At 42.5% G+C, this 144,179-nt stretch overlaps 2 protein-coding genes across 7 annotated transcripts in view; one reads left to right on the forward strand and one right to left on the reverse strand.

The window, feature by feature from the left end:
- The first annotated feature begins 907 nt into the window (after nt 1–907).
- Nucleotides 908–64,994, forward strand: ano7 (anoctamin 7). Its single transcript, XM_033031613.1, has 22 exons — nt 908–988; nt 2,319–2,470; nt 5,563–5,670; nt 9,292–9,428; nt 12,252–12,309; nt 13,085–13,195; nt 21,029–21,194; nt 22,298–22,388; nt 23,208–23,304; nt 28,568–28,711; nt 30,390–30,527; nt 33,621–33,719; nt 37,520–37,622; nt 38,120–38,231; nt 40,899–40,953; nt 42,674–42,771; nt 45,072–45,208; nt 47,145–47,350; nt 50,982–51,124; nt 54,843–54,933; nt 60,370–60,489; nt 61,320–64,994. Exons 2-22 carry the CDS (start codon nt 2,363–2,365, stop codon nt 61,419–61,421), a joined length of 2,424 nt encoding a protein of 807 aa, XP_032887504.1. The 5' UTR covers nt 908–988; nt 2,319–2,362; the 3' UTR covers nt 61,422–64,994.
- Nucleotides 64,995–75,606: 10,612 nt separating this feature from the next.
- Nucleotides 75,607–144,179, reverse strand: part of LOC116979795 (high density lipoprotein binding protein) — an 82,914-nt gene continuing 14,341 nt past the window's right edge. The window contains exons 1-28 of one of the 6 annotated variants that reach the window (XM_033031617.1): nt 140,418–140,523; nt 124,330–124,405; nt 122,033–122,145; nt 121,254–121,408; nt 120,394–120,609; nt 119,664–119,870; nt 118,607–118,822; nt 117,767–117,973; nt 114,738–114,845; nt 114,237–114,341; nt 111,843–111,921; nt 111,010–111,149; nt 108,374–108,478; nt 108,163–108,276; nt 107,425–107,511; nt 102,209–102,340; nt 100,424–100,642; nt 99,380–99,601; nt 98,346–98,564; nt 96,363–96,501; nt 94,364–94,503; nt 93,570–93,674; nt 90,849–90,983; nt 85,890–86,033; nt 84,930–85,109; nt 80,899–81,015; nt 79,509–79,637; nt 75,607–78,545 (exon numbers count right to left, since the gene is read on the reverse strand). In XM_033031617.1, the coding sequence (XP_032887508.1) occupies nt 78,456–78,545; nt 79,509–79,637; nt 80,899–81,015; nt 84,930–85,109; nt 85,890–86,033; nt 90,849–90,983; nt 93,570–93,674; nt 94,364–94,503; nt 96,363–96,501; nt 98,346–98,564; nt 99,380–99,601; nt 100,424–100,642; nt 102,209–102,340; nt 107,425–107,511; nt 108,163–108,276; nt 108,374–108,478; nt 111,010–111,149; nt 111,843–111,921; nt 114,237–114,341; nt 114,738–114,845; nt 117,767–117,973; nt 118,607–118,822; nt 119,664–119,870; nt 120,394–120,609; nt 121,254–121,408; nt 122,033–122,108 (3,786 nt within the window). In that variant the 5' untranslated portion in view covers nt 122,109–122,145; nt 124,330–124,405; nt 140,418–140,523 and the 3' untranslated portion in view covers nt 75,607–78,455. Of the gene's footprint in view, nt 78,546–79,508; nt 79,638–80,898; nt 81,016–84,929; nt 85,110–85,889; nt 86,034–90,848; nt 90,984–93,569; nt 93,675–94,363; nt 94,504–96,362; nt 96,502–98,345; nt 98,565–99,379; nt 99,602–100,423; nt 100,643–102,208; nt 102,341–107,424; nt 107,512–108,162; nt 108,277–108,373; nt 108,479–111,009; nt 111,150–111,842; nt 111,922–114,236; nt 114,345–114,737; nt 114,846–117,766; nt 117,974–118,606; nt 118,823–119,663; nt 119,871–120,393; nt 120,610–121,253; nt 121,409–122,032; nt 122,146–124,329; nt 124,406–139,860; nt 139,883–140,417; nt 140,524–144,179 lie in introns of those variants that run through there. The other 5 variants (XM_033031619.1, XM_033031614.1, XM_033031616.1 and 2 more) reach the window with 5 other exon arrangements.

The raw sequence follows: 144,179 nt of genomic DNA on the forward strand, positions 1-144,179 counted from the left end.
TACATGATTAACTGTCTGAAGTGATAAAGCAAGTAGAACATTATTGATAGCATAATTCATATGGAAGGGCAAACTTTTGAAAATGTCTTTGGCTAGGTTTTAGTTGTAAATCCAAGGTTTCATTTTGGTTTGGACTCAAGGAGATTATGATGAAACCTACCAGATTACTTTTCTGTACAAGCATCTTAATTATCAGGATAAACTCAAATAAATGGATTCCACCTTTTTATATAAACATAAACCTGGAGGCAGTCTCACCATTTCCACCAAAGCCATAAATACATGTTCTGTGCCTAAGACTGGAGTAAGCTCACACTTCTCATTCTTCTTGAACTATCTCTGACCCAGTTAATTAGCTAATCTCTTCCATTGTCTCAACTCGAGGTGAGGCCATTCTAACCTCGGTCCATTCTTACTTATCTGGCCATAGTCAAAGAATCTTTGACAGCTTTGCTTCCCACTCCAGCACTGTTAGATCTGCATTCCATTGTTCTCCAGTGACTCTCGGGCACCTTTGCCCTTGATAAGGGCCTGTCCCACTTATTCGATCTTTTTGGCGACTGTCGGCAACCGTCATAGGTCGCTGAAAATTTTCAACAAGTTGAAAATTCAGCGGCGACCAGAAAGACGCTACTACTCTTTGGGTGACAAGGAGACCTCTCATGACCATACAGGCGACAAGGGGGTCACCAGGGGGCATGTTGCCAGGGGGTTGCCTGTATGGACGTGAGAGGTCGCCAGGAGGTCGCCTGTATGGTCGTGAGAGGTCTTCTAATCGCCCAAAGACTCGTAGCGTCTTTCTGGTCGCCGCTGAATTTTCAACAAGATCACGTAAGTGGGACAGTCCCTATAAGGTATTGCACAAATGATATACTGAACTTCTCTTTCCATTCTTCAATATAGACCATCACTGAAGGTGAAGAAATACCGTTCAGACCACCGGAAGAAGAGAAATTTAACTTTTTCCAAGATGGTAAAACCAGAGTTGGTGAGTTGTATGATTCTTTCTTTATGACTCCATCTTTATAATGTTTACTTTATTGTGAATATCCTTAAAGCAATTAGTTTTCTGTTTGCTTTATTTCTAGCAGTGTTGGAGAATAAATTACAAACTTAGTCCACATTGCATCAACATGGGTTCAGTGTATTTGTATTTGTGTACATGTAGTTCAACCACTGAACACTCCCAGTTGAAGAAGAATACGCCAAAATAAATATATATATACATACAATACAATTACAATACAATTCAATTTATTGTCATTTGGACCCCTTGAGGTCCAAACGAAATGTCGTTTCTGCAGCCATACATTATAAACAAATAGACCCAAGACACAACATAATTTACATAAACATCCATCACATTGCTGTGATGGAAGGCCAAAAAAACTTATCTCTCCACTGCACTCTCCCCCCCGATGTCAGAGTCAAAGTCAAAGCCCCCGGCGGGCGATGGCGAATTGTCCCGAGGCCATTAAAGCCACGCCGGGTGATGCAAGGTCGCACACCGGGTCTTGGTGTTAGAGCCCCCGGCGCGCGCTCGCAGAGACCCGCAGCCATTCCAAGCCGCGCGGGGCGGTGCTGTAAGGCCCCGCTCAGGTGCTCTTCAACCCCGCAACTCGGGCGGGAGAAGACGCCGTTGCGGAAGCCCTGAAAAGCGGTCACCCAGCAGGGACCCGCGGGCTCCCGGTGTCACTGTCCGCCAAACCCGCAGTTGCCATATCGCCAAACTAAACCAAGTGTAGCACAACCATATCTTAGGACTGAACCACGACAGTGAACTACTATGGATGCACTATGTACTTTGTTTCTATTACTATCATGGTCTAATTTACTTAGAATTATTGATAATTTATTGTATATTTTATTATAATTGCATTATTCATGTAAAACAGCAGCACATAAACTTTTCATTGTTCCAGTTCATATCTAGTGCATATAACCACTAAACATTCTTGACAATGCCATTCTGAAGCAAGGATGATTTTTAATGGCATTCTCAGATGAATGTTCCATTCATTTACCAAATAGAACCATTTGGTTCTCTTTACCAAACTGTGGGGAAACTAAAATTGACAATTATTGTCAAATATCCTTGGACTTATGTGGTGAGCTGCTGTGACTATCCTAATATATTTCACTTATTGTTGCCTTCAGAGAAAAAAACAAAATGTCCTGTCAGGGTTAGTCTGTACGTAGGCCCCAATTATTTACGACAAACAAATTTGCCCTGTGTTCAGTTGAAAAAATTTGAAGATTGGTTAGGATCTGTCCCAAACAATAGAAATACTAATACTATTCAGCTCCCTTTTATTCAGATTTTGTTCTTGCTTGGGAAGAGCAAAATGAAAAAACAAGAGGCATGAGCAGCACCCAGAAGCCAAAATTATCAAAAAACGTGGTGCAGGACATCAAATGGAGAAATAAATTTGTGAAGAACCTTGGAAAATGTGGCCTGCTGATGGAAATGGTAGGTGGGGGAATTGAGGAGGTTGGTGATACAAATTTGGGCCAATGGGAGTTAGTGCGAGAAGGTGTTAATGTCAAAGTTGTTGACGGAGTGAGTGAGTGAGTGGAGTCCAGGTGAAGTGTAGGTGACGTGCTGGTGGAGCCGTGGAATATATTCAAGGCCAATTGAGGAGTCGGAGCTCTGGTGTAACGACAGGACGGTGGAGCTGAAGCCAAACCAGATCTCATTGGCTAGTGGAGCAGGCTCTTGGGACACACAACATATTCCTGCTCCTTCTCCATCGATTTTTTGTTTGACAAGATTTATCCAAATTCACCCTGAGACATATAAGAGACGGGACATAATATTACAACTTTGTATTGTGCACAGTTCTGGTCACCGCACCGTTGCAAGGATGTGATTGCACTGGGGAGAGTGCAGAGGAGATCCAGACGATGGTGTCTGGATTGGAGGACTTTTCATATGAGGAGAGATTGGATAGGCTCTTTGTTTCCACTGGGGTAAGGGAAGCTGAACGATAAGTTGAAAAGTACATAAGATTATGACAGGTAGAGATAGGGTAGATAGTCAAAATCTTTTTTTCCCTTGATAGGGGTAACAAAAACAAGAGTGCATAGATTTAGTGTGAGAGGAAGGTGTTTTATAGGAATATTTTTTTTTTACACAGAGAGAGTTGCCATCTGGAACGACAGCTGAAGGTGGTGGTGGAGTCAGATACAATTGGATATTTGAGATATTTAGACAGGCATTTAAACGGGCAAGGCAGAGAAAGATACAATCCAACTGGAGGCAAGTGGGAAAAATGGGCAAAAAGATTGAAATTAATGTGGTGGGCCAAAGGCCCATTTCTGTGCTGTACAATTCCACGACTCCACAGTATGGGAATAGGCTGAGTGAGGTAAGTAAATAATAAGGTCTCATGACAATATATCAACAAGGTCCATTGGAATATGTAACTTAGAAGGTCGATTAATTGGGGGTGGGGAGGGGGGGAAGATTAGATGTCCGAGGTGCTTGAGGTAGTTTCAGTGGACCGTGGTACGACTCATTCTGAAGCAGCATGTCTTTGGGATGCGGAAGGAAATCTGAGCAGCCTGGGAAAATCAGTCGGCAAACACAGATGGATCGAGATGGGAGTGATTTTGGGGCAGGTTGAACAATTTTTCAGTTATGATCTGGATGTGACAAAGCTTCTGCGTGAGGACCACTTGTCTGAAACTTTAGTCTCAGTCACGATCCCACTCTACAGTTCATTAACTTTTTGAAGAAAACAAATTATTTGAAATGTATTCTTCCAGCACTTTGTTTTTTTGCTCACAATTTGAGCATCTGCAGTTTTTGGTATCTAAGTTGGTACGGTTCAGTACAGGTCTGAAAAAACCAAGAGAGTGAAGCTAATTCAACAGATATTTCATGGAGATGATGCAGACATGATGGCTTCGAAATGGTCTCTTGTGTCATGTGATTTGGCAGATTATTGGTGTCCAACCAGTTTGTTTCTACTTAAAAATAACAAAATGCAAATATTTGGAAATTTCTCTGCAACCAGGCTTTAACACCAGGAGTAAAATGATCCACTAACATGAGGCACTGGTGCAAGGAGCACAGGCTATTACAGTACTACATGGGCCCCAGAGACCATGTATTACTGCATAGAGGGCTGTATGGTTTTTGAATGGGTTTGTAAAGGAGGGGCTGCTCATGGTGTGTGTTGGATATTTCCCTTGCAGTTCACTGCTGTTATTGCAACATTTATGATAATCTCCTGAGAGTTAGATTTAGCTCTTAAGGTGAAAGGATTCAAGGGATATGGAGGAAAAGCAGGAACGGGGTACTGATTTTAAATGATCAGCCATGATCATACTGAATGGCGGTGCTGGCTCGAAGTGGCGAATGGCCTACTCCTGCACCTATTTTTCCATGTTTTCTCCCTAAGCAAATCAGCAGTTCCAAGCAAAGTGCTCTAAGCGCATTGCACATCTTTCTCATTTGCATTATTTATGTTGCTTGGGATTAGTAATTGATTGGGACCTCCTTTAAACAGGTGATTTAAATGGAAATCTTGCTCAATGAAGACAGCGCCACCTGGAAGGTGTGTGTTGCATAAAATGTACTTCCCAAAAAGAATCAATTTGGCCCAAGGATATTTCCCTCTGTGTGAGTTTCTCCACCACCCCACTCCTCTAATCCTTTTTTATCTCACCTTACCCATATCTATTCATGTCAATAGATTATTGATCGTTCATCCAGTGGGGCAATATGGGTGGAACTGAGAAGTAAAATTTGGATGGTCACATTGTTGTCTCAAATAGTCAATGGGAATTAGGGTACAAATCTGCTGAGAGATTGCTGGCAGCTACAAGATTAATAGAGTTGTCATAGTAAGGAATAGTAAAGAGGTGGAGGTAAGAGAGCTGAGCCAGTGTGTAGATAGTCCAATTTGAGAAGTGTCAGTACTGGACCTGATCTTCAGGAATGAGCAAATATTTGAATCATCAACAGGAGAGTATTTTGGAGATAATAAGTTTCAAGGTAAATTCAAAAATCAAGGTTCTGAACTGAGGCAGGCCGATTTCAATATCATAAGACAAGACTTTGCAAAATTTGACTCGGAACAGCTAGTGGAAATCATGTAAAGATTTTTTTTTTGAGTGAGAGTTCAGGGCCAATTAATTCTCATGAGTGAAAAGTAGGAATATCTAGTCGAGACACCTGGATGTCATGTGATGTAGAGGGCTGAATAAAGGAAAACAATGAAGTACAGGTACGTGGCAGGTATAAAGAACCAAAAACAAGGGAGGCCTTTCAGGAATTTAGAAGGTATAGGAGGAACAAAAAATTAGGAAAGCCTGGAGGGGCCGCAAAATATCACTAGGAGGCAAAATTGAGGAAAATCACAGAGAACTTTATACAATAACAGCAAGGGGTTAATCAGGAAAGAGCAAGGCCCATTAAGGACCAAAGGTCGATGAAGTCATGGTACCTTGTTGTGGAATGAAGAAAATTGAGGATGTGGTGGTTAATTTCAGTGATTTGGAGGTTGTTGGGCTGGAAGAAGATACCTGGTCTTAATATATATCTCATGTTTGCAGTTGGACAAGCAGATTGAGGACAAATTGATCCATTACATCTTGCTGAATGCCCCATGGGATGTACTATGCTGTCAAGCAGAAAATATGTGTCTGCACGTTCCACTGCAGGTAAGTGAAGTGTATCTGAGGCCTACAGACAGGCTGCCTACTTTTAATGACTGGTGTACCATGACACCCAGGGCTCGTTGCATCTCCCCTTTTCCTAATCGGCCACCATTTAGATAATAGTCTACTTTCCTGTTTTTGCCACCAAAGTGGATAACCTCACATTTATCCACATTATACTGCACATTTATCCACAAATAGCTCCTCAAGTACATCTAATAATTTGGCCACTTTTTTATGGTTCATCACTCTCGGGGTATTTAAATATTTGTGCTGAAGAGGACAATTAAAAGGGCTTAAAAGACACAAAATGTCATTGGCGAGTCAGATTAAAGAAAATCCCAAGGCTTTTTATATATGCATTATAAACAAGAGAGGCGAAAGTAGGACTGCTCAAGAATAAAGGAGGGAATTTATGCTAGTGGTCAGAGGATGTAGGTGAGGTACTAAATGCGTACTTTGCATCTTATTCACCAAGGAGAAGGACATGGTGATCAGTGTGGGAAATACGAATATGCTGGGGCAGTTTCAAATCAAGCAGGACCTGACGTTGAGGCTCCTGAAAAGCATTAAGGTGGATAAATCCCCATAGTCTGATTGGAACTATCCCAGGTAATGGAGAGAGGTAATTGCAGAGGTTTTGATGAAGACCTCTGTATCTTCCCTGACCACAGGCGAGTTCCCGGAGGACTGGAGAGTAGCTAATGTTGTGCGTTTGTTTAAGAAGGGAAGGAGAGAAAATCCAGGTAATTATAGCTGGTGAGCCTCATGTGAGTGGCACGGAACCTACTGGGGAGGATGCCTCAGGATAGGATTTACTTGCATTTGCAAAAGAATGTGGTTGTTAGGGACAATCAGTATGGTTTTCCCCACAGCAGGTCATGTCTTGCGAACTTAATAGAAAGGTAATCAATGAGGATGTGGTAGGTTGTGTACATGGATTTACTAAAATTTGATAACATTTTGTATTTTATGGCATAAAATTGCAATGCATTTGATAAAATCCATGGTAAGTTGATCCAGAGGATTATGATGCATGGGATCCTTGGTGACATGGTTGTTTGGATTAAGAACTGCTTTACTCATAGAAGACAGAGGGTTGAGGTGGAAGGGTGGAATTCTGGCTGGTGGTCTGTGACTGTTGATGTTCCATATGGATCTGTGCTGTGACCCCTGTTGTTTGTCATTTATCTAAACAATATAGATGTAAATGGATAGGAAGGAACTGCAGATGCTGATTTAAACCAAAGATAGACACAAAATGCTGGAGTAACTCAGTGTGTCAATCAGCATCTCTGGAGAAAAGGAATAGGTGACGTTTCGGGTCTGAAGTCTGAAGAAGGGTCTCGACCCAAACATCACCTATTCCTTTTCTCCAGAGATGCTGTCTGACCCGCTGAGTTACTCCAGCTTTTTGTGTCTATCTTTGGATGTAAATGTAGATGGGTTGCTTCATAGGTTTGCAGACTGTACCAATAGCGGTGCTGACGTGGATAATGCAGAAGGCTGTTAAAGTATTCAACAGAATATAACTCAGCTACAGAAATGGGCAAAGAAATGGCAGATGGTGTTTAATCCAAGCAAGTGTGAGGTGCTGGGAGGTTGATTGTAAGGGGAAAGTGTACACTTTGTACACTAAGTGTACACTAAGTGTCCCACTTAGGCGATTTTCCAGCGGACTGAAAAACCGGCGACTGTCACACACACACACACACACACACACACCTACCATCTTTCACCAGCCCGATATGCAGGCGGGGACAGGGCAAGCGGGGGGAGCGCTGTGTAAAAAATTCACACGGTGCAAAGCCAATGTGAAACAGACACACATCACGATTAACAGGAAGGTTGGTGCTGTGAAAAGACGGCTAAAGCACAGTGAATGGCAAGTCCTTTAAAAGAAGGGGGGGTGGGGGAGAATGAATGGAAACACATTTTAAGAAGCCAGAGATACACGGCTGTGAAGCCCGGCGGACATTTAACATTATCCTTGGTTCTGAACACTACTGCTTGCCTTCTTTTCCCAATGAGCCAATGAAATTCACCGGTCAGCACCGGCTACAACCTACGAGAACCTCAGAGAACCTTCGATCTCCTGGAAACCCATTAGGACCTCCTGGCGACCCACCTACGGCTCGAGAATTCTCGCTACTCTCCATGGCGACTTCATTCTAGTCGCCGCTAACTTTTCAACATGTTGAAAAATTCACTGCGACCATAACGAGGCCGCGACAAGTTCCCAGAATGCGGGAACTCCTCACGACCATGAAGGCGACTCCTCGGCAACCGCCCGCGAACATGTGCCGACCATGTGGCGACTGCATAGTCTCCTGCAGTCGCCTAAAAAGTCACCTAAGTGGGACAGGCCAATGAAAGTAGCAACACAAGTAGACAGAGTAGTAAAGAAGGGGCATGGTGTGCTTGTCTTCATCAATCGGGGCATTGTGTAAGAGTCTGGAGTTATGTGGTAGTTTTATAGAACTCTGGTGAGCTGCATTTGGAATGTTGTGTGCTCTTCTGGTTGCCTCCGCAGGAAGGGTGTGGAGGCATTGGAGAAGGTGCAGGAGAGCTTTGCTGGATTAGAGTGTATTAGCTATAAAGAGAGATTAGATAAACTTGGATTGTTTTCCCTGGAGCAGCAGAGGTTGAGGGGATGTTTGATAGAAGTGTATAAAATTATGAAGACATACAGGTAACATAGAAAATAGGTGCAGGAGGAGGCCCTTCAGCCCTTCGAGCCAGCACCGAAGGTAGATAGGGTAAACCGTCATAACCTATTTCCCAGAGTGGTAATGTCTGAGGCTAGAAGGCAAAGCTTTAAGATGAGAAGGGGAATGTTTAACGGAGATGTGCGGGGTAATTATTTTTTACACAGAAAGTGGTGGCAGCCTGGAGTGATAGTGGAAGCAGAATAAAATAGTGGTATTGAAAAAACATTTAGTTAGGCACATGGATATGTTGGGTAATGAGGGGCACCATAATGTCTGAGCTGAACTGTGTGGTCTAAATTAATCTATAGGTTTCTAGCAATGGTTTCATTCACAATTCTAAATCAAATGCAGAACTAAAAGTGTGCTTTAGGGTTGTTAGAAATTAAAAGTGTGGATGGACGATATGTGTTGGCTAGACTGGTTGACCTGGCCTGGACTATCTTGGATGGCAGTGATTGACCATCTGGAGTACTGCATCATTTAAACTGAACAATCGGATTCAGACTGCCTGAATATCTTGCTTTAGGTTAGTTTAGTTTAGAGATACAGCGTGGAAACACCGAGTCTGCGCCGACCACGATCCCCGCACACTAACACACTATTATCCAACACACACTAGGGACGATTTACAACTTTACCAAAGCCAATTAACCTACAAACCTGTACGTATTTGAAGTGTGGGAGGAAACCGGAGCTCCCGGAGAAAACCCACGCAGGTCACGGGAGAACGTACAAACTCCCTACAGACAGCACCCATAGTCAGGATCAAACCCGTGTCTCTGGTGTGAAAAGGCAACAACTCTACCGCTGCGTCATCATGCCCCCTCTGAGTTGAACTATTTGAGCTGGACTGTCCAAGATGTAAATCCTACCCAAGTATTCAGTTCATTATATGTTATGTTATTTCTTTCAGCAATCTGAAAGTTGTGGCACCAATTGGTCACAGGCAATACTCTCGAAGTTAAGAATCCACAATGTCATGTATGAAGAAGTCCCCAACACTCCACCAGAATATTACAGCAGTGTGTTCAGACTCTCCAAATTAGAAAGGTTGGTATGATTTGTTTTAGTGTGAGGCTTGGGTCACCCTTTAAGTGGAAGAAACTATGAGATATAGTACATTTATTTATCACCTTGCAAACACACAAATTAGCAGTAGGAGTAGACCATCAGCTCTAAAAGTCTTTACTATTTGATTTGATAATACCTCATCTGATTATAACCTCAACTCTTAATTCTTTATTCCCGGTACTTGTTCAACCCTTGCGTGTCAAGTATCCATCTACCTCTGCTTTAAAAATATTCAAAGTATATTCCTCTGGTATTTGAGCGTTTCAAAAGCTCTCAATATCTGAGCGAAAAAAAAGCCTTAAATAAGTGATCCTGTATTTTTAAACAGTGATCCTAATTTCTAGAGTCTGCAAGAGGAAACAATATTCCCTCATCAACACAATCTAGATCCCTCAGAATCTTGTATGCTTAAATCAGGCCCCTCTCCAGTGGAAACAAGCTTAGCGTGTCCAACATAGGAAACCTGCTTCCTCCAGATGTCAATCTAGAAAACCTCCTCTGTGTGTTTCTAATGTGTTTACAAGCTTTCTTAAATGACCACGAGAGTATGCAATACTCCAGATGAGGTCATACAATTCTCTACATAGGAGAAAAAAAGGCATTCCTACTTCTGTATTTAATTCCCCAGGCAATGAATAGTAACACTCTGTTTGATTTCCTAGTTGTTCCTGTACGCTAGCCGTTCATGACTCACACACTAGGAAACCTACATCGCTCTGCATCATAGATCTCTCACATCATTTAGATAATAGGCCTTTTTCCCCAGCTAAAATGGGCAATTTCACATTTTCCCACACTGTACACCATCATCAGGTCATCGTGCACTTGCTTAACCTATCTATTGTATTTTACTTGCATACTATTCACAGCATACTATCCCACTTATCTTTGTATCATCAGCAAATTTAGCAACATACCTTCACTGCCTTCATCTGAGTCATTTATATAAACTGAAAAGTTGAGGCCTGGCACTTGTCCTTATGGAACAACACTAGTTACATCTTGCAAACCAGAAAAAAGCCTAGTCATGTCATCTCTATTTCTCGTTAGCCAACCAATCTATTATCAACACCAGTATGTTATAATAATAATAATAATAATACATTTTATTTTTGGGCGCCTTATCTCAGTGCAATGTAGAAAACATGGCAACCAATTTGTGCTCAGCAAGCGACCACAAACAATATTGCGCTAGTAATACTTTTAATTTAGTTTAGAAGGAAACGTTGCCAAGAAGGTATTTTTCAAGAATTTTTTTTTTTTTTAAATGTCCTTTCCTTCTATACTCTAATATCTTGAAGCCTTACTTTTCCGGATCTGATCTGCAGGTGCCTGTTCAGCTGCCATTACAACTGAGCTTTGTCCTTTTCCTCACCCAGAGTCTTCAGATTAGGAACCCTGGACAATTATGAGGATTAGGAACCCTGGCCTACCATTAATTTAGGTCAGGACAATTTGATCCCCTCTAAAGCCAACCTGTGAATCCTTTAAGACGGACCAGAGTTTTATCCGAAGTCTCTCTTGCCCAGTTCAATGCATTATAACTAGTTTAGTTTATTGTCATGTACTGTATACAGATACAGTGAAAAGCTTTTATTGCTTGAGAACTAATCAGCAGAAATATAATACATGATTAAGGGAATAATGTTTAATTAGATTAATTTAAAAGGGAATAATAATTAGTGCAAGATAAAGTCCAGCAAAGTTCGATCAAAGATAGTCCAAGAGTCTCAGTGTGGTAGGTAATAGCTCGGGATCACTCTCTAGTTGTCGATAGGATGATTCAATTGCCTGATAACAGCTGGGAAGAATCTGTCCATGATTCTGGAGGTGTGTGTTTTCACACTTCTGTACCTTTTGCCTGATGGGAGAGGGGAGAAGAGGGAGTGACCTAGGTGAGACTGGTCCTTGATTATGCTGGTGGCCTTGCCGAGGCAGCGTGAAGTGTAGATGGTCAATGGAAGGGAGGTTGCATCCTGATAAAATACTTTCTTCAGCGCATCTGTAAAAGTCGGTGAGAGTTGTTGGGGACATGCCGAACATCCTAAGCCTTCTAAGGAAGTAGAGGCGCGGTGTGCTTTCTTGACCATTGCTCATGGCAAGTTGCTGCCGATATTTACTCCTAGGAACTTAATGCTTTCAACCATCTTTACTTTGACAGTCAATACTTACCAGGGTATGGATACAGCTTTGCTCCCTGAAGTTGATCACTAGATTATCCAAATGACTTTTTATTTGAATGTGCTTTGCATGTACTTTGTGTCTTGTTATACTTCGGTATTTTGTACTCTTTGAATGTTGCATACTCCTGTTTCTTCTGTCTTAATGTTACTGCACATACCCTAACTACTTGGGATGTAATTCCTGGGATTCTGTCATCAAACCCCTCTGCCCTGAGGATCCTCTTATAAAAATCACCTTTTAGCCAAGTTAATGACTAACTGATGAACTGTTCGAAGAAGGGTCCCAATCCAAAATGTTGTCTGTCCATTCCACCACAAATGCTGCTTGACCTGTTTTTGCTCAAGACTACAGCATCTTCAATTCTTGTGTCATCTTAATGGATGTATTTTTATATGATGGGTCAACATTTGTCTGATCTCATTTTTCCAGCATTAAAGGGGACTATGAATATAAAGAATTTATACTGAATTGTGTTGTGCTATTGCAACATTTGTTAATTTCTTAATGTTGTGGTGTAATAATGTTGCTCATCAGCTTTGGGATTGTACACCTTAGCAGGTTTTACAGCTTCGGAAATAAAAATAAGCATCTGCATTCAAAAGGTTACTTTTTGTTCAGGTACTTAAATAAAGACAATCAAGAGGATTTCTTCTCTAACATGCAAAGGCATCAAATAGTAAGTACTGAAGCCTCCAGGGCCACATTTACCTCCTGAACAGGCATGTAGTACAATGAGCGTATGCTACACAAGGTTGGCAAGTTACCAACATTATTTATTTTAATCTTTCTCCATTTGCTTTAATAAAAAAAGTTTGCCTGGACACGAGGTTGCCATGTAACACAAAAAGGCTGGATCTCTGTCTGCAATTAGTGTTGAGGGAGTCACAAATAAGGGGGTTCTGCTGCGATGAGTGCTGAAACTGAGCACAAAAGTGCAAGTTAAATCGGAAATAAAAACAGAAAACACTGCAATCGCTCAGCAGGCTATGTAGCATGTTACTCTCTACTTTTGTTTTCATGATTTGTCTGAGTATGTGTCTGTGATACTGCTGCAAGCAAGATGTTCATTGTACCTGTGCCTCATTATACTCTTGCATTTGACAATAAACTTGACTTAACTTGATTATTTCAATTTGACACTTCATAAGTCTAAGTTTTGATAATAGCAGCTGGGAGCTCTGTCTCCATTGAGCATGTAATTCTTTACATGGTATGAATGAATAATGAATGAATAAGTTTATTGACCGTATTCACATACAAGGAATTTGCCTTGGTGCTCCGCCCAACATGACATACAGTGACAGCAACATGACATACAGTGACAGGAAGGACACATAAAACATTAATAATGAAACATTAATGATTAAACATGTGAATTACATAAAATACCAGAACAATATATGGTATGTATTGTTTGATTCTGACGCTTGGCTTACTTTTTCCTTGAACAGGTTTATCAAATATTAGAAAACGCTACTTATGGGCATCGGAAAAAGTGCCAGATTGGTATTGAAAATCTCTTAAGTCAGAACATATTCTCTGCTGCATATCCCCTTCATGATGTAAGTGCGGTGCCTTATTTGCAGAGTACTAGGAGAATAAGAGCCTTGAACATAATATGTTTTATGCATGTTAGCTGAACTTTAAGTTAAATTCAATTCTGGGAATAGAGAAGATAAAATGAGTACTTAATAGACTTGGAAATTATATATATATATAGAACAAATTAATTTCTAGATGCTGTGGTCTTTCATTTTTAGACTGTTGAGCTTAAGTATAGAAGAGAAGGAAAGGTTACAAGTATAGTGTTGCAAGGGTTAGGAGGAGGTTCTGCAACATGAGTATGGAGAATTGGGTGAAAGGCTGAAAAGCAGGTCCTCCATGGTAGTGATATCTGGATTGCTTCCAGTTCCACGTGATAGTGAGGGTAAGAGCAGAAAGATAAGGGAGATGAACGTGTGGTTGAGGAGTTGGTGCAGTGGGCATGATATTCAGATTTTTAGACCATTGGGATCTCTTCTGGGACAGAGGTGACCATTTGTACAAGAGGGATGGGTTGCACCTTAACTGCAGAGGGAGCAATATCCTGGCAGGCAGATTTGCTAGTGCTACACGGGTGGGTTTAGACTAGATTGGCAGGGGGGTTGGGATCTTTCACAGGACCAAGGCAGGTGAGAGGTTAGAAGTTGGTATGGAGGCTGATGAGAGAAAGTATAGAGGATAGAATAGGCAGGAGATAGGCTGGGAAGGAGGAAGGAATGTTGGTTTTAATTGCACTAATTTTAATGCAAGAGACCTGATGGGTAGGGCAGATGAACTTAGGGCATGGGTAGGTACGTGTGATTGGGACGTTCAGGGTAACGTTCAGGTTAACATTGTGCAGTTTTCAAGAGCCTGATAATTTCTCAGACAAAGCTATCCTTAAACCTGGTGGTCTTGGTTTCTGTGCTCTTCTATTGTCTTTCCCATGGTAGGAAAAAAATGGGAATGTGGCCAGGGTGGTGCAGGTCGCTGATATTGGCTGTCTTTTTGAGGCAGTACTTCCTATAGATCCATATTTTGTGGGAAGGTCAGTGCCTGTAAAGGACCAAACAGTGTCTAACACTCTCTATGGTGTCCTTCATGCTGGCAGTTCTAGTTGTCAAACAAGGCCATGATGCAATCAATCTGTGTGTTCTCTACAGTACCACTGTAGAAGTTCAATAAAGTATTTGTCTTTATGTCAACTCTCCTTGATCTTCAACGGAAGGAGAGGCACTGATCAGTTCATCTTAGTCCACGCTTAGTCTCCCTGATGTAAAGGAGGCCACATCAGAAGCACCAAATGCAAAAGACATGGTTGGAAGAATTACACATGAACCTCTCTCACCTGGAAGGGCCGTTGATGGTTGATGATGAGGGAGGAGCTATAGGTACAGACATTGTATCTCTCAGTTGCAGAAGAAAGTGCCTGGAGGGAGTGGATGGGAAGGGATGAGCGAATCAATGAGTTGCAGAGGGAGTGGTCTTTACGAAAAGCGGAAAGAGGTTGTTATATTCCGGACGGCAGAATGAAGACCAAGACTTACACATTGGTTGCCTGGATCACGAGAGAGAGCTTTATTACCCAGCATTCCCTGCTTATATTGAACACCAACTCATTAACATACACTTGAATATGTATGAATACATTACACTGCTCTCCTTTTTTTAAGTATTAAATCTAAGTACTCAGTTACAATTTTGTTGTTGTGATACTTGATTTAAACCAGTATTTATTTTACATATCTACACATTTTTATTTTACTTGTGCAGTGAGTTATTTAACTTACAAACCTAACCTGACTATTGGTTTATGGATCCTGCCTGATCGTCTAACTGTAACAGGTGTAACAGGTTTAGGTGTTGATTCAACTGTAGGCTTGTTTGGCTCTGTTTTAGTACCCTGACTTTGACCATAGGAATCTGTTTCTTTGCCTATACTAAGTGAACTTTGTGTTTCAATCAAAGTCGTCTCTTCCAACTCACTTTCAGATAAAAACTCAGGGATTAGGACTTCATGCTCAGTTTTTGGTTCATCTTTGGCTGGAATCATCTGATTAACATGAACACTTTTGATCCTATCTCCAACTTCAACTAAGTATCTTTTTGTTCCACACACTTCCACTATTTTCCCAACATCCCAGTCTGAAGAAGGGTTTCGGCCCGAAACGTCGCCTATTTCCTTCGCTCCATAGATGCTGCTGCTCCCGCTGAGTTTCCCCAGCAATTTTGTGTACCTCCCATTTGTCTCGACTGGACTTGTTGGGAGGATTGAGAACACAAACTTGCTCATCTGGCTTGAAGTTCCTCTCCTTTTTGTGGGAGTCAAAATGGCATTTTTGACAACTATTTTTGCTCAACTCTCAAGGCCAATTTGGGTTGAACTAGACTTAAGTGTATTCTTAGCCTTCTCTTCACCAGCAGTTCTACAGGTGAGTAATCCGTTGTTGTGTGGTTCTATACTTCAGCAAGAAACTAACCAAACGATGTTTCATGCTGAGCTTTGAACTACCCTGCAAAACCTGTTTCTTGAGAGCATCTTTTACAACTCTAACAGACCTTTCCGCTGCCCCATTGGAGGCTGGATGGTATGGGGGAACAAGTGTGTGTGTTTTACACCATTCCGCTGCATGAACTCTTTGAACCGTTCTGAACGAAACTGTGGCACGTTATCAGAAACAAGTTCTTCCGGTAAACCATGACATGCAATAATTGATCTCAACTCATCTATGGTACACTCAGTTGTAGTGCTTGACCCCATATGCTTAACCTCAATCCATTTGGAATGAGTATCTACGAGTACCAGAAAGTGATCATTACCCCTTTCACAAAAATCTACATGAACTCTCTGAAAAGGTCTACTTGGCCATGACCAGGGTTGCAGTGGTGTTTTTGGTGGTTTACTCCGACAATTTTGGCAGACACTACATTTGCTCACCAGTGACTCGATGTCATTGTCAATACCAGGCCAATACACAAACCTTCTGGCAATTGATTTCATGCTTACTATGCCAGGATGTTCAGCATGAAGTTCATTCATAATTTTGTTTCTCAAAGACTCTGGTACAACCACTCTGTAACCCCACTTAATGCATCCCTGCTCACATGATAATTCATGGCGTTGATTATGGAAAGGCTTCAGCTGTGAGTTCAGAACTGAGTTCAATCCACTATCGATTTCGGTCCAACCGTTCAATGTCTGTTCATAGACCCTCTTCAGCACGGTGTCTTTCTTTGTTCCTGCTGCAATTTCTGTTGCAGTCACTGGAAGGTCTTCATCTACAACTTGCAGTGTGTAGATTGAGTTCTCACTTCTCACGTCAGAGTTCTCATGGGGCAACCGGGACAACGCATCTGCAACTGCATTGCACTTGGAGCTTCTATACTCAACCTTGTAGTCATACTGGGACAGCAAAATTGCACAGCACTGCATCCTTGATACCGCCATGGAAGGTATAGCTGACTTGAGACCATGTATCACTAGTAGTGGCTTGTGATCAGTCACTAGGGTGAATGGTCTTCCGAGAAGAAACTGATGGAATTTCTTGATTCCGAACACGATGCTGAGTGCTTCCTTTTCTATATGTGCATAATCGTACTCACTCGGTGACAAGGTGCGGGGTGCAAAAGCAATAGGCTTTTCCTGTCCGTCATTCATTACGTGGGAGATCATTGCACCTACGCCATAACTTGAAGCATCACAAGCAAGTTTCATCTCGCGTGTCATAGTGAACAAGGAAGTTTGTCACTTGTCAAAATTTCCTTGCAGATGTCATATACACGTTGCTGTTCCTTTCCCCCACGGCCATTTCACATCTTTTTGTAGCAGATGATGTAGTGGCTTTAGCACAGTTGCTAAATCTGGAAGGAATCGTGCATAGAACTGCACCATCTCAAGGAATGATCGTAGCTCTGACACATTGTTGGGTTTGGAGCATTAACTATTGCTTCAACTTTCGCCTTCACAGGGCGAAGTCCGTTGGCATCTACTTTGAGTGAAGACTAAGTTCTGCGTACAGATCTTGCGAGGTTGGTAACGGATATTGTTCGTCGTTAATGGCTTGGTTGATTGTGACTTTGTAGTCACCGCATAGTCGAACAGTTTTGTCAGCCTTGAGTACAGCCACAATTGGCATGCTCAGTTACTCTGGTCTGTCTTCACGAGTACTCCATTCCGCTCTAACCTGTCGAGTTCTTCCTCCACATGTTGCTTTAGTGCATATGGTACAGGTCTTGGTCAACAATACACAGGTTTCACATCTTGTTTAAGTTGAATGTGTGCAGAGTACCCTGTTATTCCCGTGTAACTGTCGGCAAAAATTTCTGCACGTTTGCTTTTGACGTCTTCAAGACGTGACTTGGACAAATCAACGCTGAAAATGTTCTTCCAGTCCAACTCTATTCCACTCAGCCAATCCTTTCCAAGGAGGGTTGGTTTATTTCTGTAGCTGGCCACAATGATGGGCAGTGTTCTCAGGGCACTGATGGGCAGGGATCAGGGACGACAGATGGCACAATGGGCTAAGTGTTCGGCTGGCGACCGGAAGGTAGCCGGTTCGAATCCCGCTTGGAGTGCATACTGTCGTTGTGTCCTTGGGCAAGACACTTCACCCACCTTTGCCTGTGTGTGAATGTGTGTGAGTGATTGGTGGTGGTCGGAGGGGCCGTAGGCGCAGATTGGCAGCCACGCTTCCGTCAGTCTGCCCCAGGGCAGCTGTGGCTACAGAAGTAGCTTACCACCACCGAGTGTGACTGAGGAGTGAATGAATAATGCGATGTAAAGCGCCTTGAGTATTAGAAAGGCGCTATATAAATCCCATCCATTATTATCATTTGCTATGTCGCTCTTCCAGGGAGATGCTAAATGCATTTCGTTGTCTCTGTACTGTACACTGACAATGACAATTAAAAAATTGAATCTGAATCTGTTACTGACTGACCTTTATGCTGAACTTTACAGTTCATTTGTCCACATGTCTCCAAAACTTCGCCCGAGTAGGTTCTCAGCTTGACCCTACTCTCAAACAATGGTGTCTATGGGAACTTTGATTCGTACAGGACTTTGCTCATGACCGAACAATTTGCTGCCGTGTCAAATGTTCATTAATCAATAGTTTATTTCGAAAGCCCTTGATTGGCTGGTTGTAGGCTTATCGATGTTGGTTGCATAAATGGTGTACAACCCAAGTTCATTCCCATCTGGGTTCACCTCCAAGTTGTGAACTCCTTTCTGGTGTTGTCGCTTGATTCCCGCAGGTTGTTGGTTTCCTGTTTTAAGCTTGGCCCGACATGCTGAGGCGATATGGCCTTTCTTCTGGCAGTTGTAGCACTTGGCCATTTTGAACTGACAAAATTGGGATGAGTGATTACCGTTGCAACGATAACAACTGGCTGAACTCGGCTCCCCGCCATACTCAGGTTTTGGTTTAGCACCTCTTGGTTTGGCCATAGGCACTGCCTTGTGACTGTAAATGGCCACTGCAGTCTGTGGTGGACGAAACTACCAGCATTCTTTGATGCCATCTCCATTGTGGTAGCAATCTTGCAAGCTTTCTCGAATGTAAGATCTGGAATGTTCATGAGTTTGGACCGAATTCATTCATCCTCTGCACCACAAACAAATCTGTTGCATAGTGCGTGTCCAAGAAAGGTTCCAAAGTTACAGTGAAAAGTTAAGTTTTTCAAGGCAACAATGTGCTCATTGATTGTCTCATTCTGCTTCTGGTTCCTAGTGCCGAATTTATAGCTTTCTGCAATTTCCAGAGGCTTTGGGTTGAAGTGCTCCTCCAACTTCTTCATAATGTCATTGAATGGCACGTCTTTTGCCTTTTGCAAGGAGATTCACGAGTGTGCCGTACACTTCAGGACCGATCTCCGTGAGCAGAATCACATTCATGCGTTCGCAAATGGCCTTATTTGTTTCAGTCACTACCTCTCCTTCTCCACTAATCTCCATTATGTTGTTTGCCGTGAAAAACATGTTTGCTCTCTCCATATAGGAGCTGAACGGCTCCCTATTCTTGCCGAAAGTGCCAAGTTTTATGATGTAGCCCATGGACGCTGCCATCATGTAGTTCTCTTTTTTTTTAAAGTCCGTTCAAAAATCCCGATTTCCTGTCTGTTCTGGTGTAGCAATTTACCCAAAACTTAGCTGTACAAAGGTTATACCAGCTTGAGGAACTCGACAAAAAAAAAAACTCAGTCTAAAATCCTATACAATCCCAAGGACGCCATCTTGCCACGTACACACAACATAGAGATAGCCTGACATACTCTCGCCGATTTGTACAGTTGCAGTCCCATACGTAGAAGGATCTGCGGCCTATCGTGTTCAGTTCGCAAACAACTGCGACACAGCTCCGTATTTACTGTTTAAAATGTTAAACAATACTGCATGTTGCAAAACAGTCCTGCACTTTTTAAAGGATGAGTTTACAAACTCTATCCCGTCCTCGTCGCCAATTTTGTTATATTCCGGACGGCAGAATGAAGAACAAGACTTGCACACTGGTTGCCTGGATCACGAGAGAGAACTTTATTACCCAGCATTCCCTGCTTATATTGAACACCAACTCATTAACATACACATGAATATGTATGAATACATTACAGAGGTGGGAACGGGAAGTTCTGGACAGTGGTGAATCATGTTGAAGGCAATGAAAATACCAGAGAATGATGTGTTGGTTACTGAGGTTGGTGGGGTGAAAGGTGAGGACCATGGGAACTCTATTCCTTGTTCTGCCCCGGGGGCGTGAGAGTGAATGCAGTGATAGTTGAATCTAGGTGAGAAGGGGTTGATTGGGATTCAGGTGGGGTCCTGACCCAAAATGATTTCTGTTTATTTCACTTCTACAGATGCTGCCTGACCCACTATATCTTTTGCTCATGATTCCAGTATCTGCAATCTCCAACAACGTGCACTAGCCTGCACTGACTTCTACTTACCTCCAACAGTAGCTGCATGTGGCAGCTAAGGAGGTGCAGGGGACATTTGCCAAAGCTTGGCATTTAAGCAGAAGGAGATCCTGCTGGAACTCTATTTAAATCAGGATGAGTATGATCTCATTAGAAAACATACAAGGGAGATTTACAACAATGCTTTCAGGTTGGGCTGATGTGAGGAGATAAAAACAGATAGTGTTTGAAGTGCTTAGCTAGTCAGGCAGCATCTGTGATTATTTTGGTTTCCCATCTGAAGATGACCCTTCAGACCTGACCAGTTGGATGAATCAGCTGCATTGTCTATAGATTGTGTCTTTGGTTGCACTACAGACTTTGATTTTTACATTTTTATGGTTACCTAGTATTATAGTTATAATTTATTGTGTTTTTTTATATTATATATTATCTGAATGTTGTATTTACAGACCTATTATATTGCAACAAGTAAGAACTTCATTGTTTTGTTATCAGTACATATGACAATTGAATACTTTTGACATGATTTGCAAAGGGAACCTCTCTATATTCACAAGTGGAGTGGGGGAGTGATGGAAAACGATGGAAAAAAATGAATAAAATCATCAAATTATCAGAGAGAAATAGGAGGGGACTAAAAAGAGGGGACAAACAGAGGAAACTAAGGAATATCTGAGGAAATAAAGAGCAAAGGAAATGTCTGGGAATAGGTTTACAGGAAGGTCAGCGTTTATCTGGTGGATATTTTACTAGTTTGATGGAGGAGTGGATTGGATAAAGCCTTGAATCTCCTTTGTGTCGCTGCTAATTTTCCACCCTTGGTGAGAAAGTTGTCAGGACTGTCTCCTGAGAGTTGGAGCTGGTGGCTGCACCTCTGCTTGTGGAGGATAGGGAGATTGTGTCCGGAGCACCCCCACACAATAACTAATACTCATGGCTGGCTTTTCCGACAGGGTTCACACAAGAGTGCGAGTGACGACATCAATCCGGAGAACCTCAGCCGCCGGCAGATGCTTTACAAATACTGGGCTTGTTGGAGCAAGTGGTACAAATACCAACCACTGGACCACATCCGGAATTACTTTGGAGAGAAGATTGCCTTTTACTTTGCATGGATTGGTATGAATGTGTCCAGATATATTCTCAGTTTATACTCAATTGTCTTAACTGGAAGAAAGAAAATACAGATTGAGCCCAGTTACTCAGCGACTCACTTCCTCAAATATCAGCCAATTCTCCAATATTATTTTCCATGCCATCCGTGTCTATGTCTGTGTAAGATGGCACCATCATTTTCACTAACCTCAATCTACATAAACTTGTTTAAGTATTTGCCTTAATTAAGTGATTTTAGGATTGTTCTTGGGATTGATTGGATACATGACCAATTTTGAAGTGTTGAGATAGTCAAGGGTTTATGGCTTGTTGGTGCTGAGCTGATTCATTCTAATTATATGACTCCAATTGGTCTCAATGGGGGAATGTTTAATCTAATGCAACACAATCCTGAAATGTTCATGAAACCTGTCCCATGGCCCTCCCATTTGCCCTGCCGATCTCGTATAGCGATTGAGTCCACGCTCTACAGTCCAATGTCACCAGTCTCTTTATTGTGCAGCATCAGATATCAGATATATATTCCCACGGTTTTTGTTACACCTACTCTGTGTGTTCCGTGGTAACCATTATATTTGTCCCTTTGGTCCCGATAGATCAATTACTCCTGCCAAAACTACTCTAAAGGGCCTGTCCCACGAGCATGCGACTGCATGCGGCAAGCGCGACCAAACCGGAAGCGGGGGCCGCGTGGAGGTCGAGTGATTGACGTGAAGTTCGAGCGAAGTCCGCGGCAAGTTCGCACGTGACGTACGGCGTCAAGACGCTGCGTCCGGCGTCGAGACGCTGCGAACGGCCTCAATGCGGCTGCGGGCCGGCAGGCCGTTGCCGCGCGGGATTTTTGAACAGTGTCAGTTTTTCGGAGCCCCGCGCGATGTCGGGACCAGCTCCGCACAACTCCATACGGCTCCGGCGATCAAAGTGGGACCGGCCTCGCGAGGCCGTACGGCTCAAGTGACCACGTTAGGTCGCGCTTGCCGCATGCAGTCGCATGCTCATGGGACAGGCCCTTAACTGACACACTGTTAAGACAGCACCATCTCACCAGCTGTATTCATTATACTGACTATAGTCTCATTAACATATTGACTTGTTTGCCTCCTGAGGGTTTTACACAGCGTGGTTGTTACCAGCAGCAATTATTGGAACCCTAATCTTCATTGGTGGAATCTACCTTGTGACAACTGACATACCCTCGTAAGTTTTGCAGTAATTTAGTCAAACATCTTGGCATTGAGATGGGATTCTCCATATTGTATCTCTCTGTGTTTCTCCGCATCATACCATACAGACGAGTAATCACAAACACATGACATAATGTGTAGAAGGTAAATGATCCTGAATGAGTTTTAATACTCTTGGAGTGGTCTGTCAATGGCTCGGTTGTAACCATGTATTGTCTTTCTGCTGATTGGATAGCATGCAACAAAAGCTTTTCACTGTACCTTGGTACACATGACAATAAATTAAACTATCCAACTAATTTGAGAACCATCTCTATAAAATGGCAACTAAACAAGTTGCTTTCTCAACTATTCAGCCTCAAATATAGTTGAGATATTTCATACCTTCAAAACTTGTTACCCATTCACCATATTACTTTCCATTTGCAAAGTTCGGTAGATGAAATTGCTTTGTCTCCTGCTCACTTGGCAACAGTCCATTAGTGCAGGCCTTGCACAACCTTACCAGCTGAAGATTTTCTTGTATTGAGCAAAGCAGTTAAAGTGTACCACCTACACGAGTAGTCTCCAACTTCTTATCCACAAGAAACAATTCTGATGAAGTGGTGCTGACAGGACTACAGGTTCCTCAAAGCATGCTGATACAAAAGATTAAGCCAACTGATACAATTGAATGTGTTCAAAAGGGAACTGCAATGCAATGATACAATTGAATGATAGCACCTTTTTTGCAGACCTTACAGCATTATTTTGGTTCATTATTTTGTTGGATACTTTGTGTGACAATGTGGTGTGTGACGCTTGATTCAGTTTTTTCCGTGTCCATGCCCAGAAAGGAAATCTGTGAGGAAGGATCCACTTACAACATGTGTCCACTCTGTAAGATCTGCAAGCCCTGGAACCTCATCAGCATATGCAACACCTATAAGGTAACCCTTGCTCTAAATTCCTACGTTCAGGTTGTGTCACCCAACTTTCTGCACTACCCTTCAGTGGGATATAAGTATGGCTACTCTGGAAATGTCATGGAGACTTATAACAATGGCATTATATATAAGATGGTCACTAATGCAGAAATAATCTCTGCACACAAGGTTTAGAATATGGATGTCACTAACCCATTAGTTAATGAGACAAATACAACAGATAGATTTAAGGAGATCTGTGCATGTGAAACTTTAATCAGGGAGATGATAAAATCCTTTGAAGGTAAGATCCAGAATCTTGTATGTCTTAGGTTGCTGAGATTAGTGTGAGGGACATTGGAGTGATATACAGCTGTGGACTATTTTGGCTCTAACAGCATAGGATAAACTTGGATGGAAGTCTTGACTGGTGACTACAATGTGCTAAATTGAGGACTTCAATGGTTATTACCCAGGATAGGCCAAAATAGTAGAAGATTTTGTAGTTGGGGTGTTGAACATGTGGCTTGGTTGAACGAGTGGCAGGGGGTAGAAAGGTGGGAACAATAGGATCTGGACTTGGACAAGAAAGAAGTGTACCATTGGGAGGAGCACCATCTGACTCAGACCAGGACTGGCGTTCTATCAGAAATGGGGGTTAGGCACAGTATAATAGCCTGAAACAAACAACTGAATCTGTGAGGAAGGATCTAACTACCTCATGTGTCCACTCTGTAAGATCTGAGCTGAGATTTAAGAGTCATTAAATACTGGTGAGGTGGCAAAATGTTGTGCCTCTATTTAAGGAGGGCTGCAAGGAAAAGCCTAGAGACTTTCTATGGCTGGAAAGTTACTAGAGAGTATTCTGAGGAATAAGATATACATGCATTTAGATGGACAAGGGCCATGCACATTCGGGATAGTTGCATGTGGAAGGTCGTCCTCACAAATCTGAGTTTTTTGAAGATGTAACCAAAAAGGTTGATGAGGGCAGAGCTGTAGTTGTTGTATATATGAATTTCAGCAAGGCATTTGACAGGGTTCCGCATGGCAGGCTGCTCTGGAAGGTAAAATCACATGGGATCCAAGGAGAGCTAGCCGACTGGATAGAAAATTGGCTTCATGAAAAGAAGCAGAGGGTGATGGTAGAAGGTTGTTTTTTGGACTGGAGGCCTGTGACTAGCGGTGTGCCTCTAGTCTAGGGATTCATGCTGGGCCCATTGCTGTTTGCCATCTATATCAAATATTTGGATGAGAATGTGCATGGCACGATTAATAAGTTTGCAAATGACACGAAAGCAAGTAATTGAATTGCAAGCACACATTGAACAGAAGATGTGGTAGGCTACTGGGAAATAGCTCCACGATGGGCAAGACTGGGATATACGGAAAGATAATGAATATGGTTCCGTGAAGTAGATCGGAATGATAAGTGAATATATTGAAAGGTAAGCCAACAGTTAAGAGATTGTGGGTCAAATTAAGAAATTGGAAGGCACTGGAGACTGTATTGAGAGTCATGCAACTGTGGAAGTTATTAAAATATAAAATACACAAGTGTACAGTATAGACAAACTCATGGACAAAAGGAGGGAAACACATGCTGAATGGTAAAGCACGAAAGGACACAAAGTGCTGGAGTAACTCAACAGGTCCGGCAGCATCTCTGGAGAACTTGGATAGGAAATGTTTTGGGCCTGTGTCCTGTTTATGTATTAACCAGCATCTGCAGTTCTTTGTTTCAACATTCTGGGATGGTAAGGAATGTTTGGACTGTGTTCGGAATGGGTTTCTGCCACAGTGTGTTTCATCTTCAACAAGAGGCAGGACAGATTAGATTTGGCAGCAGGTAATTAGTGCAATGTTATATAAACATTTATCTAATTGTAATAATTACATGCTTAAGTTGAATGTGATGTTTGAAAGGGAGAAAAACTAAACAGCTATTCTAATTAGAAGATAGACACAAAAAGCTGGAGTAACTCAGCGGGTCAGACAGCATCTCTGGAGAAATGGAATAGGTTAGGTTGGGCTGACTTCTTCACAATGGAACAAGGGTCAACAAATTAAAGCAGTGAATTAGTCAATAAGTAAAACACAGTGTTTAAAACAAAAGATGCAAGAGTCAACCAGTTCATGCTCTTAAGGAGCAAAATTCAAGTCAAGTCACTTTTATTTCTATAGCACATTTAAAAAACAACTCTCGTTAGCCAAAGTGCTTTACATTGGTGGAGGTACTAACGTTATACAACATTGGTTCATAGATTAAGTACATACATAAATACATGCATATAGCCCTCACTCAGAGGACGTCAAGAAAGGCTTGAGAGTAAAGATGAGTTTTAAGTCTCGACTTAAAGGAGTCGATGGAGGGGGCAGTTCTGATGGGAAGAGAATGTTGTTCCACAGTCTAGGAGCTGCAACCACAAAGGCACGGTCGCCCTTGAGTTTATGCCTAGACCGTGGGATGTTCAGTAACCCCAAGTCAGCTGATCTGAGGGACCTGGAGGTGGTGTGGTGGGTAAGCAGACTTTTGATGTAGGTGGGGGCAAGCCCGCTAAGGGCTTTGTAGACGTAAAGGAGGATCTTGAAATTTATTCGGAACCGCACAGGGAGCCAGTGGAGAGAGACCAGGATCGGGGTGATGTGGTCCCTTTTTCGGGTGCCCGTCAGGGAGTCTTGCTGCGACGTTTTGGACCAGTTGCAGGCGGGACAGGGAAGATTGGCTGATGCCAGTGTAGAGGGAGTTGCAGTAATCTAGGCAGGAGGAGATAAATGTGTGGATGATCTTTTCGAGGTCATCAAACTGGAGGAATTGTTTTATTTTAGCTAGCGTCCGAAGCTGGAAGAAGCTAGAAAAAAACCAATTGAGGACAAACTAAAAGGTAAAGGATCAAATAAAGCAAAAAAATCTTTTCAAAACTCCTGATGATTGGGAGAGATACAATGATCAACGTAAATTGACAAGAAAAATGCCATAAACGATTATGAAAAGAAATTGACAAAGGACATACATACATGGATCAATGATTTTTAAAAATTAAAGTTGAAAAGTGGCACAGATGGTAGAGCCGCTGCTTCACATTGCAGAATTTTGGGTTTAATCGTGATCTCCAGCGCTGTCTGTATGGTTTGCACATTCTCTCTATGACCACAGTGAGTTTCCCCTGAATACTCCAGAATCTTCTCACATCCCCAAAAGCCATGTGGGTGGTAGGTTGATTAGCCACTAAAAACTGCCCATGGTATGGTTAGTGGTAAATCTGGGGGGATTAGAAGAGAATGTGGGGAGAATGTAAAAGATGGGATTAAAATGTATGATTACTACAAAATGGGTGGACGATGTGAATTTGATGCCAAAACGGGCCTGTTTCTGCGCTGTATTTCTCTCTGATGCTTAGATATCCAAATCCAAAAGATATGAGGAGCGAGAGGAAAGAAAATACAATTAGGTAAAATAGGGTAATGGAGAACAACATTGGGTTACTTGAATGGTGATAATATTCATAATGTAAATGAAAATAAGGGGATGGGGACAATTGTTTTGTATTAGTATTTACTCATAGTAAATTTTAAATAGAAATAGTTATACAGATAGTTAATAGTATTAGAAGAGAACGTGTTTGATAGCTCAAGGAAATGGATTGTGTCAACAAAAGCAAATCACCGTAGAAGCATAATGAAGACAATAGTGAAGACAATAATGGCGCTAAATGTTCAGCTGTACAAAACATTTTAAACAGTCTCTGGCCTAAGGTAGAGTATTATTAACTTTAGAGTGAGTGCAATGTAGATTTAACAGAATAATACCTTAACCCAAAGGGTTAATTGCAATAAGAGGTAACAATTACTTTAGAAGTTTGGTTATGGGTGATTTGAACATTTCAAGTTTTAGGTTAAGTGTAGCTATTTATTCTGAAGAGACAAGAAGGTCAATTAGATATGAGGAAATATACTTACAAAGAACAATTGAAGTATGAAACCTTTTCCACAAATAGCAATTAACACTACATTAGTTACTTAATTTTAAACATGGTATTGATAGATTTTTGTATAATTTAAAGGATAAAAGAAATGTAAGAAGAGCAGGTCATTTATCTTCTTGAAATGTTATATGGAATTATGGCTAATCTATGACCCAAATCCAAATAACTTCCCCACTGTAAATACTAATACAAAGTAATCCAGAATGGCCTTAATACATATGTTACCCCTTGTTATTTCCTAATCATTCAGAGCATGCTGGTCTATGGTTCCCCTCACTCATTCTTTAAGAGTCCTTAAATTATGCAGCAATATATATTATTTTCTAATCTAAATTGTAAGAATTTAGCAAAATCCCATCTATAATGTTTTTTCCAAATTCATTTAAAATGATGGATTAGGAATAATTTGCTCTTGCCAATTTGTCATTCATTAATCTCATCTTTTTTTTTCTCTCATATTAATATTGGCAAGCCCCTTTTCCTGATTCACCAGCAAGAGGGAGTCTTTGACTAGTGAGTAGGAGTTACTGACTAGAGACTAGAAGACATAAACTAATGACCAGGAATGGGTTTGTTTGGATTGAGACCAAATTTTAATTCACCTACTCTCTCCAGCAAAGATCAGACCGCTTGCAATATATTTCACTTGTGTGGCTCCCACAAAGAGGACCCAGTGTTAATTGAAACGCAAGAACAGGAAAAGCAATACGGTCCCTCGGGTTTGTTCTGCCATCAATTCAGATCATGACTGATCTGCATAGTGACTTTGCTTTATCCACTTTGGTTCCATGGCTTTTAAAATGTTTATCTAAAAAATATTTATCAATCTCATTTTGAAATTTTTAGTTCACCTCCAGCTCCAATGGAGGGTTATAGATTTATTTTATCATAGAGTCCTTGGCCCAAAACTTTAAATTTATTTCTCCTTCCACTGATGTTGCTAAACCTGCTGAGTATTTCCACTGCGCGCTAACATTATCCCTAAACCAGACAAAATTAGCCCATCTCCTCGATCAAATCCTTCAGTTAACTTTGAATATGAAACAATACAGCACAGGGACAGGTCATCCAGCCTGAAATATCTGTGCTGAACAAGTTAAACTAATCGCCTATGCATACACATGATCCACATCGCTCTGTGTGTCTATCAAAAAGCCTCTCAAACACCTTTATTGTATATGCATCAACCACCACCTTAAACAATCTGAAACACTTCCTTTAATTGTCAACACTGAAAAGTATGAATTTGTGTTTCTTCAGATCCATGCTGTTGACCGCTGACCTGCCTTTTGTTCCTCCAGTTAGGTCATCTCTTTGATCATGTGGGCACCGTGATCTTTAGTATCTTCATGTCGCTGTGGGCAGTAACATTCCTTGAATACTGGAAGAGGAAGACTGCAATTCTGGCTTATAGATGGGAATGCTTAAACTGTGACGAAACTGAGGTAAAATGGCGGCCATGAAATCAGATCAGTGTTTAATGTACGCCAACTTCCTAATGTATCAGCGAAAATCTGTTCATGTCGAAAGGTTAGAAGTTCCAGAGACTTCTAGTAATTGAAGATGGCAACCCAATGCAATGCAGAAGGCTGTCTCTTTACGAGAAGCACCTTCCTTCAGACTACCCTTTGGTTTAGTTAGACACAAAAGTCCCAACTCCATAATTCCAAGGATTTCTCCACAGTACCCTGGCCATTAGCTATGACTCAGATAATTGGCAAAGCTGGCTTTCTTGTCAAAATCATAAACACAAAAGATATACAACAAGGGAGGATGCCATTAGACCCATTATGTCTGTGTTGGTTGAAAAAGGGTTCCCCAGTCCACTCCCATTTCCCAGCACTGGGTCCCTGGCTCTAAAGGACACAGTTTTCCAGGTCCTCATCCAAACACTGTTTAAATATGATCAGAGTTTCTGCGTCCACCACCTGTGGTGAGTTCCAGATTCCAACGATCTATTGAGTGGAAAAATCCTTTCCCCATTTCTCCACCAGTCCTTCCACCATCTACTTTAAATCTATGCCTCTGGTCATTGGCCTCTGGGCCATGGGGAAATCCCATTCACTAAATCTGGCCCCCTCATTTATTTTATGCACTTTGATTAAGTCTCCTCAGCCTCTTCTGTTCCAAAGAAAACATACTTCCCTCGTAGCTCCAATCTTCCAATTCTGACCATGACTATGTAAATCTCCTCTGCACCCTTCCAATGCAGTCAAATATTTCCTGTAATGTGATGACCAGAAGTGAAGCTGTGTCCTGTACAATTCTGGCTAAACCTCCATACTCTTATGAACTGTGCCTTGACTAACAAAGGCAAGTACCCTTCGAACCTTTTTAACTTAATTGACATGTTCTACTTTTAAGGACCTGTGGGCATAAGCCACATCCATGCAGATGTTTCTTCATTCAATTGTACTTCGCGTTCACTTCTTTGCCTTGTTGCACTCACCCAAATCCATTTCCTTGTAATACACATGTCAGTACATTAAATTCCATTTGCCACTTTTTTAATGTATCACCTGCATTATGCTCCTTAGGTCTAAATCATTAAAATATTTAATTTAATAAGGGTCGAGGACTAGACCCTGTGAACTAGATGGGCAACAGCCTACCAGTTGCAAAATCACTCATGAACCTTCACTTCTACCACTATCTTAGAATGTTCTCATCTTTGTAATGACAACTGCAAATTATTCGCTATGAACCTTACCCTTATCCACACATTGGTTAACTTTTTAATCCCTGTTTGCTCTTTCCTTAGGAGTATCTTTGGGTTTTCTTTAATTTTCCTTGCTAGTATCTTTTCATTCTTTCTCTTTCCTTTCCTAATTTCTCTTTACATTTCAACCCAATATTTTCTACACTTCCTGTCTTTATTTCTGGTACCTAAGATAAGCCTCCCTTCTTGTCCCATGCTACCCTCCCTGTTTCCTAACCTACCCTCTTTGCACTTCCAGATGGGATCTAGAATTGGCAGTCCTGCCTTTTCCGGTTGTGCGATATCTGCTATGATTTTGTTTTAGGACCTTGTTATCGTACATGAGGAAACTCTTGGCCCTTGGTTATTTACTTAACGTTGCACTGATGTCATCTTCATTCAGACTGTTTAACATTTCATTTCAGGAGCGCCCCAGGCCTTATTTTACGGTCATGGCTCCCATGACTGCGAAGAACCCAATCACAGGAGCGGTGGAACCCTTCTTTCCGAAGCAGGACAGGTTCCGACGAATCTTTACGAGTTCGATGGTGATTTTGATCTTGGTAGGATGTCATTTTTTTGTTTTCTGCTCACAGCATTGCTATATCTTTTGTGCTTCATTTGTGCCCAGGTGCAGCAATGTTACCGGCTCCCCATTTGCACTCGGGGGAATAGTGATGCAGTGGCTATGTTACTGAACTAGTCTTTAGAGACATGAATTTACAGCACTTCCAGCCTCTTCAGAGGTGGGGATGTTTGCTGATGGTTGTACTATGTGCAATTCCTCAGCAAATGAAGCTCATCCTGCTCACAGCAAGACAACATTCAAGCATTATGGCTGGTAAATGGCAAGTAACGTTCCAACCCGTATAAATGCCAGATGACAGACACCTTCAACAGAAGGGAATCCATCAAACTACCCTTGAGACTCAATAGCATTCTGTCCCTCACCTCACCTTTGTCCCTCACCATCAACATGCTAGAGTCATAATCGACCACAAATTCAGCTGAATCTGCAACATAAATCTTTTCTATTGTGTACAATTCTGGAATGATGTAGTGGCGACAGAGAGAGTGCAGAAGAGACTTGCCAGGATATTGCTGGAATGGAAGAACTAGGGGATGCAGATTTAATCCAATCCAATCCAATCCAACTTTATTTGTTAAGCACTTTAAGACAACCAATGTTGACCAAAGTGCTGTACAGAAGAACAAACAAGACATCATAAACAGACAACATAACAGAACATAACATAACAGCTCACATAAGGCGCATAAATCACATATGAAGTACAACAATAAATCAAAAGACATAAAACATGAGCAAAAAACAATAACCACGCAACAAAGCAATCAAAATAAGAAACCAAACCAAGCAAATAAAGTCGACATCTTACTGGGTATCAAAGGCCACGGAGAAGAGATGGGTCTTAAGAAGAGATTTAAAAACAGACAAAGAAGAGGCCTGTTTAATGTGGAGAGGCAGATCGTTCCATAATTTGGGTGCCGACACAGCAAAGGCACGGTCCCCTCTGAGCTTCCGCTTAGTTTTAGGCCCACTCAGGAGCAGCTGATTATCTGACCTGAGAGAGCGGGCGGGTGTATAAGGGTGTAGAAGCTCAGATAGGTAGGGCGGGGCAAGACCATTTAGGGATTTAAAAGCAAATAAAAGAACTTTAAAATGGATCCTAAACTGAATAGGCAACCAGTGGAGTGAGGCTAAAATGTGCGAAATGTGCTCATGTTTACGTGTGCCAGTTAAAAGACGTACAGCTGCATTCTGTACCATCTGGAGACGGGCGATGGAGGACCCACTAACCCCCACATACAGTGCATTGCAGTAATCCAGCCGAGTGGTAACAAAGGCGTGGATTACCGTCTCAAAGTGCTGCCTTGACAGAATTGGCTTTATTTTGGCCAGCTGCCTCAAATGGAAAAAGCTTGATTTAACAACAGCCTTGATCTGACTGTCAAATTTAAGCCTTTAATGTGAAAGGGGAGACAATTAAAGGAGAACTGAGGGCTAATTTTTTCACACAGTGGGCGGGTGGGTATCTGGAATGAGCAGACAGAGGCGGATACAATACATTTAAAAGGTGTTGGACAGGTACTTGGATAGAGGAAGTATGGAAGGAAAAATAGGCTAATGTTGGCAAATAGAATTAGTGAAGATAGGCACCACAGTCGGAAGGAATGAGATATGTCCACAGGGCCTGTTTCTCTGTGGTATCTTTTTATGATTTCTCTTAGGCAGCCTTTTAGGCTTGAGACAGACTTGTTCACACTGTGGGTCCAGAGGCATTTGCTGAGGTGAATGTGTGAACTGCAGACTCTTCCACAGATGGGCAGCAATGCTGAGGGCCCAGATGGATGAGTTGTTTGTGGGGTTGTTTTTTTCCTTCCTCCACTTATGCCTGGGCTTCTGTGTGCTCCTGATGTGTGGACTCCAGGTTCTCAAAACCATCCTGCATGCACCTTCTATACTCTCTAGAGACTCCCAAGAATCAGTGAAATCAGTGATTTTTATTTTCAAGGAGGCTCTAAAGACATCTTTGAAACTTTTCCTCTTCTGGCATGGTAATCTTTTCCTGTGGCAGAGTTTGTAATAGATGTTTGAGGAGTCTTGTGCAATTAAATTAGGACCCAGTGCGGGAGTTTAGTTCTGGGAGTAAATGTGAATGTTGTTTTGCATATCTCTGCAAAATATTAGTGAATTTAAGTGTTTTGCAGAGACGGGTGTTCGTGGTATGATTTAAATGAGTCCAGAGCTCACACACATTTGGGAGGACAGAAATCACTGGTGCTGAGTTACTCGTGGTTTTGTGCCTGTTCTGAGATCTTGCTCTTCAGTCACCCTTTACTTCGGTTGACCAGACTATGCTCGTAAAATGGTGTGATGATGAGAGCAACTTTGTGGCTCACATGATTCCCTAAAATCATTCCACCATCCACAAACCATAAAGTAGGAGCACCATAGAATACCATCTGAATCAAACCAGCTCTAAGCGCACTCAAATATTGACAATACCCAAAACAAAGCACCCACATGATAGACACCCCATCCTCCACCTCATACAATCATTCCTTCCACCACTGGCACACCATGGGTGAAGCGTGTACAAACTGTGTATTGATCGCTTAGATCGCTCTGCCATCACCCTCCACTGCCTTCAAGAAAAAGGACAGTGGGTGGATGTGGATGCCACGGTGTGCGGGTTCCCCTCCAGGTTGAAGATTTGGAAACGCATCACAATTTCTTTATCGCCTCTGAGTCTCTCCCCAACACACCATGGGAGCAAGATCACGGCACCTCAAGGAAGCATCTCGCAGACACCTTGTCACGAAATGTAAGGGATGGGCCGTACATGCTAACCTTGCCAATGGTACTCAGATCCAAAAACATTATAACAACCTGTCTTCACAAAACATTTGTAGGACACCCTCCCTTTCCCCATCTCAAAGTATAGGTGGCCACCCCAATGCCTTTCCAGTTGGTTCAAAGTCACTTTGCTGTGATTTAAGTGCTGCATCATAAGACAGCTTGGGAGAGAAGAGAAGAACATTTCTTTGTGTAGCGAATATCGTGTTGACTATTGAATGATGAGATGGATGTCACTGGATGACTATGTACTCATGATGAACTTCTCTTCTTTTAGATCATTGTGGTGTTAATGTTCGTGATGTCCGTCATTTTGTACCGCACTATCATAAGTATCATCATGTATGAGTCTGGAAACACCATCATCAGGGCAGTTGTGAGTATGCCCTCACCTCTGCACAACAGCTCCTTGCTAGTTCCAGCAGTCCCATTTTCCTGCAGGTTACCCTCCCTCATACGACCATCAATATTATCAACCTTTTTACACTAGCAGTAACTTATAGTGGCCAATTAACCTACCGATGTGTCTTTGTGATGTTGGAGAAAACTGGTGCAGCTGGGAGATCACCATCACAATCACAGGGAGATTGTGCAAACTTTACGTAGACTGCAGATGAGGGCAGGATGTAGCCTGTGTCCATGGTGCTATGAGACAGTGGCTTCACTCCACTGTGTTACACACTGCTCTCTGCTGCTGCTGCAAGGCGGCAACAAATGAGGATGAAAGAAGAAAGGAAGGTTTGCATTTCTTCATCACTTTTAACATTCTCAGGATGTCTCAAAGGGCCTTACAGCAATTTCACTTAATTTTTAGGCACAGTTGGTCTTTGGGGCAAAATTGCCCACTATAATGTTGCAGAAAGATCTACAAGATGATGACCAGATAATGTATTGTGTATCATGTATTGACAGATGGATAGATATTGCCCTGTACACCTGTTGAGAACTTTCCTGCTTATCTTTTAAGTAGTCCTGGGCCTTGACTGGCTCCCAACCTGAGAGAGAAGCCAAGTTTAATGTTGTATATGAAAGCCACAATCGCAGTAGATTATGAAGGCCAGATCCTCTGCTCTCATGCTTTTAGAAACATAGAAAACAGATGCAGGAGTAGGCCATTTGGCCCTTTGAGCCAGCACCGCCATTCAATATGATCATGGCTGAATATCCAGAATCAGTACCCCGTTCCTGTTTTCTCCCTATGTCCCTTGATTCCGTTAGTCCGAAGAGCTATCTCCAACTCTCTCTTGAATAAATCCAGTGAATTGGCTTCCATATTTAGATGTGGAATTGGCAGAGAATTCTACAGATTCACAACTCTCTGGGTGAGAACATTTTATCTCATCTCAGTCCTAAATAGCCTACCCCTTATTCGTAAACGGAGACCCCTGGTCCTGGACTCCCCCAACATCAGGAATTTTTTCCTGCATGTAGCCTGTCCCATCCCTTAACAATTTTATATGTTTCTATAAGATCTCCTTTCATCCTTCTAAATTCCAGTGAATATAAGCCCAGTCGATCCATTCTTTCATCATATGTCAGTCCCGCTATCCCGGGAATTAACCTGGTGAATCTACGCTGCACCCCCTCTATAGCTACAATGTCCATCCTCAAATTAGGAGACAAACTGCACACAATACTCCAGGTGTAGTCTCACCAGGGCCCTGTACATCTACAGTAGGACCTCCTTGCTCCAATACTCAAATCCTCTTGCTACAAAGGCCAACGTGCCATTTGCTTTCTTCACTGCCTGTTGCACCTGCATGCTTACTTTCAGTGACTGATGTACAAGGGCACCCAGGTCTCATTACACCTCCCCTTTTCCCAATCTGACACCATTCCAATAATAACCTGCCCCCTTGTTCTTGCCACCAAAGTGGACAACCTCACATTTATCCACATTATACTGCATCTGCGATGCATCTACACACTCACCCAACCTACCCAAGTCACCCTGCAGCCTCAAAGCATCCTCCTCGCATCTCACACTGCCACCTAGTTTTGTGTCATCCGCAAACTTGGAGATGTTACATTTAATTCCTTTGTCTAAATCGTTAATATATATTGTAAATAACTGAGATCCCAGCACTGAGCCTTGCGGCACCCCACCAGTCACTGCCTGCCATTCTGAAATGGACCCGTTAATTCCTACTCTTTGCTTCCTGTCTGCCAACCAGTTCTCTACCCATGTAAATACCCCAGCCCCAATACCATGTGCTCTAATTTTGCACACTAATCTCTTGTGTGGGATCTTGTCAAAGGCTTTTTGAAAATCCAGATACACCACATCCACTGGCTCTCCCTTATCCATTCTACTTGTTACATCCTCAAAAATTCCAGAAGATTAGTCAAGCATGATTGTCCACAATGTTTCTATATTGGGGACGATCAGCCATGATCACAATGAATGGCATTGCTGGCTCAAAGGACCGAATGGCCTCCTCCTGCACCTATTTTCTATGTTTTCTATGATTTCCCCTTCATAAATCCATGCTGACCTTGCCCGATCCTGTCACTGCTTTCCAAATGCTCTGCTATTACATCTTTAATAATCAATTCAAGCATCTTCCCCACTACAATGTCAGCCTAACGGGTCTATAATTCCCTGTTTTCTCTTTCCTTCCTTTTTTTAAAGTTGGGTTACATTAGCTACCCTCCAGTCCACAGGAACTGATCCAGACTCGATGGATTGGGACTGGGATTTGACCCCACAGCCTCCAATAAAGGAGTCTTGCTATGTATTTGACCCCCTAATTACCCTGCCGTAACTCTGGGGCATGGTTCATTACAGAAAATTACACTCCCTCTTTCCATGGCTTAGTGGGTAAGAGCATGGCTAGTTTGAACGAGCCAAACAGATAGTTTGAACTCATTTTGATTCATGGGCAGTGTTAACAGCTGTTCTAAAGTAACTGAACCGTCATCTCACCAACCAGAGAGCGGTGCTGACCTCCTATCTACCTGATTGAAGATCTTTAAACTATCTTTAATCAGACTTTACTGGGCTTTATCTTATTCTAAATGTTATAGGCTTTATTCTATAACTGCACACTGGCTTAATTGTAATTATGTATAGTCTTTTCACTGACAGGATAGCGCGCAACAAAAAAGCTTTTCACTGTGCCTTGGTACACATAACAATAGTAAACTAAACTAAATTAAGGTGAACTAAACTAAACTGAAGTAGTAATGCACTGAACTGGGCAAGAGAAGGTTAGGTTAAAAATTTGGTCTGGCTTAAGGGATTCACAGGATGGTTTTTGAGGGGCTCAGATTGTCCTGACCCAAGCTCAGTTGTGATGGTAAGGAAGCTGAACAAGCAACCAGCACCTGCTGATCAGACCCAGAGAAGTAAACATAGAAACATAGAAACATAGAAAATAGATGCAGGAGGAGGCCATTTGGCCCTTCGAGCCTACATCGCCATTCATTGTGATCACGGCTGATCATCCACAATCAGTAACCCGTGCCTTCCTTCTCCCCATATCTCTTCATTTCCCTAGCCTCTAGAGCTCCATCTAACTCTCTTTTAAATCCATCCAGTGAATTGGCCTCTACTGCCTCCTGTGGCAGAGAATTCCACAAATTCACAAGGCTTTACAATTTTTAAAAAATAATAAAATCTCTTGAAAATTACCATCTGGGCAATATTTCTTTCTAGTTGTTGACGTGTTGGTGTTAAATGATCTGCTGCTTGTGTTGTTGCTGCACGCACTTCACTGGATGAAGAGCATCTAGAAATGACTGCACAGTGTGTATTTAGTTTTATAATGATAGATATAATGGATAGCGGTGGTCAGAATCAATCAGAGGAGCTCTTTGAACCAGGAGTCAAAGTTACAGACCAATCCATGGGAAAGAGGGAACCAATTGAAGGCAGTGGAGGAGAGACAAACCCTATAGGCAGGAGATAGGCAGGCAGAGCCAAGATCCAACCAGTGCTGAGACAGATAGAACAAAGGGTTAAGGGAAGGCAAAGGGCCAATAGGGAGTTAAGGAAAGGGAGAGACAAAGGCCGACTGGGGAAGACGGAGAAGAATTATATATAGTTTAAAATAATATTTATTACAATATATTTAAAAATAATACATGTATCTATTTGAAATGATCCTTTGTATTCAAATAAAAGCATAATAAATAGGTTTTTTTTCTCATCTGTCTTGTATTCTTTTCCCTCAGGCTTCAAGGATTGCCAGTTTCAGTGGATCGATAGTCAATCTCTTATGCATTCTCATCTTGGCTCGACTATATACATATCTAGCCCATTTCCTAACCAAATGGGGTAAGAACCAGTTTAATGCACACAACTCATAGCTATAACAATATGAACTATGTCATGATTCCCTAGGTCAGTCAGGTTACCTTGTTACTGCAAAGTGTGGATTGGGTATAAAGTCACTGATGTTACTGTCGTAAAACAAACACCAGAATCTTCAAGAGCTAAATTATCCAATTATTTTTCCAGAGATAATATGCCTTTGTGCCACATTCTTTCTTCTACAAAGACAATCCTCAATTCTTTGTGGTTAAGTGAACAATTATGATAAGGAATACCTTGCAGTACAGCCTGGCTGACAATGAGAGCCCACGTGCTAACAAGACAAATACACGGAGGAATGTTTGACCTGGAATCACAAAAATCAAACCCACACTGGTGCTTCTGCAGCGTTGAGGGACTGGGTGGCAAAAACAGAATTTTTGATCCAGAATTGAGAGGAAACAATAAGAACACAATAAACATATTACTTAATCTTATGCTCTCTGTTCCATTTGTTTCAGAAATGCACAGGACTCAGAGCAAGTATGAAGATGCATATATCGTCAAGGTGTTTCTGTTTCAGTTCATCAACTTCTACTCCTCGCCAATCTACATTGCTTTCTTCAAGGGCCGGTAAGGTGCATTGTCTTCATGAAAGCCAAGAACCAGTGGGTTTTGCACTGCTTTCTTCTCTAAAGCATGTCTGGGATAACATGACGGGAGGCATACGGTCCAAGACCTATGGTAGTTTTGTTCTATGATTCCAGCTGCCTGCCTGCCCCCAGTACCCGACTCAAGACTGAGAGGTGGTTTTTGAACATTGTCCCAATAGTCTGTATGGTTTCCAATATCTGTTGCCTTTGTCATTAGAAAATGAACCCTTTAATGCTTTGGCTGAGCCTAACATATTCTTACCTAATTCACAGGTCACTTAGGAGTTTTGAGCAGTAGGTCCATGTCTTTCACCCGTCCTTGTCCAGAGGTGGTGAATATAGTTGCAATAAGTTGTCTCATGACATTCTATGTTTGATGGACTCAGTAGATAACTGTTGACATTCCCAGGTTCTCATTATCCTGCCAAAGGAAGCCTTTGGTCCTGTTGAAAAGATGCTATGTGACCAGAAAGAAATGTTTTTCACTGATAGGAAGAATGTAAACATGTACAAGACAAAGATCAGAACAAAACAATTCATGTCCATGACAGAAGCAGTTGCCTTAACTTAGATCCATTTAAGATTAAATTGGATGTACATTAGCAAAACCGGGAAAAAAAACGAATAAATAGCTGATAGGGTAAGATAATAATTTACCATTCCACTCATTGTGTTCCTGCCTTCGGCATCCAGAAAAAAAATAATTTCCCAGCTCTTGTTAGACTTGAATAAGAATGAGTTAGGCTCAGCCACGTTATTAAGGATTTCTGTTTCTTTCCACCAACTAACTCCATACTCTCTCCGGAGAACATCTTTTTCTCATCTGCCAATTTAATGTGGCATGGAGCTTCTGATGACTAAGCTCACTGCAGGGAAATTGGCCTATTTCTGCACTGTAGATTCAATGTAATAAACGGGTGGTTTCAGGCCAAAACTGGGCAGTCCGACTGCTGGTTTACATCATTACATCCCTGCTCAAATTCATGCTTGTGTTTAGTGAAGCCCATCACTGGCATTTGAGTCTAACAGTTTCAGTTCTGTCATGTCTTCATGAAACTTGCAATGATCAATTACATAAGAGAAAGGTGACCCTTCAATGCTAAGTCCCCTGGTTCTTGATTCCCCTACCCTGGGTAAAAGATTCACTCTATCTATCCCCCTCATGATTTTATATATTTCTATATATGGTCACCCATCCGTGCTCTCCAGAGATGCTGCCTGTTACTCCAGCTTTTTGTGTCTATCTGCTATATGATCATCAGCCTCCTTTGCTCCAAGGAATAAAGTCCACGTCTGACCAACCTTTCCCGATAGCTCAGGCCCTCTGGTCATGGCAACATCCTCGTAAAGCTTCTCAGCCCCCTTTCCAGCTTAATGAAGCCGTCAAACCTGCTTTGTCCACTCTTTTAGGCACAGGTCTATTTCTCTACAATTAATCCCACACCCCTGCTCTTGGTTCACTGCTCTTAATTTTACAGCTAATATTTCTATGTTTTGTGAAAATTGCCATTAAACCTACTTTGCCCACTCGTTTAGGCTGTGCAAACAAAAACAAATCTTTCTGCTTTTTGCCAATTGCCATAATCTTTCCAGTGACGGGTTGACCAATAATGAACACAACAATCCAAATGCGGCATCACCAATTGTCTTGTACAACTACAACACAATGTCCCAACTTCTATACTCACTACCTTGACTGATCAATGCCAATGTACCAACTGCCTTCTTGACCACCTTATCCTTCTATGATGCCACTTTCAAGGAACTGCACTCCTAGATCACTCTGATCTACAACACTCATCAGAGCCCTACCATTCACTGTGAAGACCCTGCTGTGAATTCCTTGGTGCTTCTTGGGGGCTGACAGGGGGCTGACAGGTGATCTTATAGAGGTGTATAAAATAATTTTTCTGCTCACCATATATCAGCAACTTCAATCACAAAAGCCTCGTTGTATCAGTGTTCTGGCAGAAAACGTGCAAGTCAATGGTTTCATGTAGTGTGTGCAGCAGTGGCAAGATCTAAAAGCAAAACAAAATAGATGCAGGAAATCTGAAGTAAAACAGAAAATGCTGGTGATAATCAGCAGCAATCAAGTGGAGTAAGGAAGTGAAGAGAGCTCCGGTGATCCAAAGAGAGTTACCTTGAAATGTTAACTCTGTTTCTCTTTCCTGCTGCATGTGGAAAAATCCAAATGGTTCCTTAGGACTTATACATCATCATCCTTGGTGTCATAGTCATAAAGTTGTATAGCAAGGAAACAGACACTTCAGCCCACTACCAAACTCCCATTTATACTAATCCCATTTATTCTTCTCACCACATTCTCTTCATTCCGCCCAGATTCTACAACTTATCTACACACTAGGGGCAAATTACATCAACCAAATATCCTATCGATCTGCATGTCTGGAATGTGGGGGAAACTGAAACACCAGTAATCATAAGGAGATTGTGCAAAATCCACACAAACAGCATCCAAGGACAAGACTGAACCCCTGTCTCTAGTGCCGAGAGGCAGCAGCTCTATTGGCTGCACTACTGTCCAGAATCTCACTAGAATTCTGGATTCAAAACCTATCTTGTATTCAATTCATTTTATGTTGTTGAAGTTCTAAACCTATTTCCATTGTATTCTGTTCCTTAGATTTATTGGTTATCCTGGAGGCTATATAACACTGTTTGGGGTCAGAAACGAAGCTGTGAGTATATAATTATAGCATTCTACAAAGAGCGTTATTACATGTTTTCAGATGTTTAGTCCAGCGATGCAAATCCTGGGACATGGTAGGACAGAAACGGACACCATCGAAGGCAACATTATTTGTGCTAGAACCTGATCTATCAAACTTGTATTGGAAAGCATGATCTTTGTAGAGAGTGGGATGGAAGTGGTTTTGGAAGATGATGGGGCAAGGTTACATTTATACTCCAGACCTTTGTTTTTTCAGCCCCAGTGAGGTATTCAGTGAGGGAAGTGTATTGCAATCAGTCTCAAAGAAACCAATTGGCATCTCCGACGTGCCCCTTGATGGCTTTTGTCCTTTTCTTAAGTGGGTGGCATCTGCTCTTTCCCACAGAACAGAGAGGGGTGCAGGATCTTACTCCCACTGTTAGATAAGCACCACGTTGTCCTATGACAGATGAGGTTCCCTGGACATTTATCCCTGGATTTATTGACATTTTAGGATTTGTGGCAAGCTGTCCAGCCCAGAAAGGTTACTCCCCAACTAAAACACTTTCCAGAGAGGGCACATCATCAAAGGGGAGCCTTATCTTATTTTACTAACCCACTCCTCTGCCTACTGCTTGACTCTTGGCATTGCTTTTGCTGCAAGAATGCGTTGAATGGAGCACTTAGTTTTTCAACTGTGTGCAATCTCACCAATGTATTTCAGAGCATCTCTCCCTGCTAGAATTCTGAACCCTTCTTGAAACAAATATTTTACATAAAGCATTAACCTGAGTTCCATAGAATTAAAAAAAAATCATGTATCAGTAAAACAATCAAACGATAGCAAGCAAACAATTAACAATCCCTTTAAAATCTGCACCTTATACTCACGTAAAGTTAGTGATTATGACCCACCCATTAGAATCATAGAGTCATACAGCAGGGAAACTGACCTTTTGGCCCAACATGCCCACACCGACCAAGATGTCCATTGACAACCCACTGTAGAACAGGCCATTACATCTCGATCCCTGGCAGCACTGCTTTAACAAGATCTTCCAAGGCAGTGGATAGAAACTAGACAGATATATTCCACATGAACAAATTGCATAAAAAATTGCAACCTGCATTTGAGAGTTACAGCATGATTCTGTTTCGCACTCTTTAATATCTTTACAATAAATGTTTTGATGTGTTGGAGTATTAATCACATTAACATCTATTAGTTTGGAAAATTGGGTAAACAGGCTCCACCAAAGTCCACAACATGCTTTTATTGCATGTGGTCTGAATCATATTACTGTTCATGGGAGCTATCTATGCATAAAAAGACTTTCCTTTTTTCCCTCCAACATTTCAGGATTCAATGTAATTCATAGCTGTAATAAATTTTGGGATTAAAAATAAAAAATGCTGCAAACACCCAGCAGGTCAGGCAGCTTCTATGGAAAGAGAGAGACAAGAGTTAACATTTCAGTCGATGGCCTTAAAGTCAGCAATCTGAAATATAAATGATTTGTCTGTTCACAGATGCTACCTGACTTGCTGAGTGTTTCCAGCATTTCTTTTCAATGCAGATTTCCAGCATCTGCTATTTTGTTTTGTTTTTTGAAGAATTTCAGGATATTCTAAAGTGAATACAGAACTCCTATAATTGCAGGTCTATCTTTTAATGATCTCCTCCACTATTTATTGACCTATGTCCCTGTTAAGCCCAAGACAAAGTATCAGTTCCTCTTCTTTTCCAGTGTGGACCTGGTGGCTGTCTGATCGAACTGGCTCAGGAATTACTTATTATCATGGTTGGAAAGCAATTAATTAATAATATGCAGGAGTTTATCATCCCGTGAGTATCTGCTAAAAGGGGAAACTGGTAAACACTGATATTATGAATCTAAATATCAATGATCTTTGAACCAAATCATGGTTCTTTTGTGATCATAATTATTGCCCACTGGTTGCACTGCCATGATCCAGCACCATGTCACTGCCATCCTCAAGCAGGGCAAGAGCAAGAGATGCAGCATTGTCTTCCACTTGCTGCGCTCCCGGATATAGTTCCAGTTGATTCTTCCCATTCGTGTTGTTGCCCTCACAGCGATGAAGCATGGAAACAAACCCTTTGGCCCGCATGCCCATGCCAACCATCTATCTACAATAACAGCATTTTCTACTCTCCATCTGCCTGCATTTGGCCCATATCCCTCTAAACCTGTTTTATCCATGCACCTGTCTAAATGTTTCTTAAACGTTGGATAGCATGTCTTTGGTAAGTGGGGAAACCAGAGCACTTGGTGGAAAAACCACACAGTCACAAGGAGAGCATACAAGCTCTGCACAGACAACACTTGAGATGGGGTGTTGTGGCTATATTTGCCGTATTAAATATATGATTTTCAGGGTATTTTTCAATGGGACTCTTTTATATAAAGATAAAAGTCAAGTCATCTCGAGCAATGACAGTTTGAATATAGTCAAAAGCACAGCGTGTGAAAATAAAATAAAATACTGGAAATACTCAGCATTTCAGGCATCTTTGGTGGAGGGAGAAACAACTAATATTTCAGGTTGATATCCTTTCACCAGATCATATTTGAGGGCAATTCCCCTGACATCAGGTAATCGACCTGTTCATTCCGATTTCATTCTACGATGCAGCTTGATCTGCTGTGTGGTTCCAGCATTCTCTGTGTATCTTTGCTTTACATTCCACATGAAGCCGGTCTGGATTGCTGACAGTAGCTTCAGATGTTTCAGGTTAGGCTACATGTGTGTGAAGATCCTGAAGATGTGATCAGTTAAACAGAGTAATGGCAGCTTCACCCACAGTACCGTCAGCGCATCAGTCAGACGTGAGATATCCTCTAAACTCTATTGCATCCAGTGTTCCCAATGTGGCCTCCTTTACATCGGCAAGAACCAGCAAAGACTCGGCAACTATTTCGCCGAGCAAGCACTTGGTCCGTCAATAGACAAAAGCCAACAGGTGCTGGAGTAGGCCATTCGGCCCTTTGAGCCAGCACCGCCATTCAATGTGATCATGGCTGATCATCCACAATCAGTACCCTGTTCCTGCCTTCTCCCCATATCCCTTGACTCCGCTATCTTTAAGAGCTCTGTCTAGCTCTCTCATGAAAGCATCCAGAGAGCCAGCCTCCACCGCCCTCTGAAGCAAAGAATTCCACAGACTCACAACTGTGTGAAAAAGTGTTTCCTCATCTAAATGGCTTACCCCTTATTCATAAAACTGTGCCCCCTGGTTCTGGAATCCCCCAACATCAGGAACATGTTTCCTGCCTCTAGCGTGTCCAAACCCTTAATAATCATATATGTTTCAATAAGATTCCCTCTCATCCTTCTAAATTCCAGAGTATACAAGCCTAGTCGCTCCATTCTATCAACATATGACAGTCCTGCCATTCCGAGAATTAACCTGGTGAATCTACGCTGCACTCCCTCAATAGCAAGAATGTCCTTCTTTAAATTGAGAGACCAAAACTGCACACAAAACTCCAGGTGTAGTCTCACTAGGCCCCTGTACAACTGCAGAAGGACCTCTTTGCTCATATACTCCTCTTGTTATGAAGGCCAACATGCCATTTGCTTTCTTCACTGCCTGCTGACTGGATCTCCCAGTTGCTAACCATTTTAATTCCCTCTCCATTCCCAGACTGACCTTTCTGTCCTGGTACTCTTCCATTTGCATTTCTTTTATCCTTATTTCACACCTTTTGTCTTTTCATCTTTGGTCTTTGTCCAACATCTGCCTATCAACCCCCCACCCCACTCATCTGTATCCACCCATAACTCCACCAGCTTTGTGTATGGGAAGGAATTGCAGATGCTGGTTTAAACCGAAGATAGACACAAAAAGTTGGAATAACACAGCGGGTCAGACAGCATCTCTGGAGAAAAGAAACGGTGACATTTTTTGTTGAGGCTCTTCTTTATACCAGGGCTTGTTTCCTTTGTCTCCTCCTTTCCAGCTCCCTTCACATCCCTCCCCCACTACAATGAATCTGAGGAAGGGTCCTGGCCCAAAATGTCACCTATCCATGTTCTCCCAAGGGGACTTAAATGACTTTTATGAAAGTGTATTTTATTGAAATAGTTAGTTTTTACTTATTTCTTTACTTTATTGATCAGGAAGATTAAAGTTTGGTGGGAGAAGCATAAATGGAAGACTGCGGTCAAGGATGAGGCCAATCCAACACTTCAGCCCTGGGAGCAGGATTACAGACTGCTGTACTGTGAAGGGCTCTTTGAAGAGTATCTTGAGATGGGTAGGTAGCATTTTGTGTCTCAAATGGGAATCAGTTCATGGGCATGAGAAAACGTCATAACTTGCGAGGCTTTGAAGATATGGCCCTGCTCATCTCTTAATATAATCATGATTAGTACATTAAAAAATGTGTTATTTTTTAAGATCTTTAAAAAAAATTCCTTTGCTCTCATGCTGTGTCTTAGATCAGTAATTGCACTCTAGAGTTTACGAGCATCTATACCACCCTCTCTGTGTTAGTCATGGAAGGATTGAGAAGAGCAAACTTTTCTATACAGTGTGGGGAAAAATAAAGAAAGATGCCTTTGAACCAGCGGAAACTATGGGCCACTGTAATGTAAATAATATTATGTCATAGAGCAGATGAAGTGTCCAGTCTCCAGCTTAATTAGGTCAAGTTGTAATGTCAGTTGTCAAGTTGGTCAAATCGAGCCATCCACAGTGGATGTTATGATAAATGACAAATCACAGTTTATGATAAATGATAAAGGGAATAACGTTTAGTGTAAGATAATTTCCAATAAAGTCCGATCAAAGATAGTCCGATGGTCTCCAATGAGGTAGATAGTCGTTCAGGACTGCTCTCTAATTTGTGACAGGATGGTTCAGTTGTCTGATAACTGCTGGGAAGAAACTGTCACAGAATCTGGAGGTGTGCGTTTTCACACTTCTATACCTCTTGCCTGATGGGAGAGGGGAGAAGAGAACGTGGCTGAGGTGCGACTCATTCTTGATTATATTGGTGGCCTTGCCAAGGCAGCATGAGGTGTGAATGGAGTCAATTGAAGGGGGGTTGGTTTGTGTGATGATCCGGGCTGCGTCCACAATTCTCTACAATTTCTTGCGGTCTTGGATGGAGCTGTTCCCTAACCTTTCCTCACCGGCTAACTTTATCCACATCAGTGTGATAGCGAGTATTTGCTTGCGTGTGTGCCGCGTGCGCCTATATGTTTGTGTGTCTGCTTGTCTGAGCTTGGTTGTGTCTGTGAGTGTGCGCCTAGGTTTTGTTATGGGTATGTGCCTGTATGTCTGGGTTTGTTTTTTGTGCAAGATGGTGTGCCTGGGTTTGGTTATGTATGTGCCCAGGGTGAAACTCATTTGTCCTTCAAAATAATATTGTGGACAGTTGTGTGGTGCCACAAGATGTAAAGGCAAAGTATGCTCAGTGTTTTTTCTGGAGTAACGGTGAATTAGTCTGTTACTTGGAGAATCCGATAGATTTTTAACACTGTCATTGGAGTGACATTGGGGATCAGCTACTGATTATAACCAAACTCGATTGGTTTGGGTCTGTTACACAGAGAGTAATGGTACCTCAGATCATCATGCATAGAAAGCAATGGTGGTTGTAGCTCTTCATCAATTCAGTTGAAATGTTGACATCACTGACAGCTCTAGCCCAACCTCGAAGAGCCGAATGGCCTCCTCCTGCACCTATTTTCTATGTTTTCAGGTGCATCTCTTGTTATGATGTGGTCGTCTGATGGGCAGTAAGATAGAAATTGCAGATTTCATATCAGCTTTATATGATAGTCCATTCATCTTCTGCGTCAGAATCAATAAAGAGCGCAAGACCTTGATGAGGATCAGTCCGTGGCCTAGGGTTCACCCCTTGCATTAAAGGTGGCTGCATTGCCACTTTTAAGCTGACCTGCCCATTCAGGTGGGTGAGAAAGATCTCGGCACAGTCTGAATGAATTTTCTTGAAAGTCTGACCTCAGTTCATCTGATCAATTATCTTATTTACTGTGCAAGTGAGCTTGAAATGTGGAAAATGGACAAAGGATCAAACTGTTCTGAAGGCAAACAGTTTAGAAGTAGTTTCAGTCATTCTGAGGAAGCAAAAAACACTAAATGAAACCATTTTCTTTAACACCGGGGGTGTGTATTGCTAGCGATCTCTTTTGATGGTTGTTGTGTCTTGCTTTATTCTGCAGTCCTCCAGTTTGGATTCATCACCATCTTCGTGGCTGCTTGCCCGCTGGCCCCTTTGTTTGCCCTTTTCAATAACTGGGTGGAAACCCGCCTGGATGCCAACAAGTTTATCTGCAAGTATCGGCGGCCGGTTGTGAAACATGCAGATGGGATCGGAATCTGGTTCAACATCCTGGAGATCATCACCACGATAGCAGTAATTAGTAATGTGAGCATGGTGGCATCTGACTTCTACTTTATCTGGCCCTTAATCTGCAAAATGTTAAGGACTCCCTTTCCAGATGTTCCCATTACATTCATTTTCTTGTATGTTGTTCCCATTGCAAGTTCATTGATATTTTCTTTGTGCAGATTCTTTGAGCCATGCAGACAGACAAATCCCAGGGTAAATTTGTGTCACTTATTAGCTGATCTCTGTAGTTGCCCTGTTGTTGCTCGATCGCCCAGCACAGAAACCCAGAGGAAGATGGAGAGAAACATTAGGAAAGGTTCTGACTCCTGATCTATGATCAGTGGCTTGAGGAGAATTGGTATGGGTATTAGTTTATTCTTGACATATATACTACCAAACTACAGTAAAAAATGTTGTTTTGCATACTATCCAAGCAAATACATACATACCATACGTGAGTGCATCAGGTTCTGCAAAAGAGAGAATAAAAAGAGGGCAGAATATAATGTTAAACCACAGCAAAGGTGCAGACTTAAAGTGCAGGGACAGCATTGGTAGATTGGGACATTGCGGCAACGTACTTCATACCTGGAGACATTGTCTGTGGACTTGCTAAAGAGTGACAAAGATGTACACTGTGACCAAACTGCCTGATTGCACAAGAGTTTGTAGTCTGAAGAAGGGGTTTGACCCGAAACGTTGCCTATTTCCTTCGCTCCATAGATGCTGCCTCACCTGCTGAGTTTCTCCAGCAATTTTGTCTACCGCTTGATCCTGATTGCACAACCTGTGCACCAATTCCTCATGGGACTGCATGGACTCTGCACGATCTGACTGTGGACTGGCTGCGTGGTCTGACTGCACACACTCTGTGTGGACTGGCTGCGTGGACTTGGCAGAGTCTGATTGCATGGACCTACTGCATAAACTGCTGCACCGACTGTCTCTGTAGTCAGCCTGTATGGGTTATCTTGGTCTGTCTTATCTCTCATAGGCTAAATAAACATTTGTATGAGGCATTGAAGATAAACCCCAGTCTACTTATTTTGCAGATTGTCAAACTTTCCCTCTAAGTAGATGTAACTTAAATCCATTAAGCACGGGGGAGCCCATTGGTGTAGCAGGATGGGCCACTGCTTTGCAGCACCAGAGGGCTGGGTTCAATCATGACCTCAAATGCTGAATGTGTGGAGATGACACACTTTCTCAGTCATCCCATGGGTTTCCTCTGGATACTCGGGTTTTCACTGAAGGTGTGCAGGCTGCTTGGTTAACTAGTCGCTGTAATTGACCCTCGTTTGTAGGTGAGTGGTAGAATCTGAGAGATGATGAGAATGAGAAGAATAAAAATGGGATCTGTGTAGGATGGTCAGCATGACTCAGTGGGCTGAAGGACTTGTTTTTATGCTGTATCTCAATAACAGCATGACTGGGGATTAAGTTCTGCCATTTTATTTTGCATGGAAGTGTAATTTTCTCTTCATTTCAAATTATTTGAATCACAAATCTTTGCTTTGATCTGGGCAAATAGACCATGCAAAAACTGTTTGCCATAGTCTAGCTGTGTCTCTATAGAATATCCAGATACATATATAATTGCAATGTTGTCGCTCCAATCTTGAGTTGTGATACTGGAGCAAGTGATGAAGACATCATCTAGCCCAGATGGGCCACAGAATGCCTCGTATTATTCAGTGTGAATGGGCTGTGATGAAAATGTAGTAATATGTAAGTAATGTCAGCTCCTCCATCCTTTACAGTTACCACCCCACCCCCGGTCTCCCTGCTTTCCTTGAAATTGTTCTTGCCTCCCTAATCTCTGTGTGAATTCATCAAATTGAATTTCCACCTGTTCCTCAGCATCAGCCACATAAGGACACAAAGTTGTGGGATAATCAAGCGGGTCAAGCAGCAGCTCTGGAGAATATCGATAGGCGACGTTTGGACCGGAACCCTTCTTCAGACTGATCAGCCATGATCACAAACAGTTAGCTCTGTATTTGTGACCACTGTGATCCATCCCTTCTCCTTTTTCCTCCAGCTTTTTGATCATATTATTCTCCCTTTCATGGTTCAGTTTTAATATGTTCATATCTCCTCACGCCCATTCTCTATCCATCTAGCGGTAACCAAAGAACACGTACTGGTTTCTCTTCCCATTCTCAGTGGTTACTATTGATGGTTCCTAAGGATTTGTCTATGGTTCTTTCTTGTGGTTGTCCCTCAACAACATCATCACGTAACGTGTAATTTCCACACGTTGGCAGACAATATCTAGCTTCATCTTCTCTTGGTGCTTCTCCAAAATTCATTTTTCTGTTTTATTTCAAGTTTCCTGCAACTGTAGTTTTTTTTTTCATTTTTTGTTTGTTGTGCTTCATTCCGCCCTTGTCAGATGTTTAGGTCCCAAATGATGGAATTGTGTGTCCAAGCGTTCTGCTCCTCGACATGTCCCTCTTCCTGATAATATATATCTCTATAACCAAGGATTTCAATACTTCTCCCAATGTCTCTTCATGTTCCATGGGGTGCAAACTTGTGCTGTGCAGATATTTATACATATCAATATAAGTAGGCATGTTACAAAACTCACCTTCAGCGCCGCTGCAGTTCTGCCACTGGCCGTGTGCGTGACTTTGGTGCCTTTGAGAGGGGGGCAGGTTTAAAATGCCGTTTTTCTCCAGCCTGTTGAAATCGATCTTTCTCAGGCTGTTTAGCTGCTGAAGAATAATCGCTCCGACAGCCGTTTTATCAAGTTTATTAAAATTAGCTCTGGATAATTTAATAGCAGGAGTAAATTAAAAATAATCTTCTAAAGCCGTCAACGGGACGGATCTCATGTACGGGACAAAGCAAGGTAAGCCGTTTATTTTTACATATAAACGTGCTTCTTAGGATGCCTTTAATCAAAATTTCACGTTGCGAAAAGGTGATTTATTTCCCCATACGAACCAGCAGTATTTTACCTGCCGATATGGGGTTTAAATACATCGCAAATGCAACATTCCAATTGATCGCGTTCCACAAAAACCCACTCGCAAGATGATTGAAATGGCCATTAATTTACGGGAATTAAACACTAAATTCCTTCCATTTGGCCTATAAATTCATGACAATGGGATTTGAAAATCATGTTATATTGTGAATTCATGTGTGAATGTTATTTGGACACAGGCTATTTAAATATGTTAACCTTTTCTTAAGAAATGGATAGATGTTTAGATCTAGTAATTGAATTTTGTAATTAGCTACAATTAGGTAACTAACTAATTATAAGCTTTAATTTCAGGTCATCCAAGTAAGATTGTTTATTATTTGTTTCAGAATGCTTCAATCTATAATAACTGAAAATTTCATTCAGTTCTCTTAATTTTTAAAAAGGTTATGGGCTTTTGACTGTCCTTGATCACAGCTTTTGAGTTAAGTCAATGGAAAAGCAATAGGGAACAAGATGCTAATTTCCAAGTATGAAAATGACCATAACTTTTTTAATACTGAAGATATGAAAGTGAATTAGGTGTCAAATTAAACTTCTTATTATGCTTTATCTGATGGGATAAATTGCAGACTTGATTTTAAAATCTCAAAATTTTGTAATTGCTAATATAAGTTGTTCATTTAGCAACCTACTGGATCCTTTGAAGTGTCTGACATATTCTCTCAACAGGCCTTTTTGATAGCATTCACGTCAGATTTTCTGCCTCGCCTCTACTACAGCTACACTTACAGAAGTGACCTAACTGGCTACATTAACTTCACCTTGGCATACTCTCCCCCCAGTTTCAAGGACTTGAACCAGACCATGTGCAGGTAAGGCATAATCAGGGAGAAAAATGGAATGGGGGAATAATCAATGAGTCTTCAATGAGTTCTCCAGGCAAGACTCATGGTGCTCTTAGTCCACTCAGACCTGTGTTTCCCAATAGCCCAACTATATAAAATACAAGATCAAAACATTAAATAACTAATAAATAAATAACTAATAAATAAATAAATAAAATAAACGTGCCCCTGGGATGTGGAAGGGGTATAAATGCCTTGGGTATAATTATTTGAGTTAAAATAGGGTCTGCGCGAGGTCATCTGGTAAAGACTGTTCTGACGTAGATGGCTAAAGGTGCACCAATGCCAGCAATCTCCCTGCGCCTTACCCAATAAATCAAAGATTTCAATCTAATCTCAGTTTTCAGAGCCTATTCACAGAGATATTAATAGGTTATGAAAGTAAAAGATCATGGCAAGTAGATTTCAACATAGGCAGATTTAAGGCTCATTTATATATAGAGTCCTTTAGCTGAGCTACAAAAAAGGTTTGAATAGAGAACGTCCTATGGTTACCAAAGGTGAAATGCTAGTAAAGATTCAATGAGACTTGTAATGCATGTAAGCAGATCATTAAATTATCATGGAAGGTATGGAAAATAAACAGCAAGCTTACTGGAATTTTGACAATTTATGTCCGGAGGATTAGAGTTTGAGGGGACCATGAGCGGAAACCCCGGGGGGGGGGGAACAAGAGGGTCACTTCCCTTCCATGTTTTGAGAGGTGGTGGACAATTCCCCCCCCTCCCATGTTTTGTAATCCGGATTCTGAAATACGGTGAACAAAAAATCTATTAACAATCTCCGCTTTCCACGAGACAGTGGGGGGGGGGGGGGACTGATGATCGAGGGCGCCGATTGGACGAGAGATATGTCGGTCAGCAGGCAGTGTGGGGGGGGGGGGAAACATGATGGTTCAGTGCGATGATTAGAGGAGGGAGGCGTCCTGGTGGAGCAAAGATCATAGAGCATGAATCGGCCCGTTCGCGGGGCCTTTCATCGCTCGGTCCAGCGCGACTTAAAATCGGCTGCGGGATCTTCCACCGCTCCGCGGTCAAATTGCTGCGTCGAAGCGATCGAGGCCCCCGCCAGGCGATGAAAGGCCCTGCGAACGGGCCGATTCAAGCCCCACGATTCGGGGCAGACGAAGCTGCTGTTGCTGGAGTTTGGAGTCGGTCACCAACCAGGTCAGCTCCCGATGTTACCGTCCACAGGGCTCACGGCCGAAGCCTTGCGTGCGTGTGTGCGCGTGTGTGTCTGTGCACGTGCGGTCACAAAGAAATGTCCCCCCATGTTGTGATAGCGATTTCCGCCCCTGGAGGGGACTAACGTTATGCTACAGCTGTACATTCTAGTTCTGGGCAATGCACTTTGAAAATATATATTGGCCTTGAGGGACAGTAGATTTGAATTAACTTAGATTTGATGCATGGTGAAAGACTATGCAAACCAAAGTCATATTTTCCTGGTATTTAGAAAATTAAGTGAAGATATGCTTAAACACTCCAAGAAATTAAAGTGAACCAAGAGGGTTAAAGGTCAACTCACCCTGGGTTCTACCACTCCTCTGCACAAGGAGGCGTTTACCACAGCCATTAACCTACCAACCAACCATTTAGATGTGGGAGGAAATCAGAACACCCGCAGTAAAGGAGAATGTCCAAACGCCACATAAACAGCACAGTAGGTCAGTATTGTGAGGTCTACTAGCCAGGCCTCTGTACCATTGAAAAGCAAAAGAGTAGGCAGGACATTGTTCAGTATAAAACTGCAAGTAAACAAAGGAAGCTGCAAAGATATGTTGACTGTGGCTGTTGGCAAATTACATTAAAAGGTATGACAGTGGAAGGCAATGATAAGCATTAAAAAAAATACAAATAATTGCAAGGTACCATTATGGTACAAAAAAAATCAATAGGAAAAGTGATTTCTTTAAAAGGGAAGATCAAAGATTGCCCCAATCCAAGGGAAAGTTGCTGGAAATAACCATCACTTGAAGGATTGTAGCATTTTAGAGCTTAGCAAGGGGGAGCGAGAAATTGGCAAAGGGAAGATAGAATCTAAAGAGAATCATAAACTCAGTTTGGATAATCTTCTATAATCATGTAAAAAGAAAAAGCAAAGATTAAATGTGATTTCCTTAAAGGCAGTAAAATTTATAATGGGGAGACAGGAGAAATTATAATCGGGAATAAGGAACTGTTAAATGAACTAAACAAACATGTGTCTGTCTTCAAGGAAAAAGACAAAAAACTTGTCAGAAGTATTAGAGAAGCAATGATCTAAAGAAAATAAGAAACTAAATAAAATTAGTTAAAAAAAACTACCAGGTAAGTCAGAGACTGAAAGCCAACAAATCCCAAGGTTCCAGTGATCTACATCTCAGAATTTTGAAAATGGTAACTATAGAAAAAGAAGTTATCACCTTCCAAACTTCTTTTGATTTTGAAATAATTCCTGCAAATTAGAAGATAGCAAATACAACCCCACCATTTAGGAGGGAGACAGAATAAGGGAACTCTTGACCTGTCACCTTCCCTCAATGGGGGGGGGGGGGGGGGGGGGGGGGGGGGGGGGGGGAAGGGGGGAATCTGTAATTAAGGTTTTGAGAGTACAACTCGAAAAGTATAACTGGATTATGTAGGTATATAAAAGCCAAGGTTTTTCTTGTCCACTGGTCAACTCAACTGGAAAGAGAGGAAAATCAGGTTTGCCCAATCTCACTTAGTTTGGGGCATATGGCTAGTAGCGTTGATGAGGATGAACAGGAGAGTTGACCAGTGTGTGAGACTTAGCTATATTTTCAGAAAGCTTTGATAAGGTCCCACATAGGAGCTTGTTCAATTAGGTTAAAGCACATGGAATTAGTGGTAATACACTTTATTCATTTTTTGGGATCTGGGTATTAGTGCAATGCTAATATTGATTGTCCTTGAAGGTAGTATTGAACCACTTTCTTAGCTTCTGTAATCATAGTCATAGCATCATACTGCATGGGGCGAGGCCAGTTACCCCCCATAACATCCTTGCTGACCCGTGAGCACCCTTCTATATTCATTCAATTTCTCAGCATTAGGTCTATAGCGTTCTAAGAAGAAGCAATTCAAGTGCTCATCAAAACACTTCTTAAATGTTGTCTTGTTTAAGAAGGAATTGCGGATGCTGGAAAATCGAAAGTAGACAAAAATGCTGGAGAAACTCAGCGGGTGAGGCAGCATCTATGGAGCAAAGGAAATAGGCGGCGATTCGGGTCGAGACCCTTCTTCAGACCGTCTGAAGAAGGGTCTCGACCTGAAACATCGCCTATTTCCTTCACTCCATAGATGTTGCTTCACCCGCTGAGTTTCTTCAGCATTTCTGTCGATCTTAAATGTTGTCAGTGACCCAAATTCAGCCATTCATTCAGGCAGCGTATTCCAAGTCCTCGCCACTCTCTGGGTGAAGTAGCGAGTGTTTCTGGACTGAGTTCTTGGTTAAAGAAATAAATGTGGAATTTCAGGAGTTTTTATTTCTATTTTTAATCACTTCAGCATTCAACACAATAACTCCAGGTGGGATTTTATCATGAGATTAGATCCAAGGACCCAACACAATTCACACTATTGTCCTGGAACATATGCAATACAGGAATGATGTAGTTGACATTCCATATATTACCTATTATGTGGCATTCTCCAAATAACTGTACATGTTCATTGATTTGTAGGTACAAGGATTTCAGAGATGACAACGGCCAGTTAACCTTAACCTATTGGAACCTGATGGCGATACGTCTGGGCTTTGTCATTGTGTTTGAGGTGAGTCGCGAGCAGATGGAACCACCATCAGCCTAAAATTCCAAGAATAGAGCTTCAGTCTGATTCTGTCCATGCAGGAAGTCCTGTGTGAAGACTTGCTATCAAGAAAGGACTTAATTTACTTTCAATCTATTTACATTCAAAAATCATCACAACTGACCTGGGTCATTTTCCTGAGTTCAGGACAGACCATAGAGCGTAGAACAGCACAGAATAAGGCCCACAATGGCCATGCCAATCATTATGCAGACTTGAACCAATATTTCTGATGTACATGTGATCCATATCCCTCCATAGTTATGCATCTATCTAAACACATTGTAAATGCCTGCCTTATCTGCTTCCACCACCTCCTCTGGCAGTGTGTTCCAAGCACCCACCCATTCTATGTTGAAACAAAACTGGTCCCACATATCTCCTTTAAACCTTGTCTCTGATGTTCTAGTTATGCCCTCTAGTATTTGACATTTCTATCCTGGAAAAAGACTGTCTACTGTATCTATGCTTCTCAAAACGTTATTCACATTTATCACGTCTCCGCAACATCTGGCATACCAGAGAAAACAATCCCAAGTCTGTCCAATTCCTGTAATCCCTGCAGCCAATGCCCCCTAATCCTGGCAGCATTCCAGTAAACTTTATCCGCACCTTTTACATAGCCTCTGCATACAATGTTCCAAATGAGTTCTAATCAAAGTTGTATAAAGTTGCAACATTAATTCCTGATTGCCCCAATATTCAATGCCCCAACTGATGAAGGCAAAGATGCCATACATCTTCTTTACCACTCTATCTACTTGTGTTGCTATTTTTATGGAGCTGCAATTCCAGATAAAGTTCCTGTATCTCTCCCTTCCATGAGATTCGGTCAGTGCTTCTTAAACTATTTCAGTGTCATTCACCCTTGAGTCTTTATAACAACATTTCATTCACCCTCAACTAAATGTTCTTGTATTTTTGGTAATTTTCGTCATTCTCCCTTGTGTATAATTTTATATATAATTATTTTGTCACATGAGCAAAAAACATAAATTAACTCATTTCTTAAATGTATATTTTATTCAACTTTTTGAACATCCTAAAAATATGTAAAGAAAACTAGGAGTGAAAAAAAAAAGTGTAATTACCACTGGAGTTGGAAAATCATTCTATTAGAATGATTAAAAAAACATTCCAACGGCTAAACACTGGGCTTCAGCCCCATCCTACCCTTTCGGGCCTTGATTACTGCATTCTTGGAAAACTAGCTCAAAAAACCTTTAGAGTATGTAAATTGGCAACATGAAATTCAACAATTGCCTATGGCGATCCTCCAGTGATCCCACTAGCTCGTCTGGTCTTCCCTAAATTTCCAGCTCCACGGCCATTAAAACCAATAAGATTTTACTAACCGTTTTAATGGCAATGCCTTTTTTAAGTATAGAAGAAATATATACAAATATCTGAATAAATTAAGTCATTCACCCTTCTAGTTTCATTCACCCCAAAATAATTTCATTCGTCCTTGGGTGAACCATTCACCAGTTTAAGACGCACTGGTCTAGGTCTTTGAGTGCAGGATTATTATAGTGTGCAGTACTAGTGCTGGCTAGTTAATTGGCGAGTAACATCGCCCCCTACGGATGCGACATAGTTATCATGAGAGCCCAACCAAGAAGTAGATTAAAACAAATCAGCTACTGTCTGCATGTAGAGTATGGAGGTATATCTTTATTGGTCTCTCATCAGGATAGAAAGTAGGCCATTCAACCCCACAAGCCTGCTATAAATCAGATCCATTTACACAACTGCCCTAATGTAACACCACTTTTTAAAAAGGGAGGGAGAGAGAAAACGGGGAATTACAGACCAGTTAGTCTAACGTCGGTAGTGGGGAAACTGCTAGAATCAGTTATTAAAGATGGGATAGCAGCACATTTGGAAAGTGGTGAAATCATTGGACAAAGTCAGCATGGATATATGAAGGGTAAATCATGTCTGACGAATCTTATAGAATTTTTCGAGGACGTAACTAGTAGAGTGGATAAGGGAGAACCAGTGGATGTGTTATATCTGGACTTTCAGAAGGCTTTCGACAAGGTCCCACATAAGAGATTAGTATACAAACTTAAAGCACACGGTATTGGGGATTCAGTATTGATGTGGATAGAGAACTGGCTGGCAGGCAGGAAGCAAAGAGTAGGAGTAAACGGGTCCTTTTCACAATGGCAGGCAGTGACTAGTGGGGTACCGCAAGGCTCAGTTCTGGGACCCCAGCTATTTACGATATATATTAATGATTTGGACGAGGGAATTGAATGCAACATCTCCAAGTTTGCGGATGACACGAAGCTGGGGGGCAGTGTTAGCTGTGAGGAGGATGCTAGGAGGCTGCAAGGTGACTTGGATAGGCTGGGTGAGTGGGCAAATGCATGGCAGATGTAGTATAATGTGGATAAATGTGAGGTTATCCACTTTGGTGGCAAAAACAGGAAAGTAGATTATCATCTGAATGGTGGCCGATTAGGAAAGGGGGAGATGCAACGAGACCTGGGTGTCATGGTACACCAGTCATTAAAAGTAGGCATGCAGGTGCAGCAGGCAGTGAAGAAGGCGAATGGTATGTTAGCATTCATAGCAAAAGGATTTGAGTATAGGAGCAGGGAGGTTCTACTGCAGTTGTACAGGGTCTTGGTGAGACCACACCTGGAGTATTGCTTACAGTTTTGGTCTCCTAATCTGAGGAAAGACATTCTTGCCATAGAGGGAGTACAGAGAAGGTTCACCAGACTGATTCCTGGGATGTCAGGACTTTCATATGAAGAAAGACTGGATAGACTCGGTTTGTACTCGCTAGAATTTAGAAGATTGAGGGGGGATCTTATAGAAACTTACAAAATTCTTAAGGGGTTGGACAGGCTAGATGCAGGAAGATTGTTCCCGATGTTGGGGAAGTCCAGAACAAGGGGTCACAGTTTAAGGATAAGGGGGAAATCTTTTAGGACCGAGATGAGGAAAACTTTTTTCACACAGAGTGGTGAATCTCTGGAATTCTCTCCCGCAGAAGGTAGTTGAGGCCAGTTCATTGGCTATATTTAAGAGGGAGTTAGATGTGGCCCTTGTGGCTAAAGGGATCAGGGGGTATGGAGAGAAGGCAGGTACAGGATACTGAGTTGGATGATCAGCATGATCATATTGAATGGCGGTGCAGGCTCGAAGGGCCGAATGGCCTACTCCTGCACCTATTTTCTATGTTTCTATGTTTCCCAGACCCAATAACCAAAATCTGCTGATCTCACTCAAACATTTCAGCTGGCCCCTAGAATTCACAGCTAGCATTGGCAGGGCTACTGCTGCACTGAAATTGCAACAAACTAACAGATAGAAACATAGAAAATAGGTGCAGTAGACCATTCGGCCCTTCGAGCCAGCACCATAATTCAATATGATCATGGTCGATCATCCAGAATCAGTACCCCATTCCTGCTTCATCCCTTGATTCCGTTAGCCCGAGGAGCTAAATCTAACTCACTCTTGAAAATCAAAGATCAAAAAAGGAAACTAATTCCAATTTCTACATCCCTTTCCCCTTATTTTTCAAACCATTTACCCAAGCTGTCAATGAACAACACAATCCTCCCAGTAATATTCCCAACACAATTGTTCCATTGAAGAATATTCTCATCCAGTCATCGCTATGAATGGCATTCCCAACCCAATCATCACAGCAGCGAGCGAGTCTCACGGCTCAATGTTTCCAGTAATATTCCTGGACAAACCATCCTGGTGAATGACATTCCCATCCTGATCTTCCCTGTAACGTTTCTGACCAAATCATTCCTGTAAGTGATCGGAGTCCTCCCTATCCCATATATATGCTGGTAGGTTAATTGGCCACCATAAATTGTCCCTCATGTAGGGAAGTGGCAAAAACACTCAGAAGAATTGGCGATTGCTCCAGAAGTGCTGGCAGGGACCTAATGGGTTGAATAGCCTCAATCTGTCTCAGTAAACAAGACCCAATGTTCCCAGCAATCAATATTTATGATGTGATCATTCCAAAGAGGAGTTCTCCAAACCTGTTTATTGCAGTATCCACTCCCAGTGAACTACACTCCTACCAAATCATCCCACTAACAATCTCAAACTGATCAATCCTAATCAACGAGACAGATTATGCAGTGATATTCCAGTCATAATTATCACATTGACCAATCATTCTCGTAACATCGCCTAATGAGTGGTATTTGGGGGTGGGAGATTGCAACCTTCACGTGGTCCGCCCTGTTTCAACGAATGCAATTAATCTGGTGTGCACAATCAAATAAAACAAGTTGTCCTACAACTTTAGACTGTGCACGCCATACGCAAGAAGTGGTATTCCCAATCCAATCATAGCCCGAATAATCATAGGGCAGGAAGCAAAGAAAGAAGTTCCCTGAACTGAAACTGGGAGAGGGCTGCTCAAATTGAGTATTTGTATAGAAGTGATCAGTACTTAGAAGTCATGTTGGTTTACCCAGAATGGGATGGTTATGTGATAAGGTTGGACAGACCATGCTTGTATTTGGATGGGGTTTAGAAGAGTGAGAAGGGATTACAACATAGAACATCCTGATGGGGCTTGATATGGTGGAGGGAAATGATGTTTCTTCTTTTAGAAAAATCTAGATTTAGGAGTCATTGTATAGAAAAACAAAGGGTTGCCCATTTAAGACAGAAGAAAGTCAGATTCTTTGGAACTTTCTTTGTTAAGGGCAGTGATCTTTGAATATGTCAGACAGGTGAATAGACATGATAAGCAAGGGGTAGAAAGATTACCAAATACACGGGAATCAAATGTAGATGCCCGCCATGATCTAGACTTTGGGTGAATGACCTATTGCTTCAGATTTGTATGTTTATATTAAGCAATACATGTAATAGGTAGATGCAAAATAAATGTAATAACCTCAACTGCAGGAGAGGGAAACTGGAACTCATCACAAGGTTAAGAGCAACCGAGAAAATGTTTTTAACAAGGACATTCATTAGAATTTGAACGTCAGTGCAGTTATCCTTCAAAGCAGAGCTTGGTCATCTTTTCACAGGAATTAGTTGCTTGAAAGTGAGGAAGGTTAAATGATGAAGAGTACCGAGTGGATGATGTGACCAGTTAAGGAATGGCAGTGCAGGTATTGTGAGGCTGAATGTGAAAGTTGATTAATGTTGGAAGAATGCACCAGTGTGCAGGAGAGCGGCACAAGGAATCTGCCATTGCTCTTGTAAGTTGCAAAGGTGTCCTCGGTGCATTGGTTTGGCCTGCAGTATTTGACAGTGGGGTATGCTGCTCTGCTGTCAGTGTCACACTTAGAGGCACAGAAGGGGCGATGAATGATTCCATAACCCCTGGATCTTTTGGTTACTGAACAAACATACTGCTCATTATTTTGACTTCCCCATCCATCTCCCCGACAGCACGTGGTGTTCTTCATTGCACGAATGATCGACTTCCTGGTCCCAGATGTGCCCGAGTCAGTAGAATTAAAGGTGAAGAGAGAACAATACATGGCAAAGCAAGCGCTATGTGAGAACAAGGTAATACTACCAAGAAACCAGTGTCTCTTGCAGGAGTGAAACCGGTCTCAGTGGTCGAGCAGCATGTGTGGAAATAAAGGACGGTTAACATTTCATTTGAGCCCCTACATCAACACTGACAGTATAGAGGATAGTATAAAGAGGCGAGAGGGTGGGGTGAGAGAGGCTGGTAGGTAAAAGGAGGCGAGGTGGTGATGAGGAGCAGGTAGAGGCAGGTGGGGAAGGAGTCAGGGTAGAGACAAAGGCTGGTGGGTGAAAGGTAAAAACAGGTGAGGGAAGGATGGTGGGCAAGTGGAACCAGATGGGGGAGGGTGATGTCAAAGTAATGAGGTGGGGGTGGGGGGAGGGATGGATACGGTGAATGAAGGGAAAGAAAGAACCAGGGTGGACTGGTGGAAGTGGGAAGGAAAACGCAGGGAAAGTGGATTACCTGAAAATGGAAGCTGCAATGTTCATACCAATAGATAGTAGACTATCCAGGTGGAACATGGAGAGCTGCTCTTTTGGTTGTGTCTGGCCTCGCCCGGGCAGTGGAGGCCAAGGACAGACAGAACAGTGGAATTGGGGAGGGGTGTTGAAGTAACGTCGCTGGAAGCTCAAGATGGCGGTGCTCTGCAAAATGGTCACCTTGTCTCTGCTCGGTCTTGAGGAAAGTAGTATCCGTAACTAACTTAGTAGTTTGCTTTCAGAGTAAAGTGTACAACATTGATTCAGGTAATTCAGAGTCAATGTACCATTTGTGCCAAAGCATGCAGCCCCGAGACTGTGTATATCATGGACAAGAAGTCGGTTTACATGATCTGACTGCTTTGTTCACCATGTCTTTTCAGACTCTCCTGAAACGAGTCGAATATCTGGCTGGATTTTGGAAGACAAAACCAAAAGAAGGAAAGATTACCAAGGATCCCATCCCAGAGGATAAATTAGATTAATCCTCACCTCTCTTCCTCATCCGTTTCAAAAGCACAACACTGCGGATTTTACAGTTCAAACAATTATTACCAAGAAGTAACGCTGTCCTCAGCAAGCCGAGCAGCGTTTGTGGAGGGAGGAAAAGTTAAAGATTTCAAGTTCATCTTCATGAGAATTGGAGAGCAAGTGTCAAAATGCAGAGAATGGAAGAGGAAACATGTGGAATATTGAAGGGATTAAGAGATTAAAGTTGGTATAGGTGGGATAATAATGATGTTGCTTAATTGAGAATGTGTGTTTGGGGCCCTGGATATAGTAAGGGAGGTTAAAAAGGCCTGTATTGCATTTTCTATTGGAGGTGTCGCCCAGTTAATGAGGAATGAACCAGTGTCCTGTGGGAAGTGCTTCTTTGGAATGCAGGCGGAGAAGTGGAAGTGTTTGGGTGTGGAATGACATGGGAAGAGGCAAGGGAAGGGAAGGACAGAGAGAACACTTCTGGTTTTATGCTGGGTGGGTGTTAATGTTAATTAGACATGGGGGAGGAGGGTTAACTATTGATTGAGGGAAAAGGAAAAAATTCAGATAGGGCGAGTCAAGGGGTGGTGATGGAGAAGTGAGAATATAATTATCACCTGACGTTTTCAATGCTTCCAGTTTACATACTGTCAAACATATCCCTTTCACCATTTTATAGGAACTATGACTTCTGTCACCTCCTGGTCTTCACCTCAGGCACCAGTACCATCTTTCTTCTTCCCAGGCATCTGCTTTCCCATGCAAGGACAAGAGATGCAACACTTTCCCTTTTACCTTCTTTTCCACCATCCAGAGCAACTGGACACTTCAGGATTTATTTGCGCTAGTTTCTGTTTGCTGCACTTTCACCAATCATAATATTATTTGTGGCACAGCTGGTATTGTTGCTGCCTCATAATGGCAGACACCCAGGTTCAATCCTGGGCTCTGGAGCGGTCTATGTGGAATTTGCACGTTTTCCTTGTGACCATGTGGGTTTCCAATCAGGTGCTCCAGTTTCCACCCACCTCCCAAAAACATGTTGGTTAATGGGTTAAATGTCCACTGTAAATAGCTGCTAATGTGTGCGTGAGCAGTGGAATCTGGAGGGAATCGATGGGAATGGGGGGGGCAGGGTGGAGTAAATGGGTGCATGATGGTTAGCCTGGACTCAGTTTGTTTCTGTACTATCTCTACTCAACTCTATGACAATCTCCCTGGGAAGACCAGTGACTGGGTGACAGCTTCGTAGAGTAACTCTGTTCAACCCACGTCGAGATTGCCTATAACTAGTTGTCCTTCCCACCTTCAAGCCCTGCCATTATCTTCCTCGAGGTTCTCCCTGAATCTCAAATAACTCAACACGAGGTGCAACAATTTCAGCTAATGATTCTGCTGCTCTCATGTAATCAACTCTGCCTTGTGACTGCTCAGTCTTTTTTGTTCAGTTTAGAGATACAGCAAGGAAACCAGCCCTTCGGCCCACCGAGTCTGTGCCGACCAGCCATCACCCATTCACTAATTCTATCCTACACACAAGGGACAATCAGCTGGACACAACTCAATGAGTCAGGTTGGTCCGACACTCCTCAGATGTCACCCCAGAATTTGTCTAGCACCTTGTCCTTGCCTTGACACACAACAGTGGTGTGCATTGGGGAGGGAGTGGGGGATGGGTGGTGAGGAATTTCAGTCGAGCTGTTCCAGCACCACCTATCCAGTTGCTCTTTTCTCTGCTTCCTTGGGGCTGGTTGTGGTGCATTAAACATCTGGCAGATTACACATTTGATGGGCTGCAATGCAAAACCCCTTAAAATTCCATATCTAGACATTGGCTGGGGTGAAGCCTGGATGTCAGAAGATTTTCTCGACTTCCTTACACACCTCCACTGACCTAATGAAGGGGGAGCGCTCTCCCACACCGACATGCATCACATCAACTGCTTCACAGCAGTGGAGACCATTTGACAGTCCATGCCAGTTCCCAGAACGATTCCTTTTCCCGTGTATTCCTATGCTACTTATTCTCTCAAGCATGCCAAGCAAGACCCTACCCTGCACCCATCCACCCACTGGGGTAAAATCTAAAGCAGCCGATAACCTTCCAACCTACACGTATTTGGGATGCGAGAGGAAACCAGAGCATCTAGGAGAAACCCAATGCAGTCACTGGGCGAATGACAAACTCCACACAGACAGCACCGGAGGTCAAGACTGAACCTGGGTCACTGAAGCCGAGCCAACAGCTCCCCCTACAGGGCCGCACCTGCAGAATTCAGACCCAAACTGGTCTCTCCTGCGAGCCCCTCCTAACCACATGCAGAGCTTCCTTCCTCCATTTAATATCAATGGAGTGGCCCTGCCTGAAAAGTCACAGACATTGTCTTCTATTTTACCCATATATTGACATGGACAGGAAAAATACCAAGAAAATATTTTTCATGCTGCAATAGTGAAATGGTTTATACAGCAACACTGTTATTCCGCCACATTCAGTGATAGAATGGCAGATTTTCCTGACATGTTGGATATGAATACTCCCAAACACTTTTAATTTGATTTTAATTTAGATGTTACATAGTTCAGAAGTACAATAAATTTTCCAGTGAATCAGGAAGGTTAAGGGAGCACGGAACGAGGCGAGTTTCAAGGGCATACAAGAACCAGGGTCCTAGTGTGTTAGAAAGTACAGGTACCCCAGTGTACCAGAGGGGTTACTGGAAATGAGGCCCTGCTGCATTGGAAGGAGCAATGAATCAGCACCCAAGTAGATGCAGATGCTAGTATACAAAAAAAACAAAGTGCTGGAGTAACACTCAAATGAGTCAGGACCCGAAAGATCACCTATCTGTGTTCTCCAGAGATGCTGCCCGACCTGCTGAGTTTTTCCAGCACTTTTTTTTTACCTTTACATACAGCCTTGAGGATAAGCATTTTACAGGAAGAGGAGTAAATTAGAAGCCGTCCCAGATTAAATAAAATACTTTGATTGACGAACCATTATGCTGGATGAACTGATGAGTAATTATCAACAATTACCATCACTCCTCGCCTGAAAGCCCAGACAGATTCATTAAAATGGGAAGGCTAAATATTTTAATCTTCCAAAGAAATTGCAAGCATTTACTGACGTAAGTTTAGCAATTGAAACCACTTCAAAGCAGTTTTGTCTCCGTATTGTAAACATAAAATAGAATTAGTCATACATGCTCATGTTGAAGTTGTTGAGATGTTGCTGCATAAGGCAGTATTAACCTACAGAGGAGCTCAGATTTCAAACATTTAATTAAAATGCTGGAAGAATCAGATTGAAATGTGTTTGTAATAAGTATCAACTTATTAAAATACAAAATACAACTAATACCATCATAATAAAGCATGAGTCTAGATGTCCAACTGTCACGTTATTCACTTTATCATGTATCTGTACACTGGGGATGGCTCAATTGTAATAATGCATTGTGTTTCTGTTGACTGGTTAGCACGCAACAAAAGCTTTTCACTGTACCTCGGTACAGGTGCCAATAAACTAAACTAAGCTATTGAACACTTTTCTTTCCACACGCTTCAACTTGGCTAAACTTGTAACCCGGAGATACGAGCTGGGATTTCACGAACAGCAGAGACGTTTCTGTGTATTCCTGCTGCACCATTAGTAGGGAGCTGGAGTGCAAAGTGAACACAAACAGCTGGAACGCCCAGGCAGAGTGAAGTGCACACAAGAGACATTTATTCATGTCCTGCCCCAGAATAAATCATGCCATTCACCCTGCGATATACAACTGCTTAAAGTACAAAGCAAAATCTACAAACTAGTAGCAAGATCTAACCTTGACATGAAACCTCCAAATAGATTACATTGGAACAGACCAGAGTTAAAGTACACAGATTATTAACAAGGTCATAAAGTCATACAGTATAGAAACAGGCCTTTCAGCCCAACACATCCATGCTGACCAAGATGCCCCACCAAAGCTGGTCCCATTTGCCTGTATTTGGCCCATAGCCCTCCACAACACTTTAAAATCCATGTACCTGTCCTGGTGTCTTTTAAATGCTATTATAGTACCCGTCTCAACTACTTCCTATGGCAGCTTGTTTCATATACCCACCAGTCTTTGAGGGACAACTTAAAAAATTGTTCCTTGGGTTCCTATTAAATCTTGCCCCTCTTACCTTCAACCCATGTGCTCTGATTCTCGATTCCCCTACCCTGAGAAAAGGTTCACTCGATCTATTCCCTCATGATTTTATGCGACAATATAAGATCACCCCTCAGCTTCCTACAGTCCAAGAAATAAAGTCCAAGCCAGCACAACCTTTTCCTACGATTCAGGACCATGTGTTCTGGCGATATCCTCGTAAAGGGCCTAATTCACGACCTTTTTTACTTGTGGACATTTTTCATCAGGCTAGAAAAACGCTCTGACCTCCTTGATGCCACGATTACCTACGACTAGCATCATGACCTATCTACGGCCTCCTACGACCTTGTGACGACCATGCTGCGAGTACGAGTCAATGGCAAACTCGGCAGAGGTCGTGAAAGTGGGACAGTCCATTAAATCTTCTCTGCACTATTTCCAGCTTAATGATATCTTTCCCATAGCAGGGTGACCAAAACTAAACACAATACTTCAAATGTGGCCTCACCAATGTCTTATACAACTGTAATACTATGTCCCAACTTCTACACTCAATACTCTACTGATGAAGGCCTATATACCAAAATCTTTCTTTACCACCCAGTCATAGAAACATAGAAAATAGGTGTTAGAGTAGGCCATTCGGCCCTTCGAGCCTGCACCGCCATTCAATATGATCATGGCTGATCATCCAACTCAGTATCCCATCCCTGCCTTCTCTCCATACCCCCTGATCCCTTTAGTCACAAGGGCCACATCTAACTCCCTCTTAAATATAGCCAATGAACTGGCCTTAACTACCTTCTGTGGCAGAGAATTCCACAGATTCACCACTCCTGTGTAAAAAATGATTTTCTCATCTCGGTCCTAACAGACTTCCCTCTTATCCTTAAACTGTGACCCCTAGTTCTGGACTTCCCCAACATCGGGAATAATCTTCCTGCATCTAACCTGTCCAACCCCTTAAGAATTTTGTAAGTTTCTATAAGATCCCCCCTCAATCTTCTAAATTCTAGCGAGTACAAACCGAGTCTATCCAGTCTTTCTTCATATGAAAGTCCTGCCATCCCAGGAATCAGTCTGGTGAACCTTCTCTGTACTCCCTCTATGGCAAGAATAACCAGTCTAACCATGGCACTACTTTCAGGGAAGTATTGATTGATTATACCTTTAATAATCCTTTACAGGAAATTACAGTGCCACGACAGCTTCAAGACAGACATAACACCACACATTTCCTCAAATAGCTTCCATACTTAACGAGTTAAAATACAAGTTAAAATACAATGAATGAAAAAAAGTGCAGTTATTTATGCGCATTATATAACCTTATAGCAGCTGGTATACAAGACTTCCTATGTCTCTCAGTTTTGCACATTGGTGCAATCAGTCTCCGACTGAAGATGCTGCTCTTGATCACCTTCAGGGCGTGGAGTGGGTGAGTGGGGTTGGTCATTATTGAACCCAGTTTGTTCAGAGTTCTGGCCTCTGCCACCTGCTGGACCGTTCGTTGCTCAGCCCCGACCACTGAGCCGGCCTTCCTGATCAGCTTGTCCAGTCTGTTTTTGTCCGCTATGCAGGCGCCATCTCCCCAACAGGCCACAGCAAAAAACAGAGCACTGGCCACCACTGAATGGTAGACACTGCACAGCAGGGGTTGGCAGATGTTAAATGACCTCAGCCTCCTTAAAAAATAGTCGACTTTGTCCCTTCCTGTACACCGCCTCCATATGACACTTCCAGTCCAGCTCACTGTCAAGCTGCACCCCAAGGTACCTGTGGTTAGCGACCACCTCCACCTCAGTGCCCTTAATGGTGATTGGTTGAGTCCTCCTCCTCCCCCTCCTGAAGTCCACAACTATCTCCTTGGTTTTTGTGGTGTTAAGATGGAGGTTATTGTGTGCACTCCACTCCACAAAGTTGCTTATTATGTCTCTATACTCCTCCTCATTGCCCCCTTTGATGAGGCCAACAACAACTGTGTCATCCAAACATTTCTGCAAAAAGCAGCTGTTGGTGTTATATTGGAGATCCGCGGTGTAGATGGTAAACAGGAATGGAGCCAGCACAGTTCCTTGTGGAGCCCCTGTGCTGCTCAAGATGGTGCTTGAGACATTGTTCTGTAGGCGCACGTACTGTGGTCTGAGGAAAAGGTAATCCAAACACCACAGTACCAGTGATGGATCCACTTTCATCTTCTCCATCTTCTCCCCTAGCAGTCGGGGCTGAATTGTGTTAAAGGCGCTCGAGAAGTCAAAAAATGTAACCCTTACAGATGCATCAGTAGTGTCCAAATGTGTGTACACCCTCTGCAGAATGTAAATGAGGGCATCATCGACACTGATGTTAGGCTGATATGCAAACTGTAAAGGATCCATTTGAGTTGACACACTAGTCCTGATGTAGGAGAGGACAAGTCTCTCAAATGTCTTCATAATATGTGAAGTGAGCGCTACTGGTCTGTAGTCATTGTGGTGAGTGGGATGGGTCTTCTTTGGGACAGGTACCAGGCAAGATGTTTTCCACAGCTTTGGAACCTTCTGTAGACGCAAGCTCAGGTTGAACAGGTGTGTTAGAATACCACAGCTCTGAAGAGCAGGTCTTCAGTAGCCTTGGGCTGGTGTCATCGGGCCCCACTGCTTTCCCTGGCTTCAGTCTGTCCAGCATCATCTTGACCTGAGCAGTATGAAGAGTCATAGGTGGGGCTGCTGGTGGAGTGGGAGGTGGAAAGAGGGGACTCCGTACAGGTGACATCTCAGGAGTGTTGGAGAGAGGGAGGGGAGGTGGAGAGGAAGCAGCAATGGTCAGCAGACCAGGTGGGGGAGGCTGGGGTGGTGTGGGGCAGTCAAATCTGTTGAAAAATCAGTTCAGATCATCAGCCAGACTCTGTTCACCATCAGGCAGTGTACCACCTTTCTGCTTCATGCCCGTCATCTTCCGCATTCCAGCCCATACCTGCTTCACTCCATCTTGCTGCAGCTGTCGTTCTAATTTGAACCTATAGGCTTCTTTCCCCTCCTTAATCCTCACCTTCAGTTCCTTTTGAAGTTCTTTGATTTTATTCCTGTCGCCCTCCCTGAAAGCCTTTTTCTTCTCATTTAGTAAGGCCTTCAGGCTGCTGGTAATCCAAGGTTTGTTATTAGGGTAGCAACGAATTACCCTGGATGGCATGATGTCATCATAACAGAAATTGATGTAATGGGTAATGCATTCTGTTAGGCCGTCAATGTCTTCCCCATACTCCTCACAGAACACATCCCAATCTGTTGTCTCAAAACAGTACCTCAGGGCTTCATCTGCCTCAGGATACCAGTCTCTTGATGTTCTGGTGGTGACAGGCAGCCTCTTGGCAGCTGGTGTGTAGGAGGGAGAGAGATGTAGCATAACGTGGTCTGATCGACCAAGAGGGGGCAGTGCAGTACATTTGTATGTATTTTTCACATTTGCATACAAGAGATCCAGCGTTTTATCACTTCTGGTTGTACAGTCAATAAACTGTTTAAAAGTGGGCAAAGTCTTAGAGAGACAGACATGGTTGTAATCTCCAAACACAACAATGAACGCCTCTGGGTACTTGGACTGAAGTCTCGCTATAGTGGTGTGCAGCACGTCACACGCGACTTCCGCCTTGGCAGATGGAGGAATGTAAACAACAATGGCTACCACCACAGTGAACTCCCTGGGTAGGTAATATGGTCTTACACTAACCGCTAAAAGTTCAATGTCCTTGTTGCATATCTGTTCTTTGATAGTAGCGTGATTAGGGTTACACCACTTGTTATTGACGAGCAGTAAAAGCCCCCCCCCCTTTCTGCTTAACGCTCGCTCCGGTGTCCCTGTCTGCTCGTATCGTCCTGAAGCCGGTGAAACTGATCAAAGAATCAGGCGTGTTTTCCGTCAGCCACGTTTCTGTCAGGCTAACGATGCTGCTCTCCCGGTACAATTTCTGGTACCTGACCAGTGTTTCTAATTCGTCTAATTTGTTCGTTAGACAGCGAACATTTCCCATGGTGATAGATGGAAGGGCTGGTTTGAAAGTCTCTCTCCATGTTCTCGTCAACCTCCTCTTGTTTCTCTTCACCCCTGCACGCGTTCCCCGATGTCTCCTCTGTAAGAGTTCCCTCGATATGTCATGTCGAATCCTGAATATTGAGCCATGTACCAGGCTTAGCAGTTCCTGACGGGTATATACCACGGCAGTTTGCTCCGTCCGTCTGGCCGATATCAGGCACATATTTCCACTCCACTCCCGTTCCCGCAGATAGTATGGTTAAGTCTTGATTAAGAACTCAACAACACGCAATAGTTGTAGCTATAACACTTATACGTAGTCTAGTAAAATACTAAATAAGCATACACACTAATAATCCTATATAATACTAAATAAATATACACTACACACAGCTGCACGCGACAGGCTGCCGACTCACCGGCGCCATTTTACCTGATCTCCTAGATCATATGTACCAGTACTAGATCCTTCTATTCTACAACACTGCCCGCGACCCTACCATTCACTGTAATTCCCAAAATGCAACACTTTGCACTTATCTGCATTAAACTATTAGCCATTCCTCAGTCACTTGGCCAACTGATCAAAATATAGCTGTAATTTTGATAACCACTTCACTGTAAGAAATACCACCTGCTTCAATGTAAACTTACTAATCTTGCATTGTACATTCTCATCCAAAGTGTTGATATAAACCACATACAGCACCAATTCCTCAGGCACACCTTCCAGAGAAACCTGCCATACAGAACATTTTCAAATGCCTTGCTGAAGTTCATATAGACAACGTCTATGGCCTTTCCGTCAACCACCTTCTTGGACGCTTTTTTCCAAAGACTCAATTAAATTTGTAAGACATGATCCCTCACGCACAAAACTATGCTGACAATCAGCCTGCCTATCCAAATGCATACATATCCTAATACTTAGAATTCTCTCCAGTAACTTCCATGCCACAGACGCAAGGCTCACTTGTCTATAGTTCCCAGGCATTTCTTAAATAGGGGAACTACATTAGCCACCCTCTAGTCATCCTGCACCTCACCTGGGTCTCATGATGATTCATACATCTCAGCCAGTGCTCCTGTGCTTTCTTCTCTAACTTCACACAATATCCTTAGATGTAACTGACCAGGAAATGTATTAACCTTCATAGGCCTTGGGGTGTCCAGCAGCTCTTCGGCCATAGACTATTCACAGGATATCTCCATTAACTGTTCCAAGTTTCCTATCAATTATGCCTTTCTCCACAGTAAAAACACTGAGGATCTTGCGTTTCAGAAACCAAAGCTGTCATTTGAGGAGAGCTGAAGGGTCCTATTCCCTCTCTAGATACCCTCTTTACCTTAACGCACTTATAAAATCTCTTAAAATTATCCTTAATTTCATCTACCAGCGATATCTCTTGTCTTATTGCCTTCTTGATTTCTTGTGAGTATGGCCCTTAGTCCTCCAAACTCCTCCTGGGATACACTTGATCCCAGCTTCCCATACCTGGCCAATGCCTCCATTTTCTTGCCTCAATTTCTCTCATCATCCAGGCTTCCTTACCTCAGCTGCCTTGCCCTTCACGCTGAAAGGAACATGCATGCCTTGAATTTTCACCACGATTTTAAAAGCATCCCACTTTACGGATATCCCTTCATCTACAAACAATGTACTCCAATCAACTTTAGCCAGTTCCTGATTAATGCTGGTTGATTTTGCTCCAATTCGGAACTAACCTGTGGACCACCATTCCTGGCAGCACTGTCTAGGCACCCGCCACCTATTGTGGAGGAAAAAACCTCTCATCCCCTTTAAATTTTGCACCTCTCACAAAGTTATGCCCTCTAGTCTTTGACATTTCCATTCTAGGAAAAAAGGTTTTGACTGTCTCCACTACCTGTGCCTCAATTTTCTATATTTCCATCAGGTTTCTCCTCAAGCTACAGCATTCCAGAGTAAACAATCCAAGCGTGTGCAATTTCTTCTTGCAGCTAATACCCCTAATGCAGGGAGTTTTCTGGTAAACCTCCTGCACCCTCTCCAAAGCCTCCACATTCTTCCTGTAATAGGTGATCAGAACAGCGCACAATATTCCAATATGGCCTAAGCAAAAATCCTATAAATCGGCATCATGATTTCTTGGCTCTCATACTCAATACCTTAACCAATGAAGGCAAGCACATCATATGCCTGCTTTATCACTTTATCTACTTGGGTTGGGACTTTCAAGTCACTCGGTATATCAATGCTATTAAGGTCTTGCCATTGACTGTATAAATTCCCCTTACATTCAACCTCCCAAAGTGAAACAACTCACGCTTGGTCCAGGCACTAATCCCTGTGGAAATCCACGTCATATACCTCCAGTCATATAACAACCTTCACCCACAAAATTTGTTTTCACGAGTAAGCCAGTTCTGAATCCAGAAGACCAAGTTTCCATGAATCCCATGCATCTTAATCTTCTAGATCACCCTACCATAAGGACTTGATCAAATGCCTTGTAGACCACACGAAGCCTGCCCTCATCTACCACCTTCACAAAAAACGTGATCAAGTTAATAAGACATGACTTGTTGCGCACAAAGCCATGCTGTCCCAAATCAGCCCATTCTTACAAATGGCAGTAAATCCTGTACCACAGAATCCTCTCCAAAAGCTTTCCTACCACTGAAGTGAGACTCGCTGGCCTATAATTCCTGAAATTCTCTCTACTGCCCTCCTTAAAGAAAGGAACTACATTGGCTACTCTCCAGTCCTTTGGGCCCTCACTTGGGGCTAGAGAAAATGCAAATATCTTGAATGCCCTTGCAAATGTTTTTCTTGCCTCCCTTGATAACCTGGGGTGGATCCCATCAGGGCCTGGGGATTTATCCACCTTAAATGTTCTTCAAGAGCCCCCAAAACAACCTCCTTCATTTCAAACTCCCATGACAGTATTATCCACATTGATCCTACTGTTGCAAGAATGCAAAGTATCTGTTTAGTACCTCACCTGCATCCTCTGACTACAAGCAAAACTCCATCCTTTATCCTCGAGGGGTCTAAGCCTCTTCCGAGTTACCCCATTTGTTAATGCACATAAAAAGCCTTGGAATTTCTTTCATCCAAGATATTTCATCACCACTTTTGGCCCTACTGATCTCCCACTTGAATTCGTTCCTCAAAGGCCCTGTCAGATTTCATCTTAATCCATACATATGCTTCCTTTTTCTTTTTGACCAATTTTACTACCTCTTTGGTCATCCAAAGTTCCCATACCTTACCATCCTTATCCCTCCACTTTACTGGAACATGCCAGTCCTGAACATTGAACTTTAAACGACTCCCATATGGCAGATGTGGATTTACCCAATAACAAAATTCCGTCACAGATTTGGGGTCCAAATCCGCTCGCAATACCCCAAATGCAGTCTGACCACTGCCTTATAAAGCCTCAACATTACATCCCTACTTTTATATTCTAGTCCTCTTGAAATGGATTAGAACATTGTATTTGCCTTCCTTACTACCAATTCAAACTGTAAATTAACATTTTAGGTTCCTGCACTCCCAAGTCCCTTAGCATCTCCAATTTGTGAATAGCATCCCCATTTAGAAAAGTCTACTTTATTCCTACGATCACACACTGTGTGCATGACCACACACTTTGCAACGCATTAATCCATTTGCCACTTCTTTGCCCACTTTCCCAACTGGTTCGAGTCCTTCTTTAGATTCCCCAATTCCTCTACACAACCTGCCCCTCCACCCATCTTCATATCATTCGCAAGCTTGTCCACAAAGCCATTAATTCCATCATCAATATACAACATGTGGAATAGCGAACCCAACATGCAGACCAATGTACAACCGGGAACCACTATTCACAACAAGCCAACCAGGAAAAAGCCCCTATTTTTCCATTTTGCCTTCTGTCATTCAGCCAAATTTTTATCCATGCTAGCATCTACCCTCCAATACCATGGGCCCTCATCCAGTTTAGCAGCCTCACATGCAGCACCTTAAAGGCCTTCTGAAAATTCAAGTAAACATCCAGACTCTCTTTTGTTTATCCTGCTATTTACTTCCACAAATAATCCCAACAAATTTCTCAGGAAAGATCTCTTCACAAAACCATGCCGACTCTGGCCCATATTATCACGTGCTTCTAAATACTTGGAAACCTCATCCTTAATAATGGCCTCCAAAATCTTACCAACCTTTGAAGTCAGGTTAACCAGCCTCTAGTTTCCCCTCGCTCCCTTATTGAACAGTGGAGTAACATTTTCAATTAACCAGGCTGCAAGTTCGCTGGATTTTATTAGAATCCAGGGATAAGATGATAGTGCTGTAAACATTGGAGCCATGATACAAGATCGGCCATGATCGTCAGAATGGCTGATCAGGTTCAATGTTTTAATTATTGTATTAAGATGGGTGGAGGTATGAGAAAGGACTGGGGAGCAACAAATTGTCTTGAAGTCAGTTGTGGATGTGGGATTGTTTTGAAACTGGTGAGATTTAATAGATATCTGATACTATTGTAGGTAGGATAGAGAAGAAAATAGACACAAAAGGCTGGAGTAACTATGTGTGTCAGGCTGCATCTCTGGAGAGAAGGAATGTTGATGTTTCGGGTTGAGACCCTTCTTCATCCTCCTTGCATTCTGCCCACCAAGCCTGCAAGGACTTTCAATGAGATTTCCGCTTATTCTTCTCCACTCTAGAAAACAAACCTAGTTTATTCACAGCAAGCTCACCATCCCAGGAACTAGTCTAACAAGTCTTAAAGCATTCCCTCCAAGCTTTTAGGCAAGAGGTTGTTAATCCTGGCTAAATTGCAGTAGCCATGGTATTAAAACCGAGTAATGGTTTGTGTGCTGCTAGACTGTTTTGGTCAAGTTAAATGTGCTTTTGCAGAACTGGGACAAGCTGCTGAACGGCGCCAGTTTGTCTGTGGCCTAGATAAGAGCTGCAGGGAAAGAATGGGACATCTGCAGTGTCCTACAATAAGGTGTAAATTGCATGGAACTGATTAGGTCAATGCAAACCAGATATACATAGTGTATATAATGTTGCAAAGCCTTATTTGGATAGTTGTTGATTGGTTGAGATGTTGAGCTTTGGCTGGGTTGTCTGAATCCCAGGGCACATGTTGCATAATTCATCTGTGTTAACTTCCATCTCGAAGCTGCACCAGATACAATGTATTAGTTACTGTGTTATTGGGTTTGGGAACGGTCTCATGTACTGTGTTAATCGATATGTGTTATTGGACTGCATAGAGACCACCCCCTTGTGGTTCGGCCCCTCAAGGTTCGGGGACCTATAAAAAGTAGCTCCCACGAGGTCCGATGCCGACCTTCTGGAAGAATGCTTGGGACTGCGTGACCTTTTGGAGTGTCTCTGTTTGCACAAGGCTAGAAGGGCTTGGCCAAGCAGATACAAGGATCAAACCTGCGATGGTTAGGTATTATATGGGGGAATTTGTGCTGTGTTATCCAAAATAAAGTTTAGTTGCTCAAGTGCTTGATTCAGTATTTTATTGACTAAAACTAGACTGGGGGGGAGCTTAGAACGAGTTAATTACAAGGTGACCAATACTCCAGGCGAGAACACACCAAGAAAAAAGCCTGCAGTCATTGGAAAACCAAAGAAAAAAAAGTTGCTGGATCACTCCAGTCAGGCAGCATCTGTGGAGTGAAGAACCGTTAAAGTTTCAGGTCCACGACATATATTTAATCAGAACCAAGTGAAGATAAAAAAATTCTTATCATCTTTCAACCATCTACAAAGATGGAAGACAGAAGGGGGTCTGCTTTTAGACAAATGACACCAACAAAAATTAATGCCATTCAGCGATGCTTACATCCCACAAACGCATCCCTGTGATTACTACATGATCCACTTCCCTTCTAACCGTAGTAACTGGTCTATTAAAAATCTATTGTCAAAACAGTGTACATTGGTCAATTGCCAAGACAGAATCAAACTGGATAAATTTCAATTCTAATGCATTCACAGCAAGCCTATACTTGCATGATTTTAAAAAAACTACAGAAATACTAGTTATTCAATTTTTTTATTTTGGATTTATAAAATTCCAGTGTCATCCATATCTCCTGTACATTTGCATATCTCCATTCAGAGTTAAGGCCAATGGGTCTTACATGGAAACTGCTTGTTCTTTGTATTGCATCAACATGGAAGACTTGAACAAGTGTGAGTAGTGAAAACAGGCCCGATTCTCAAATCCTTCATTATATCAGTAGGACAGGGATTAACAGAGGACAGAATAATGGGATGTTGAACATTAATGGTTTGAGCAAAATGGACCGAAATGGGAAAAAAGGACATGGCACCTAATGCTTGGACATGAACTTGGAAAGTGCACGGAATCTATTGTGTTGTCAGGCTGACAACACTGGCCGAGCTGCATTCTGCGAGAGAACATGGTACCAAATACACAGCTTGGTGTTTCAGGTCCACTTGAGAAAAAGGCAGTCTTAACCATTGTTCTCAGCCTGTGCCAGGGAAATGCACAGAAGCCCCCGAGAAGGTTAGCACGTTTCAAAAAGAAAAGGCAAATTTTCTTTTAACCCCAGGTAAATCAAAACATTAACAAGATATGCACTTGCACAACTGAGTATAGTCTCACCTTGAGTTTAAAGTGCCAAAGAGATAATCAGATTGTGTGTGAGGGGGGAGCATAATGGAGCCACGAGGACAACTCATTACTCACTCAAATATCAATTAATTGCTGCCTTGTCTCCAGGCATCTCCAGCATTGGGGCTGCAGCGAGGGCGCAAAGTTAAAGGGTGAATTTTTCTTTCCCAGAATTATGACAGGAATGTTTTATAAACTTGACAGTTAAATCCACAACCAGGAATTGACAAACTTAGAGTACATAATCTCTCCTCCAAAATCTAAAGATCGGGAAGCAATATTCAGATTCTGTTAAGAACAAGAGAAACTCAAAGAGGCCAAGTTTCTCTTTGTAAGTTGACAGAAAAGGTGCGGACAATTAACCTGGAAACTGCCGCAGCAAAAGTTTTTACTTCTTGGGATGCAGGTTCTGATGCAAAGGCCTCAATCACAATGAAGAGAGATTGCAGAGAACCTGTTATGGCAGAGAGAAAGTTTAATCAAATCACCTCATACCCAATGCCTTAGTGTTTTTGTTAAGTACATTATCTACTTTTGGATCTCAGCAAGTTCAGTTTCTAAAACCAACTGACCCCAAATGAAAACTATACCCACCCTCTTTGTTCAGGCAACAAGGACCCCTGTCCACCATTAAAGTTGGTGGGCAACATCTCTCAAGCTACAAAATATTCTTTGCAGACTGTGGTTCACTCTCCCGTCTCCACTCCTCCCCCTCTCCTGCCAACCTCTGGATTATCTACCATGGATAAGGGTTGATCAAACTGTGCGGGTGTTAACCAGACTGCACGCTGTTTATTAGGAGCAGAAATCCAGCAAAGATGGTTAGCAACCTGACAGTGTTGGCCTTGAATTTGTAGTGTTGGGGGAGACCTGATCAACTCCCCAGTGTTTATTTTAAACTGACTTTGGCAGTCCACACCTGCACAGGGAAACTTTAGAACCACTTTCCCCTGAATGAGATTGTTGCATCCAAATGCAAGTAGTAGATTTTATACATTCTGTCTTGAGAATGTACATCTCACCCTTCCCAAGATCTTTGGAACAACTGCACTGACTGGCCCAAAGTCAATGAGATATGTATAATATTTACACACAAGCACAGAATTCTAATAATTTAGTGTCTTTTCTATACACGAAAACTGTACAGAAACACTAAGCAAAGCAGAGGGTAGGCAAAACATCATCATTCTAATTTGTTTTGTGTTTACTTCACATAACCAATTCTTTACATACAAAAGGAAATCTACGCTACCAGGAGCAAACTTGGGGAGATAAACACACCCCTCCAGGGTAGGTAATTAAGGACTCATCCTTCATGATAGTTTGTCAGTCACTGCTCTAGCTTTGATCCATTTGCAAATGGACAGTCAGCTGAGTCTTTGGCAGTGGAATAGTTGAAGTGATTTAATTTGGCTTGATTTGATAATTTTAAATCCCCTTGGTACTCATCCACTACTGACCCTCAAGTTCCATTTACACTCTGTGCTTAGGAGTTTTTCAGCCACTATTTTATTTTTTTGGACAAAGCAACATCACAGTGTGAACAACAGCTTTCTCTCAAGGAAGAGAGGAAGCCACAAAGAGACCATGAACTTTGAAGTGGTCTTGTATCAATGGCTTAAGGAGGACTACGAGATTGGCATTAACAAGGCCAATTTAGGATTTGGGTTTTCACCATCATTCCCAAATACTGTCAGAATTACAGGTATATCCCAAGCACAGGTGTAATAACAGACTCGGGGCTCCAAAGCAACAGGCAGTGAAGGATTAAAGTGACTGCACTCTAAGGAAAACTGCAAAGGCAGGGAAAAGGATGCTGGCTCCAGGGGCAAAGAGGAGACTACAACCCACCCAGTCTTTGCTTCAAACCCCTGTAAATGTCAATTCAGCTCCAAAAATAACTGCAGAGCAAAGTTGTATGTTGGGTGCAGAGATGCAATTTGGGCTGCTAAGTGTGAAAATCATGTCAAAGCAAGTCAGCAACGGGCAGTTTCAACTTGAGTTGTGCGTGTCAGGATATGTGGAATGCTGTGGGTGCAAGAGTCACCATTACACAAGTATAAGTGTGGCTCACAGTTCTGACCTATAATCATGCTGCTTGTGTTCTTGGAAAACTTGACACAGGAAGTTGTTTTGGCTATACTAATTACTTGCTAGGCTGCTGAATTGGAATTAAACAGGAAGCACATCTTGGTAGCCCAGCTGTATGGAGTTGGGAGGGGAAGGGAAAATAGCTTTTTCCAACTCAGAATCTCTTCGGTCCCCAAGGCGAAGTCTTTGGAGCAACCGGGGCACCAAAACTTGGGAAATCTTCAGAGCTACTCATGTCTGGAGCCTAGAGAGTGCAATACAAGAGGAAAAATTCAGAAACATTGCATTTCCAATAAATCAAGCTATAAACATTCCCATTATCAACCAAATAGTTTATAACAAATGCTCAGTAGAGGGTTTGTCCTTCCATGGGACATATTGGGCAAGGCATTGTCCCTTCATTAAAGTCAAGAGATTTTTCTATGTAGGTAGGTTACAATACTTACCTTCAGCGGCGCTGCAGTTCTGCCACTGGCCTTGTGCGTGACTTTGGCGCCTTTGAGGGGGGGGGAGATTAAAATGCCGTTTTCTCCTGCCTGTCCGAGATATATTTTCTCGGGCTGCTAGCTGATGCTAAAAATTGTTCCGACTTGCTTTCTCGGATGTTTTTAAAAAAAATCGCGGGACAATTTAATCGCTGGAGTAAAATAAAAAGGCGACTTCTAACGGCGTCAACGGGACAGATCTCACGTAGGGGACAAAACATAAGTTAAGTCGTGTATTTTACATGCGCACTTCACGACGCGTGCATCGTGACGGGTAAATGACACCCAAGTGGGACAGGCCGTAAGAATTCCTTCTCAGAGGATGGAGAATCGGGGGAATTCTCCACTCCAAAGAGTTGGAGGATAGATCACTGGGAGGTAGTTGAACTTTAGAAGGTGTAAGGAATTGAGGAAGCTGGGGAAATTGTACAGAAGTGTTGGACAGATCAGCCATGATCACTTTGAATGGCAGGGCCGGCATGAGGGGCCACGTGGCCTACTTCTGTTATTATTTTTACCTCCATGTCCAGCAGGCCTCATCTGCCAAGGCACCACCTCCAGATCAGCAGAGACCAGTTGCAGCATAACGCCCATTACCATGAATGCTCCATGCTGCTATTGAAGCCCCAGGCTGACACCACACTTACTGACAAGAGTTCCTTCTCCCACAGGACCATGCACCATATGGGCCAACTGAACTGGGAACCCAAAACATCCCTTACCTTTTCTGTGCTGCTAGTCCACGGAGCATCTCTCACCACAAAGCCCTTGGAAGAGGCTTTTGGTTCATCCACACGGGATGCTGGCTTCAGGTATGCCTGCATTGCCTCATTCTCAACAACATCCGACATCTGAGGAGATAATGTTCTACAAGTGAATAACTACAGGTGCTGGAACTCCAAAACAAAAGCAGAAAACGCCAGAAATAATCGATTTGAATTTAATCCAGTTTCTTGTTCCACAGCTGTTGCTTCACCTGCTGAGGCTTTCCTGCATTTTTAGTTTTCACACAAGGACAAATTAACTAAAAGCCACCAGTCCCGAACAACTAACTCATTAAGGCTTTAAAATCAACCTAAAGAGTAAAAGTGACAAAAAAAAAACAGCCGTACAATAATGAGAATTTAATTCCTTAATCCAGGTAACCCTTGTGTCCACTCATATTAGGGATCTACATTAGTGAGATAATGCTTCTGCAGTCAGTTCATTGTTTAACTATCTGGATTTGTAAAGCCACTTTGACATGGCAAAGTGTCCCAAGAAAACATTTTCTATAAGCAGATAAGCAAAATTTAATGGGTGATGTTTCGGGTGGTATGTCACCCATTCCTTCTCTCCACCGGGTGGCGCCAGCAATGGTTGGCGGGGCTAGGGTGGCAGAAACGTTTAATCTCTTACCTCGATGGAGATGAAATTGCACCTCGATGGAGATGCAATTCCTTTCCATATCATATGTCCGTCCGCACTGCGGCCTAACATCGAGGATCTGGCAGCCTCTTGATGGGGACCTACTTCGGGAGGTCCAACAGCAGGAGCCTGTAGGACTTAATATCGCGGAGCTGGTGGACCCTGCCGGAGATCGACCTCCGAGCTCCAACTGCGGGAGCCTACAGACTTTAACATCGTGGAGCTTGCGGTCTCTGGTGAGACAGACTTCGGGAGCTCCAAGCCGCGGGGGCTTCGACCGCCCCGACACGGGGGCTTCGACAGCCCCAACCGATGGTTCGACCACCCCGACCGATGGTTTGATTGCCCAACCGTTAAAAAAATGAGGGAAGATTAAACTTTATTGCCTTCCATCACAGTGAGGAATGTGGAATCCACTGTGGTGGATGTTTGTTAACTTATGTAGTTGTGTGCCTTGGTGCTTTAAAAAAAAAAGTTTAGTATGGCTGTATGGTAACACGTGACAATAAAAGTCCTTTGAAGCCTTTGAGATGCTGCCTGAGATGCTGCAGTTACAGATTTGCTGCCTGATTGGGGAATGTGCAAGAGGCTAGAATCAAAAGGACAAGTCCTATTCATACACCTTGGAAAAGCCACTAAAACCTCTGTTGTTAAAAAGGGGATATTGTCTCTATTGGTAGACTAGCAATACTCAAATGTGCTTACATATTCCTCCTCCAGGTTTAAGAGATGGTCAATAGCCTCATCCACGTTCTCAGGCAGACCGGTCACCGTGACACGGTCCAGGTCCTCTGCCCCAGGCTGAGGAAAGCGGATGTCAACCTGCAACAGAAGCAAAAATGTGAACTTCCTGATTTGGAAAAACCCCGCAATATGCCAATCCCAGTGAAGAGCATGCAAAGTTTATCAGAGTTTATCAGAGCACATTTAGATAGAAAAAGGCTTCCAATGTTTCCAACAACCAGAAATTTTAGTTTACCGATAGATTTATTTTTTTTGAGCGAGGACCCATGCAGCCTTTCCACAACCTGCGAAATTCCTGATCTGCATTCAGTACCCCATTTCTTTCTTCACCCCCCACCCCCCCTTCCAAACTCCATCAGTCTATCACTCCATGGTACAAGATCAGCGACTTTCCCCACAGCAGCCCTGACGTTGCACGAGAACAAACTACCTATAGGCACACCAAGCCAAATCACCCGTTATCACAAGACACCAGATTGGGGTAACAGGAGCTGAATAACATCAAGCTATTCAGACCGCAGAACCAACCAATCCCCATCTACTAATACTCTCCTCCGCCTAGCGGAGCTGGTCCTTACCCTCAACAACTTTTCCTTTGACTCAAGTTCAAGTGAGTTCAAGTGAGTTTATTGTCATGTGTCCCTGTATAGGACAATGAAATTCTTGCTTTGCTTAAGCACACAGAAAATAGTAGGCATTTACTACAACCATTCCCTCCAAATCCAAGGGGTAGTTATGGGCACACGCATGGGCCCCAGCTACAGTGGCTTGCAAAAGTTTTCATACCCCTTGAACTTTTCCACATTTTGTCACGTTACAACCACAAACGTAAATGTATTTTATTGGGATTTTATGTGATAGACCAACACAAAGTGGTGCATAATTGTGAAGTGGAAGGAAAATAATACATGGTTTTCAAATTTTTTTACAAATAAAAAACTGAAAAGTGTGGCGTGCAAAAGTATTCAGCCCCCCTGAGTCAATACTTTGTAGAACCACCTTTCGCTGCAATTACAGCTGCAAGTCTTTTGAGGTATGTCTTTGCACATCTAGAGACTGAAATGTTTGCCCATTCTTCTTTGCAAAATAGCTCAAGCTCAGTCAGATTGGATGGAGAGCGTCTGTGAACAGCAATTTTCAAGTCTTGCCAGAGATTCTCAATTGGATTTAGGTCTGGACTTTGACTGGGCCATTCTAACACATTAATATGCTTTGATCTAAACCATTCCATTGTAGCTCTGGTTGTATGTTTAGGGTCGTTGTCCTGCTAGAAGGTGAACCTCCGCCCCAGTCTCAAGTCTTTTGCAGACTCTAACAGGTTTTCTTCCAAGATTGCCCTGTATTTGGCTCCATCCATCTTCTCATCAACTCTGACCAGCTTCCCTGTCCCTGCTGAAGAAAAGCATCCCCACAGCATGATGCTGCCACCACCATGTTTCAGTGGGCATGGTGTGTTCAGGGTGATGTGCAGTGTTAGTTTTCCGCCACACATAGCGTTTTGCATTTAGGCCAAAAACTTCAATTTTGGTCTCATCTGACCAGAGCACCTTCCTCCACATGTTTGCTGTGTCCCCCACATGGCTTGTGGCAAACTGCAAACGGGACTTCTTATGGCTTTTTTTCAACAATGGCTTTCTTCTTGCCACTCTTCCATAAAGGCCCGATTTGTGGAGTGCACGACTAATAGTTGTCCTGTGGACAGATTCTCCCACCTGAGCTGTGGATCTCTGCAGCTCCTCCAGAGTTACCTTGGCTGCTTCTCTGATCAATGCTCTCCTTGCCCGGCCTGTCAGTTTAGGTGGACGGCCATGTCTTGGTTAGTTTGCAGTTGTGCCATACTCTTTCCATTTTCGGATGATGGATTGAACAGTGCTCCGTGAGATGTTCAAAGCTTGGGATATTTTTTTATAACCTAACCCTGCTTTAAACTTCTCCACAACTTTATCCCTGACCTGTCTGGTGTGTTCCTTGGGCTTCGTGATGCTGTTTGTTCACTAATGTTCTCTAACAAACCTCTGAGGACTTCACAGAACAGCTGTATTTATACTGAGATTAGATTACACACAAGTGGACTCTATTTACTAATTAGGTGACTTCTGAAGGCAATTGGTTGCACTGGATTTTATTTAGGGGTATCAGAGTAAAGGGGGCTGAATACTTTTGCACGCCAAACTTTTCAGTTTTTTATTTGTAAAAAAATTTGAAAACCATGTATCATTTTCCTTCCACTTCACAATTATGCGCCACTTTGTGTTGGTCTATCACATAAAATCCCAATAAAATACATTTACGTTTGTGGTTGTAACGTGACAAAATGTGGAAAAGTTCAAGGGGTATGAAAACATTTGCAAGCCACTGTATGCCTGCTCTTTGTTGGGTACGTCGAACAATCCTTGATCGAGGCGTACCCTGGCCCTATCCCCGAACTCTACCTCCGCTACAATGACGACTGCATTGGTACTACCTCCTGCACCCATGCAGAACTTACTGACCTCATCCATTTCACCACTAACTTCCATCCAGCACTCAAATTCACTTGGACCATTTCCTACATCTCGCTACCGTTTCTAGACCTCACCATCTCCATCGCAGGTAACAGACTACTGACCGACATCTACTATTAACGCTTTGACTCCCATGGCTTTCTGGACTACACTTCTTCCCACCTTGCTTACTGTAAGGACTCTATCCCCTACTGCCAATTCTCCGTCTACGACACATCTGCACCCAGGATGAGGCGTTCCAAACCAGGGCATCGGAGATGTCCTCATTCATTAGGGAACGGGGGATCCCCTCTTCTACTATAGATGAGGCTCTCACCAGGGTCTCCTCTATATCCTGTAGCTCCGCTCACTCCCCTTCCCCCTACTCGCAACAAGGACAGAGTCCCCCTTGTCCTCACCTTCCACCCTACCAGCAGTCGCATACAACATATACTCCTCCTACATTTTCGCCACCTCCAACGGGATCCCACCACTGGCCACATCTCTCCTCCCCTTTCTGCTTTCCGCAGAGACCGTTCCCTCTGTAACTCCCTGGTCAATTCATCCTTTCCCACCCAAGCCACCCCCTCCCTGGTACTTTCCCTTGCAACCGCAGGTAATGCTACACTAGTCGCTTTACCTCCCCCCTCGACTCCATCCAAGGACCCAAGCAGTCTTTCCGGGTGAGGCAGACCTGCACTTCCTCCAACTCATCTATTGCATCCGCTGTTCCAGGTGTCAACTACTCTATTGATCGGTGAGACCAAGCGTAGGCTTGGCGATCGCTTTGCCCAACACCTCCTCTCGGAATAACCAACGTGATCTCCCGGTGGCTCAGAACTTCAACTCCCCCTCCCATTCCAAATCCGACCTTCCTGTCCTGGGCCTCCTCCATGGCCAGAGTGAGGCCCACTGCAAATTGGAGGAACAGCACCTCATATTTCGCTTGGGTAGTTTACACCCCAGCGGTATGAACATTGACTTCAATTTCAGGTAGTCCTTGCTTTCCCCCTCCTTCTCCTTCCCCTCCCCAGCTCTCCCACAGCCCACTGTCTCCACCTCTTTCTTTCTTTTTCCTGCCCCCCCCCCCCCCCCGACATCAGTCTGAAGAAGGGTCTCGACCCAAAATGTCACCTATTCCTTCGCTCCATAGGTGCTGCCTGCTCCGCTGAGTTTCTCCAGCTTTGCCTACCAGCTTTTATTGATGATTGCTTTGGATACACAGGCGTGATAAATCTACACATAAATTTGAAAGACAGTCCAATTGATGTATAAACTGCTGACCCTAGCTTCTCACCTGATTCAGAGCCAATTCTCCTTTCTCACAACAGATTCCATCTAGCACGTTTTGATCTCAGTGGCTGCACAACAGATTCTGCCCGACCTTCATCTGCACTTTCATTCGTCTCCTTCTGAGGCAATGACAATTTTTTACCCCACACAATACAGCACTTTGTTCTGGCCACTGGGACGAACTCACCCGACGTTGAACACAACATGGCAGCCTACCTTGAAGTCCTCCATGATTTTGCGGATGCCTTTCCCACGGGCACCAATGATACGAGCATGAACTTTGTGGTTGACTGCAACATCCTCGGAAATCATTTCCTCCAGCTCAGAAACTATTTTCATGATGGCTTTCTTGGCAGCTTCCGTATTTTTCTCATAACCGATAATAGTTATCTGATCCTACAGCAGAGAAGTGGACCCAGGTTACACATAATAATGGAGCATATTTGCGCATTGCAGCAAATGGATTGCTTGGGCTAAAATTCACCACCACCATTTCTGACACATTCTCAGAGCGACAGCACTTCAAGTAACACTGAAGATCAAAAAACCTGAAGCTGCTGGAGACCCAAAACAAAAAGAAAATGCTGGAAACATTCAGCAGATCAGGCCACATCTACGGCACAGCAAAGAGTTAACAGAAGGGCAAAGACCCTTCAGATTTCTGCCGAGTGTCTCAGTGTCTCCAGCAATTTTTGGTTTTTACTCCAAATAACAGGCAGAAGTGGATCACTGCACTCCCTCCAACAGCAGGTTTGAAACCAGACTGACCTATCTGGTATCGGCCAGTGCTAGGCGATACTTTAACCTCAAACCACCTGGTATATGCTTTTATTCCTCTTATTTACTGATCCAGCCACCCTATAAACATGCAGTTGGTCACCAGCTACCCACGCCACTCCCTCTTAAAGATGGGAATGCTTAACCCTGGTAACTGGACTCAAACAAAATGAACTACAAGACTGATTAAAGCTGCCATTCCACGTGTGATCACCCATTGCAGAGAGCAGAGAGTTCCTCAGAGATGCCTCAGGAACATTCTCAGTTGCTGAATTAGTTAAGATGATTTGTAATAAAAATGGCCACTGGTAGTCCCACCTGGGGATTTGGGGGGTTCACCATCGTAGTACCCTGGAGGTTGCAACTTCCAAAATGGAATGACTAGGAGGAACCCCATACCTGATTTTCATCATTCTTGTCAGGGAACTGCACATTCACATCATGATCAATACGAATCTGGGTAATCACTGCACCCTTCCTTCCAATAATCTTTGGGTGATAGCGTGGATCCACAGCGATAGTCAACTTGAAACTTCTCAATGCCTTGAGGAAAGAAAAACAGGCAAATTCAAACTCAGCCAGACAACCCGTGCATGGACATGGGATGTGGACATCTGATGCACTCAGAATTATTCCTGCTCCAAGCCTTGGTACTACTACAAGTCCAGGTCCCGCAATTACACAGGCTAAATCAGTTTAGCGCAACGTCTGTCATTTCAGAAAGCAGCCAAAGATTTGAGAAAATACTCACTACTCACGCACGGTTGTGATCCATTGACTTGGATCAAACCCAACTTTAAATGGCAAAGAATCATACCACCATAGTCAATTTTATTCATCACATACACCCGAAGGTGCAGTGAAATGAATTTACCAGCAGCGATACATTTTATCGTGTATTGTGTGTTTTTAAGTGTAACACAGACATCCACCACAGCATTCTTCACTGTGGTGGAAGGCAACAAAGTTCAACTAGTCCTCCTTGTTCAGCTGTATTCGAGGCCATAAACCCTCCATACTCGCCGCTACGGACAGCCCGATGTACAGGCCCTCTCCTCGGGATGATTGAAACTCTGACGTCGGGGCGGTCGAACACAGGTCTTGAATTCATGAGGTCCCGAATCTGCACTTTCCTACCGGAGACAGCGGCTTCAGAAAGTTGTAGGCCGCAGGCTGGCGGTCGGAACTCTTCTCCGCCGATCCCCGGCGAGGGAACCCAGGCTGCGGATGGTAAGTCCACGCCACGCCCGTGGTCAGATGCTCCGCAGACCATAGCCCCATGATGCCAAAGTCACCAGGCCAGCGATCGGAGCACTCCTCTCTGGCAACCCCCGAAAAGGGTTCGCCTGTTCTGCAATGGAAAGTCCACGCTGCACCTGCTGCCGATGCTCCGGGCCCGACTCCAGGAAAGGCCGCTCCAATCCATGGTGTTAGGCCGCGAGGGAGGCAACATGGAAAAAGTCGCCTCTCCGTGGAGGAGGCAACCGAAAGCGGTTTCCCCCTTTCCACTCCCCACCACCCTCCACACAAGACACACCAAGAGACATCAAAACAAACACTTGGACACAAAAAAAAAGTAGAAATAATGAACACGCTGCTGGCGTGGTAAAATGGTACCAATTTTATCTTAAATTGGACAAAACAGTTTATTTCATTTAAGATCATATATAGCCTGGATTGACTGCCGCAACAAACAAATGAGCATCTGAACCTTCCACACATCGAGTCAGTTCTTCCAACACTTCAAACCCAGCATCAAACAAACCAAACATAGCTGGAGCAGGAACCAATACTCAACAACATTATCTCAACATCACTGACGGCATTTTGGCATCCCACTGCTTTTGTAGTGAAATATCAGAATAACCAAGATCCTATTGTACTGTACAAAAGGGACGGATTGCATCTTATCAGGTGTGGGACTAGCTGTCTGGCAGGCAGGTTTGCCACTGCTACACGGGTGGTTTTAAACTGAATAAGGGGGGTGGGGTGTCGAATGGGATAGTGGAGGATGGAGTTAAAGGGAAAGGGTTTCTTAAATGTGTGAGCGAAGAGACAGAGAGGTGTAAAATGAGGGTAGAAGCAATAGGTAGCAAGGTGAAAAGTAAAAGTGGCAGGCCGGCAAATCCAGGGCAAAAAATCAAAAAGGGCCACTTTTCAGCATAATAGTATAAGGGGTAAGAGTGTTGTAAAAACAAGCCTGAAGGCTTTGTGTCTCAATGCAAGGAGCATTCGTCATAAGGTGGATGAGTTGAATGTGCAGATAGCTATTAATGACTATGATATAGTTGGGATCACAGAGACATGGCTCCAGGGTGACCAAGGCTGGGAGCTGAACATCCAGGGATATTCAATATTCAGGAGGGATAGACAGAAAGGAGGTGGGGTAGCGTTGCTGGTTAGAGAGCAGATTAACGCAATAGAAAGGAAGGACATTAGCTTTGAGGATGTGGAATCGATATGGGTAGAGCTGCGAAACACTGAGGGGCAGAAAACGCCAGTGGGAGTTGTGTACAGGCCACCTAACAGTAGTAGTGGAGTTGGGGATGGCATCAAACAGGAAATTAGAAATGCGTGCAACAAAGGTAAAACAGTTATAATGGGTGACTTCAATCTACATATAGATTGGGTGAATCAAATTGGCATGGGTGCTGAGGAAGAGGATTTCTTGGAATGTATGCGGGATAGTTTTCTAAACCAACATGTAGAGGAACCAACAAGAGAGCAGGCTATTCTAGACTGGGTATTGAGTAATGAGGAAGGGTTAGTTAGCAGGTACACAAAATTGCTGGGGAAACTCAGCGGGTGCAGCAGCATCTATGGAGCGAAGGAAATAGGCGACGTTTCGGGCCGAAACCCTTCTTCGGTTCCCTTTTGAACAGGGTTAGTTAGCAGTCTTGTTGTGCGTGGCCCCTTGGGCAAGAGTGACCATAATATGGTTGAGTTCTTCATTAGGATGGAGAGTGACATCGTTAATTCAGAAACAAGGGTCCTGAACTTAAAGAAAGGTAACTTGGAGGGTATGAGACGTGAATTGGCCAAGATAGACTGGCGATTGATTCTTAATGGGTTGACGGTGGATATGCAATGGAAGGCATTTAAAGACTGCATGGATGAACTACAATTGTTCATCCCAGTTTGGCAAAGAAATAAATCAGGGAAGGTAGTGCATCCGTGGATAACAAGGGAAATCAGGGATAGTATCAAAACAAAAGATGAAGCGTACAAATTAGCCAGAAAAAGCAGCCTACCAGAGGACTGGGAGAAATTCAGAGACCAGCAGAGGAGGACAAAGGGCTTAATTAGGAAAGGGAAAATAGATTATGAAAGAAAACTGGCAGGGAACATAAAAACTGACTGCAAAAGCTTTTATAGATATGTGAAGAGAAAAAGATTAAAGTTAAAACAAATGTAGGTCCCTTGCAGTCAGAAACGGGTGAATTGATCATGGGGAACAAGGACATGGCAGACCAATTGAATAACTACTTTGGTTCTGTCTTCACTAAGGAAGACATAAAAAATCTGCCGGAAATAGCAGGGGACCGGGGGTCAAATGAGATGGAGGAACTGAGTGAAATCCAGGTTAGCCGGGAAGTGGTGTTAGGTAAATTGAATGGATTAAAGGCCGATAAATCCCCAGGGCCAGATAGGCTGCATCCCAGAGTACTTAAGGAAATAGCCCCAGAAATAGTGGATGCATTAGTGATAATTTTTCAAAACTCTTTAGATTCTGGAGTAGTTCCTGAGGATTGGAGGGTAGCTAATGTAACACCACTTTTTAAAAAGGGAGGGAGAGAGAAAACGGGGAATTACAGACCAGTTAGTCTAACGTCGGTAGTGGGGAAACTGCTAGAATCAGTTATTAAAGATGGGATAGCAGCACATTTGGAAAGTGGTGAAATCATTGGACAAAGTCAGCATGGATTTATGAAGGGTAAATCATGTCTGACGAATCTTATAGAATTTTTCGAGGATGTAACTAGTAGAGTGGATAAGGGAGAACCAGTGGATGTGTTATATCTGGACTTTCAGAAGGCTTTCGACAAGGTCCCACATAAGAGATTAGTATACAAACTTAAAGCACACGGTATTGGGGGTTCAGTATTGATGTGGATAGAGAACTGGCTGGCAGACAGGAAGCAAAGAGTAGGAGTAAACGGGTCCTTTTCACAATGGCAGGCAGTGACTAGTGGGATACCGCAAGGCTCAGTTCTGGGACCCCAGCTATTTACGATATATATTAATGATTTGGACGAGGGAATTGAATGCAACATCTCCAAGTTTGCGGATGACACGAAGCTGGGGGGCAGTGTTAGCTGTGAGGAGGATGCTAGGAGGCTGCAAGGTGACTTGGATAGGCTGGGTGAGTGGGCAAATGCATGGCAGATGCAGTATAATGTGGATAAATGTGAGGTTATCCACTTTGGTGGCAAAAACAGGAAAGTAGATTATTATCTGAATGGTGGCCGATTAGGAAAGGGGGAGATGCAACGAGACCTGGGTGTCATGGTACACCAGTCATTAAAAGTAGGCATGCAGGTGCAGCAGGCAGTGAAGAAGGCGAATGGTATGTTAGCATTCATAGCAAAAGGCTTTGAGTATAGGAGCAGGGAGGTTCTACTGCAGTTGTACAGGGTCTTGGTGAGACCACACCTGGAGTATTGCGTACAGTTTTGGTCTCCTAATCTGAGGAAAGACATTCTTGGTTCACCAGACTGATTCCTGGGATGTCAGGACTTTCATATGAAGAAAGACTGGATAGACTCGGTTTGTACTTGCTAGAATTTAGAAGATTGAGGGGGGATTTACAGAAACTTACAAATTTCTTAAGGGGTTGTACAGGCTAGATGCAGGAAGATTGTTCCCGATGTTGGGGAAGTCCAGAACAAGGGGTCACAGTTTAAGGATAAGGGGGAAATCTTTTAGGACCGAGATGAGGAAAACTTTTTTCACACAGAGAGTGGTGAATCTCTGGAATTCTCTCCCGCAGAAGGTAGTTGAGGCCAGTTCATTGGCTATATTTAAGAGGGAGTTAGATGTGGCCCTTGTGGCTAAAGGGATCAGGGGGTATGGAGAGAAGGCAGGTACAGGATACTGAGTTGGATGATCAGCCATGATCATATTGAATGGCGGTGCAGGCTCGAAGGGCCGAATGGCCTACTCCTGCACCTATTTTCTATGTTTCTATTTTAAGGTTAGGTACTCTTGTTCTGGGTCATTTACAAAATTGTAAAAGCTATGCCAGGTATCTGGGTTATGCAAGAGGGTTCTGGTCTAGGCAGGGCAATGGGAAACTTGCAATGAGGTCTACGGACACAAGGGAGATCGGAGTTTGGACATCCTGAGGAATCTGCTTACCCGGTCCTCCTGCTCCATCTGCAGCTCCTTCACACGCTCAAGCAACCCCTCTCGGGCTCGGTCCAGGTGAGATGCCAGCCCGGTGATTTTAATAATGTCAGACTGGTCCTCATGAGGGGGAACAGCAATGTTCACCTGAGTTTAAGAAAAAATATCAGTTGAACAATAAAATATCTGCTCACAAAACAAGGTGATGACCCCAGATCATCATGCAATGGAGGGCTCTGAAGGCTCCATCATAATGTTCAGTAGAAACAAAGATCGACACACAAAAGGGCAAAGCAGCTACAACCACAGATACAGTAGCCATTAATACAAATAAAAAATAAGACTTCAGGAACTATTTTAAACTAGCAATTGTAGTTAGCTGGTAGGTTAATTGGCCATTGTTAAAATATCCCTGGACATGCAGGTGAGTAGTAGAATCCAGAGAGTCGACAAGAATATGAAGAAAATAAAATATTAATGTAGGAATAGTACAAATGGGTGGTTGAAGATTAGCATAGTGGGCTGAAGGACCTGTATCCATGCTGCACGTCTTTATAACCGAGTCTAATGCGTGTTGTAATGCATAAAAGCACAACTTAGAATATGGCTTTTCAAACACACCAATGTTGAAATCTGCTTCCAGGCACTTGGATACAGTGGTTTAATGCTTAAGTGTAATTGCCAACGAATGATTAATTTGCAGTAATTAATACAGGATGTGGGCAGTACAGGTTTGAATTCTATTTTGAGAAGCTCCAAGCAACATTCAATTTTCCTGTACATGGTACTTCCTCCAGGAAAACATTACACGGGCAGCCACAGTGGCGCAGCAGTAGAGTTGCTGCCTTACAGCACCGGACACCCGGCTTCAATCCCGACTACAGGTGCTGTCTGTATGGAGTTTGTACATTCTCCCCGTGACCTGTGTGGGTTTTCTCCGTGATCTTCGGTTTACTCCCTCACTCCAAAGACGTGTAGGTATGTAGGTTAATTGACTTTGTGTATGTGTAAATTGTCCCTAGTGTATAGGGTAGTGTTAATGTGGGGATCACAGGTCGGTACGGACACAGTGGGCCTAAGGGCCTGTTCCCGCGCTGTATCTCTAAACTAAAAGTATTTAAATAGGTATAATTAATTGAAAGATATCCATCTTGGTTTAAATTGCTCAATGCAGTAATCAAATGGAAAAATATCTGCTGCTGCATCATGCCTGGAGCTTCTGTATCAATGCGGACTATTCACCAACAATTATAGCACCTGTTGCAAGTTTTGTCTCCTCATTGAAATGCAGGTCATTAAAAGATTGCATGTACCTCCCCGAGGGACAGGAACACATGGAAATATGTTAAAAGACAATCAGGCTCAGATCCAACCTTTAAGAGATAATGCAATTAAACCAGCTCAACCCATAACCACACAACTACCTGGCAAAGGAAAACGAGCAACTAATTGTAACATAAAAAAACATTGCATTCTTTATCTCATTTACGATAAAGGTATCTATCAGAAAAGCATTATAGCCATTCTATCAGAAGAGCATTACAATAATCTCTTAAAGAAAATATGGAGGCACGAGACTGCAACTGCTGAAATTGAGCCAACAGTGCTGCTGGAAAGCAGGTCAGGCAGCATTTGCTGACTTAATTTCACATATCCACGAACCTTTGCTCCAGTGTGCTTTAAAACAGATTCTTTATCCATCCAAACTTTAACTTATTCCAGTCTTGCTTGGGTAAAGACACTGTAAACAAGTTTTCTTCCTGCTCTCCAAACCAATTCCTTGTCTACCTCTTAAGTAGATCTCTTTTTATTTATTTATTTATTTATTTTTAAAGAGCTCCAAAATTTACACCAGACGACTCAAACCGAAATGGAACATTTACCCTACCTAGCCTCCTATATTGTAAAGCAACCAATCCTGGTGTAAAGTGTGTCCTCGTTACCAAGGAACTCAAACCCATGCAGCCAAATATACCATATTTTGTAGAAAACTCGAGATAGATGTTAGAAGGGCTCTGGTCTTCCAATATGGTGACAAAGGACATTTATTGCCACATACACCAATTGGTGCAGCAAAATTTGAGTCACCATGCAGCACACAATAAGATAAACACAACACTTTAGAATTTAGCATAAAACATCCCCCCACAGCGGAATCAACGTTTCCCACTGTGAGGGAAGGCACCAAAGATCAGTCCTTGTCCTCTGTGGCTTCCGCAGTCCCCACTACAGGCCCAATGTTTCAGGCCCTCGAACAGAAGAACACTCTCAGCGGCCCGGAGCCTCCAAATCGACCGCTTCTTACCAAACAACGCGGCTTCCGAAGTCCACAGGCCTAGCTGGGCAGGGAATCAACGCTGGCAACTTCGGCGAGAGGTCCCAGGCTCCGCGATGAAAGTCAGCGCCGCCAGCGGCACGAAGATCCACAGACCACAGCTCCACGATGTTCAAAGTCGGTAGTCCCAGCATTTCATGGGCAGTGACCCAAGGGGTGGGAGAACTCATCTTTGTAAAACATACCAGAGAAAACTAGGGTGCTTTTAACCAGCACAGAACCTGGCACATCAAAAGGTTATTTCAAGTGGTAAATGGAGAGCACAGACTCCTAAACCAAGTCCTGGGAGGGGGCTGTTTTATGAACAAATGCCGACAATGTAACAGACCGACAAGGAGTGACCTATACTTGTCCAATTTCACTCAGCCATGTTGCACAATAATACAGTAAGCTTTTACCTCGTACTCTTCCATCATCTTGCGTATACCACTTCCCTTCTGGCCAATGATGTAACGATGCAGATCATAGGGTACGCCCACTTCAATGGAGACAGGAACCAGTGCCTATAATAAATGGAAAAGCAAGTGCAGGACGACATTTTAGCCTGGTGTTCTCAGCCAGAATTTACTATGGCTTATAAAGAAGGTTACAAAGAAATGCTAGCACCATGTGCAAAAATTATCAAGACACTTACCCATCCAAACATACGACACCTGGTTCTACAAATTGTTTCTCATACTTTCAAATTTTACTTCAAGCCAAAACAAATTTGGAACAAAGGGATTGGGCGGCACAGTAGTGGAGTCTCAGCTCCTGCGAACTCGGTCCGAACCAGACCACCAGTGCTGTCTGTGCGGAGTTTGCACGTTCTCCCCAATAGATTTCCTTTCACATCCCAAAGTAGTGCGGGTTGGGAGATTAATTGGTCACTGCAAGTTGTCCCCAATGTATAGGCGAGTTGTAGAATCAGAAGGAAGTTGATGGGAATGTGTTGAGAAGTAGGATTAATGTACAATTTGGGGAAATAGGTGCTTGGTGATCAGTACAAATTCAGTGGGCTGAAGACCACCCCCCCCCCCCCGTGCTGCTTGGCTTGTCAAATTTGTGGATCATTGTGGAAATGGGTCCTTCAACCACTGATCACCATCTCATACCCACACTAGCATACCCAGAACTGATGCATTCCCTTTGTATTACATTCTTCAATTTGAAGTTTGCCCCTCTATTGCAAGCTCTTTCCTTCCCACCGTACCAGCAAAGCATCTCTCGCTGCCTCACACCGTTCCTTCCGCCCAGAGATGATAATGATGTCATTTTTCCGGGGCACAGAGGGATCAACCTCCTTCACTTCACCATTGGTCTCTCCATTCTCATGGACTTGTTGCTCGGCTGCTGTGTATATAAATGAGAAGAATGCATGTCAGAATGTAGTTCGTTCAATCCTCCCAGGGCAGTTCACAAGTGTCAGAGAACCGAGCCCCTTGGACAGGGGGACCATTACAAATTTTAGTCTTAAGAAGAAGTAAGGAGGCTTGGTGGACAGCATAACTGGGAAGGCCTGCAGACGACAGATGAGAGGATCAGTCAAATGGGAGGGTGAACCAGGGCAATACCTCCAGTGTCTTCAAGGTCAGCTGCAGGTGGTGTCCCCGGGACACTAATATGTCTTGGAGAGGGATTCAGCTCACGGGAACTACTCCAGTACATCAAGCGAGCGGGCTGCCTGGACTATAGACATGGTGCCAAAGCAGGGTGGCACCTGCATGTGTAATATATGCAAAAATAATTCACTGTGCAGTTGGGTATGTGACAAATAAAGCACCATTGAGGTGATGTTTCCAGTGCTCCCTTAAACTGACTCGATTCACTGGAACATTTATAACTGTGGATTAACTTTAGATATTAGAAAGTGCAGTCATGAAACTGGAAACTAGAGCAACAAACAATCTGCTCAGGAAACTCAGCAGGTTAAGCAGTATCTGTGGAGGGCAATAATGATTCAACATTTTGGGTTGGGACCCTTCATCTAGACTGAAAGAGTAAAGTGGAAATGGCCAGTATAAAGAGTTGTGGTGGGAGGAGAGACAGTGAGGGATGGGGTAAGAGATGGCAAGCAATAGATGGACCCTGGTGAGGGGTTGATTGTCAGGCAGACACAGGTGGGGAGAAGGGAGGAGACGAATGAACCCAAATAGGGGTCAAGTCAAGTGTATTTGTCACATACACATACGAGATGTGCAGTGAAATGAAAATGGCAATGCTTGTGAATTGTGCAAAAAAAACTACAAAACAAAATGGAACAGAATCAGTAATTACATATTTGTGGGGAAAAAAGAAAAACAGCAACTTTAAAAAGACACCACACAACAGTAAATTGGTATAGTAAGTTAGTCCCTGGTGAGATAGGAGTTTACAGTCCTAATGGCCTCTGGGAAGAAACTCCTTCTCATCCTCTCTGATTTCACAGCATAGCAACAGAGGTGTTTGCCTGACAGTAGCAGCTGGAACAGTCTGTTGCTGGGGTGGAAGGGGTCCCCCATAATGTTGCTAGCTCTGGATCGGCACCTTCTGATGTCTTCTGATCCACAGAATCCCAATTTATCTTCAGTGATGTGTACGTGGTAAGGTGGGTAGATAAAATGAGAATGGGGGGGGGTCGGGGGAGGAGATGTAATGGACAGATGGAGCTTGGGTGGGAGGAGAAAGAAACTAGGTGATAGAGGGTGGGTCTGCAAGTGGACACAGGTTGATCAAAAGCAGAGAGAGAAAGGGACAGAGGGGGAGCAGTTTATGCTGTTCAGCCCATGGGTTTCTTCAGTAAATTGCCATTTACTCCAAAGTGTATTGGTGTATTCATAGTCAGAGTGATGCAGTGTGGAAACTGGTCCTTCGGCCCAACTTGCCCACACTGGCCAACAATGTCCCAGCTACACAAGTCCCACTTGCCTGCGCTTGGTCCATATCCCTACAAACCTGTTCTATCCATGTACCTGTCTAACTGTTTCTTACACGATGGGATAGTCCCAGTCTCAACTACCTCCTCCATACACCCACCACCCTTCGCGTGAAAAAGTTACCCCTCCGATTCCTATTAAATCTTTTTCCCTTCATCATTAATTAGAATAACACACAAAATCTACCAGATCATCAAAATTCCAGATGGTCTAAAGTTTTACAGTACTTTGTTTGCCAAGATTAAATGCAGCTCTTAATCATCACTGCTCACAACAGAGGAGCAGTAGCACCTGTACCTTGAGGTTCCTCACGTTCAGGGAATTTAATCAGCACACTGTGGTCCTTTGTAATCTGCTGCACCTTCAAGCCTTTAGCACCCATCACTATTCGGTGAAACTTCTGCGTAATTACACACTCCATGGTTACCTGAGCTTCCTGCGTTAAAAGAGTACAAAGTTAACTTGTACACAATACACTTTCCATTTGCAAGGATACAGTGACTCACCACAAAGAAAGTGGGTTAGACGGGGGTAGTCTTTTGAGGGTAGTGATCTCTGGAACTCTCAGTTTCTAGTAAAAGGAATTACTATTGTTTAATTATGTAAATCAGTCCCAAACACCAGATTCCTATTCAATGACAGTTGCTGGAAAATAGCAAGCAGTTATCATGAACAAAATGAAGCAGTTTACCAGTTGCCTTCGCTCTTGATCATTGCAGCACATACCCAACAATCAGAGCATCACACAGCTGTGAAAACCAAATCCCCTGCAAACAGAGTTGGTTTTTTTAAGTTTCATTCTCAGAAAGTTTCAAGAATTTAAGAACTTGGGGTATGTTAAACATCAGTCAGCATGGAATCTCCAGATAAAGGATCACTTGATGGCTCTAAAGCTACATAAGCAACACAAGACTGTGATAAATTATTTTTACATTGAAAGTTACTGCAGAGGAAGGTTCTTTGTTTGATTTTAAGATAACCATTATAAAATCCACAACTTTAAGTTTTATTCAGAGAAGTACTCAATCTACCCGTCTTGTGCCCTTGGCTTGATCCCTCATCTCCTGACTGAAAGGTGTACTGTGGTTCAATGGTTCACAAACTATATTGTGATTCAGAGTTAGAAGTCACTAATGGATAGGATCCAATTAGAAGACTTGTTGTACTAAGCCCCAGTTACAAATATATACTGGGATGGCAGGGTGAATTCGACGGGAACAGCAACAGCGTTCACATGGAGATGGTGGGAAACAATATTCATGCAGTCCAACCAGAACACTGGTTATGTGGTCTGGATAAAGCTTGTTGCACCTTTCCCAATTCAACCCACAACTCTTACTTCTCCGCACATCTTGTAAATATTATAGGGATGCAGAGACCCTATAATCTTCAGCCTTCTGGCCGTGGTGTGGAGAGACTGCAGCGAGGTACTGCTGAGGCAAGTCTCCCAGAACTCACCGGCACAGAAACTAGAGCACGGAGCCTCATCTTGACAGTCTGGAGCTTTGCATTAATAGCTCAAATACGTTTTACAGTTTTCATTAAAACACCAATGGCTTTTTTGACCCTCTTAGTAAATCTCTATTCAAATGAATGGAGGCCTTGATCTCATGCCCGGTCTAGTGACAGTAGTGGAGACAATGACAGTGTATCACAGCATCTCTAAGCTTTCTCTGTTGAACTCGACTTGGCACTCACTCAGCTCGTAGAAATTCAGGACAAGTTGATGACACACAAATGCTCTTAAGCAAATTAATGTCAACACAATTGAATGCTAATCAACCAGGTTGAGTCAGCCGAATGCCACAGTTCTCACTTAAAGCAAAATGAGGACATTGAATCGTAAGAGAATTCTTCCAACCTTCACCCCAGTCTAAGCAATGGACCAGGGTCAAGTTACCATACAGAAGTCAAAGTTGTTAGAACAGGCCTGTCCACAATACTTTGCAAACAGACCAAGCAAACAGGTGCCACTCTATTCATTCATCCAAGATGAACCCAATCTACTTTTACCTTAATTATACAACTTCAATCCAACATCTACCTTAATGGATTAAACAAAAATGAGTACAGAAACAAGTTGGGTAGCAATTTTTTGCAGCAGGAACCAAGCTGGAATAGAAAGCATTTAGTAATGCAGAAACAGGATAGGGATATCTCCACAAATGAGCATCAGCAGGAATAGCCATAGAAGAATTTGAATCAAACTAAGTCTTAATATGAATTCACTGCCAAAGCCAGAGATTCCCAATACAAGAATAATGCTGCAATTCCTCTTACCAGATCCTCAACGATCTCCTGCATGCGTTTTTTGGCAGCCTCCACACAATCCTTGGCTCCCTTCAGTGTTACTTTGTCACTTTGTGTTCCAGTGCGAGGGAAGCTGACCATCACGCCACCATATTCATCGGCAATGTCACGCAAAACCTGGCCCCGGCGGATCACAAAGTACCGGTGATGCTTGGGGTCAACTGTCATTGCATCCTCGATAACTTCATCCTGCAAAAGAAAGCAAACGAAGACTGAGCATGGCAGGGCATCTTCTCCTCTCATGACTCTTATACATACCAAACTGTGCTACAATCCGAGACAAGTTGGAGATGAAGACCAAGAAACAGTAGTGCATGTTATTTTTTTTTTAAACTACACACAATACAGGTAATTATAAAATACTGCAATAACAGCTGGCAAATGGCTAGGCTGAACCAGATTTTCATTTGGATTCACTTTCTCCCTCCAAACTGGAGACACATTCTTCAACATCTTGCACACAATGAGTCTTTGAATCAGTGAATGGTCTACATTGCCACCCAATGGATGGCATCTCTACTTAAATGTAGAACTTTGCTGAAGTACCATGGCTCCTGTCACAACATGCCCCTCACACAAGGCTCCACTTGCACAGTAACTTGCCTGGGATAGTTAGTTGTTATCTTTACGGCACCCTCGGAGGTTTGTCTGCAATAATAGGTTAAACCTGCCACCTTGTAGACTGTTGAGCCGTGCTCAATAGGCCCAGATTTAAGTGGCAGCTTGCTTCAGCATCCCCAAGCTGATACAAAGAATCAGGATCTTGCCTTCAAGGCACATTAAGAAAAGGTGGAGGAAGAATAGCCCCAAGCAGAGATGACCCATGCAGGAATAACTTAACATTCACAATCAAATGAAATCTTGGAGCAACTATCACTTTCATCCTACAGATCATCTACTGGTTCAAACACTAATGGTATGCAAGATGAAGAATTTGTACCAGACTCATGTTGGAACATGTGTCAGTGGTAAACACTTTCAGAGGCTAGTCCGAGGCAACTTACCAGGTTTTTAATGAGGATTTCCAGTTCCTTCTGAGCCTCTGCGACAGCTTCCTCCGTACCAACAATAGTGATCAGCTCTTGTTCCTTGTCATCTGCCATTGGGAAAATGATCCGAGCTCCCGTGTTATCCCGCACCTTACGGATGTTGGCTCCACCTCGCCCAATCAAAAACTTGTGGTATTCTGGCTTGGCACGCAGTTCACAGGTATGGTTCTTGATTTGCTGCACAAAAAGATACATGTTTAGAGAATGGTTTTGGCTTTGCTGAATGGCAAATTAGGGAGTCAACCAGAAACTCAATTAGCTGTAGAATATAAAGTGATTACTTCAAAGTAAGTGCGTGGAATCGAGCTGTTTTGCCACGGACAGTTTGCTCCATCTACCTCTGCTTTTCCTTCGGAAATCCCCATATTTTTTGCAAGATTTCCCGTCCCTCAGCATTTCCTTGGTTTCCAATCCCACTAGTCTCCCTAAAATGCATTATTTCAGGATTAAATTGCTTTTGACCATTTCATCAACTGATCAAAATGGTTCTTGAGCCAGAGACTACTCTGCACCTCAACACCAATCCTATCTGCAGATTTACAAATCACACCACATTCATGTACTTTCAGATCAAGATATAATGTGATTATACTAATAACAGTGCCTGGTGGCATACTGGTAGTGTTGCTGCTGCCTTACAGCACCAGAGACCCAAGTTCAATCCTGACTACAGGTGCTGTCTTTACAGAGTTTGTACGTTCTCCATGACCACGTGGGTTTTCGCCAGATGCTCCGCTTTTCTCCCACATTTCAAAGATGTGCAGGTTTGTAAGTTAATTGACTTCTGTAAATTGCCGAGTGCGTAGGATGGAAAACTGGGGTCACATAGAACTAGCGTATGCCTGATAGTTGATCGGCGTAGACTCAGTGGGCCGAAGAGTCCTTTTCCACGCCGTATCTCTAAACAATCTCTTCCTTCCAATCAGTTTGCAAGAACATCCTTGAATATCAAAAGAACCACACAAGAAACATCCCACCACCAAATTGGCAGCAAATTACCTTTTCCTCAGCAAGGTGGAGCAGCTGCTTCTTGGCCTTGTCAACCTCCTCTGTAGATCCTCTGATTGTGACTGTCTCACTACCCGAGCCTTCAGTGGGAAAGTGGATGTGTACACCTCCACACTCTTCCATGATGGAGCGGACAAAACGCCCCTTCGCACCAATCAGGGAATTGTGGAGTTTAGCCGGAATAGAAACTTCGACCTCCGTGATGTTTGCCTATGAAGCAGAAATAACCTGTTAAATCTCCAGGGGGTAAAAGGAAAAGTTCTAGGTTACACTCAATCAGTTGCTACCCAGTCTCCCCTGGAATACACTGCTGTTTCTGCCCTAGTAGAATAACTGGTCTTTCAAAGTAACAGCTTCTACAGCTGGTCCAAGGCAGAGTTTGGTGGTAGGAGGGTAAGGGAAATACTTTGACAGTTAATTAGTTCTGTTCGCACCACAAAGCAACTGTGCAACTCCATTATTAACAAAGCCTCATAACCATGGATGGTAGTGGTGCCTCACAGCTCCAGTGACTTGGGTTGAGTCTAATCTTCTGGCACTGTGTAGAGTTGGCACATTCAATGTCAGTGGTTTCCTCCAGATGCTCTGGTTTCCCTCCATATGCCGAAATAGTGTGGGTCGGTAGGTTAATTAGCTATAGTAAATTGCCATGGATGTGGGCATGTTTTGACCGATTGGTTATATCACAGCCTGGTTTAACATTTGAATTTTAACATTCAAGAACAAAGTAGGCTGCAGAAAGTGGTGGACATTGCCCAGTCCACCATGAATACTGACACCACCTCCACCACCAGAGGGATATTCGCAAAGCTCTGCCCTGAGTAGGCAGCTAATATCAGTGACCCACACCACTGGCCACATTCTCCTCTCACTACTTCCATCAAGCTGGTCGTACTGGAGACCAAGAACCACTAGGTTCATGAACAGCTTGCTCCACCGACTATCAGGCACTTGAACCTCCTTGCATTATCAAACCTCAACACATAGCTACTATGGATGTTGCAATACCATGGTTGCACTCCATACTTCTGCAGCTTGCACTGTTGTGGTCCAGTTTCCTAATATAACTGGTCATTTGTTGTACATTTGGTTTTGCTTGATTAATGTGCCTGTAAAGTTGCAGCAAGCAAGAAGTTTAATGTTCTGGTCTCGGTGCATATAATACTTGACCCGTGAAATTTTGTTGCAAAATCCAGAGGATATTCATGCGAAGTAAAGAGTACAAGAGATGCTTAATGTCTGTGCAAACTCTGAGCCAAAGGGCCAGTTTCTATGCGGTATGACCATAGCTTTCTTCCAGGAAAGGAAATAAAATTCCAATTAATGTTTTCCTCCAGAAAGTAATAGGTCACAATCTCGCATTTTAGCTCCATCTGCTCTAACATCCCAAAATAAAGTGACAATTATTCAATGGGAAAAATAAGTAATGAGCATGAAAATTTGAACTTTCTGCTACAATCAACCACGTAGTTACAGTAAAATTAGACACCTTTCATTATTTTAGATTTTGAAGATGGCAATTTAACATTTCACATTTAACAACCTCCTCTCACCCGAGTGAACGTGCATCTTCATTTCGCTCTGAAGATAGCCAAGGGGTATAAACAACAACAAAACAATTACTCTAGTCTTGTCACTTGGCTTCAGCAGTATTGTGCAGATAACAGGCTCAATAAAGATAGTCTATGGTGGACTATGTAAATCATGGGTATCTCCTTCAGTGCGTGAACTATTATTGCAGCATTAAACTGCAGGGTAACTGAAAGTATTCCATACCAGCTCCTTCTGGATGGCCAGGATCCTGGTACGAGCCACCTCACAGTTGGGTTTCTTTCCTGTGATAACAATCAATTCGGAGTTGCTGTTCTCCGCAGGCAGATCAATCTTTGTATTAGTTTCTTCACGAATCTGGAGTTAAAGGGGAAAAAAACAATAAAAGCCTTGAAATATTCTAGTGTGCTCATTGTATCCACTTGGTGAAATGAAGGCCTGGAGTCACTGTCATGGAAGGGGTGTCACAAATTATGACTTGTCAACAGCCACTTTCTTCTGCTCCACTAACGAGACCAAGCACTTTCTTAAAGAAAGGTTAAAAAAACCTTATTTATTTGAAACCATTTGTGCACGTGTCAAAAAAAGGTTAATGTTAACAGATTTCCCCCCCCCATTTTTAAAACGTACTCGTTACCGAGGCATTGCTAGGCAGACAGAAACAAACGCTAATGTTAGTTCACATATCCTGTCAGCATTTTGCAGGCTCAATGCTCAGTTAATTTCAAAAGAATACAGAGGACACAGATCACTAATGTTTGGTAAACCAAGTTTGGAACAAGATTTGTACACAAGGAAAAATAGAAGATTGAATGCTTATCAAAATTATAGTGTAATTGTTGTATTTATATTATACATCATGCAGAATTAGTCAAATAATCTAGGACACAAAGTGCTGGAGTAAAGGCCCTGTCCTACTTTCTCGAGTTACTCACGAACTCTCCCGAGTTTTCCCCTTGATTCGAACTTGGGGAATGTTGGGTAATGTCGGTAGCGAGCTCGTAGAAGCCCGATGGAGCCCGTAGATGTTTCGTAGCGGCTCGTAATGCCAGCCGTAGGAACTCGGGGCATCAGGTAAGTCGGGAACATGTTGAAAAATGTCCACGAGTTAAAAAATAGCCCCAAGTACCTACGAACGGCTATTACCGTAATTCTCCGAGTTCGAATCAAGGGGAAAACTCGGGAGAGTTCGTGAGTAACTCGGGAAAGTGGGACAGGGCCTTAACTCAGTGGGTCAGGCAGCAGCTCTGGAGAACATGGATAGATTACTTTTTGGGTCACCAATTCATGTTCTCCAGAAATGCTGCCTGACCCACCGAGTTATTCCATCACTTTGTATTTTTTTGTAAACCAGCATCATACTCCTTATTTCAACCTACTTAAAAATGTGGCTTCTTCACACATTTTGAAATCAATTCCAATTCATGCTACGAGAAACTAGCAAGGTGGACTAGAATTACCAAGATCACAATCCAAGTCCTCCTACAAAAGGAAATAAAATTCAAATGATTTTTATACAACCTCTGCTTAAATTTAATACCAACTCATTCTTTCTTTGAAGCAACCCACTAAAGAATTTCCAAGGCAAATAAAACAAAAAGATTCCATCAAACGGCGAAACGAATTTCTAGTTTCATGTTCTTGATGTGACCTCTCAATGCATAGTGGTCCAAGGAGCTATGGTGGTGAAAGCACTGTGAAACAGGTTGTGCAATTTGGGCTCCAGGTAGTAACCACATGCTTGACAAATCTTCTGGAATTTGTTGAGGATGCAACAAGTAAAATTGACACTGGAGAGCCAGTGGATGTAGTGTACCTTTGGTACATTACATGGTATTGGGGGTAGGGTATTGACATGGATAGAAAATTGGTTGGCAGACAGGAAACAGAGTAGGGATTAACGGGTCCCTTTCAGAATGGCAGGCAGTGACTAGTGGGGTGCCGCAAGACTCGATGCTGGGATCACAGCTATTTACAATATACAATAATGATTCAGATGAAGGAATTAAAGTTACATTAGCAAATTGCAGATGACAAAGCTGGGTGGCAGTGTGAACTGTGAAGAGGATGCTATGAGGGTGCAGAGTGACTTGGACAGGTTGGGTGAGTGGGCGTATGCATGGCAGATGCAGTATAATATGGATAAATGTGAGGTTATCCACTTGAGACAAGGCAGATTATTATCTGAATGGTGTCAAGGGGAAGTACACCGAGACCTGGGTGTCCTAGTACATCGGTCATTGGAAGTAAGCACACAGGTACAACAGGCAGTGAAGAAAGCTAATGGCGTGTTGGCCTTCATAAAAAGCGGAGATGAGTATAGGAGCAAAGAAGTCCTTCTGCAGTTGTACAGGGCCCTAGTGAGACTACACCTATGTTGGATCACCACCCTGTTTAGGCAAAAGTAACGTGGCAATGATGACATGCTTTAATGTCATAGACTCTAAAACTCTTGTGGAAGCAGTGACACAACTAAGGCCATCCACCTGCTGCCTTGATGCTTTACCTACCAACTTCTTTAAGAATGTTTTTGACTGCCTAGCAATAGACATACTGCAAATAGTTAACAGCTCTCTCCAATCAGGCAATTTCCCAAAAGCCTTGAAAACTGCAGTTATTAAACCCCTTTTAAAAAAGCGGAGCCTAGATGCCTCTATTATTAACAATTATAGACCAATATCAAACCCATCTTTCATAAGTAAAATCATTGAGAAAGTTGTCCTCCAGCAACTTAATCGCTTCCTGGCTTCAACTGGCTGCTACAACTTCCAGTCAGGATTTCGACCTCTTCATAGCACCAAGACCGCCCTTATTAAAGTTGTAAATGACATCAGTCTTAACACAGACTCTGGCAAAGTTTCAATATTAATGCTATTAGACCTCAGTGCTGCATTCGACACTGTTGATCACTCAATACTTTTGGGTTGGAAAAATTGGTGGGGCTTTCAGGCACAGTCTTAAGTTGGTTCAGGTCATATCTACAAGATAGGAACTATTTTGTTTCCATTGGCGACTTTGTATCAGAAACAACCGCAAGGTTCGATCTTAGGGCCCTCTTTATTCAACATCTACATGCTCCCACTAGGACAAATCATGCAAAATAATAATATTGACCACCACTGCTATGCCGATGACACTCAAATCTATGTAGCGCTATCACCAAATGACTATCGCCCCATAGATCTGCTGTGCCAGTGCATTGAGCAAGTCAAAGACTGGATGTGCCAAAATTTCCTCCAACTAAATAAGGACAAAACGGAGATAATTGTTTTCGGTGCTAAAAAAGAAAGGCTTAAAGTAACCCAACACCTTCACTCTCTGTCCCTGAAAATTTCAAACAAAGCAAGAAATCTCAGGGTTATTATGGATTCAGATTTACATTTCGAGAGTCACATCAAATCAGGAACAAAATCAGCCTACTATCACCTCAAAAACGTAGCAAGATTAAGAGGACTCATGTCAGCTCAAGACTTAGAAAAACTTGTACATGCCTTTATTACTAGTAGGCTAGATTATTGTAACGGTCTCCTTGCAGGTCTTCCGAAAAAAACTGTCAGGCAGCTACAGCTTGTTCAGAACGCTGTTGCTAGAGTTCTAACAAAGACCAAAAAATTTGAACACATTACACCAATTCTTAAATCCTTACATTGGCTCCCTGTATGTCAGAGAATTGATTTCAAAATCCTGCTGCTCACCTATAAATCACTACATGGTTTAGGGCCAAAGTATATCACTGACATGCTTCCACTATATAAGCCTTCTAGACCGCTAAGAACTTCTGAGACCAATCTGTTAGTGATTCCCAGAGTAAATACAAAACATGGGAAAGCAGGATTGTTACTATGCAACATATAGCTAGAATAAACTTCCTGAAGATTTAAGACTTGCCTCAACTTTGACCACTTTTAAAACAAGACTGAAAACTTTTATGTTTACTTTAGCTTTCAGCTAAATCTTAACTACATTGCACTTTTAACTTTTGCACTTTTTATAATGCATTTTTAACTTTGCTTTTATTTTATTTTAATTCTTCTATTTTATTTCATTTTATTGTATGACGTTTTTATGTGAAGCATTTTGAATCTGCCTCGTGTATGAAATGTGCTATATAAATAAAGTTGCCTTGCCTACACCTGGAGTATTGTGTGCAGTTCTGGTCTCCTAATTTGAGGAAGCACATTCGTGATATTGAGGGAGTGCAGCGTAGGTTCACAAGGTTAATTCCCAGGATGTCATATGATGAAAGAATGGAGTGACTGGGCTTGTATTCACTTAAATTTAGAAGGATGAAAGGTAATCTTATAAACACATAAAATTATTAGGGGATTGGACATGCTAGTTGCAGGAAACATGTTCCCGATGTTGGGGGAGTCCAGGACCAGGGGGCAGTTTAAGAATATGGGGTAGGCCATTTGGAACTGAGAGGACAAAAAACTTTTTCACACAGAGTTGTGAATTTGTGGAATTCTCTGCCTCTGAAGGCAGTGGAGGCCGATTCACGGGATGCATTCAAAAGACAGTTAGATAGTGCTCTTACGGCTCGTGGAATCAAGGGGTATGGGGAGAAGGCAGGAAAGGATACTGATTGTGGATGATCAGCCATGATCACATTGAATGGCGGTGCTGGCTCGAAGGGCCGAATGGCCTACTGCACCTATCGTTGATGTATATCTATGTATTTCTGCCATGTGTGATTGTTCATCAACCGGGCTTCATGAGCACATCAATTACACTGTTCCTGTGAAATGCTTTATCAAACTTCTACAGCTGTATTGTGAAGAGAACATCAACTGACTGAATCATGGCCTGCTTCAAAAATTAAAAAATGTTTAACAACAAAGGAGGCTGTAGTAAAAAATAAGACACCGCCTGGTCCACCACAGGTACTGATCACTTGCCAGAGGGATCTACAAGAATTGTCGCCTCATAGCAGCTGCTAATTTCAAATTAATCTACACTACTCTGGCCTCACTCTCACTGCTACAGACGCCAGAGAACTGTTACCTCCAAGTTCAAGAACACCATCCTCCGATCAGCCATCATGTTCTTGAACTACCTTCTCCAACCCTACCGCAGCACAGAGCATGTTGTACTACCATTGCTGCTCTGTGCAGTTTGTTTTTTGCATTTATGGTGTGGTTTACTGAGAATTTGTGATTTTGTCTCTAATGTGCTTGTGAAGCTGCAGGAATTAATGTTCTTGTTCACATCCACTACATATGACACTCCATGTCTCAATAGGTTGAAACTAATAGGCGTGAATGTGAAATATTAGAACTAGAACAATCCCAATCCTCACTATCAGCAATAATATATTTAATGCATTGGCAATCAGATAATCTTGCAACAGAATGAAGGGGACAATTCAAGTTTACTAATACATGCCAATTTCAGTCAGAAGGTGTTCACCGATTTGGGAAAAAGTTAAAAAGAGTACAAACCTTCTTGATATTTGCTCCTCCTTTTCCAATTATATTCTTGTGAAACTGCTTGAAGATTGGCACCGAGACAGTAAAGCTATTTTCCACCTAAATTTAATGGGGAACACAAAATCAATGGCAATGTTATGGAAAAGTACAAAATCATTCCTGCCCTTCTGTTCTCAACCCGAGTTTCGGCTAGCTATCATGATCTCTGCATTTCCCCTCCTCTGAAGCAAACGTAACGGAACCTTAGAAGCCATTGCATTCAAATATATGCAGGCAAGTTGTACTCATATTGTTAAACGCTGCAGTTGCAAGACTAATTGTTTAGTATGGACTTTTGCTACAGCATTTGTAGATTTAGACAAGTGCTTTGTAATTGTACTGACAATAAATTCACTGTAGTTCTTCCAAACAATAAGCAATACAAAAACCAACATAGTGCTCGTCTCTCCACCAAACTCACCAATTTTTAATCCCATCTCACTAGTTACCATTCAGAATGTTTATTTCGAAATCTAACATTATGCCAACCAGGCATAGCACATTGCATCACAAAAATAGCTGCAAATCCAGCATCTGCAGTTCCTTCCTACATATTCTTCAGAGATGCTGTCTGACTCACTGAGTTACTCCAGCTTTTTGTGTCTATCTTCAGTTTAAACCAGCATCTGCAGTTCCTTCCTACACAATGTACCTCCCAATTGTTTTGCTAACTCTTTTAAAAATGAAAAGTGGGCAAAATCGCTCACTTACAAGTTCAGCCACAATTTTACTCAGGAACTTGGCACACTTCTCCACTTCATTTTTGGGACCACGCAGTTGCACAATGTCACTCTTTTGATTTGGATCTGGGAAATTAATTATGACCTAAAACAGAGAAACAGATAACACAATAGAAATTCTAATACATAAAAACAAAATGGAAGATGGAAGGAAAAATATAAACCGGTGCAGCGAGGATTACCTCCGGGAACTTGTCACGAATCTCTTTGACCGTCTCTCCCTTTTGGCCAATGATTGTACGATGGAAACGATGCTCAATAATCAAATCCTTGGTACGTTCATTTTCCTATGGATTGCAGAAATGATTTTAAAATCAGGAGATAGGAAGTCATTATTTGTTGCTTTTAACTGTACACCACAAGCGCTGAAATACTTGGTTACATTGCACTTTATTTTGTATTATTTTCAGATTGCACTACAACCTCTGCATCATTCTGCTGCTTTACGTTCATTGCTGAATTTATTATTTACTGCCAGATTTAAAGCAAACTAGGAATTATATTGTATTCTGGTGTATCTAACAAACTAATCAGAATCCAAATCTAAAGTTGCTGCCAAGCACCAGAAACCAGTTCGATCTTGACCTTGGATGGAGTTTGCACATGGTTTCCTTTGAGTGCTCTGGTTTCCTCCCATATCCCAAAGGCAGAGAAGTCTGTAGGTTAAGTGGACTCTAAATTGCCCCTACTGTGTAGAGTGTAGTTGAGAAAGTGGGACAACATTGAACTAGTGTGAACAGGGGATTTACAGTCAGCCTGGAATTACTTAGTCAAATGGCCCGTTTCCATTCTGCTTCCGTCAATGAATAAACAATTGACACTTGGCAGATCTAGATTTGATGTCTAAGTTGCATTAAAAGTTGTAAGAAAAATTGATACCACATCCTCAATCCCACGTCAAGAAAGGGCTGGTTTAAAAATAATTTGCCCCAAATTCTACAAGCACTTATAGAAGCACGGTATAGCAGAACAGCATTTGGGTTGCCAAACTGACCAAAATAGTAACAATTTTCAAGTTACCTTTTGTGGAACTAATAAACACATTGAGGTTCCACAAGGAAAACAACAATATTAACCATCCCCAAGGGAATTCTAAGATTCTGAACACAAGCACCCTTTCATGTTGTCTTACACATTTACATACACCCATACTCAGCCAAGACTAAATTGCAAACAAAAATTTGTTTTCCCTGTGGGAAAATGCAGAGGGTCTCATAATTGGATCTAGGCTGCATTAACTTCAGCAGTCCTCAGCTAAGTTAATGGAAAAAGCAAGCAAAGTTGCTTATCAACTCTAGCAAAAAAAGCAAAAGCTCCCAGTTACAAAGTCAACAAGAATTGGACAATGTTGTGTTTGAGTTTAGATACAACACATTCCAATGCAAGCGATTTGCCATTATACCAATCACTTTATAGGGTGATTTCACGAAAGGTCACTGGAGCGTAAATCCCCACTCACGTGACCGAAAATTTTAACTGGGGGACAAGCGTCACTTCCGGTACATGTTAGTGGATGGGAAAACACGCACTTTCACACCCGTTAAAAACATCGAAAACGGCCAGTTTTTGAGCTGCAATTAAGTGAGCCAGTCGGGGTGACCGTGAGGAACAGCTACCTAAATTTACAGTCCAAAAAAAAGATAGAAACTAAGGTAAATACAAGAGGGAGCTGAAGGTGTAAAAACGGCGGAAGTTGATTGCCGACATTTTTCGTGGAGATTTAAAGATCCAAAATATCGGGAATTATCGCGTTTGCTCGCTGCATTTCATCAAAAGTGGCATTATTGACTTTGTTATCTTTATTCATTTGTTAGATGAAAAGTATTAAAAGTTAGAAACCCGCCAGTAAAATTGCAAAATCGCCCATGGTTCTCGGGTGGGTTTTAACATGCAAAATGAAAACGCTTCTGAAGCTCCATTTACCATTTAAATAATCGTAAACTCTCAATGCGTTCGGAAATCAATTTTACTGAGATGCAAGCTTACGATTATTTAAATGGTAAATGGAGCTTCAGAAGCGTGTTCATTTTGCATGTTAAAACCCACCCGAGAACCATGGGCGATTTTGCATTTTACTGGCGGGTTTCTAACTTTTAATACTTTTCATCTAACAAATGAATAAAGATAACAAAGTCAATAATGCCACTTTTGATGAAATGCAGCGAGTAAACGCGATAATTCCCGATATTTTGGATCTTTAAATCTCCACGAAAAATGTCGGCAATCAACTTCCGCCGTTTTTACACCTTCAGCTCCCTCTTGTATTTACCTTAGTTTCTATCTTTTTTTTGGACTGTAAATTTAGGTAGCTGTTCCTCACGGTCACCCCGACTAGTACAGTTAATTGCAGCTCAAAACCTGGCCGTTTTCGATGTTTTTAACGGGTGTGAAAGTGCGTGTTTTCCCATCCACTAACATGTACCGGAAGTGACGCTTGTCCCCCAGTTAAAATTTTCGGTCACGTGAGTGGGGATTTACGCTCCAGTGACCTTTCGTGAAATCACCCTATACAAGGAAATTTGCACCTTAAGTGCATAATCAAAATTAGACATCGAGGAGTTGTTATTAACCACAGGCAAGATAGTCATAGAGCCATACAGCATGGAAAAGGCCCTTTGGCCCAACTCTTACATGCTGACCAAAATGTCCAGTTTGCCTGCATTTGGTGGATATATACACCTCTAAACTTTTCCTATCCATGCATCTGTCCAAGTGCCTTTTAAATGCAAACTTCAGTAGCACAATCAGAAACGGCATGGCGCTTCAATTAGAACTTGTAGTAACCAGTTTGCTACACTTTCCATTTTACACGACTCACCATTCTGGATGCAAGCTCCAACAGTTCCTTCTTGGCATCTTGAACTCCTTGAGGGTCACCTTCAATACGGATCAAGTTGCTTTTCTCGTTATCAGGGGGGATTCGCACCAAGACTTTGTACTGATCCTTAATGCGATTTACTTAGAAAAGCCCAAGAAACAAACTACATTACGAAGCATAGATCCAGGTACAAGAGAATTTTTGCAATCAGTTATTCAAGTAATGAAATATCTCAACGTTGTAATGCGAGGACCTGAGGAGTCAACAACTTGGTGTTAGATTGAAATTCACCTTGTTTAACTCAGGACTGTTTTTTGTTGGGAAAGGAAAACCCCACCAAGATCTGCAACCAGATACCAACATTCCAATACTAAACACACTGGAAAAGAGTTGATATTTACCCAGCATGCCATGTCAAGTCAGTATATTTTCTCTTCTGTGCTATGCTCAGATTTAATGCCATTTGCCCACGCTGATTTATCCTCTACACCAAGCTACAAGTTCCATAACTACACCAATTTGTTTTCAGATTACATATTTTCCCCACACATTTCTGGACCATCATTTGCTGCCAGAAATGAGTAGTCCGTCTAGATTTTGCCCTCCAATTATTCTCTCTCAAACATTAATCAGATTATAAAAAATAAATGCTCGTCAGATGTGGAGGAATACAGCAACACACTTTTAGCATAACAAAACTGTACACTGCACCTATAAAAGTTAATAATAATTTGTGAAACACATTAGCTACTCGTGTCCAGGCATACACATATTTATTTTAACTAAATTTCAACAAGAATTCTTTATTTTTGTACACACATCCGAACACTTACTGTTTGTTCCATTCTTCCCAATAAGGTGGCGATGAAACTTGGGATCAACTGTCAATTCAGTATAGTCCATACGATTAACCTACAAATTAACAATGATATGTCAAGCAATGCAACCAAGGTCTACAACCATATTTACAGACTTATTGTTCACTCTGCTAAACCTTGTCAAATCCATTTAAGAAAGGCAGGTACTAATGGCAACAAGTGCTCATTTCAGGTGTTACTGCAAATGAACGGAACATTGCAAATCAGCAGCACATATATATTCACTTCTGAAGAAGTCATGAATGAATCCAAAGGTGGCTGGGCCAAGGAGATCACTACAGGTGTTCCCAAGGACACTTTCATGGGGTTGAGAATGATTTTCCTCCACAATCACCACCATATCTTTCTGCACGCCATACATAATCCAGTTAATGGAGGAATTCACATGATTCCCATTAACCTCAAGACGTTGACGCAAGGAACTGCAGCTGCTGTTTACAAAAATCTGGAGTAACTCTGAGTCAGGGAGCATCTCTGAAGAACATTGATAGGTGACTTTCGGCTGGGATCCTTCCTCAGACTGAAGATAATGCAAACGGTGGGGGTGAAAGCTGGAGGAGAGGTGGGATGGGATAAGGTCAGGCAAATGATAGATGGATACAGATGAGAGGGTTTTGATTGGCAGCTGGTTGGACAAAAGTCAGATGAAAAAACAAAAAAGTACAAATAGGAGAGAAGCATGAAGCCAGAGGAAGGAATATAGGTGAACGTGGACAGGGTGAAGAGTGGGTGTACATTGAGGTGGGACACAAAGAGGGGGAGGGGCTGTTTATATGTTAGTTACCCAAATTTGGAAAAATCCCAATGCCATAACCAACAGCTTAGCTGCTAACACAAGTGGTTTCTGTGCTGAAGGCTACATTGTGGTCAGGAGTATTTTTTGCTTTCAGACACTTGATATAGAATGGAATTAATTGAACTATTTGAAGGCCAATTTGTGGCAAGACCTCAGCAAGCATCCAGGATAGATCACCCATTAAACACCTTATTATAAATGAGGCTCTCACTAGGGTCTCTACGATATCCCGCAGCTCCACTCTTGCTTCCACTTCCCCCTCCCCCCCCATTTGTAACAAAGACAGAGTCCCCCATGTCCTCACCTTCCACCCCATCAGCTATCACATACTGCATCCAACATTTTCGCCACCTCCAACATGATCCCACTATTAGCCACATCTTCCCATCTCCACCCCTAGCTGCTTGCCACAGAGTGTTCCTGCCGAAACTCCCTGGTCAACTCGTCCCTTCCCACCCAAACCAGCCCCTCCCCGGGTACTTTACCCTGCAACTGAAGGAGATGCAACACCTCTCTTCACCTCCATCCAAGGACCCAAACAGTCTATCCAGGTGAGGCAAAGGTTCACTTGCACCTCCTCCAAACTAATCTACTGTATCAGCTGTTCCAGGCATCAACTTCTCTACATCGGCGAGACCAAGCACAGACTCGGTGATCGTTTCGCTGAACACCTTCACTCAGTCCGTCTTAACTTACCTGATCTCCCGGTTGCTCGGAACTTCAACTCACCCTCCCATTCCCAATCCGACCTATCTGTCCTGGGCCTCTGCCATTGTCAGAGTTAGGCCCAACACAAATTGGAGGAACAGCACCTCATATTTTGCTTGGGTAGCTTAAACCCCAGCAGTATGAACGTTGACTTCTAACATCAAATAGCCCTTGCTTTCCCTCTATCCACTCCCTCTTCCCAGTTCTCCCACCAGTGTCGCTGTCTCCAACTACATTCTATCTTTGTCCCGCCCAATCCCGTCATCAGTCTGAACGGCCTCGACCAGAAACGTCACCCCTTCCTTCTCTCCAGAGTTGCTGCCTGTCCCGCTGAGTTACTTCAGCATTGTGTCTACCTTTGATTTAAACCAGCATCCGCAGTTCTTTCTTGCACAATCATCCATTAAGCACTGCAGTTTGATCGAGATTCCTAATGCTTCAGCCTAGCTTGGCCAAACTCAAGATCAGCGCAATCTCAGTCCCGAGTTATTTATGAGTTCACCATTACTGGTATTCAAACCCAGCTGTATTGCCTCCCTATGATTTGATCACTTGGCTGTGTGATTTGATGTCACTTCAGAATCTAATACTGGTCTCTAGTTCAATCTATCTTTAATTACTGGTTCAGTTAATGTATTTGCAATATTACCATAATTTATAAATCTTTTGAACTCATTGGTCACAATGCACTGCTGACTTTTCCTTAATTATTGCTCTGAAAAGCAGCCTCCCAAAATGGGTGGAGATTAATTTACAAATGCTCTCTTAAATATGCACAATGAAAAGTTTCAGGATTGCTAAAAAAATGAAATAAAATTCAAGGTTGTTTTTTATCCAATACTCACCAGGTCCTGTACAACAATTTCAATTTGCTCTTGGACTAGTTTCACCTCCTTGGTTGGGCCTTCCAAACAAATCTTATCTTCACCATCAGTGAATTCAATATACACCTGCAGCATGATTGAAAATGTAACCACAGAAGAAAGTAAAGATCCAGTATAAATAACCCATTTGAAAAAGGGTGATGTGGACGAGAGGCAGCAAATAAGAGCATAGAAAATACAACACAAGTCTCCAAATAGGTCAGAAACCATTACACGTACCAGTGCAAAGCACGTACAGTACAACTCAGTTTCGTTATAAGAATACAAAAATTGTCACAGGACAAATCATTGCAAAGTCAAAAATCTTAACAGTAGTCTGGAACATAAAAATGCCCATTTGGCTCAACTGGATAAAAAGACTTGACAATATCTGTTTACACACCCAAAGCCCAATAAACAAATGAAAATTAGTATTACCACATTAAACTCTATATGTTACTGGAGTAGCAGAAAATTTAATACCTTTGGCATTTGCTGTGTGATGCGACTCAGATTCTGACCTTTCTTTCCAATTATGAAGCGATGTAGCCAAGATGGGGCAGAAACACTTGCTACTGTAAAACTATTTGCCTTCAGGGCAAGAAGAATTAGAAAGTAACAGTCAGTAGAATCATCTCATTAGAACACACAGATGCAGAGTTACTCAGCGTGGTGCTAGAAACCCTTCATTATTTCACCGCACAAAAAGTGAAATGCTTTTAATTTACATGTGTAGACACATTCACCACATAAGCCATTATCAGTTAAGACCAAAGTTAGACTCTTGGAGACTGAAACAGTCGAATTTATTATGGGGAACAAGGAAATGGCAGATGAGTTGAACAGATACTTTGGATCCATCTTCACAAAGGAAGACACACACAATTTCCCTGTTGTATGGTGGCCAGAGGATCCAGGGTGACGGAGAAACTGAAGGAAATTCACATTAAACAGGAAATGGTGTTGCGTAGACGGATGGGACTGAAGGCTGATAAATCCCCAGGGTCTGATTGTCTGCATCCCAGGGTACTTAAGTGGCTCTAGATATCATGGACACATTGGTGATCATTTTCCATAGATTCTATAGATTCAGGATCAGTTCCTGTGGATTGGAGAGTAGCTAATGTTATCCCACTTTTTAAGAAAGACAGGAGAGAAAACAGGGAATTATAGCCCAACATCGGTGGTGGGGAAGACGCTGGGGTCAATTATAAAAGATGAAATAGCAGCATATTTGGAAAGCAGTAACAGGATCGGTCCGAGTCAGCATGGATTTACAAAGGGGAAATCATGCTCGACTAATCTTCTAGAATTTTTTGATGATGCAACTAGGAAAATGGACAAGGGAGAACCAGTGGATGTAGTGTATCTGGACTTTCAGAAAGCAGTTGATAAGGTCCCACATAGATTAGTGGGCAAAATTAGAGCACATGGTATTTACAATTCACATCAATGATTTAGGTAAAGGGATTCCAAGTAATATCAGCAAATTTGAAGATGACACAAAGTTGGGTGGCAGTGTGAACTGTGAGGAGGTTGCTATAGGGATGCAGGGCCACTTGGACAGGTTGGGCGAGTAGGCGGATGCATGGCAGCTGCAGTTTAATGTGGATAAATGTGGTTATCCACTTTGGTGGCAAAAATAGGAAGGCAGATTATGGTGTCGTTGGAAATGGGGAAGTACAAAGAGATCTGGGGGGTCCTCGTTCATCACTCACTGAAAGCAAGCATGCAGGTAAACAATAGTTCGACACTGAGCCAGCACCGCCATTCAATGTAATCTACAATCAGTATCCCGTTCCTGCCTTCTCCCCATATCCCCTGACTCCACTATCTTTAAGAGCCCTACCATCTAGCTCTCTCTTGAAAGTATCCAGAGAACCGGCCTCCTGAGGCAGATAATTTCAAACTCACAACTGTGTGAAAAAGTGTTTTCTCATCTCCATCCTAAATGGCTTACCCGTTATTCTTAAACTGTGGCCCCTGGTTCTGGACTCCCCCAACATCGGGAGCATGTTTCCTACCTCTAGCATGTCCAAACACTTAATAATCTTATATGTTTCAATAAGATCTCCTCTCATCCTAAATTCCAGAGTATACAAGCCCAGCCGCTGCATTCCCTCAGCATATGACAGTCCCACCATCCCAGGAATTAACCTTGTGAACCTACGCTGCAGTCCCTCAACAGCAAGAATGTCCTTCCTCAAATTTGGAGACCAAAACTGCACACAATACTCCAGGTGTGGCCTCACTTGGGCCCTGTACTACTGCAGAAGGACCTCTTTGCTCCTATACTCAACTCCTTTTGTTCGGTACAGCAGGCAGTGAAGGCTAGTGTCATGTTGGCCTTCATAACAAGAAGAGTTGAGTATAGGAGCGAAGAGGTCCTTCTGGAGTTGAATCGGGCCCTAGTGAGACTACACCTAGAGTATTGCGTGCAGTTTTGGTCACAAAAATTGAGGAAGGACATTCTTGTTATTCTATCAACCTACACGAGTATGTTGATAGAATAGAGCGGCTGGGCTTGTATACTCTGGAATTTAGAAGGATGAGAGGAGATCTTATTGAAACATAAGATTAAGGGATTGGACACTCTAGAGGCAGGAAACATGCTCCCAATGTTGGGGGGGGGGGGGGGGGTCCAATACTAGGGGCACAGTTTACAAATAAGGTGTCGGCCATTTAGATCAGAGATGAGGAAAAACCTTTTTACCCAAACAGTTGTGAATCTGTGGAATTCTCTGCCTCAGGAGGCCAATTCTCTGGATGCTTTCAAGAGATAGCTTAGATGGAGCTCTTAAAGATAGCAGAGTCAAGGGATATGGTGAAAAGGCAAGAACGGGATACTGAATGTGCATGATCAGTGAATGCCAGTGCTGGCTCGAAGGGCCAAATGGCCTACTCCTGCACCTATTGTCATTAAGACTTGGAATTAATACTTCTACACAAGGAATACTACAAAACAAGAATATACAAGTTCAAAGATAAACTTTGATAAACTAGAAAAGGGTGGCACAGCTGCAGGGTTGCTGCTTTGCTGAGTGAGAGACCAGAGTTTGATCCTGACCTCTGTTGCTGTTTGTACATTCTCCCTGTGACCACAAGCTTACTCTGGATGGTCCAGTTTCCTCCCATATTCTAAACATGTGTGGGTTTGTAGGTTAATTGGCTTATGTAAATTGTCCGCAGTGTGTAGGATAAAACTATGCATGGGTGATTGTTGGACAGTGTGGATTCAGTGGGCCGAAGGGCCCATTTCCACGCATGAGGAAATCAAAATCTGCTCTGGCCTTCAAAAGACTATAAATACAGTACTAATGACACAAGCATCAACAGACGTTATGCTACATCACTAACCCTACCATACAAGCAAGATGCTGATAGATGAAACTGGATCTGAAAACTTGTCCAAGAGGTGAAGCATACCAATAAATGTTGAATTATCCCATTTTGAAATACAATCTGAAGATTACTTTGTACAACTGAAAGCCATACCACTGTGCGTCACTTACTTTAGCATAGACTTCAGTCAGAGCCTGCCCGAGTTTATCGGGTTCTCCACGAAGGATGACAGTTTCAGAGTTGCTATCAGAGGGTGGGATTTCAACCGAGACTCCGGTCCGTTCCAAAATCTCCTGCAATGAGTTGCCTTTGGGTCCAATAACATACTTGTGTTGAGACTTCTTCACCTCCACTGCAATCGTTGTGGTTTTGCTTTTCTATATTCAAAATAAACAATGTATTTAAGATTGCCCCATGCAAATCTTGCAGCATGTACCTGTGCAACACAAACAAGATTTAATCCAAGAAAGGACCAAAATGCTCAATTTCAGTTGAGGTGCTGTGCAATCTAGACATCACACCTGCTTGCTATGGAGGGAGCGAGTTGGGTAGTGGGAAATGGTTTTGGGGGGGAAACTCAGAGTAAAGAAAAATTAATAAGTGATTTAGATGAAGTGTCTAAAAATCATTTGGCAAGAAGGAAATTGGGCTTGGGTGGAGAGGCGAAACATGCAGTAGAAACACTCAGGTTAAACACTCGCTGCAGGGTAGAGAAATGCAAAAAAATTCAAAGTTTGTCAGCCCCCAACATTTCCAGCATTCTACTTAATAACTGACATAGAGCCATGTGAATAAGGCATCAGTTAATTGATACCGTTCACTGTCTTGCAATGCACATTTACAAAGTTCCATCTTTCATATATACAAATTCAAGCCTTTACTGGCATGTGCAATGCAAGTGCCATTATTCAGTTTGGAACATGCTGTAAAAAAACAAAAACAAAAAAACGAGGAGTCCGACCAGGTAGATGCATCTCGTGATAGAGCCACCAGTTGATTATCCTTCTTACCTTATCCTCGTAGATCCTCTTGATACGGATAACAGCTTGTGCAACCTGTTCTTTCTCACCGGTGATAACAATCTCATTCTTCATGACACTTGGTGGTGGAATATTGATGCGAGTCCCAGTCTCCTGCATCAGCTCCCCAGAAACCTTATTAAACGGTCCAGCAATAAACGGGTGATAGACTTTTTCAATGTTAATCCGCTCGACTGCCCGTTTATCCTGTGGGGAAACAGAGATCACATCATCAACAATAAAACCCCCCTCCACTACCTTCTTTTTTTCTTTAAAATTGAACTCTTCTGGGTGCAGTAAATGCCATTGCTATTCCAAGTCACCTACCCACACTCAGAAAAGGACTTGGAAAAAGAAAGATAAATCCAAGTAGATACTTCATTCCTTGAAATGGACATACATCTGTCTTAATCTTCTGAGGAAGTCACTAACTACTGAAAAACCATGTCAGACAGTTCTTGAAAGGGCCGAGGCAGCCCTTCATATTCAACTTGGCTTGGAGCAGTGATCCTCAGGCAGAACACTACACTAGAAGTGCACAGAATAGTGAACATTGTCAAGATTCCACAAAGTTTTACTCAACTGTTTCAGATAAGTGCCATGCACGATGGGGTAATTGGCTTCTTTCCATACTGAACCATTTGGTGATGTAAGTTAACCAAATTCAGAGATTAATTTGGCTTCATGAAAAAAGCTAGACAATTAGATCTTAAAACCATGAGACATACAATTTAAAAATTACATTGCTAAAATTTGTAAGTGGATGTTATGAGCATAGATGCAATTCAAATGAAACAAAATGTTACTTCTGTAAACAGAGGACTGGCTTCATTAAGGCAGTTGAATCGCATTTGGTATACTGCAAGGATACAGTCAGCAGAGGATACAGAATACGCTTGCCACATTGACAAGTGTTCCTCAAGCTTGGCGAAGAAAACCTGTCCAAGATACCCAAAAACTGTATCTCAAATCTTCCTAGCGGCCCAGTTCCGAGATGGGCCAACACAGCACCATTCAAAATCAGCGACACAAGATGATCTGTACCAACCTGTTCAGCAGAGATCAGCAAGATTTCATGACGCGCTTTCTCAATGCCTTCTTTTGTGCCGGTTATTTTAATCTGGTTGCTGGGGTCTTCAGGGCGAGGAATCTGGATCTTAGTCGCCGTTTTCAGTTCCAACTCCTGCAGTTTCTCTCCACTCTTTCCAATCACAAAACGATGATGTTCTTTGGGAATGGCTACTGTTGCTGAGGCCTAAACCAATGGACAGTTAATCAAATTGCAGATAATCATCCAAACAAAAACCCAATCTCTAATAACAAATCCAAACACTGGAAAATATTAAGTCACAACTTAGAACAATAAATCTGATACAAGCCTAGTCAATAAGTACTGACCAAGCTTTCAGGAAATAAGCAATCCCATCATACCCAACTGGACAGTAAATTGTATTTATTTAAAATATGCTTAAAATTCCAATCCAGATTATTTCTAGTCCTTTTTACAAGTGTGCAAGGATGTCCACTCCAATTTTTTTGCCTGAGAATTGTTCCCTTTCACTTCATTCAGATTAATAACTAGACTCCCTAGATTTTATGAACGCATATTTACAGTTGTCCATTCTCATCCTAATAATTACCAAAACTTGAGTATAGATTCCACAGCCATTCATATAACAATTAGTTGCACCAAGCTAGCTATTTTTATTTCTTTATGTATTTATTTTTTTAATTGTAGGTTCCTATCTAACCTTCCCCAGCCTATACTTTCAGCTCACCTGAGTCTGCAGCTTAGCAACAATCTCCTTCCTTGCTTTCATGACAGCTTCAAGCTTTCCAGAAACCATGATGGAAAGACCTTGGTCCTTGGCCAATGAGAGTTCAATGTGCGCAGCAGTCTTCTGCATGATATCCAGACAAATTTTTGCCTGGTCTCCCTCTCCAAATTGGTTAATTTCCTTATACTTGCGCTCTTCTAATGGCACATGAAAAACCTGAATCAACAGAAAAAGTTGACAAGTTGGCATTAGTTAGTTCATTTGCCACCCCCCCCCCCCCCTAAAAAGCCTCGGCCATGGCCTTCTGATCACCAACTATTTAGCCAAAATTTAGACTTACAACATTTTTTTGTTCACAAATGTTTCAACCAATACACATTTCTGATTACATTGTTATTATCATGCCACTTTGGTTGACATTCAAGGGGTCTGTATTCCATATACATGTTAAAACAATGTTTCTAGCATTTTCCTTTGTTACAACCTTCGCAGAGTTTAAATGAAAGAAAAGGAAATATTCAGCAGATGAGGCAGCATCTGAGGAAAGCAAAATAGGGTTATCATTGCATCAAAATGAATTGTGCTTCATCACTGCAGATTCAAATCCAACCTGGGTAGAGATGGTGAAAGGACTAATATCCGATATCAACATAAAATATTCACTACTTAATTTGAAAATAATTTAGTTTATTGTCACATGTACAGCAAAAAACTTTGTAATTTAGCACTTGCTCCCGAGTACTATCAACTACTTCCACCTAATTTCAGAAATCAATGCTCCACCCATTGGCATTTGTCATCTCTACTAATGCAATCCTACTCTTCATTCCATAAGGAGTGTCAAATCCAACAAACCATACCTGGGTGATGAGAGAAGATTTAAGTGGTCGAATTTTGGTCCATGCTCCAGATGGTTCTGCTGTGGCATCTCCAGAAGCAGCTTTCTCTGGGAGAGGAGGAAATGCTTCCTTGTAAGTTGGTACCAAATCAGTCTCATCTTCAGAGCCAACATTTGCTATGGGTGAAAATGAACACCAAACAGAGAGTTATAATAAAGAGAGAAAATGCACACCTTGTGTTTGTGCAGCTCTGGTTAGTTTTGCAAAAGGATAACATAATAATTTACATTTAGACCCAAAAACATGTGGTGGAACCATCTATGCAAGGGATCAGACTTGACAGCCCTGTCAATGGATGGCTCTAGGAAGTGCACGTACTACACCACCACCACATCCATCCACCCCCCCCCCCCCCCACCCACCCACCCACCCAGTCTCTCAGTCCCAAATCCCCTTACAAAGTATGAGTTACAGACACTATATACTCATTGCAGACAATAGGGTGAAGCTTGGGACAAGTTGCCATCATGGTTACAAGTTAATATACCATTGAGATGATCAGTGGAGTATAAAGATAATTACTTTCTCTAAAGGTAAACAAAACAACCAAATCCAGAATCTTCCTAAAGCCAGACAAAACCTGATAAACAAGCAAAATTCTACACATACCAAAAGCAAATCAGGTTAAAAAGATCTATTAAGAAATAAGCCCCTGGACAGCTAAACAAAGAAAATGAGCAACACTGATCACCCATGACTAATGGAAAAAAAATTGAGTCGTTTGAAAACAGTTTACCGACCTTTGACCTGTTGCTCATCAAGGCCACTTCTGTGCTCAGCAAAGCTTTCAGGTGTCAGTACGGCTACAGAGCTCATTGTCGATATCCCACGTACACGAGGTCCGGGTATGCCACTGCAGAAAGGACAATGATCTGTTAACACATGCAGTCTTAGCAAGACCAAGAAACAGGAGGTGTCAGCCAGTTGGCCATTCCAGTTTGCTCCGCTGTTTAATCGGTCTCCTACCACGAACCCCCTCCACCCCTACAACATGAAAGGGGAAGCGGAGGGGGTCACATATTCAATTACTCTTTTTCCAGTTCTCCAGTGGCAACAAGAATTTCACTACACCTAGGTGTATGTGACTAATAAAGAAACCTTTAAACCTTTGAAAAGTACAAATGTTACTTTGGAAGAAGAAATGCACGCTGATCTGAGCATGAACAGGTGACATTCCTGAAAACAAATTCCCTAGATTGATAATAATCCCATTATGGGAAACATCTTCCCAATATTCATCCCGTCAGAATCTTATGTTTCAAAACGACCACCTCTCATTCTGCGTGAAGAGCAATGCTGCCCCAACCATTCATGTTTGGAAGCAACAACTGAACCTCTTTGGCACCACTGTACCTCAATTGTAAGCAGGTCATTACATAATGGAGACAAAGCATCAGTACTTCAGGTGTGATTTCATTTATCAGCATCCTACAAAAATTATTATTTGAATGAAATAATGAAATGCCAACCTCCAGTTTCCTCTGCAAAGGAAATTAGGAGTCTGGCTATTGCAAAATTCTGTAATTTCACCCAAAAAAAGCCATTCTTCCTGACTTCTTCTCATTATACTCCAGCTGCCAAACATTTGGTCCACTCAACACCAACCTACACGATCCTCTGGCAGGCTCTGTGCTGCTCACATTCATCTTTGCAGGATCACCAAATCTGGCTGCAGTACATAAACAGTCCCGTCCCTCCAAGTAATTCATTAAAGAAAAACCATAAACCCTCCAAGATCCCAGTTTTGAATCCTGTGGCACCCCAAATGTTAATGCCAATTCTGCAAGAGACCCATTTATCACAACTCTTTTCCGCAGAGACCGCTCCCTCCATAACTCGTTGGTCAATTCGTCCCTTCCCACCCAAACCACCCTCTCCCCTGATACTTTTCCTTGCAACCGTAGGAAATGCTACACTTGTCGCTTTACCTCCCCCCTCGACTCCATCCAAGGACCCAAGCAATCTTTCCAGGTGAGGCAGAGGAAAGACTGCTTGGGTAGTTTACACCTCAGCAGTATGAACATTGACTTCTCCAATTTCAGGTAGTCCTTGCTTTCTCCCTCCTTCCCCTCCCACAGCCTATTGTCTTCGCCTCTTTCTTCTTCCCGTCCCCCCACCCCCACATCAGTCTGAAGAAGAGTCTCGACCCGAAATGTCACCTATTCCTTCGCTCCATAGATGCTGCATCACCCACTGAGTTTCGCCCGCATTTTTGTCTACCTTCGATTTTTCCAGCATCTGCAGTTTTCTTAACTATCACAACTCTTCTGTGAGCCACACTCCTAGCCAAACTAATTACCTGCAAACCCATGCCCTCTTATTGCCCATTCACATGCAACTCCAAGTACACTTATTTATTTACTGTTCACATGGTTAAAAGAATGCAAGCAAACAGTAAAGTAGTTGTAAAAACACACCAAACATTACAAGTAGCACTATTGAGCAAGAAGTTAACAAATTATTTAACTTGGCCACAAAAGACAAATTTATCACAGTCAAAATAACATTGACAATTCCAATCTTATTACAAGTAGGATAGAGGTACAGCAACAACAACAAAAAGGGGGGTGGTAGTGATAGAAAAGCCTCATAATAGAACACAATCCAATAGTAAAGAATGAAAATAAAAACCTTAGAAGTAGTGCTCAGATTATAAAAGTGATCAAAGTCCATGTTGAGAAGATGTTTTCCTCTTGTGTCATTATGCAAATCTAGGGCTCATTAACAAGAGATGTAATGATACTAATAAGGAATTTAGTGGCTGCTTTAGAGTATCTAGAGAGTAGAACTTCGAACTGGGTGGCAAGGAGAGTAGGGATTCAGGGAAAAACAAGTAGAAGTCAGCTGGGGCAAGAGGAAGGTCATATGGAACGGAAGGAAAATAGTGTTCCCATGCTATAAACATTCTATGTAACAGTTGGCCAGCCTCAAGTACCTCAAGATAGTTTTAGGCTTGGTATCTTCCACCAGCACAAACCGAGATAAGGCATTTACCAGCATGTTATTATTTTGCTTGGAGATCATGCACAATACTCACAAGCGAAATGGTCAGTTGCCAGAAAGTCCGTCCTGTAAGTGGATGCCTGCCCACGTCAGCCTGCCAGCTTTTTGATCTGCAACAGAAAATGGCGACGGAGACTCAATGAACAGCCATTGGTCAACAAACAATTTGAACTATTGTGAACAAGAGACTTCAGATACTGAAATCTCGAGCAAATAAAACTGTTGCATTAAATCAGCAGGACAGACAGCATCTGCAAAGAGAAATGGACAAACAACATTTCAGGTAAGGACCCTTCTTTAGAAGGAAATATCGGTCCAGATGAAGGGCCTCAACCCAATACATAGTCGGTACATTTCCTGCCACGGATGCTGCCTGATGTGTTGTTCCTTCAGATGTTTTTTATCCAAGAGCATTGCTCCAAAAGTAATAAAACTACCCATCTCCTCAGTATGTGCCCCTGCACCAGTTAATCTATTTTGCTAGGTTAATCGTATTTGAATACAGATACTGAGTTTGAAAGTTGAAGCATTAAGTGTTTAAAGACAAGTTCGCAAAAAATGGTACACACTTCCCTGGGTGATAGTTGGACATCTCCCAGAGTACAGTGAAAAAATGGTCCCATAATTTTGGATACTTTCACGGACTGGGTGAGCAAGTGAGAGGATCATAGGAAAAGGCAGGTCATTTGTTAACATATACAAGGGAATGGGGATATGCCAGCAGTCTGGAGGGAAGAAAGGCTGCATTAAAGGAAAAAAAGTTATATAATGTAATATTACTACTAGCTAATGATTTAAATCATGGAAAATCCAGTTTAACCAAACATTGGTCACATTCACACCATAGCACTTAAGAATTAGGGCTGGGAAGCAATAGATACTTTCTACCGCACCATAGACAGTAAAGGGCCTGTCCCACACAAGAGCTTGGAATCATAAATGTTTAATTGTCATATGTACCAGGAACAAGACAACAAGATTCTTACTTGTTGTACATTAACACCAAATTCATTTGAATTATTGATTGCATATTCAGTAATACCAGTGTGTACAAAGTACACAATGCAACAAAAAAAAGAACCCAGTCGTTTATTGGCAAGTTAAGGTTGTGCAGTGGGGTTCCAGAGCCTGCCAGCATATGGGAAGAAGCCGTTCTTGGACCTGGAGATCATGATTCTCAGGCCCCTGTATCTTTTTCAGATCGTAGCTGTGAGATCAGTGTGTGGCCAGGATGGTGTGGGTCTTTTATGATATTGGCTGCATTCGAGGCAGCACCTCATGTAGATTCCTTTGATGATGGAGGGGTCAATACCCACAAACCAGTCAATGTCTATTTTCTGCAGCCTTCTTCATTAGCATTCAATTTCAAGGCATGGTGCAACCAGTCAGTACGTTCTCTGCTGTATACCTGTAGAAGTCCAAGAGAGTATTTCGCAGCATACGGAATCTCCTCAATCGTCAGGTAGTGTTGATGAGCTTTCTTTGCAATTGACCCTCTACACTGCCATCCTTTTGGAAACAGGTTCATGAATCATTGGCTTTTTATTCCTTAAGTCAATAATCAACTCCTTTGTCTTACCAAGTTTGTGAGCAATATTGAATGATGTGATAATAGCACATGGCATTGGAGTAGTGTCTGTCTACACAGGCATGGCCCTAAAGCATAGAGTGTTGAGGTGCTCCTGTGTTGATGGTCATCCAGAAGATATTGTTGCCAACCCCCTCCAAAGCAAAAACTGAGAAATACATGCAAAGCTACACTTGGTTTCCCCTTCTAAGAAATAATGGCCCTGCTTTAGCTACCAAACATCTGTCTGATCCTCTACTTTAGACTCAAAACATCCCTTCACTTTCTTGATGGCCTTAGAGGTTGAATCCAAACTCCTATACAACCTTGTATTGCCAAAACCCAAATGCCCAAGATCTGGTCCCCAGTATATTGTGGACTTCCTGGTTCATCCAAGGCTTCTGGTCAGGCAACGCACTCCTCTACACCTTTCCCTACAAAGTAACTTGTAGTTACTTTTGATTTTCATACCAGAGCAAGGTGTCAGCATTCACAAATCCCAGGTCAGCACAACCTTATCAGGAGTTCATTTGTACTGGGGTTGGCAGAAATTAGACAAAAGGTGCAATCGGGGATACTAGAAAAGAACTGGACAGAAGATTGGAGGCTAGATTTGAAGGAGTTTTTGAAATATTTTCTACTGGGAAGTAGGTTGTAGGGAATTATTGAGAAACGCAGACAGAAGTTACAGACCATTCGATCCTTATCCCCGAATGCCACAAAACTGGTTGACACTAAATTATACCCACCAAGTTCCCAAATCCTTTTTCCAAAAGATGTCCCAGAACAGGAGCCACTGTGGCAGCAGCACTCACTCCAAACCAAGTGCACTAACTGCTCAACATGCCTTGTTCCATCCTAACCACTACTTTTCATCGATCCGGGCTTATTACCATCTCGTCCAAATTCCATTTTTCACTATTTTGTCAAATATTTTCCTGAAACCCACGCAAAGTGTGCTTTCCTCTCGATCTTGCCTTTCTATCAATTCATTTTTGAGGTTTTTGAAGGGAAAGAGAAGAAGAAATGTAAGTTTAGGATGCAAAGAATCCAATCCCAGTGTGTGAAAACATCCAGATCTGCTGACTGACATTCAAGAAATACAGATCACTTGCCTGGCTTAGTTTATTTTAGAGATACAGTGCAGAAACAGGCCCTTCTAGTCCACACCGACCGCAGCACATTAATATTATCCAACACATGCTAGATAATTTACACTTATACCAAGCCAATTAACCCACAAATCTGTACATCTTTGGAGTGTGGGAGGAAACCTAAGGTTTCAGAGAAAAAGTACAGTGACGGGGAGAACATACAAACAGCACACGTAGTCGGGATCGAACCCCGGTCTCTGGCACTAAGGAAGCAAACTCTCCCGTTGCGCCATCGTACTGCCCAAATTATTATCAAGGCCAATGGGAAGCAGAGAAGACCAATTTATGAATTCCCAAATCAAATGTTATATGAAGCTTCAGCAGTACATAAAACAGTACAGCACAGGAACAGGCCTTTCCGTCCACAATGTCCATGCCAAATGTGATGCCAAACTAATGAATCTAATCCCAACTAATCTCCTCTATCTGTACATGATCTATATCCCTCATTTCAATGCATATCCATGTCCTATCTAAAAACATCTTAAATATTACTAATGTATGCTTCTACCACCATTCATGGCAGCCCACCACAAAAATTAGGGCGTATCACCGTTAAACTTCGTCCCTCCCACCTTAATGCTATGCCCTCTAGTCTTTGTCATTTCCTCCCTGGGGAAATGGTTTTGACTGCCTACCCCATCTATACCGTATAATTTTATATGGAGGACTGGTGACAAGGAACTTCAAATACTGCTTTACAAAAAAAGATAAAATGCTGGCGTAAATCGGTGGGTTAGGCAGCATCTCTGGAGGACATGACTGGGTGACAAGTCAGTCTACCCATGTCCTCCAAAGATACTGGAGAAATCAAGAGTAGGACTACAGTAAACACCTGAAAAGTTGCATTTCAAATCAATGGCTGAACTTCTACATTATGCAGAGTTCAAAACACCAGAGTTCTGTTTCTGACAACGTACCAGGACACAGACAAATCAACGTGTTTCAAGCAGAGGAAAACAGCTAAGTTTTATTGCCTCATTTTCTAGCTTACCAGTTACAGGATGCATCTTCAGTTTGACTTGTGGGTCTCTATCGTATCTTCTACCATCATCGCTGACAGCACTAATCACTCACCACCCTGTGCCAGGTAATGATGAGGTACAAACACTTTCAATTTCAGGATAAAAATGGAACAGATTTTTCTCCCCTCCCAAAACAGACTTTATTCGGGTAATAAATATGTACAATACATGAACCGTGCAAAAAAAATCCATCCGACATTTTCGGAGGCTATACAAACATTCTATACTGTTTACACGCACTGCTCAAATTTATCCCCCACCTTTGCCACTCATGTGGCCCACTGGCGTAGAATCCATTCCCTTATTTTGAGGGTCTTCTCCACCACACCCTGCTCCCCATGTCCAGCAGCGGAAAGACATTAGACAGTCTGCAGCGGGCCAGTCGGCAACATTCCCCGACGGACATCTCGCTCCATTGGGTGGTCAACAAAGTCCGGGTAGACCAAAGAGCGTCTTCCACCAAGTTCATGACCTTCCAGCAGCACTCGATGTCAGTCTCTGAATGTGTCCCTGGGAACAGTCCGTAAATCACAGAGTCCTGTTTGGGATAAATCGTGACAGGTACCCTTGCAAACCTCTCCATGCTGGTAGCGAGGTTCCGACGGTGCAGGAAGGATCTGACTGGGATGGAGCAAATGCGTGCAGGGTGGGCTGGTAAAGAATGAGATTACACCAACATTCGCCATCTCCTTTAAACATTGCTCCTCTCACATTAAAGCCACACTGTCTAATCCTTGACATTTGCATGCTGGGGTAAAAGGTTCTGACCGTCTACTTTTTCTATGCCCATCACAATGTTACATACTTCTATTATGTCATCCCTTAATCTCCAGCATTCCAGAGAAAACAATCCAAGTATGGCCAACTCTTCATATAGCTAATATCAAGGCAGCATGCTTTGAAACATCTTTTGCACCTTCTCCAAAGCATCCACATCCTTCCCGTATGGGGCAGCCAGAACTGCACACAATACTTCAATTGCACTCATGGAGGCAAGCTGATAGTCAATAGGAAAACAATGAAAATAATCATGTTCAGGAAGAAACATGGTGGTTTAACCAGAAGATAGACGCAAAAAGTAACTCAGTGGGTCAGGCAGCATCTCTGGAGAAAAGGAATAGGTATCATTTTGGGTTGAGACTCTTCTTTAGACTGAAATAATCATCAATATACAGGAAGCAAAATAGCACAAAAGAACTTGAGCACAAAATAGCATAAACTTGAAAATTATGAACTTCGGCCAGGAGTGCACACATCCCTCAAAGGTGGATGATTTTCTACCAAGAAAGCAAATTTTGAAATCTAGGCTGGCACTTCCAACACCAATGGAATGTTGTACATGCTTGGAGCCAATACCACTATTTATCAGATCAGGACACATACAGGTCATCTTAACCAGCATTTATCTTTCAATCTTGCTCATTCCCTACGTGGACTTTATTTTGCAAATATTGGTTGTTGGTTCATTGGCAATGAAGTGCATGCATCAGACGACAATTTCAATAAGGCAACCACTTTAAATTTCAGATTGCAAGTCAGGAACTGAGCTGGTGCATATTAGAAGGAGCTAGGCAGCAATGGCATCAAAGTCAAAGACAGATGCATTTCCTGCAGTAACAAATACCCATCTAAGGACCCACAACCAAAAACATAATCTATCCAGGTTCTCCAGAGACACTGCCTGGCCCACCAAGTTACTCCAGCACTTTTTGGCTTTTATTGTAAACCAGTATCTGCAATTCTTTATGCATCTATGTGAAAAGTAAACTGTGGCACCTTTATAAAATATCAAGCAGCCCAAGTTATGAGGGGGGGGGGAGGGAAGAAATAACTAGCTATTAAGAGTATACCCATTGCACATCTCAAATAAAATTATTATTTCAGCTTCTACTGAAAATAGAATCAGTCATCCAGCATGGAAATAGACCCTTGGGCCCCAACTTCCCCATGCCGACCAAGATGCCCCATTTACACTGATCCCACCTACCCACATAACCCACTAAAACTTGCCTATCCACAAACTTGTCTAAATGTCTTCTAAATGTTAATTATAGGACCTCCTTCAAATAACTCCTCTTTCAGCTCGTTCCATATACCCACCATCCTGTGTGAAAACGTTGTGTCTCAGGTTCCTATTAAATCTACACCCCCACGTCTTAAGCCATGTCCCCGAGCTTAAATCTCGGGCTTACTTTGGTTTTGAAATTAATGCAGCATCCATGAGGGCAATGTTCATTTCACACTAAAAAAAAGGCTTATATTCAGTCTCTTACGTTGAGAACTCAGTCTTTGTGACTGTTAGCCCACAATACCAATCAGCACTATCTCAGGACCACTTGCCCCAGTCCATCGAATGTAGGGTTCTCAGATGAAGAGGCCAAATGACAAAAATAAGGAACAATGACCAACTCAGATTCTAGATACCACCATTTCATTTTTCTCACACCCTGCATACAAAGGTCAGGGTCATCCCTTGCATTGATCGGCAGACTCCAAGCTGGGAAAGGTCTGTGTAATAGCGTGTCAATTTACAGCTTTAAGGATGATTCTGTTACTTTGATGTTGTGCCATGATGTACGATTTCCAGAATTGTGATCCTGGTGCATGATGCCCAAGGAAACAGATCAGTATTTGCAAGTTTAGGAGATAACTACACTAATCTTGTTTAGTCTTACTGCTGCTGGCAAGGATCAACATGAACAGGTGTCAAGCTTCATAATTAGTCACGGGACAATCTTCGGTCAAAATGAAAAGGTTCATATTCTAGACTGGCATTTAATTGCCAAATGCTCTAGAAACCGTTAAAAATAAAAGAGCTTGCTATAAAAGAATGCTATAGAAACCATTAAAAAATCCTCAATCAACAGCTGCTTCACAAATCAAAAAGTATATTTAAAGGGGAGGTTGAACAAACTTGGATTCCACTCTTAAGAATACAATCCAAGGAGAGATCCAATAGAAAGGTTTGTACAATTATGAGGGGCATAGACAAAGCAGTCAGAATCTTTTCCCCCCAGTGTGGAGATGTTAAATTCTAGAGGGTATAGCTTTATGGTCAGAAGGGAAAGTGTAAAGGAGATATGCAGGGCAACATTTCTTGTTTAAAAACTCAGCGAGTAGTAGCCTAAAAAGCATTGCCAGGAATGGTGGAAACATACCACAGTACAGTTCAGTACTTTTATTGCAGACAAAATGGTGCCAGTACACACATGCACAGTTCAGGTGACTTTGACTGCCGTACAATCAATCTAGTTTTTATTTAACTTTATAAGAGGTCACAAAAAAAAAAAAATAGTGGTGTTTTTTAGATAAGCTCATGAATAGGCAGGGATTGGATCGTGTGCATGCAGGGTGATTTGTTTAATTTGGTATCATATTCGGCACAGACATAGTAGGCTAAAGGGCCTACACAACAACCTCCAAATAGGCTCTGAGCTATATAGACTTTGGGGACATTACCTTTGACTTTGCACTGCTAATGTCTGTCTGTTTTTTGTTTTTTTAATACACGGTACTTTTTTTGCTGTTCATTATGGGTTTTAAAGGGCGATATGTTTACATATCTGTTGTGCTGTTGTGTGCAAGAATGTTATTGTTCCATTTCGGGACATATGGCAATAAAACATGCTCTACTCCTGGTCTTTTCCTCTACTGTATTCTACACTCTATACAACTCATCTAACAAACTGTTCTTTTTCACTTTATTCTTCATAGGAAGATATGGAGATGGAGCAGGATGAGGCATCGTGGGACATGGGTGAATGGATCACATGCCTGGGAAACTGGAGCTTGTGCTGTCAATGTTGATGCCACTGGGGATTTGAGTTTCCAAACCCCACGGAGAGCTCTGCTGAAGTCAGGCCACAGCAAAAATCAAAACAGTCTTGCACAAATTGAGCAAGAATCCAGAAGCCACGGATTGTTACGTGTAAGACAACTGTTCCACGGACCATTTAAAAAAAAAAAAACACATTTAAACATAACCATTGGAGTATTCCGCAAAGTTGCTGCCGACTCCATTGGACGATTAAAGCAGTACTTTATTTAACACAACTTGCAAACGGGGATGTTTGTGGGCATAAGAGTCCAAAACAAGCAAGATGACTCGAGTTTTAACAGACAAGATTTGACAGCAAGCCACAGGACAGGTTGAAAGGATTTAATAAAAGGAAGAATAATCAGGTGGGAGAGAAATAGTGAAAGGGAACCACAGAATTTAGCATCAAGGTAGCTGGCAACATAGCTAATACTGCAAGAAAAACAAAAATAGGAACAAATGATCAGAATAGGAAGAGCAAAGGAAATGCAAGGACTGAAGGGCTAGCAGAGATACTCAAATATAAAGACAACTGTTAAAACTAAAAGGCATTGCTTCACCAAGAGTCAAAGGGCTTTGGGACTAGATCCAATGTCCAAGCCAACATTTACATCTTTGAGCAGACAATCTACAGCCTGGTGCCGAATATGTATTCTAGCTCCCAGAAAGAAGCCAACAAGCAAGTGCCAATTCAGAAGTGGGGACAGAAACAGAACAGATTTGAAAGTTAACATCAATTTGAGGAATTCAAAGCAGCAGGTTGATAATAAGCCAATCATAGAAAATGAAACATGATGAATGAATATTTGCATAGCTAAAATAAATAGCAAAGCTTCAAGAGGCAGCTGGTAAACTCACATGAAAAATAGTGACGTGTACATCTGTGCTGGAGCTGGCAGGAGAAACACAAATTTGTACAACACTCTATACAAAGTGGCAAGAGTAGCAGGGATCATACAGAAAGTTGAAATGGATAATGATGGAATGTTTTGAAACTTTGAATGTGATCATTTGTTTCACATCAGCATTACAACAAACGTAGACCTACAAGTAACACTTTCAAGACATGTTGACAGTATGTTTGTTTTGAAGATTGAGAAAAGTGTTTTGCATTGTATTGTGTTGATTAAGGAATCAATGTTGCTCATGAGTCATGACTTGCTACCAGAGTAAAATAAGTGATATTTTACTTCAGCCAAGAGAAGAGAACCACCATTTGATTTGTCATCTAGTTTGCCGTTTGAGATTATATATTAGTCTGTTGAAGTAACAATCAATGGCCATCAAGTGATCATCTAAGATAAAATACCAAAAGGAGAGCTTGCTAGTGGGAGACAACAGGGCATGAAAGCAGAAAGAGGTACAAATACTCAACAGGTCTGACAGCATCGGTGGAATATGAAACAGAGTTAATGTGTCAAGTTTCGGTAAAGTAATTGATCTGAAACATTAACTATTAATCATTCCAGATGCTTTCCAACCCATTTACACACTTTTCTGCTTTTACATTAGATTTGTAACATCAGCAGCTTTTGATTATCAACAGATGAAACTGAATTGAGATGCATTTAAACACTTATGATAAAAATTAATAGTAGACTTGCTTTTATAATTAGGATATTTTAAATAAATCTGCAAATTATCAGTCTCATTTATTCAAATCCCAAGAAAGCTAGGTCCAGTAGCACGGGCTAATTACAAAACACAAGTCATGGTTGGGAGAAGCCTTGTCCTGGATAGGAAAAGGAAGACCAAGAATCACTTGAGGAGCGTCTGAAAGCAGCACAGATCTCACTGTGAAAGATTAGCAGCATAATAGACCTGAATCACAATAACTTTATAGCCAGCAAGAATAATGGGCACTTTCAAAATTAACAACCAGTCTAACATTTTAACTTCAATGTGGCACCCCACAAGTGGAATAACATTTAATCATGCAAAAACAGTACAGGGATTAGAGAAAGATTTATTTTTAAAAAGGCAGATGTTGCAGAAAATCCAATTTCAACCCACACAATGTTATGTGCTTAAAATACAGTCCAAAAACAAGATGCAAAGTACTCAATTATTTTTTCCCCCAATGTTACTTTCCCACCGAGTCGGAAAGGCAACAGAGGATCACAATATCATTGACATCTCAGCATGTTCACTTTAGCTCCAATATACAGAGCAAGCATTAACAAGACAATGAACTCCAGATGCTAGAATCTTTAGCAAAGTGCTGTATGAATTCAGTCATTCAGACAGCAACTGTGAAGTAAATAGTAAGATGACATTTAGTGTCAAGCCCCTTCTTTAAACTGACATTTCCTGACCCACTGAGTGACTCCAGTACTTTTCTTTGCTCAAACAGCTCTTTAAAACACCGTATGCCTTGGGCCCTATATTTGATCCAATGACACAGAGGCCAATTATAGTAGCCCAACCACCATGTGGATTAAAGTTATCACCTCAGAGACTGGATTAATGCAATTTCTAGTATCTACAGTTCAATCTTCAAGAACCAAGTTGTATGAAAGGGAAATTTCAAACAGGTTCGTAGAATCAATGTGTCCAGAAGGACTATATTAAACTTGTGCACATAGTACAGGCTGACATTCAGTAATAGATAACTGACAACTTTAAAACACACTCCAACAATGATGGACCAGTTATTTAAAATAAAGACATAGGGTAGGTAGCAAATGTCCCTAACCTACCCCACAGCACCCTGGAAGCTACATTATTAAAGTATTTAAAAGTAGAGGTGGATAGTTTTTTGTTTTAAAAAAAAAAAAGAGGATCACAGAATTAAAAATGGGTAACTGCACATGAGGCGTTGAGATTTGGGATAGACCAGCCGTAGTCACATTGAACAGTGGGGTAGGCAAACTACTCCCCCACCTATTGTCCTTGTGTACAGAAACAATAGAAATCCAACTGTTTCACATAGTAGCAATGAAAAAAGACATTGCAAACATGTATTCTTCAATAACCAACCTCCCATCTCAGAGAGACATTCAGCTGATCTGTTCACCCACACTTCCTAATTTGCAAACAACACACACCTTTGTGTTTTAGTCAAATGCACAACCAAATGGTGCTTTATGTTAAGAGATCGCATTACACATGTTGGAAAGGCCAACAAAATATTCCCAACCCCTTTCCATGGACGGCAATTGTGCACCTAATCATGTGCGGTTCAAATGCATTAAGAAACCTGCTGCTCCACAATGATTGTTTTTTTAAATATGCAACTTTGAAAGTAAATTTCAATTGATTAGAGAATATAGATTGTCAGCAAATCTAAGTTAAAATTTAAAAAAATGGAGAAACTAATTTCCAGCCCACTGCTTAAAACAAAGATACTACTTTACATGACCACTCAAGTTCTAACTTAAAGGAGAAGGCAAAATGACAATTGGAAGTATCCACCAAGATGCAGCTGTTGCACAGAAACCCAACTCAGGAGATTGAGTGATCACACCCTGCTCCAGAGAATGCACACCAAACCTAGACTGACATGCCATGGTCATGAGGATACCATCTTTTTGATTAACAGAGAAGCCTACAGATGGAGGCAAAGCACCCCATGGGACAAATCGTAAATTGTGGTTTCTAGACCACATTGAACCAATGGTATAAGTTTTATTAAAGATATAAAAGCAGTCAGCGGGTTGAGGCCAAACAGTGAGAGCATGGACATTGATCGCAGAGTAACAGAGGGCTGCAGTGAATGGTCATTTTGTTTTTGCATTGGTGGAAAGTGAGTACTCCAGAGGCTCACGTTGGACCAATTGCTTTCTTATTAAGAATTTACATTAATTTCCTGGACTCCAAAGTGTCCACATTTCCCAAGTTAACAGATGACAGAACTGGCTAGATTATAAACTATAATAGAGGCTAATTATGGATCACAAAGGATACAGACAGATAGACTGCACATATGCACTGCAGAGGAATGACAAGAACTGTAAGGTGATGCCATCTTGGTCAGGAAAATGGAACAGGCAACACAAAATACCAAAATGAGCAGAAACAGTGAAAGCTGCTCAAACCATTGAAAATGGCAGGGAAAGTTGAGGAAGTAATTTACATGTAATACTCAATTGTATGCTTATCAATGAAAGTAAGTGTATTAAAATAATGAAGTCACGCAGAACCTTAATAAAACAATGGTCAATCTCAACTGGAGCAATCTGGCCCCACAGGAAAGATGTGAAGGCATCAGATACAATCTAGAAGAGACGTACGAGAATTACCTTGGGATTTGGTTGGAGGAAGAACATGTCTTTGGCATAAAACAAAGCAAAAAATACTGCCAGAGGAAAACTCGCAATATGTGGTTACAAGCTTTGTGCGCAAATGTGGTGGAGGCAGATTCCATTGTGGCCTTCAAGAAATTGGATGATAAACTACAGAAAGACTTAAAGCAATAGAGACAAGGATAGAGCTGAAGAGTTGCTCTGAAAGAGACAGCAAGGACAAAATGGTCTCCTCCTGCAATGTAATCAGTTTGATGATTCCATAATCTCACTACTGTTTGCTGTGCACAATTTACCTATTCTGGGCCTCCATTTCAAGAGGGTATGAAAGAAGCTTTAATCGTTGTTTTTCCATTGGGCAATGCTGAATTAACATATACCAATTAGAGTGAATAAAGTATCAGATCAAATATATAATTCAACCCCTCCCCACATTTACAACTAGATAGAACAGAGTATGCTATTAATTTTCCTCAAGCATTCGAGGTACAATAAAAGAGTAGCTGTGATTGAGAATAGATTACAATACCTTGATACAATTGCAACAGTTACATAGCATTTTTCACCAATTAATTGATTTATCCAAAGATTCTTTCTCCCTCCAGCATTAAAAAAATCCAATATGGAAATGAAAGGCATCATTGGAAGCAGGTGAATTAGGGCCTGTCCCACTGTACGAGCTAATTCAAGAGTTCTCCCGGGTTTCCCCCGTTTCGAACCGGGAGAATTACGGTACAAACCGCTCGTAGGTACTCGGGGCTCTCGTGGACATTTTTCAACTTGTTGAAAAATCTTCACGAGCTTACCGCGTTTCCCGAGTACCTACCGTTAGCGTTACAAGCCACTAAGAGACGTCCCAAGCTCAGACTTACTCAGACTGTGCTTACCACGAGCTTGATTTTTTTTTTTTTTTAACTCGGGAGAGCTCTTGAATTACCTCGTACAGTGGGACAGGCCCTTTACAAAGAAGTTGCAGTCTCATGATGTGGCTCCTAACAATGTAATTGTGCAGTGCCAGTGACCCGATTCAATTCAGACTCTGGGTTCTCTGTGGAGTTCAGTTTCCTTTCCGTATATTGCCCCGAGAAAGTAACCAAGTAGTACAATTTGGAGAAATATTAATGGGAATGTGGAGAGACAGGTTACAGGGAAAATTAGTCCTAGGAGCTAGCTAGACTCAATAAATCATATACCATCGTCCTATGTTGTAATGAAGTAAGAAAATAACGTCCAGCGAGGAAATGAACCACTCAGATCAGTTATCACAAGAGATTCCAGTTTGGTTTGAAGAAGAGGCGAGACTAGAAATACGGACTGGGTTGTTAACACAAAGATTACCAATAATATAGAGCACAGTTCTTAACCTTAAAAATCTGATTAACTTAATCTGAAGTGCAGCTCTTGTAAGCACACGCAGTAGCAGGAAAAAAAATCCTCTGGGAACTGCTTTAGCCCACTGTTGATAAAGATGCATTTGCTCTGAGATACTGTTCCCGATTCTTTCCCTCGATGTTAACTTTATCCTTGGGATATTTTACCATGTTAAAAGGAATGCTGCCGATTGGAATTTTACCTGAAAGAACTCAACAACAAATGCATTATGGGCATACATGCAAGAGCTTAAATCTGAAAACATCCTGGATAGCCAAATGCATGGTTCAATGTGCAGGCCATGGCAGCTAAATTTTTGGGCTGCATGGGAAAATGGAGGGTTATGAAAAAAGGTATAAAAGTGGGGAAACACCCAGTTGCTAACCATTTAAAATCCCCTGCCCATTCCCTTTTTTGTTCTGGGCCTCCTTCATAGCCAGAGTGAGACCACACACAAACTGGAGGAACAGCACATCGCATTCTGGCTTGGGTATCTTGCAACCCAATGGCATGAACATAGAGTTCTTCTGTCCACTCACCCCTGCCCCCCACAATCAATCTAAGGAGTCTCAATCCAAAACATTGCCCATCCATGTTCTCCAGGAATGCTGTCTGATCCGCTGAGTTACTCCAGCACTTAGTGTCCTTGTGCATAAAAGTGGAACCGAGATCAAGATCAGATTAAAGACACAGAATACTGGAGTAACTCAGCAGGACAGACAGCATCTCTGGAGAGAAGGATTGCGTGACGTTTCAGTGCCTGTCCCACCGAGTTACTCAGCATCTTGTGTCTACCTTCGGTGTAAACCAGCATCTGTAGTTCCTTCCTACTCAAAATCAGATTAGCCATGTCCTTATGGAATGGCACATGAGGATACATTGCCTGCACCCACTCCCTCCCCTGGTGTTGTTATGATCTTAGAATGCTGAACTGGCTAACAGATGGAGATCAAGGCAAATAGCACAGCTAAATACAGAGGTCAAACAGACAGGGATTGGGGGGGGGGGGGGGGGGGTTTAAGAGTGACTGTGGGGAAAGAGGAAAGTATTTACAATCAAGTGATCAAGTGGGAGGTGGTGGCTTGTTTGGAATACAGATAATGCCAAAGAACCACTCGATGCTGACATCTGGCATTTAGAAGGTTCAAAGAATTCTTATTACAATGCATTGAAAAAATACTAAACAATTTCATAAATTTCTCATTAGGCCTTTAATCATAACAGTTCAGATATTACCCCTGAAAATTTGCCAGATTAATAAATGGACCAATGTCAAAGCAATTGTGTAAAAAAATAATTGCAATGTTCTGCAAGTTCCCATCTCAGAGAATTACAGCTGTTTGTATTGATTGCGGTTTTGAAAGCAAAACATTGAATTCATATATTTAACAGATAACAGGCTAGCCGAGCAAAAAGCAGCATGCAAGATATGGCATGCAGAAAAGTGCTGGGGGAACTCAGCAGGTCATGAAGCACCTGTGGAGGGAAATGGACAGGCAAGGTTTCAGGTCAAAATCTATTACATACATATGTAGAAATGCAAATAGGTAACTTTAATTACATACAAGCTGGCACAGTGTTCGTTAATTCAAGTTTTATTCATGACCCAGGATCTATATACGTTTAAAAATAGTTTAGTCGTCATTCTCAAACACAAGAAAATGTCACAATTAACTTGAGAAAATAAAAAAATCAATTAAATTTTACTCAAAAAATAATTCCATACCAATTTGTAGACCGAGTTTTAAAAAGACAGCCGATTCATACATGCAGGCAGCAAGGTCAAATCGGCTGGAAACAAACGTTATGGTGCCACATATACATTCAATTGGTGACAAAGTCAATTTAGCTAATACAAATAACTGGGTGCTCAAAGCAAAAACTGGGTACAGACCCTTCCAAGAACAAATTGAAAAAGTGATAGATTTACCAAATGAATATTTACTTAACTCGAATGACACACTTTGCAAAGGAAAAAAATGACTAAGCTGGTCTGAACACTACCACTGCCAACTCAGCAAACCCAGTTTGCTTAATTAACATCTTTACAAAGATTATATATCACAAATTTAAAAAAACAACGCCAGACAAAAAGGCAATACGTTTGAAAGTTTAAAAATAAGCAGATTTGTCCTTTCAGAGCCCATCCCATGAACAGCTTCAGAAAGTGACAACGTCACCAGATAAATCGAGACACACACACAGAAAAGAAAAACAAAATATGGGGGAGGAAAAAAATCCGAAAAATACCAAAAATTAAAACAAATAACACGAATGTTAAACAATAAGGGACAGGGGATTTGGATGAAGATTACAGGACGCTCAGACATTTATATCCCAGACCTGCTCAGAATTATTCCACGTAGCAAAATCCATTGCATAATCACCTTTGTTTCAGCAAAAACTGAAAACACCAGCATTTCAGCACACTCCAATTACCTAAACCACAAGTCGAACAGACAGGCAAAAAAAGGCAACAGGTCCTGCCACAATGGCATTGCGGTGGGTATTTTTGGAAGCAAGGCGAGAAAATAAAACTTTATGCAAAAACTTTGGGGAAACTTTGCAGAGTTTGTGCGCCTGCGCAGTGCTGACACGTAGCCCTTATCCCAGCGGCTCTCGCGCAGCGGAAAAAAAAATGGAGCAGCGGCTCCGCTCCGGCCGAGCCCGCCCCGCTGCCGCCTCCTCCCCGCCACCTGGGCCGGGCTGAGCCGCCCGCCTTCGCACCCAGGCCTGCCACCCACCGCGGCCCGGCCTGGCCAGCCTATCCTGCGGCCCACCCCGCCATTGGCAACGCACAGGCCGGCCGGCCGGCCGCGATTGTGAGGCCCGAGCAGCCACCTGCTCGCCAGTTGCCGGATGGTCGGTGCGGTGACACCGGCTCTCCGTCCTCGGCCTAGTCTGGCGGCCGGGTCTGACTTGACCCACCTCCTCCAGCACTCACCGTATCACGGTGTCCTCGTAGCCCTCTCTGATGGAGAAGCTCCTGAACTCCAGAGTGAGGGGAGCCGCAGGGCGGCCGCTTATAGCCGGGCCCGGGCCCCAATCACAGGTCGAGACGTCAGCGTGGGGGCGTGAGGGAGAGGAGCGGGGGGGGGGGGGGGGGGGGGGGGGGGGCTGGGGAGCAGTTGGGAGGAGGAGTGGGAGAAGGAGGAATGCGGGAGGGGAAAAATGAAGAAGAGGAAAAGAGAGTCAATGGGGAAAAAGGTATAGAAGGCGTTGGAGCTAAGATTGAGCAAAGGAAAGGATATTGGAAAGGGATGGATGTGGAACAGAGATATGAGGTGGTAAGAAGTGTAGATGGAGAGGATGAGGAAAAGGCAAAGCATGCAGGAAGGGGAGAGAGTGAAAGAGGGGCGATTTACTTGGTTATGGGGGATTTACTTTACTTTAAGGATACAGCATGGAAACGGGTTTTTTGGCTGACCAAGTTTTGGTCGGCCATGGAACCTGTTTCCATGAGTAGGAAGGAATTGCAGATAGACACAAAAAGCTGGAGTAACTCAGCGGGACAGGCAGCTTCTCTGGAGAAAAAATCCCCGAAACGTCTGAAAAAGGGTCTCGACCCGAAACGTCACCCTTTCCTTCTCTCCAGAGATGCTGCCTGTCCCGCTGAGTTACTCTAGCTTTTTGGGTCTATCTTCGGTTTAAACCAGCATCTGCAGTTCCTTCTTACACATAAGGAATTGCAGATGCGGGTTTAAACCGAAGATAGACACAAACAGCTGGAGTAACTCAGCGGGACAGGCAGCATCTCTAGAGAGAAGGAATGGATGACGTTTCCAGTCGAGGCTCCTGTTTCCATGCTGTATCCCTAAAATAAAGTAAATAAAGTTATTCCCACTTTCTCACCCATTCATTACACATCTGGGGAAATTTAGAGGCCAATTAACCTGCATGTCAACACGTCTTTGGAATATGGGAGGAAACCAAAGCACATGGAGGGAGGATGGGGAATAAGGTGGTGGGGATGGGAGATGAAGGGAGAGAATGGGATGGGAGAAGAGGGTGAGGGGAGTGATATGAGGGGAGGGCGTTAGAGGGGATGGGGACAATTGGTGGTGAGTGGGAATGAATACATGAGGAGAAGGGGAGGGGAAGAGGGAATGGGAAAGGGAACTGAGGGAATGGCAACAGACTTGAATGAACAAATACACCATTGTTGTTACCAACATCAAAAGGAAACATATGGAGGAGTGTATCTCCACCAAAACCCACTGAGTGTTGCCTAACCAGGAACCGTAGATGAACCAGGAGATTTTCAAATGTACCGGGGAATCATACAGCATGGAAACACACCCTTTGGCTCAATTTACCCTTGCTGACTAAGGTGCCCCATCGACATTAGACCCACCTGCCTGTGTGTATTTAAATCAGGCAATGCAAGTTCATATAGGAAGTCCAGGTACGACCTCGATGAGGCCATCAGAAATACAAACAGCAGATTTTGCTCTAAATTGGAGTATGTGTCAAACGTTCACTTCCAGATGAACTCATTGCTTTCCATGCTTGCTTCAATACAGAGAGGATCAATATGCCTTCTCGGCCCCCCCATAGTGTACGATGGCATTCTAATCTCGGTCGCAGGTCGACATCAGAAGATCCTTAATGAGGGTGAACTAATGATCTGATTGTTGACTTTAGAAGGGGAAAGCTGTGGATCCATTAACCCATTTTCACACCTTACATCTCCTCATCTCTGTATCTCCCTCTCCCCCGACTAAGTCTGAAGAAGGGTCGCGACCCGAAAAGTCACCCATTCCTTCTATCCAGAGATGCTACCTGTCCCGCTGAGTTACTCCAGCATTTTGTGCCTATCTTTGGTTTACACCAGCATCTGCAGTTCCTTCCTACAATCTGCCTTCTTCAATGGGTTGGAAGTGGAGATGGTCAACAGCTTCATGTTCCTGGGCATGCATACCTCTGAAGATCTCTTCTGGACTAACCATATTGTTGTAAACACACAAAAAAGCCAATCAACACCTCTATTTCCTTAGAAGATTGACGTTATTTGGATGCTGAAGAATACTCTCTTGAACTTCTAGAGATGTATAGTAGGGGGCATATGAACAGACTGGTTGGATCACCGCCTGTTTCAGCAACTCGATCACCCAGGAACAAAGTAAGTATCAATAGACAATAGGTGCAGGAGTAGGCCATTCGGCCCTTTGAGCCAGCACTGCCATTCAATGTGATCATGGCTGATCTTCCCAATTAGTACCCCATTTCTGCCTTCTCCCCATATCCCCTGACTTTGCTATCTTTAACAGCCCTATCTAGCTCTCTCCTAAAGTATCCAAAGAACTGGCCTCCATCAGACTGAATTCCACAGACTCACAACTCTCTGTGTGAAAAAGTGTTTCCTCATCTCCATTCTAAATGGCTTATCCCTCATTCTTAAACAGTGGCCCCTGGTTCTGGACAGTGCCCAGTTCTGATCAGAGAATTGCAGACACTGCTCAGTCCATAACAGGTACTGACTCCCCACCATCAAAGGGATCTGTAGTAGGCGCTGCTTCAAAAAGGCAGCAAATATCTTCAAAGATGCACATCACCCTGGCCATGCTCTCATTTCCCTTCTACCATTAGGAAGAAGCTACAGCAGTCTGAAAATTTTGTTCAAGAATAGCTTCTTCCCAACAACCATCAGGTTCTTGAACAAAACGCTAACCTCAAACATGAACTTTTCCGGGCTGAACTGTCTTTGTTTGCACTAAGGACAGTAAGTCTTAGGATTGTGGCTTATAATTTATTTAATTGTTTTTGTTTATTATACATTATCTGCAAGTATTTAACTTTCTGGCCTATAATGCCATTGGAAGTAAGAATTTTGTTCTATGTTTGGTACATGTGACAGTTAAACCTCTTGACAATTAAACACTCTTGGCTCTCTTAGATGGAGAAGTGAGATGAGGGGGATGGGAAGATGAGCAGGATGGGGAAGGCAGGTGAGGGGACTGCGATGGGACAATAGGGAAATGGAAATAAAGAGATTGGAATGGGATCGAGATAAGGGGGGATATGGGGAGACGAGATGAAGGGAGAGCGAGTGGGGGCAGAAAATGAGGGTCGAGGAAATAAGGGAATGCGAGTCGCGAAGGGAGGAGCGTGAGGAAGGGAGATGAGAGAAATTGGTGTGAGAGGAAATGAGAGTAGAAAGTGTGAGGAGAGATGGGAGGGGAAATTATGAGGAGAGATGAGAGGGTAAAGTGGGGAACGATGGAGGGGACGAGAGTGGGGGAAAGGGGAGAGTTAAGTCGTGTATTGTCATATACACAAGTATATTGAGGTATAGGTACAGTACAATAAAAATCTTGCAGCAGCATCACAAGCACAGAACACATGCAAAACATAAAATATGCATGAATTATTTTTAAAAACGCACGTAAATTGAACAAAACAATGAAAAAGCAAAAGGCTGTGCAAATAGAAGACACTAGACTAAGTGGGACCCGTTGGGTTCCAGCATCACACGGGAGGGCTGATCCCCCAACGCAATATTCCACCTCTCCACCAATTCCAATATTGGTGGCCAGTGGGGGGGGGGGCTTTCTGGAGCGCTAGTATGGGTGTTGCGGGCTGAAGGGACTGGTTTCCAGAGAGCTAGTATGGACATTGTGGGCCAAATGGATTCTTGGGCTGGCGGCTCAGTCACTCAAGCCTGTTGTGCTGGCAGCTCACTCACTCACGGCTGGTGGGCTGGCAG

This window comes from Amblyraja radiata, chromosome 13, assembly GCF_010909765.2.
Source record: "Amblyraja radiata isolate CabotCenter1 chromosome 13, sAmbRad1.1.pri, whole genome shotgun sequence".
Lineage (NCBI taxonomy): Eukaryota > Metazoa > Chordata > Chondrichthyes > Rajiformes > Rajidae > Amblyraja > Amblyraja radiata.

What these genes read in the sequence shown, in the direction of transcription:
- ano7 (XM_033031613.1), top strand. Translation starts at nt 2,363, where the DNA reads ATGAGCAGCACCCAGAAGCCAAAATTATCAAAAAACGTGGTGCAGGAC. An exon ending in GTGACAACTGACATACCCTC is followed by an intron (nt 22,389 to 23,207) that starts GTAAGTTTTGCA and finishes GTCCATGCCCAG; the next exon opens with AAAGGAAATCTGTGAGGAAG. An exon ending in TGAAGAGTATCTTGAGATGG is followed by an intron (nt 45,209 to 47,144) that starts GTAGGTAGCATT and finishes TTTATTCTGCAG; the next exon opens with TCCTCCAGTTTGGATTCATC.